A 141,887-nucleotide genomic window follows, 5' to 3' on the forward strand; every position below is an offset into this window, starting at 1 on the left:
CTGCTGCACTCGACTCTGCCCTCTACTAAAATCTGTGTGTTCTCTCTGAGAATTCAACCTCAATCCCTGTCTCCCTCTACTTTAGAGAACTCCCCTTGCTTTCCCACACTTTCCTTGGTAGGATTCTTTGAATGGGGCTTCAGTGGTTTCAGAGATGGCATCATGCAATTCCGGCTGTGCCTTTCCCACCTTTCAAGCCTGACACGAACAGTACAGAGAGGCCCATCCAGGATCATCAATGTCTTCCACAATTTGTTAGATCAAAGTAGATCGCTAGAGTGAAGGAACATTTTGTTTTCTGAACAGATGGTCCTGAATTGCGCATCTTGTTTCATACACTTTCATTGGTTTTCACTTAGGTGCATGGTAGAGATATCTTGGGGAGACAGTCATGACCCCCTCCTCAGACCTTTTGGCAGAACACCCAGAATATGTTCTATAAGTTAAGATAGGAGACGTTGCCAGACACTTGCAGGAACCAAACGTTAATTATGAATAACTAATAAGCTAAATCATGCAAATATACAGTGCATTCAAGTATTCAGACCCCTTGACTTTTTCCTCATCAATCTACACACAATATCCCATAATAACAAAGCAAAAACAGGTTTTTAGAAATGTTTGCAAATGTATTAAAAATAAAAAACTTAAATATTACATTTGCATAAGTATTCAGACCCTTTATTCAGTACTTTGTTGAAGTACCTTTGGCAGAGGAAAGCAGCATCGAGTCGTCTTGGATATGACGCTACAAGCTTGGCACACCTGTATTTGGGGAGTTTCTCCCATTCTTCTCTGCAGATCCTCTCAAGCTCTGCCAGGTTGGATGGGGAGCGTCGCTGCATAGCTATTTTCAGGTCTCTTCAGAGATGTTCGATCGGGTTCAAGTCTGGGCTCTGGCTCGGCCACTCAAGGACATTCAGAGACTGGTCCCGAAGCCACTCTTGTGTTGTCTTGGCTTAGGGTTGTTGTCCTGTTGGAAGGTGAACCTTTGCCCTAGTCTGAGGTCCTGAGCGCTCTGGAGCAGGTTTTCATCAAGGATCTCTCCATACTTTACGCCGTTCATCTTTCCCTCGATCCTGACTAGTCTCACAGTCCCTGCCACTGAAAAACATCCCCACAGCATGATGCTGCCATCATGCTAGCTGTTGTGCCTTTTACTGAGGAGTGGCTTCCATCTGGCCACTACCATAAAGGCCTGATTGGTGGTCTGGCCACTCTCCCATCTCCACAGAGGAACTCTAGAGCTATGTCAGTGACCATCGTGTTCTTGGTCGCCTCCCTGACCATGCCCCTTCTCCCCCGATAGCTCAGTTTGAGTGGGCGGACAACTCTAGGAAGAGTCTTGGTGGTTCCAAAACTTCTTTGATTTAAGAATGATGGAGGGCACTGTGTACTTGGGGGGCCTTCAATGCTGCAGACATTATTTGATACCCTTCCCCAGAACTGTGCCTTGACACAATTCTGTCTCGAAGCTCTACGGACAATTACTTCGACCTCATGGCTTGGTTTTTGCCCTGACATGCACTGTCAACTGTGGGACCTTTTTATATAGACAGGTGTGTGCCTTTCCAAATCACATCCAATCAATTGAATTTACCACAGGTGTACTCCAAGTGCAGAAACATCTCAAGGATGATCAATGGAAACAGGATGAACCTGAGCTCAATTGAGTCTCATTGCAAAGGGTCTGAATACTTATGTAAATAAGGTATTTATTTTTTTTGTAATACATTTGCAAAAATGTCAACCTGTGTTTGCTTTGTCATTTATGGGGTATTGTGTATAGATTTTATAGGCAAAAAAATGTAATACATTTTGGAATAAGGCTGTAATTTAAAAAGGGTATACTTTCAAGGGAATACTTTCCGAATGCACTGTAACTTGTCTGTGTAAGCAGTATATAAGAGAACTAACTGGACTGCCCTGGCGGAGCTCCTGACAGACCAAGTACTACTTGGTGCATTAAGTTTGTTGGAACCTCTCCAGCTTGCTGATTAATAAAGCATGATTCATTTAAGATTGACTTCAGGTGTCCCTGTTGGTAATTTCCACGACACTAGCTAAACACGGAATTTGAAATGTTAGTGTGTAATTGAGATGGGACAGAGGAGCATCTTGACCTTCACCATTGTCTTTCTGAGAGACCTGTTGTGGTAGGCCCTCTTATTGGCCTGAATTTGATCATGCTGATATTGAGGGAGTACTACAGTTGGAAATAGGCTTTGTTGCTAACTCTGGTACTTTTAAATTGACGTTGACCATGAAATCTTGATTCATGCACACTGTCCCTATCAAATAAATAAATACATTTGAGTCAGAATCTACTGTATATCTGTCGACCCATCTCCTAATTTCTTGCCATGTCCTAATCTGGTCAAAGTTCTGTACCAGAAGTGCTGCTAATTCTACCAGGCCGGTTCATTAAGAACAAATTATTATTTACAATGACAGCCCGATAAGAGGCCTCCTGTGGGGCAGGGGCCTGGATAAAACAAAAAAAAAGAAAGTAAGACAAGACATGAACACAGATGGAAGACACTTGAAGAGAGACCTATGGCAACAACACAACCTGCCACAAACCTTAAGGGCAGACAACAGCACGAAGTACAGAAAAGGCAGAGACAATGCACATCACACAAAACGGCTACAAATCTCAGTGACTGTCCAAAACTATTGTCCAAAGAGTGTCCCAAAACTATCCAGTTTAAGTGTTTTGCAGCTCGTTCCAGTTGCTAGCTGCAGCGAACTGGAAAGAGGAGCGACCCAGGGATGTGTTAGCTTTGGGGACCTTTAACAGAATGTGACTGGAAAACAAGGTGTTGTATGCAGAGGATAAAGGGTATCTCAGACAGTGGGAGTGAGACCTGAGGGGTTTTTATAAATGAGCATCAACCAGTGGATCTTGCATTGAGTGTGAAGAGATGGCCAGTTAACAGTGGAGTGTATATCACAGTGATGTGTCCTGTAAGGAGCATTTGTGGCAAATCTGATGGTCGAATGGTAAAAAACACCTAGCCACTCGAGCACCGTTACTGGCCGATCTGTATATTACGTCGCCGTAATCTAGCGTGGGTAGGATGCTCATCTGAATCAAGGTTAGTTTGTCAGATGGGGTGAAGGGGGAGCGACTACGATACAGAAAACCTAGATGTAACCTTAGCCTGCAACTTATGTGCTCTGGGAAGGACAAAGTACTGTCTAGCCACAATTGGCTCGTGTGAAAAGGGATGGGCAGGGAGAAAGAGGTATTAGATGTTGTTGCTTATTCATTCTTCTGGCATTTCACATCAGTTTTCAAAGCAAATGTATTCAAAGCACACACTTGAAAACAAACTCATTTAAAGACACTCACTTTAGACCAAACACATTCAAAGCGTTTCCTGTGTAAATCTTTCTAATTAGAAAGATGGAGACAAAGGGCTGATGCAGGCTCCCATCCAGCCGCAGGACATCAAACAGTGTCTGGTTCCATTCTGGAGAGTCTTCTCCTCCGCTCTCTTCTCTGCATTGATTAGACAGCTCTAGTTAATACTGTGGAAGGGGAGGGGAGGTTTGACGTCGTTCTCTGGGTGTGTCTGTCTGTTGATTTGTCTCTTAAAATGTTTAGACAACGCGATTTGGATTTGGGGAGTTTTTTTAAACTATTCTGTTTTATTGTCTGCGTCGTGAGTGAGTGGGTGTGTCGAAGGGGTATTTGGTGGACAGTGACACTCAATAAAAGGACAGAGGGGAAAGAAGATTGCCCTTGATAGACTGAGACAAGGAGAGAGGGCCTTAAGAGAAAGAGGAAGTGTTTGATTCACTGCTCTGTCACAAGGAGTAAAGTCAGTGTTATTTCAGGCTACCTACTTTGCACGCTACTCACTATGTGTGACGAGGCAAATAGACTTTGTCGCGTGACCCTTGGGGGTTTCCATACTTAACGCGTTCTGCATAGAGATAGACATCTCAAAGCCATCATTCTTAGAATCCTAGATGGACCGAGGAATTCAGACACACCTATGAAACACACACAGTTACATATAATTCCCTCTTTATCCCAAGACATGGTTGGTATATGCTTCTTGTGATTTTGGTGTTTGAAATGATCCGTTTGCTGCCGGTAACATTAGATTTGGCCTTGTTTTCCTTTACACATGGTTATCAGTCGAATGCTTAGTTTTATTCCTTATAGTATAGCTGTCATACTGCCTCTCTGTCTCTGGTCGGGCTAATTGCAGTGGGCAGCGTCTCAAGCTCTTTGTTTTTTGGACAGTGAAACAGGAACAACACTAACCCCTGGCAGACAGTTACTTTTCTCTAAAACACAATGGCCCGGAGCTCATCTCATGCCCTCGCTTCTCTCTCTCTCGCATTTCTCTCGCTCTCGCTCAGCTCAGTTTTCTTTGTGTTTCTTAGAAAATATCTGTGAATTTCTCTCCCTCGCTTCAACTTCTCGGTGGGACACCACTGTGTTTTGTGAATCACGTGCGTATGTGTGCATCTGTTTATATTGGGGGTGTGATGTCTTGCATAGCAAACAATTGGGGTTTTGCGATTAGGAATAGCTTACATTGATTTACACGTGATGGTAATTGTGTTGCTGTGTGATGGGTCTTTAAGCTAACAGCTCTCTCTCACTTGTTTCTCTTGTACAGATTTACATTATGTACAGTAAACTCATTCTGTATATTAAACTCTCTCTCTCTCTCTCTCTCTCTCTCTCTCTCTCTCTCTCTCTCAGGTGTTCCTGTTGCTGTGTATAGCAGACTGGATGGTGTACTCTATGTGGCGTAGTGGTAAAGACCCAGACAGTTTCTCCATCCCCTACCTGACTGCCCTGGGTGACCTCCTGGGCACCGCTCTCCTGGCCCTCAGCTTCCAATTCCTGTGGTACATCGGCGACCAGGACAGCGACGTGGGTGACTGAGATGACCCCTGATCCCTGGTGGAGGGGTCACACCCGTGCCTCTACCCCGACCCAGAACCCCTACCCCTTCTCCTCCTCTTACGCCTTGCGGGGTTGTTGCCATTTAGGCGGTTTGCCTCACTCAGCTATTGGTCGCTGGAACATTCCTCTGCCTCTCCTATTGGGCAGAGTAGCACTTAACACTATGCTGATTGAGCCAATGAGGAGTTACAGATGTTCATTTGGAAGAAAAAAATGATATTATTTGTAAAGACATTTCTCTGCATCTGGTTCCTTTTTTCCATTCAACCAATGACACTGCATTCTAAAAATCATATGCTTCTTACAGTGCAATTTATTAAGAGATTTGACCGTTATTTCGTTGCAACAAGTCAGTTATATCCGGTGGACACTGCAAATTTAGCTGGAAGCCTTCAGTTAGTGAGATCAACGGGCTGCAGTGTTTAGTCCTGACAGAGGGGAGATACATGGACAGACAGGGTGGAGAAAGGCCAGGTTACAGGAGGTACACAGCTCTGGCCCTGGACAGCTAGGGCCAGTGTTTGCAGGGTTAGTCACTGGATCAGCTGTTTTAGAGCTGGGATGGAACAAAAGCCTGCACACTATGCTGTTGTTACAGACTAGTATTGCCTTCCCCTGGTCCAAAGCTTTATATAGTCTATACTAGAGCACTGAGTCTACTCTCAGCCCAGACGATATGCATCTCACTCTCTGTGGATGCACTTCATAAAGTCTCTCATTAAGGTCAGTCACAGATTGAATCTGTTGTTTATCTGTTTGGGGTTTCATGTGGCCATCTGTACCTTTTTAGTTTTGTTTTGCATGATCACAAGGAAGGACAAATAGAATTGGGGACAGCAGCCTGATCGTGACCGTTAATGATACTCAAAGGAATGTATTGGATACCTGCTATTTTTATACCTCTCGAGGGACTTGATTCTCTCTCTCTCTCTCTCTCTCTCTCTCTCTCTCTCTCTCTCTCTCTCTCTCTCTCTCTCTCTCTCTCTCTCTCTCTCTCTCTCATTTATATATATATATATATATATACATAAATATATATATATATATAAATAAATATATATAAATATATATATAAATTTATATATTTGTATATATATATTTATATATATTTATAAATAAATATATAAATATATATATATATAAATATATATATAAATAAATAAATATATATATATATAAATAATGGTGGTCCAGTCACACAGAGTAGGTACTATTGTGGCGTTATACAGTCAGGTCCCGCACGATCATGTGGTTTTGGCCACGCACTCTGTTTACACGTATGTACGTATATGTTCACTACGGTGGCTCCCTGCCGTTAATGTTCCAATGAAATGTGCCTGCGGAGATTCACAGGGTGATGAGATGTTATTCTTTCTGATGCCATATTCCTTTAGTTTTCTGTTGAATCTGTTGTTGTTTTCTAACCTCTATTAATGTGCTGTTAAAAGGGTTTGTTGTTTTCATATTCGCAATCTGTTCTCGGAAACGGACCACGAATGACCTTTTTGTGACTCATCTAAACGTTTAATAAATAAATAAACGTCCAGCATGAATAAGCTGCTTACAAATGTGTGATTATACTGAGTGAAGATTTGCCGGTCCCTCAGAGAGGTTAATTGGATGTTGTAGTATTAGTGGTTGTTCAGTCAAAGCTCTTGTCTAAAGAGGTTTAGGAGGAAATGCCTGTAGACAGGGAAGGACAAGATCAGCTCCAATTGAGACAAATCCGTGTATACCGACCCTTCTCTGCAGTAAAGCAATGTTATGATTGAAGTCTACCACACTGTGGTAGAAATGTATTGTGTGCTCTTTGGATGCCCTCAGGAGATCACTGGACAATCACTGTCTCTATCTCCCCCAGTCTCCATGGTAACACCAGTGTGGTATTTCACCTTTCATGACCTCCACTCGATGAACATGCCTACACACACGCGCTCCTGTCTTTCTTCCCTCTTCCTGTCACTGCTTCCGTCTCATTATGACTTCTCATTCCCTCACTACTTCTCTCATTCCCTTACTCTCGCTCTCTAACCATTCTTTATTTCTCAGAGCTTTCTCTTTCAGATGTGAGAGACCTGAGAGGTGGGAACAGCACCCACAGAGACATGTTGACATTACATGCTCCTTTGGGTGGACACTAATATTAAAAATGCCATATATCAACTGGTGTGTGAGGTTATGATAGCTTGGCTATGTCACCTACAGGCCGATCTGTCTCAGTGAGGGCGTTATACATGTTAGGTGATTTAGTTTGAAAGGTGTCGCATCAGATTAAGATTATTGTTAATTCAAAGTGTGAAGAAGGGTTTACTATAATTGCTAAAGTTTTACTTGGCATAGAGTTGGAAAGAGAAAAGCATTTGAATAACAGCGTATGGACTCAGTCCGATAGTGGTGAAATTGTTTTATACATTATAGTATCTCTCTACATTCTGACGCCTTGCAAATGGAGTCGCATGGCAAAATAAATATATATTATCTGGTTCTGGACATCAAAGATGAGCTTGAGCAGTATTCCTTAACCCTCTCCTGGGAAAGATCAGAACATGAACCTTTAATGCTTGTTTCTGAATGCATCACAGTCTGTTGTCTGACCAATACTTAGTAGATCTGATCATGAGAAGCGTTCCAACCACCTCCACCTTTTAGTTCCAACTAGGTCTAAGTAGGGTTGCACATTTTGAGGAATATTCAGAGGTGGAAACTTTCCGTGGGAATTAACGGGAATTTGTGTGAATTAACGGAAATATATGCAAACGAATATTAATACCATTTAAATGTAGATGTTTTTTGCATTGGATATATCATATGGAGACAGAAACATAAATATTTAACTTATCATGAGTACACAATGGCAAATTATTAAATCCTTCCAATAGAAATAAAAAAAAACAATTTAGTTACGAATTGAACTTGAATTAAATGAGTTGACTCTTCACATGGAATGATTTCACTGAACAACAAAAGGGAATATTGAATGATCCATCGTATCGCCTAAAAACGTTTTCAACATACATCTGTAAAATGATAGTCTAGAAACTAAAGCTTTGGTTGTCTTCCTCTCCGGCTTCCATGTCTTTTCCCTGGACATCCTCAATGCCCACCTCTTGAACATCACTCTGAGGCCTCATCTTCACTGTCACTTTCCAACCTTGTTGAGGATGGCTCGTTGTCAGGCTCAAAAAACCTCAAATTTGCATAGATGGCCACCAATTTTTCATCCCTTGATTGGTCAGCCTGTTGGTCAGCTTTGGTGTGTGTGTTTCCAAACAAGGACCAGTTGTGCTCTGAGGCAGCTGATGTTGGTGGGATTTGGAGGATGATGGAGGCAACAGGGGAAAGAGCCTCAGATCCACAAAGTCGCTTCCTCCAGGTGGCTGATGAGATATGTTGGCACAGCTGCCATATTGCATCTCCATCCCAAAGCCCTTGCTTAGATGTGAACTTCGCCAGACTGCCAAGAACCTTGCCCTCATCCAGGCCAAGGTGGCGAGACACGGTAGTGATGACACCATAGACCTTGTTGATCTCTGCACCAGACAGGATGCTCTTGCCAGCATACTTGGGGTCCAACATGGACGCTGCGGCGTGTATGGGCTTCAGGCAGAAGTCTTCACGCTTTTTGATGTATTTCAGAACTGCAGTTTCCTCTGCTTGTAGCAACAGTGAAGTGGGCAGGGCAGTACGTGTTTCTTCTCTTACATCTGCAAGCAGAGTCTGAACATCAGACAGGATGGCATTGTCTCCCTCAATCTGTGCAATGGCTACTACTAAAGGTTTCAGGCTGCTTACCACTCTCTCCCAAAAAGCATCATCCAGGAGTATCCTCTTGATGGGGCACTGTCCATATCGGCAGACTGTGATATGGCCATTTCTTGGAGAGACTTCGTCCCCTCCATGAGACTGTCAAACATGATGACAACACCACCCCAACAGGTGTTGGTGGCCAGCTTCAATGTGGTGCTCTTATTCTTCTCACTTTATTTGGTGAAGTAGATTGCTGCTGTAACTTGATGACCCTTCACATACCTATCCTTGGCTCTGTATCCATTGTTTTCAGTGCCTTGATGTACTTGAGGAGCAGATTCAATGCATGAGCAGCACAGCCAACGGGTGTGATGTGAGGGTAGGACTCCTCCACTTTAGACCAAGCAGCCTTCATGTTCGCAGCATTGTCTGTCACCAGTGCAAATACCTTCTGTGGTCCAAGGTCATTGATGACTGCCTTCAGCTCATCTGCAATGTAGAGACCGGTGTGTCCGTTGTCTCCTTGTGTCTGTGCTCTTGTAGAATACTGGTTGAGGGGTGGAGATGATGTAATTAATTATTCCTTGCCCATGAACATTCGACCGCCCATCAGAGATGATTGCAATACAGTCTGCTTTCTCTATGTTTTGCTTAACCTTCACTTGAACTCTGTTGAACTCTGCATCCAGCAAATGAGTAGATAAAGAATGTCTGGTTGGAGGGGTGTATGCTGGGCGAAGAACATTCCGAAATCTCTTCCAATACACATTGCCTCTGAGCATCAGCGGTGAACCAGTTGCATACACAGCTCGAGCAAGACATTCATCAGCAGGAGGACCATGAGCTGTTGCTATCGATAAGCTGTCTGATTCATCATTTTCACCTCAAATAGAAGTAGAGGGACTTTTGTCAGAGGTTACTTGTTGTGAGCGCTGAGGGAACTTTATGCACTTGGCCAGATGATTCTGCGTCTTTGTTGCATTCTTCACATATGATTTGGCACAGTATTTGCAAATGTACACAGCTTTTCCTTCTATATTAGCTGCAGTATCTTACAAAGGAGTTGTTTAATCTAACTGCTTAACTATTTATCTGTACATGGAATTGTATTTGCACATTTTTTTTTTTACAATTTCTTTTCTAATATTACTGGCTATGTGGCTAATATACTGGCTATGTGCACCATGGCATTTTCCTGTAAATATTAGAAAATACATTTGCCACCCTAGGACTAAGTTTGCCACCCTTTGCCACCCTAGGACTAAGTATATCCAATGGATTTCTATTATCTTTTCATATTTGATAGTACTGATACCATGCTACGTTAACCCATGTACCTTAATACGCCTTCATTTTTCTGTGTTTTTGTTCCTTCTCAGTGAAGTCGGAAGGGCATGACTAAGTAGTTAATGAGCAGATTTGCTGCTTGTGTATTTTCATGGTTGTGTTGCGTGCTTGTCTGTCTGCCCCGTTAAAGAGCAGATTTTCATGGTTGTAGAGGAGAGTCTCTGAAGTGTCAGTACCGTGTTGCTTAACGACCAGAGCGGGACCTCCTGAGACCCCATAACCAGAACACTGAATTACTCTTGGCTGTCTCTTCACCTTCTGTCTATACTGTATAGGAGAGAGTAGGGAATCAGGATGTGATCTATCTAGACTACTGACTTGCTTGTTTTTTCTTTTACTGTACTGTCCTCAGTAGATAGTTACTGAAATTCCGAAATCACTGACTGCATGGGGGAAAAGACACTTGGGAGTGTGGTTTTAAATGATATCATTCTTAAAGTGTGTTATGGGCTTTCTCTGCCTCCTTACCATTCAGTAGATACTGTAGTTGTTGAGCATAGATAATGTTATTGTGACAGCATAGGGTTAAAACAAAATGTCTGCATTAGGAAAAGATGAAGAGTTGCAAAAAGTGAACATCAGATGGTTGAGAGAATGAACTCCCACTGTGTTACTGTTGAGTTAAAATGTTAGACATTTATTACAGTAGGTGGTTTTTATGAGGTGGCATGTCTCCAATGTTGGCCCATGTCTCTGCCTGGCTACAGAGAGGAATCAGAGAGGACTGCATCACTCTTACTACAGTCTGAGAATGTAAGAAGTAAGCAGCCTCTGTATGTTTGTTCTGTGTTTCTATGAGTAGTATGTACAGTATTCTGTGGGCATGTAACAGTGTGCCTCTGTTGATGTCTAGACGCTCTGGTGTTAACAAGGGGTGCTGAACCTTGCAGGGGGACAGAGAGGGGTGCGGGGGGGGGTGAGTTGACAGGTTTGACTATGGCTTGGGATAGGGGTACAGTCTGCACCAGGGGGACCATGAAATTGAAACCTAATCCAGGGGTCCTCTTTGGCCCCTCCAGTAGTCCCAGCGGACCTATGTGGCCCCCGGGCTTACTGCCCTACCTGAAGGGATAACAATAGCTGATTCACACTGGAAGCTAATAGGAAACAGATCATTTTCCCCCATGATTATTTTCTCTAGTGATGGGGTGTTCAGAGTGTGCCTCTATGGAAACTCAATCGGCCCAGTGTTGCGGTGAGAGATAATCATGACTGTCAGGGTAAACCTAATGAGGGTTATTAAAATGACAATCATCGTTGTTATATGTTTTACTACTATGACTGGAGAGAGAGAGGGATGGGTTGGAGAGGGGAAATAACTAGTAGGAAGGAGACATGGAGGAAGGGAAGTAAACTGAGAGATTCCTGCCACCCAGGGGTGAGATTCCTTGGTGACTGATGGAGTGGCGTCAGATGCCAGGGTTAGCCTTCTGACCTGAACTGTGCTGTTGCCAAGAGTTCAAATAAGAACAGCTCTGGTATTTCTTGTCTACAGTCGGCCTGGTTCATAATCTAGCCGTGTCTTTATCACCTCTGAACCTTAGGTCTACAGTAGGTTTTATACTGGCTATGTCACTGAGGGGGACTGGGAGGAATCAATGACGCTGTGAGCAGGGCCCGATGACTCAGCATAGTACATTCGCTCTACTGAGGAAGTGAAACACCAATCGATTCTTCTTTACTTAGACCCCAACCGATCTCATTTGGCAAGAAACCCAGAAAGAGGGAGAAAGTGGTAGCCACTAGGTGGGTGGTGAACATTAATTTGAGGTGGGAATCACACATCTGCGTGTGTGGTAACGTATGAAAGCCTGAGGGGGACACAGCCATGAGATACACAGAGTGACAGAGAACAGCATAAATAGACCGAGAGAGAGAGAGAGAATTGTTTTGGAGACCTGCGGTGATGCAACGTTTTGTCAGGTGTTGTATTTGCCTTTTAAGCATAAATAAAGCCCCAACTGATTACATGCATTCCCCCAAACCACAGATACCCACAGTGACACAGCTCACATGGACACAGCAGCTGTTAACAGCGGAGACAGCGGAGTCAATCACCACCTTCCGTAGACACCTGAAACCCCCCTCTTTAAGGAATACCTGGGATAGGATAAAGTAATCCTTCTAACCCCCCCCCAAAAAAATATAGATGTACTATTGTAAAGTGGTTGTTCCACTGGATATCATAAGGTGAATGCACCAATTTGTAAGTCGCTCTGGATAAGACCGTCTGCTAAATGACGTAAATGTAAACTTCCCTTCCCTACACGTGAACACACACACTCCTCTGATGTGCCACTGTCAGCAGCCTCCCTCTAATGACAGAGGCTATAGCCAATGAGAAGGCTGTATTTCTGACAGGAGTGGAGAAATGCCTCTGTATGTGGAGAGATGCTGGATGTATTTCTGACAGGAGTGGAGAAATGCCTCTGTATGTGGAGAGATGCTGGATGTTTTAGAATGGGAATATGAACTTATTTCCTATGTCTTGGAAAAAGCATGTGGTGGAATTTACAGTGGCAGTAAGTTTCATGCATAACGTTGTATTGCGTTGTAGTTCTCTGGGTGGGTAGGTTATTTCTGCTTATATTTGGGATTGATATGTAGTTTAGAAAGGTGATAGGAGACAGTACTGTGCTTTTATTAATGAAAGACTGATCTATGGCGAGAGAGGGATGAGAACCTTCCAACTCGTTTTTTTTAAATAGATTTCGTGGCCCTGGCCATTTCTTCAAAGGTGCCCACTTGAAAGGAACCACTGTGCTGACCACAATGTCTGTATAATGAGAGAGATCAGGACATTTCCACAGAGAGCAGGCTGTATGCATGCACTGGAACAAGTGGCCATATTGGGGTGGATTCAAACCAAGCTGTTGACATTGAGAAAGTCCCCTATGTGAACTATAGGGTGCAATAAATAGCAGATGCCTCAGTGACTCAGCATTTGGTTGATTCATCAGCATAGCAGCAACTTTACACCAGTTATAACTGTGCTTTCACAGTTCGTCAAATGTCTGTCATTAGATCCCTAGCTCGTTTCTATTTCTTCATGACAAATTTACAGAGATAGTTGTTCTGAGTGTGAAAGAGCCACTGGTTCTCCAGGTAACGATCGCTCCTCTAGTACACAGGGTTGTAGGTTCAATCCCAGGCTCAGCTCCTGAGTGTAGTTGTGTTGACACTCAGTAATGGGGGAAGGCTGGTAGATATCATGGGGTAAATACCTGGGGTTCCCTCTCCTGCAAAAAGCAGCAGTCGTGGATGAAATCTCCTGGAAAAACTAACTGTCCACTTTTTCCAGGAGATTTTATCCATGACTGTTGCTCTTTGCTGTTTTGGAATTGCACCCCAGGAATGTATACTGCCTTCAAATCACCCACTTCCTCAAGTTGCCGTAACTCCTCAGAAGGCAGCCACACAGCACCTGGGTTTAAACCTACAACTCCGACTCCAACACCAAGTTTGCCGATGACAGAACAACATTGGTGAGACGGCCTGTAGGGAGGTCAGAGAGCTGGCCGTGTGGTGCCAGGACAACAACCTCTCCCTTAACGTCATCAAGACAAAGGAGATGAGGACCGAGCACGCCCCCATTCTCATCGACGGGGGTGTAGTGGAACAGGTTGAGAGCTTCAAGTTCCTTGGTGTCCACATCACCAACAAACGATCATGGTCAAAACACACTAAGGCACTCGTGAATCAAATAAATTGTTATTGGTCACATACACATGGTTAGCAGATGTTAATGCGAGTGTAGCGAAATGCTTGTGCTTCTAGTTCCAACAATGCAGTAATATCTAAAAACTGATCTAACAAATTCACAACAACTAACTTATTCACACATGTAAAGGGATAAATAAGAATATGTACATATAAATATATGGATGAGCGATGGCAGTGCGGCATAGGCAAGATGCAGTAGATGATATAGAATACAGTATATACATATGAGATGAGTAATGTAGGATATGTAAACATTATTAAAGTGGTGTTATTTAAAGTGACTAGTGATACCTTTATTAAGTAAATTTATTTAAGTGGCCAGAGATTTGAGTCTGTATGTTGGCAGCAGCCTCTCTATGTTAGTGATGGCTGTTTAACAGTCTGATGGCCTTGAGATAGAAGATGTTTTTCAGTCTCTCGGTCCCAGCTTTGATGCACCTGTACTGACCTCGCCTTCGGGATGATAGCGGGGTGAACAGGCAGTGGCTGGGGTGGTTGTTGTCCTTGATGATCCTTTTGGCCTTCCTGTGACATCAGGTGCTGTAGGTGTCCTGGAGGGCAGGTAGTTTGCCCCCGGTGATGAGTTGTGCAGTCCGCACTACCCACTGGAGAGCCATGCAGTTAAGGGCATTGCAGTTGCCGTATTTCTTCAGCCTCCTGAGGTTGAAGAGGCACTGTTGCTCCTTCTTCACCACGCTGTCTGTGTGGGTGGACCATTTCAGTTTGTCCGTGATGTGTATGCCGAGGAACTTTAAACTTTTCACCTTCTCCACAACTTTCCCATCGATGTGGATGGAGAGGGCACGACAAATCCTATTCCCCCTCAGAAGACTGAAAAGATTTGGCATGGGTCCTCAGATCCTACAGCTGCACCATCGAGAACATCCTGACTGGTTGCATCACTGTCTGGCATGGCAACTGCTCAACCTCCGTCCGCAAGGCACTACAGAGGGTAGTGCGTACGACCCAGTACATCACTGGGGCCAAACTTCTAGCAATCCAGGACCTCTATACCAGGCGGTGTCAGAGGAAGGCCCTAAAAATTGTCAAAGACTCCAGCCACCCTGGTCATGGACTGTTTTCTCTGCTACAGCACAGCAAGCGGTACCGGAGTGCCAAGTTTAGGTCCAAAAGGCTTAACAGCTTCTACCCCCAAGCCATAAGACTCCTGAACAGCTAATGAAAGGGCTACCCAGACCCCTCCTTTACGCTGCTGCTACTCTCTGTTTATTATCTATGCATAGTCACTTTAACTACACCTACATGTACATATTACCTCAACTAACCGGTGCCCCCGCACATTGACTCTGTACCGGTACCCCCTGTATATACTGTGGCCTCGCTATTGTTATTTTACTGCTGCTGTTTAATTATTTGTTACTTTTATTTTCTATTTTTTACTTAACACTTTTTTTCTTAACTTCTTCACTGCATTGTTGGTTACGGGCTTGTAAGTAAGCATTTCTCTGTATGGTCTACATCTGTTGTATTTGGTGCATGTGACAAATAAAATTTGATTTGATTTATGGCTCAAGATCCTCACGCCAGAGAGACACGACTCCTTCACACTTCTTACCATTCTCTTTGTATATTTGACATTGAGAGTTGCAGAAACATACAAGAAATTAGGTTTGAACCCACAACCTCTTGGTTTTGAGTCAGGGACTTACCATTGGACCACCATCTGCTTCACATGTATGCTCATTCTCTGTACAGGAGATTGATCTTTTGTATTCATCTCCACTTCAGTTCCACCACAGCTAGCAGATAGCAGCAGCTACCAATGTGGACCACACATGATAGCTTGTACGTTATACATACCACATGAATATTCATCCATCATGGAGCACAAGAATGGCTCAGTAACCATGGTAACCTGGGAAATAATTTTGGCAGACCGGCATGTGCAGGCTTTTCACTAACAAAACAGATGGCATGTTTTGGAATGCCAAGCTTGGAATCATCAGCTGGCATGGGGTGCCCATGGGTTGACGAGACAATATCCATGCCAACCAGAGAATACCCATGGAACCACTGGGCAGTGAGTGATAATGTGACAAATATGTATGCGTGATTAGCGTTTGATATATAGAATGTTGTGTGTTTGTTGTGTCTGTGTTTGCACGCGCATGCTTGTATGCAGACAGTGAAAAAACACATTAGTCCGGGGCATCTGGGTTTGAGTTTCTGAGGCATTTTATTGTGAAAACATCAGACAGAATGAACCACGGAACACTGCTGGGGGAATCACAACTCTTCTCCCACTACCTGCAGTCGATATATTCAATTATTCATGTTTTTGGTGAGAGGGCCTTGATGATGAACCGACAGTCTGTCCCGTGAGAAAAGTCCAGGTGTGTTGCCATGGAGACCACCAGGAGGAATGTTATGAGTAGTCGGTGGTGAATGAATGAATAAATACAACGTAGCCTGTTGGAATGAGTTACTCTAAGGCAGCGCAGGTACAGTACAGAGCGACCTTTCCAATACACACACACACAGCTCAGATACACACTCGTTGGTACAGCACATTGTGACCTCTCCGACACACACACTGGCCGATGACATGGTATCTGACAGCAGAGTTTGCAAAGCCTCTTGATGTGGTCACATGAGTCTCTCTACAGGTGATCCGACTGTGTTAGTGTGTGGGATGCTGTTTTGAAATACAACTTTAATCTGACAGTTGAAGAGGGAGAGCGAGAGTGTGTGTGTGTGTGTGTGTGGACTGACAATCAGATGACAGTAAGGTGCTCCAATGAGAGGAATGAAAAGGCACAGATCATTTCAGCACCCATTGACTGAAATGTGGTGACCCTATAAAAGGTACTGCCTGTGGTGACTGAAGTGCCCTGTGGTCATGTACTGTAGGCTATGCAGGAGGCAACCATAGAATGGATTGGACATAATCATAAACTGTGTTCTATCTATATGTTATATTTCTATGAGGTCAATGAAAAGTGTGGAAGCTGCTGTGGAGTGTTGCTGACAGAGGAATACAACAGAACAACATAGAAAGACATAATTAAGACAGGGAAAAGGTAAATAAATGAGCTCTATTACCATTCCAGGCTTTGGTTTCTGTGCAGTTGAGTGGGAGATCTGCTCTAACCACCTTCCAGTGATTTCAACAGTTGGCAATATTTTGAACATTTCTGAAAAGCCTCATGGTCTGAGAGTTGGTACCAAAGGGCTAATTCGTAACAGCAGGAAACAACATGGGGACCCTTTTATGTGTAACACAAAGGGAGTTCCATGGGCATTATGGGGATGTTTTTACTGTTGCACAGATACTGATTGAATAAGAATATCTCAGACAGAAAGATAAACTATTCACAAAAAAAACCACTGACAGATAACTGCCCCATCCATGCTTATCTCTGGCTAGAAACCCCCGGCCCCAGAGTGGATATGTTTACCTATGTGCAGAGGAGCGTGCACTTCCTGTGCTTCTGCATTTAGCAACACAGTAAATATGTAATTCAGTCCAACAATAGACGTCGTTCTCCAACAACATAAATATACCCGTACACTGGTCAATAAATACTTACAGCACAAGAACACTAAATGGACATGTCAGAATTGGATTCGTTGGATTTATAGGTAGAGTGAGCTAGGATATGGAATAAGAATGGAGAATAAAAAAGGTTTGAATCCGGTCAGTATTTCCACAGGGATCGTTAGGTTGGGCCTCTGTGGGATTTTAACAGCTCTGTTTGTATAAGCCAGCCCTTTTCCTGTTGGGAGGGTAGGGATCACTGACACTGTCCAAAAACCCACTTCTGTTTTTATATGGGGCTGTTTTGGGAGAGAGGTTGGAGTCAAGAGGAGAGCATAGGAGAGGACTCCATAACAGTTTGTTTGCAGAGTTGTGAAGCCTTTGGGTAAAGTGTCTCATTTTGGAGGCTAAATAGGCAGTTAGAGATAAGCTGAGTGTGTGGTGTTTTAAATGTGTCCATACCCAACCAAACCCCCCTCTCCCCCCATACCTCACTTACCAACCCTCACTAGAGTACAGCTGCTGAGTAAGAGGCTGTGTGGCATCTGTGTGTGTGTGTGTGTGTGTGTGTGTGTGTGTGTGTGTGTGTGTGTGTGTGTGTGTGTGTGTGTGTGTGTGTGTGTGTGTGTGTGTGTGTGTGTGTGTGTGTGTGTGTGTGTGTGTGTGTGTGTGTGTGTGTGTGTGTGTGTGTGTGTGTGTGTGTGTGTGTGTGTGAGCTCAGAATGCTCCCATTGTTTCTGTAAGTGGATGGGGTCGGAGATGTAGGCCAAACCAGTAGCCTTCCTCGTTATCAGAGCCAGATGTGGAGGGCCTTGTTTTTCCAAACCAGCAGCCTTCCTCTTTATCAGAGCCAGATGTGGAGGGCCTTGTTCCTCCAAACCAGCAGCCTTCCTCTTTATCAGAGCCAGATGTGGAGGGCCTTGTTCCTCCAAACCAGCAGCCTTCCTCTTTATCAGAGCCAGATGTGGAGGGCCTTGTTCCTCCAAACCAGCAGCCTTCCTCTTTATCAGAGCCAGATGTGGAGGGCCTTCTTCCTCCAAACCAGCAGCCTTCCTCTTTATCAGAGCCAGATGTGGAGGGCCTTGTTCCTCCAAACCAGCAGCCTTCCTCTTTATCAGAGCCAGATGTGGAGGGCCTTGTTCCTCCAAACCAGCAGCCTTCCTCTTTATCAGAGCCAGATGTGGAGGGCCTTGTTCCTCCAAACCAGCAGCCTTCCTCTTTATCAGAGCCAGATGTGGAGGGCCTTGTTCCTCCAAACCAGCAGCCTTCCTCTTTATCAGAGCCAGATGTGGAGGGCCTTGTTCCTCCAAACCAGCAGGCTTCCTCTTTATCAGAGCCAGATGTGGAGGGCCTTGTTCCTCCAAACCAGCAGCCTTCCTCTTTATCAGAGCCAGATGTGGAGGGCCTTGTTCCTCCAAACCAGCAGCCTTCCTCTTTATCAGAGCCAGATGTGGAGGGCCTTCTTCCTCCAAACCAGCAGCCTTCCTCTTTATCAGAGCCAGATGTGGAGGGCCTTGTTCCTCCAAACCAGCAGCCTTCCTCTTTATCAGAGCCAGATGTGAAGGGCCTTGTTCCTCCAAACCAGCAGGCTTCCTCTTTATCAGAGCCAGATGTGAAGGGCTTTGTTCCTCTAAACCAGCAGCCTTCCTCTTTATCAGAGCCAGATGTGGAGGGCCTTGTTCCTCCAAACCAGCAGCCTTCCTCTTTATCAGAGCCAGATGTGGAGGGCCTTGTTCCTCCAAACCAGCAGCCTTCCTCTTTATCAGAGCCAGATGTGGAGGGCCTTGTTCCTCTAAACCAGCAGCCTTCCTCTTTATCAGAGCCAGATGTGGAGGGCCTTGTTCCTCCAAACCAGTTGCTAATTATAACGACACACACATGCAAACAGACACAACTGACACCAATATTTTAGAAGCTATGACAGAATGAGGTGAGCTTGTCATTAGTCACCACGCCTGTCTAAACTAACAGTCAGAGGGACAGATGAATATAGAAGTGAATCATTTCTGTGCAGCTGTTACTTCTGCTCAGACCTAGCAATATAAAAATACACAACTTTCCCAATAAACGTCCCTCTCTCTTTGAAGTCTGAATGGAGGAAGAATGACAAAGGGGTGTAAAGAATAAAGAGGACTCCCTCCCTCCCAGCTTGGCTAAATAAGTTGTCTTCTCTCGCCCTCCGTCGCCCACTCCTGCACTGTCTATATGACTCTCTGTGATCCCATAGACTACACAGAGTAATGATTAGACACTGCACTTGCACCTGAGGGCGAACACAGACCTGACTTTCACCGCCAGACTCAAAGGTAGACGGTTCCATTATCGATCATTATCAAGGCAAACACTGCTCTTGTTTCTGATTCTGAGTAGTAGCCTGCGATGTAGATATGTATGTGGAATACTTTTCTCATGCAATAGTTTATGTTTTCAATCACAGGATTGTAAATGTTTTGTAAATAATTGGATGTACCGAAAAGTACTGATAAGAGTTGAGTTGACTCTGTCCCTTTCTGTCATTGGCAGTGTTCCAACCCTTTGGCATCAGACTCAGTTGACTAAGGGGGAGAGAGGGAATAACTCTAAATCCCATGGGATGTCCCAGCTCTCACGCACAGAGAAACCAAAGCCACGGACTTCACTATATTGTACGCCCTTCGGAAAAAGGAAGAATATTAAAATGTTATCATTAACAGTGTACCGGAGGCAACTCAGGACAAAAAACATGAAAAACAAAACTCATAAAAACAATTTTATCTTTAAAAATCTACTAAAACGTTCATCTGCCAAGAAAACAAATATTAAAATCTTCCTCTCCCCCCCACCCACTCCCCGACAGTAAAAGTAATTTAAATAATCTTTTTTTTATTGCTGCTCACAGCAATGTTTTCATAAGACAATAAAACCAAGACAAAAAAAAAATAGACTTAATTTACTAAAATACATGATTGGTCGTCGAAGCGGGGGGGGGTTTATGGCCCTCCCTGGTTTAAGGGCGTGGCGTGGGCAGGGTTATAAGATCCTGTCCCTTAAACCCTTTCACAGCCACACGGGCCATCTCTTCTTCAGTTCCTCTCTGGGTCAGTGGGAGGCCCCTAACACCTGTCAATCACATCCGGTGCACCCATTCACAACGGCACTTCCTTTCTCCTTCTGACCACTTCCTGTGGCTTAAAGCCTTGAGGGTGCTCAGTGTCTTTCTAAAATGGCCGCCGTTTCAGATCCTGCTGTGGGAGTCTGAGGCCTCACCTGGCAAACCTTCTTTTCACCTATGACGATGGCGATCTTGACAGCATAGCTACTACTTTAGAGCAGTTGGCTGTAAATTGTAGCTCCACTCTTTACACCTGATGGTTCTAGAGGTCTTTAGAGCAAAGTCAATAGACAGCTATAATGAGGAGGGCTTGAGGTGGAGCCAAGAGCCAGTATACTTATCAAACGTATAATTGGTGGGTGCTATCAAACACACCCAGGATACAGCACACTGAAGGACATGGATGTGTTTTACAATTTGACGGAGTTTCGTTATTGTTCGTTATAAAATAAGCTCAGCTCCCATGATGCTTTGGGGCCAGGGCGCGTGCATGCGAGGCCACCATTTGCTGTGCAGAATCCAAAGCAGCCTAATTGGTCAAGAGTCCCACCTCATTTACATACAGAACACACATCAATCACTCTCCAAGAGTCCTGCTTCTCTCCTCTATTTCCCCTCTTAGAAAACCTCTGACATCAGCTCCACCCGAACCCTGCATTCTCATGGTATAGGATCTCCACTTCCTCCTTTATTACCTTCAGGACAATGCTGATTGGATAACAAAGATTCTTTCACATCAAATCGGATCCAGCACCTTTCCTCAATCTCTGTCCCTCCCATTCACCTCAGCCCTTCCTGTTCACCCCCAGAAACAGTGACGACAGTTTTTGAATAAAGCTTTCGCAAAAATATCCATTCTCCTCTCTCTCAGTTATTTTTTTCTTCTCTTATTAAAAGTGGATCGTGCCCAGAGTCCCAGCTGGCTAGTCATGTCCTGGTCCGCTAGTCGTTAGTCCAGTCGCAGATAGCTTGGCGTGGAGTAGTTGAACATGAGGAAGTCCAGTTTATACAGCTGGAAGAGCTGGCTGTGCTGCTGGGAGCTGATGTTGCTGAAGAACTGGGCCGTCATGCTGTCTGTGGTGCGGGTGGACTTGGCGTAGGTCGGGAAGCGCACCGACTCGCCCACCCCCGCCAGCCGCAGAACGTAGTTGGCGTCTTCCTCCAGGGTTTCGTACTTGCCCACCAGGTCATAGTGGATGTGACAGGGGTGGCACAGCTGGTACACCGTCTGCCAGTGCTCGTTGAGCGGGCCGTCGCGTTGCGTGGCCGGGTCGACAAGATACTCGGCGAACTCCCGGAACTTGACGTCGGCGCCGTTGAGCAGCGCCTCCTGCGTGGCGTTCTTGCGGTAGCGGCGGACGATCTTGGTGCCGAAGCGACGGTGGAAGGAGGAGTTGTACTTGAGGGTGAACTTGTTGCGGTAAGCGGAGACGAGCCTCTCGAAGGGCTCCCGGACGAACAGGAACTTGAGGTAGCTCTTGAGGCGGTGGTTGATCTCAGCGATGCTGTACTGGTTCAGATATTTCAGGTTGGATGGGACGTGGGCCTCGTTGGAAGGGATCTCCATAGGGTCACTGGGATGGAGAGAAATAAAGACCATGAGGAACAGAATAAAAATAACACAAACAATGAAAAGTATCTAAATTGTAGTAGGAGTGGTAGTAAAAGTAACAGCAGTTATAAACACTGAGTACACAAAACATTAAGAACACCTGCTCTTTCCATGACATAGACTGACCAGGTGAATCCAGGTGAAATCTATGATCCCTTATTGATGTCACTTGTTAAAGAAGGATTTTTAAGCCTTGAGACAATTGAGACATGGATTGTGTCTGTTTGTCATTCAGAGGGTGAATGGGCGAGATAAAATATTTAAGTGCCTTTGAACAGGGTATGGTAGTACGTGCCAGGAGCACCAGTTTGTGTCAAGAACTGCAACGCTGCTGGGTTTTTCACGCTCAACAGTTTCCCGTGTGTATCAAGAACGGTCCACCACCCAAAGGACATCCAGCCAACTTGACACAACTGTGGGAAGCATTGGAGTCAACATGGGCCAGAATCCCTGTGGAACGCTTTCGACACCTTGTAGAGTCCATGACCCAATGAACTGTTCTGAGGGCAAAAGGGGGAGGTACAACTCAATATTAGGATGTTATGTGACAGCGTAGTCGTATCAGTAGTAATATTATAAAATAAAACATTTTCCACTATTCAGCTTTTTTACATCAATAATCGTTTATTTATTGTGTTCCTTTCGGAAAATGTGTCTTGCATGTTATCTCAAATCTTAATAGTAGTTTCCTATGCTACTGACCTGTACTTGCCGCGTCCCGTGAGGACCATCATGACGCGTTTCCAGTTGGTGCAGGCCACCTTGGGGACATAGCAGTAGATGAGCTCATGCTCCTCATCCACCACCAGGTGTTTGAGGTCACCAGGGGTCAGGACCCGGCGCTTGCGGCTGGATGCACTCTGAGCCCGACATGACTCTGCTACCTGGTCTCTCCTCCCCTGGTGGAGGATGGCGGCACTGGAGAACTCCGACTGGGAGAGGGAGAGGGAGAGAGAGAGAGAGAAGAAGAAAAAAGGAGATATATTAATCTTCTGGAATACAAATGATGATCTATGGGGAGCTGACTAATACAATATGCATAGTTCCCATTTCATTCAACAGTAGCTCACTTGATCCACACATTTCAGTGTAAAGAAAGAAGGATGGGGAAGAAGGGACGGAATAATGGAAAGGGGAGAGGAGGAAGTGAGGGAGGGCTGTTCTTGATCTAAAGAGCAGGAATGTTTTCTTAGAGCTGGTGATTGTTTTTGTTCTGTACCCTAAATAACCCTTTCAGGGAATTCCCTTGTTTCCCCGGGGACTCTAAATCGATCAGACCGTGCCCTGTGTCGCTGCACATTCTCAGACACACGCACGTGCACACACAGCACGACAGCCAGTCAGTGCCACAGCTGTATGCCATACCAGAGAGTAGAGAATAGGGCTAGGCCTTTGAGGAGGGTTGCTAAAATAACTCATGTCTGGGACCACCTCCATGCTCTCAGCACTTAACCAAACTAAAAGCCTTGTGTTAGTGCTTGAACCCCTCCATGAACCATTTATCAAGTGATACGTATATACAGTATATGGCATCTAAGTAAATGTGAACAAATCATGCTTTGTACACCTAAATATAACTGTGAGACAGGTTCTGCCAGATCAATTAGCCATTGAAGAGATAATGTGGAGTACAGCACAGCGATGGGAAATATGGTCAAACAAAAAGCTCAAAGAGCAGACGCGGTGGGGTTATGATAGTTACGTTTCACGTCACAGTCCATTACCCTTTAAGTAAAACCCATTCCCTTTAAGAGGTCATCAGAGACTGATGGTCATGAGTCACTGAAACAGCAACACTGAGATATTACTACTACTGCTGTTATGGTCCCACGGGTGAAGTCTATTGTGCATCTAAAAACTGCATCATAATCCCTATATAGTGCACTACTTTTGACCAGGCCCTGGGCCCAAAAGTAGTGAGCAATAGGAAATAGGGTGCTATTTCAGACGCACTCTGTCTTTATCTGAGTTCCTGTCCTAAACACAGGTATGGACAGGTACTGTACTGTGTGTTTACATTCTATAGTAGAGTAGTTGGAAGGCTGTGGTGGGGTTCCTTTGTATTCAGGAACCTTGGACGAAGACTGAGCTAGACCCATACACAGCAGAGAGACAGGACTGAGCTATAGTTATACACAGCAGAGAGACAGGACTGAGCTATAGTTATACACAGCAGAGAGACAGGACTGAGCTATAGTTATACACAGCAGAGACACAGGACTGAGCTATAGTTATAGACAGCAGAGAGACAGGACTGATCTATAGTTATACACAGCAGAGAGACAGGACTGAGCTATAGTTATACACAGCAGAGAGACAGGACTGAGCTATAGTTATACACAGCAGAGAGACAGGACTGAGCTATAGTTGTACACAGCAGAGAGACAGGACTGAGCTATAGTTATACACAGCAGAGAGACAGGACTGAGCTATAGTTATACACAGCAGAGAGACAGGACTGAGCTATAGTTATAGACAGCAGAGAGACAGGACTGATCTATAGTTATACACAGCAGAGAGACAGGACTGAGCTATAGTTATACACAGCAGAGAGACAGGACTGAGCTACAGCCATACACAGCAGAGAGACAGGACTGAGCTACAGTTATACACAGCAGAGAGACAGGACTGAGCTACAGTTATACACAGCAGAGAGACAGGACTGAGCTATAGTTATACACAGCAGAGAGACAGGACTGAGCTATAGTTATACACAGCAGAGAGACGGGACTGAGCTATAGTTATACACAGCAGAGACACAGGACTGAGCTATAGTTATACACAGCAGAGAGACAGGACTGAGCTACAGCCATACACAGCAGAGAGACAGGACTGAGCTATAGTTATACACAGCAGAGAGACAGGACTGAGCTATAGTTATACACAGCAGAGAGACAGGACTGAGCTATAGTTATACACAGCAGAGAGACAGGACTGAGCTATAGTTATACACAGCAGAGACACAGGACTGAGCTATAGTTATACACAGCAGAGAGACAGGACTGAGCTACAGCCATACACAGCAGAGAGACAGGACTGAGCTATAGTTATACACAGCAGAGAGACAGGACTGAGCTATAGTTATACACAGCAGAGAGACAGGACTGAGCTATAGTTATACACAGCAGAGAGACAGGACTGAGCTATAGTTATACACAGCAGAGAGACAGGACTGAGCTATAGTTGTACACAGCAGAGAGACAGGACTGAGCTATAGTTGTACACAGCAGAGAGACAGGACTGAGCTATAGTTATACACAGCAGAGAGACAGGACTGAGCTATAGTTATACACAGCAGAGAGACAGGACTGAGCTATAGTTATACACAGCAGAGAGACAGGACTGAGCTATAGTTATACACAGCAGAGACACAGGACTGAGCTATAGTTATACACAGCAGAGAGACAGGACTGAGCTATAGTTATACACAGCAGAGAGACAGGACTGAGCTATAGTTATACACAGCAGAGAGACAGGACTGAGCTATAGTTATACACAGCAGAGAGACAGGACTGAGCTATAGTTGTACACAGCAGAGAGACAGGACTGAGCTATAGTTGTACACAGCAGAGAGACAGGACTGAGCTATAGTTATACACAGCAGAGAGACAGGACTGAGCTATAGTTATACACAGCAGAGAGACAGGACTGAGCTATAGTTATACACAGCAGAGACACAGGACTGAGCTATAGTTATACACAGCAGAGAGACAGGACTGAGCTATAGTTATACACAGCAGAGAGACAGGACTGAGCTATAGTTATACACAGCAGAGAGACAGGACTGAGCTACAGTTATACACAGCAGAGAGACAGGACTGAGCTACAGTTATACACAGCAGAGAGACAGGACTGAGCTCTAGTTATACACAGCAGAGAGACAGGACTGAGCTATAGTTATACACAGCAGAGAGACAGGACTGAGCTATAGTTATACACAGCAGAGACACAGGACTGAGCTATAGTTATACACAGCAGAGAGACAGGACTGATCTATAGTTATACACAGCAGAGAGACAGGACTGAGCTATAGTTATACACAGCAGAGACACAGGACTGAGCTATAGTTATACACAGCAGAGAGACAGGACTGAGCTACAGCCATACACAGCAGAGAGACAGGACTGAGCTATAGTTATACACAGCAGAGAGACAGGACTGAGCTATAGTTATACACAGCAGAGAGACAGGACTGAGCTACAGCCATACACAGCAGAGAGACAGGACTGAGCTATAGTTATACACAGCAGAGAGACAGGACTGAGCTACAGTTATACACAGCAGAGAGACAGGACTGAGCTATAGTTATACACAGCAGAGAGACAGGACTGAGCTATAGTTATACACAGCAGAGAGACAGGACTGAGCTACAGCCATACACAGCAGAGACACAGGACTGAGCTATAGTTATACACAGCAGAGAGACAGGACTGATCTATAGTTATACACAGCAGAGAGACAGGACTGAGCTATAGTTATACACAGCAGAGACACAGGACTGAGCTATAGTTATACACAGCAGAGACACAGGACTGAGCTATAGTTATACACAGCAGAGACACAGGACTGAGCTATAGTTATACACAGCAGAGAGACAGGACTGAGCTATAGTTATACACAGCAGAGAGACAGGACTGAGCTATAGTTATACACAGCAGAGAGACAGGACTGAGCTACAGTTATACACAGCAGAGAGACAGGACTGAGCTATAGTTATACACAGCAGAGAGACAGGACTGAGCTATAGTTATACACAGCAGAGAGACAGGACTGAGCTATAGTTATACACAGCAGAGAGACAGGACTGAGCTATAGTTATACACAGCAGAGAGACAGGACTGAGCTATAGTTATACACAGCAGAGAGACAGGACTGAGCTACAGCCATACACAGCAGAGACACAGGACTGAGCTATAGTTATACACAGCAGAGAGACAGGACTGAGCTATAGTTATACACAGCAGAGAGACAGGACTGAGCTATAGTTATACACAGCAGAGAGACAGGACTGAGCTATAGTTATACACAGCAGAGACACAGGACTGAGCTATAGTTATACACAGCAGAGAGACAGGACTGAGCTACAGCCATACACAGCAGAGAGACAGGACTGAGCTATAGTTATACACAGCAGAGAGACAGGACTGAGCTATAGTTATACACAGCAGAGAGACAGGACTGAGCTACAGTTATACACAGCAGAGAGACAGGACTGAGCTATAGTTATAGACAGCAGAGAGACAGGACTGAGCTATAGTTATACACAGCAGAGACACAGGACTGAGCTATAGTTATACACAGCAGAGAGACAGGACTGAGCTATAGTTATACACAGCAGAGAGACAGGACTGAGCTATAGTTATACACAGCAGAGAGACAGGACTGAGCTACAGTTATACACAGCAGAGAGACAGGACTGAGCTATAGTTATACACAGCAGAGAGACAGGACTGAGCTATAGTTATACACAGCAGAGAGACAGGACTGAGCTATAGTTATACACAGCAGAGAGACAGGACTGAGCTACAGTTATACACAGCAGAGAGACAGGACTGAGCTATAGTTATAGACAGCAGAGAGACAGGACTGAGCTATAGTTATACACAGCAGAGAGACAGGACTGAGCTATAGTTATACACAGCAGAGAGACAGGACTGAGCTATAGTTATACACAGCAGAGAGACAGGACTGAGCTATAGTTATACACAGCAGAGAGACAGGACTGAGCTATAGTTATACACAGCAGAGAGACAGGACTGAGCTATAGTTATACACAGCAGAGAGACAGGACTGAGCTATAGTTATACACAGCAGAGAGACAGGACTGAGCTATAGTTATACACAGCAGAGAGACAGGACTGAGCTATAGTTGTACACAGCAGAGAGACAGGACTGAGCTATAGTTGTACACAGCAGAGAGACAGGACTGAGCTATAGTTATACACAGCAGAGAGACAGGACTGAGCTATAGTTATACACAGCAGAGAGACAGGACTGAGCTATAGTTATACACAGCAGAGACACAGGACTGAGCTATAGTTATACACAGCAGAGAGACAGGACTGAGCTATAGTTATACACAGCAGAGAGACAGGACTGAGCTATAGTTATACACAGCAGAGAGACAGGACTGAGCTATAGTTATACACAGCAGAGAGACAGGACTGAGCTATAGTTATAGACAGCAGAGAGACAGTACTGAGCTATAGTTATACACAGCAGAGAGACAGGACTGAGCTATAGTTATACACAGCAGAGAGACAGGACTGAGCTACAGTTATACACAGCAGAGAGACAGGACTGAGCTATAGTTATACACAGCAGAGAGACAGGACTGAGCTATAGTTATACACCGCAGAGAGACAGGACTGATCTATAGTTATACACAGCAGAGAGACAGGACTGAGCTATAGTTATACACAGCAGAGAGACAGGACTGAGCTATAGTTATAGACAGCAGAGAGACAGGACTGAGCTACAGTTATACACAGCAGAGAGACAGGACTGAGCTATAGTTATACACAGCAGAGAGACAGGACTGAGCTATAGTTATACACAGCAGAGAGACAGGACTGAGCTATAGTTATACACAGCAGAGAGACAGGACTGAGCTATAGTTATAGACAGCAGAGAGACAGTACTGAGCTATAGTTATACACAGCAGAGAGACAGGACTGAGCTATAGTTATACACAGCAGAGAGACAGGACTGAGCTACAGTTATACACAGCAGAGAGACAGGACTGAGCTATAGTTATACACAGCAGAGAGATAGGACTGAGCTATAGTTATACACCGCAGAGAGACAGGACTGATCTATAGTTATACACAGCAGAGAGACAGGACTGATCTATAGTTATAGACAGCAGAGACACAGGACTGAGCTATAGTTATACACAGCAGAGAGACAGGACTGAGCTATAGTTATACACAGCAGAGAGACGGGACTGAGCTATAGTTATACACAGCAGAGAGACAGGACTGAGCTAGTTTAACAAGGCACGTTCCCTCTGTCTTTCCACTGTATCTGTCTGCATGTCATCTCTCTCCCATCTCCCTCCCTCTCAATCTCTCGACATGTCAACTTCACTTCTCCACAAATTAGTTTGAGAGGCCCGAGCGAGTGACTGAACAAACGACTGATGCTTGATAATGAACGAGTCGGAGGGAAAAAAGTGACACCCTCCTCCTCACCATCATCTTTTTTTCTCCCCCTCTTTTTCTTTGTCTTATCTCCATTACTCCATTGTCATGCCACATCACATCAAAGCTGACTGGGAGGGAGAGACACTGTGAACACCAGCTCTTTGTTAAGTGGAATTTTCACTTTTGCTCCTCGCAGCGCTATAAAGGCCCTAGATCACACTGAGCACAACTTCATGAAGCGAAAGAACATCTCTCCATCTCTCTCGGTGGAGAACAAGAACTATAATTAACGGAGTGACAGAGGAGAGAGAGAGAGAGAGAGAGAGAGAGAGAGAGAGAGAGAGAGAGAGAGAGAGATTGAGAGAGAACCTTGTCATGTCTCCCCCTTCCCGTTGGATAGTTAACTTCTTGTCGTTTTATCTCCTCTTCTATCTGAGGAGCGAGCGAAGCTCTTATGTAGTGGTAATGATGGGAGGAGGAAGAGATGGAGAGGTAGAAGAGGATATCAGAGATGTGTCTCTCCATAGAGACAGCCTACAGTGATGGATGTCAGAGCTCACAGGCCCTAAGTGATTCTGCCATGCTGTTCTTATGGGAGAACAGACACGATCCAAGTCTGTCTCTGAGCCTCAACCTACAGCAACATACTGTAGAGTAACAGTGCAGACATTTAGTCTGCATACCGGTAAGTACATGAGCACAGCGCTCTTCTCCTGCCTGTGTTAGAAAGAGTCCTCCTAGGTATCTGGATGAGCCATCGCTCTTTGACGGTCTCTCCCTCTCTGTAGTCAAGTGGTTTCTCAAACCCTTGTATCAGATCAGCACTTCCTCTGTAACTACAACAAAGTCCTCATCGATTGAGAGTCTGTGTGCGTGATGTCTGCAGTCTCCAATGGCATCTCCTGTTCCATTCCCTCAGGGCGAGCTGTCAATCAAAAACGCCAGCACGTCTGATAATGTTCGAGTGTCCGTGTGTGCATGTGTACTGCGTGTGCATGCAGCAACATTTCCAGTTTGCTAAAAACAGTATGTCCCTCCCTGACTCCATAAGTCCATTTATTCCCAGATATATGAATATGGTAATATCAAGTCAAGCCTGTCACATTTCCACACATCAAGCTAGCTTTTGGTGATGAGCCAAGGGACTGTGTGTTTTTGTATTCACAACAGTGTTCTCTTCTGTAACCGCACTTTTGTTAGTGAAATGTATGAGTAATAAGGAGTTATTAATATCTGCGTTTCCATGTTTCATTTCATAATTTACTTTCTGTCACGGCTTAACAGTCTTACTGAGGTTTGTTATGATGTTGAAATATGCGATTGCTCCTCTTCTGCACAGCGCAGCTATAATAAATAGCCCATTGCAGTTCTGCTGATGGTCGCAAACACTAACGACACAAGCTCTTTATAGGCACAGGTGACGTACTAGAGGAGAGGGGAGGGAGAGACTAAAGGCTGGCAGCCTACATGGATACAGTACAACTTCATTCACTCTGTTTTAGAGCAAATGTAGGATACAGTTGAAGTGGGAAGTTTACATACACCTTAGCCAAATACATTTAAACTCAGTTTTTCACAATTCCTGACATTTAATCCTAGTAAAAAATCCCTGTCTTAGGTCAGTTAGGATCACCACTTTATTGTAAGAATGTGAAATGTCAGAATAATAGTAGAGAGAATGATTTATTTCAGCTTTTATTGGTTGGGATGGTGTTCTTCAGCTTGCAAGCATCCCCCTTTTTCCTCCAAACATAACAATGGTAATTATGGCCAAACAGTTCTATTTTTGTTTCATCAGACCAGAGGACATTTCTCCAAAAAGTACGATATTTGCCCCCATGTGCAGTTGCAAACCGTAGTCTGGCTTTTTTATGCCGATTTTGGAGCAATAGCTTCTCCTTGCTGAGCAGCCTTTCAGGTTATGTCAATATAGGACTCTACAATATAGGACTTTACTGTGGATATAGATACTTTTGTACCTGTTTCCTCCAGCATCTTCACAAGGTCCTTTGCTGTTGTCCTGAGATTGATTAGCACCTTTCGTACCAAAGTACGTTCATCTCTAGGAGACAGAACACGTCTCCTTCCTGAGCGGTATGACGGCTGTATGGTCCCATGGTGTTTATACTTGCGTACTATTGCTTGTACAGATGAACGTGGTACCTTCAGGCGTTTGCAAATTGCTCCCAAGGATGAACCAGGTCTTGGCTGATTTCTTTTGATTTCCCCATGATGTCAAGCAAAGAGGCACTGAGTTTGAAGGTAGGCCTTGAAATACATCCACAGATACACCTCCAATTGACTCAAATGATGTCAATTAGCCTATCAGAAGCTTCTAAAGCCATGACATAAATTTCGGGAATTTTCCAAGTTGTTTAAAGGCACAGTCAAATTAGTGTATGTAAACTTCTGACCCACTGGAATTGTGATACAGTGAATTATAAGTGAAATAATCTGTCAGTAAACAATTGTTGGAAAAATTACTTGTGTCATGCACAAAGTAGATGGCAAACTATAGTTTCTTAAAAATAAATTTGTGGAGTGGTTAAAAACGAGTTTTAATGACTCCAACCTAAGTGTATGTAAACTTCCGACTTCAGCTGTATGCTATAGAGTGGGAGAGATAGTTTAAGATGGATGGATAGAGAGAGAGAGAGAGAGAGAGAGAGAGAGAGAGAGAGAGAGAGAGAGAGAGAGAGAGAGAGAGAGAGAGAGAGAGAGAGAGAGAGAGAGAGAGAGAGAGAGAGAGAGAGAGAGAGAGAGAGAGAGAGAGAGAGAGAGAGAGAGAGAGAGAGAGAGAGAGAGAGGACTAAGAAAGAGAGACAGGGACAGAGAGTGATAAAAAAAGTGTAAGATGTGCATCATTAACCCTGGTGAGTGGACTCTCCTGAGGAGGCAGCAGGGAGAGGAGAACCAGAGGGCAGAAGGACCCTCATCCTCCTCTCTGGACTAGACTACTGTAATAAACCTGTACTACAGTAATGACAGGGACAGGAGACATGAGGACAGACAGATAGAGGGAAGGAAATGAAAGAGGGAGAAGGACAGTCAGAGGGAAGGAAAGGAAAGAGGGAGAAAGACAGACAGAAGGGAGGAAAAGAAAGAGGGAGAAAGACTGACAGAGAGGGAAGGAAAGGAAAGATGGAGAAAGACAGAGAGGGAAGGAAAGGAAAGAGGGAGAAAGACAGACAGGGGTAAGGAAAGGAAAGAGGGAAAAAGACAGACAGGGGTAAGGAAAGGAAAGAAGGAGAAGGACAGACAGAGAGGGAAGGAAAGGAAAGAGGATGAAGGACAGACAGACAGAGGGGAGGGAAGGAAAGAGGGAGAAGGACAGACAGACAGAGGGGAGGGAAGGAAAGAGGGAGAAGGACAGACAGACAGAGGGGAGGAAAGGAAAGAGGATGAAGGACAGACAGACAGAGGGGAGGGAAGGAAAGAGGGAGAAGGACAGACAGACAGAGGGAGAAGGACAGACAGACAGAGGGGAGGGAAGGAAAGAGGGAGAAGGACAGACAGACAGAGGGAGAAGGACAGACAGGAGGGGAGGGAAGGAACGAGGGAGAAGGACAGACAGGGAAAGGAGAAAGTCAGACAGCCATAAGTGTAGGCAGGAAATCCTTGTCTGCATGCCAGTCTGAAATGGACAGAAACATCCAGCTGTAAATCCTGCTCCTGAACATATACTACACCATACATCTGATGAAACTCTGAAATGGCTCCAACTTTGCAATTGTTCTACCTCTTCGTGTGTGTGTGTGTGTGTGTGTGTGTGTGTGTGTGTGTGTGTGTGTGTGTGTGTGTGTGTGTGTGTGTGTGTGTGTGTGTGTGTGTGTGTGTGTGTAGGGTCTCCTACCAAAACAAGCTCAGTGTACTTCTTCTTCTTCAGACCACGGGTACTTCAACCCACCCACGCCTTATTCTCTGCTCTATATGTCAACAATGACATTCAACAAACTTCTCCCTGAGGCCATCATTTAGCCTACTGTATGTACACACCTTACACTACCCTCCATTTCAATCAGCTACAGTATAGAACACCAAAACAAAAAGATACACATTAAGCTCTTGGCATCCTATACATTATCCTACAGAAAACACACAGGAGAACATACGTAGTACCCACGATAGCCCTACACTAAACCCAGCCTTCCCTCCCTCTAGTGCAGTATTAAGCAATGATTTAACACACACACGGACGGACGGGTGCACGAACACACACACAACCCTTGCCCTTACAGGCCCGGTCCATAACAAGACAGAACAGTTTGATACATAACGCCCTCCGAGCGCACCGCTACACAGGATATATGCTTTAATTAAAACAAAATACAACAAAGGCTAGTAGTTTGACACCAGCTGGTCTAATTCCCTCACCAAACATTCATTCAAGAAGATCTAAATTCATATTCCTATAAGACTGATTGAGATCAATCAAATGACTGACTTGGAGATGCAGTTTGGACGTTTCACCGGTGAAAACGTGAAGAATTATCATTCACGATTGACAATGATGGTGGCCTATTTTGACTTTAGGTAGCCTATTCTGAATTGGATGTTTGTGGGTATTAAAAATGGAAAATTTTCTTGAGGAAATATGAGTGGGCATAGGCAGACGTTGCAATTGGAGGATGCATTTTATGCACATGCTGTAATGACAGGCTAGTCAATCTGTCAGTACAAACTTTAAGTAAATGATGATGTCATTTACAAAAACTGCTCCTGCATCACTGTCTATGACCACAGACCTGCATCTCAAGTGTGTGTGTGTGTGTGTGTGTGTGTGTGTGTGTGTGTGTCACTGACGGCAGTCTGCCTCCCCCCTAGTCCATTGGGGCCTTGATGGTCCTCCAGTCTCAAGGCAGATGTAATGTACGTTCTGTGAGTGAAGGCAGCCATTTTGTGCCCATGCCCCAGAATAGAAGGAGCGCAGTTGGCAGGGTAACTGCTTGGCTGGCTGACACACACACTCTCTCTCTCACTGCATTTACTGTCAGTCTCTGTAGTCCATTTGAGCTTAAAACAATGTCATTGATCATCCTTGAGCTGTTTCTACAACTTGATTGGAGTCCACCTGTGGTAAATTCTATTGATTGGACATGATTTGGAAAGGCACACACCTGTCTATATAAGGTCCCACAGTTGACAGTGCATGTCAGAGCAAAAACCAAGCAATGAGGTCGAAGGAATTGTCCGTAGAGCTCCGAGACAGGATTGTGCTGAGACACAGATCTGGGGAAGGGTACCAAAAAAATGTCTGTAGCATTGAAGGTCCCCAAGAACAGTTAGTTACATAACAGAGAGGATCATGTTATTGACCAGGTCGGGCTCAGTCATGGAATGGAAGTGTAGACCTACTGTATGGGTCAATACATAACTGAATAATCTGACTGACATCAAATCAATAACTAGCATCCTACTACAACTCACTCAGTGTCACGTCCTGACCAGTATAAGGGGTTATTTGTTATTGTAGTTTGGTCAGGACGTGGCAGGGGTGTGTTTCTTTAGAGTGTTTCGGGGTTTGTTGGGTTATTTTCTTGTTAGTCTATTTCTATGTTAGTTCTAGTATGTCTATTTCTATGTGGTGTTTGTTGGGTTGACCTTCAATTGGAAGCAGCTGCTCCTAGTTGCTTCTAATTGAAGGTCCTATTTAGTAGGGGTGTTTTTCTATGGGATTTTGTGGGTAGTTGTTCCTTGTATAGATGTAAGCCTTACAGGACTGTTTATCGTTGGTTTTTTGTATACTTTTGTTTTGTTTTTCCTTCTTTCTGCCAAATAAAAAGAAGATGAGAATACACACTCCCACTGCATTTTGGTCTAATCAATCCGATGCCCGTGACACTCAGTCAGTCAGTGTGTTTTCACCTATCCTCTCCTAATCCACAGCTAAGAAGCCCCTTGAGACTATTACATTTAATCTCACACAATAATACAACAATCTGGTTTTGCGACATTCACCAAGGGTGAAAAGAGCAGAAAATAGAAAACGATTTATTTTCCCACCCAGCCGAGGAACTGCACACCTGGCAAAGGCATTGTCTGAATTTCATTTTCAATTTTCTTCTCCTAAATTGTATTTGGAAGCAACTAAAGCATCTGCTTTGGTCAGGGATAAACACATCAGCATGCTGCAAGCTGTACATTTCCCAATGTCAGATTCTGCTGTGTGTGTGAGCTGCTCTCTGGCTCTCCACATTACTCTACAACCAGGGATGTAGTGCAGCCGGAGTGCGGAGGAGCGACGCTCCCTCACTCTTTTCAATTTGACAATACACAGAGCAGGTAAAACTTTTCCTGAAAAATTTATTCTGATCAATTCGAAATAAATTATATTTAATTACAACAAAAATTCCACAACAAACTAAATAAATATGTATAGCAGCCTAGAGGTAAATGGTGGTTTCTTCCCTGTCTTCTCTCTGTCGATTGTAAGAAGGATGAAGAACTATAGGCTAGCCTAGTGGTTAGAGCGTTGGGCCAGTAACCGAAAGGTTGCTTGATTGAACCCCCGAGTTGACAAGGTGAAAATCTCTCTGCCCCTGAGCAAGGCAGTTAACCCACTGTTCCCCGGGCGCCGAAGACGTGGATGTTGATTAAGGAAGCCCCCTGCACCTCTCTGATTCAGAAGGGTTGGGTTAAATGCAGAAGACATGGATGTTGATTAAGGAAGCCCCCTGCACCTCTCTGATTCAGAAGGGTTGGGTTAAATGCAGAAGACATGGATGTTGATTAAGGAAGCCCCCTGCACCTCTCTGATTCAGAAGGGTTGGGTTAAATGCAGAAGACATGGATGTTGATTAAGGAAGCCCCCTGCACCTCTCTGATTCAGAAGGGTTGGGTTAAATGCAGAAGACATGGATGTTGATTAAGGAAGCCCCCTGCACCTCTCTGATTCAGAAGGGTTGGGTTAAATGCAGAAGACATGGATGTTGATTAAGGAAGCCCCCTGCACCTCTCTGATTCAGAAGGGTTGGGTTAAATGCAGAAGACATGGATGTTGATTAAGGAAGCCCCCTGCACCTCTCTGATTCAGAAGGGTTGGGTTAAATGCAGAAGACATATTTCAGTTGAATGCGTTCAGTTGTATAACTGACGAGGTTTCCCCCTTTCCCTGGGTCAATGAAAATAAAAGAGAAAAAAAGTTCACCATGTGTCTGCCTTGATGTTCAATAAACTCCATGGACCCATGGATGACCTTGAGTGGCCCAGCCAGAGCCCGGACCTGAACCCGATCGAACTGGAGAGACCTGGAGAGACCTGGAGAGACCTGAAAATAGCTGTACAGTAATGCTCCCCGTCCAACCTGACAGAGCTTGAGAGGACCTGCAGAGAAGAGAAACTCCCCAAATACAGGTGTGCCAAGCTTGTAGCGTCATACCCAAGAAGACTCGAGGCTGTAATCGCTGTCAAAGGTGCTTTAACAAAGTACTGAATAAAGGGTCTGAATACTTATGTAAATGTGATATCAGTTTATTTTTAATACATTTACAAAAATTTCTAAAAAACTGTGTTTTGCTTTGTCATTATGGGGTATTGTGTGTAGATTGATGAAGGATTTAAAAAAAAAATGTAAATACATTTTAGAATTAGGCTGTAACGTAACAAAATGTGGAAAAGGTAAAGGGGTCTGAAATCTTTGCGAATGCACTGTATGTGTACTAAAGTAGTAGAATGTTAAATATTTGGTCCCATATTCCTAGCATGCAATGACTACATCAAGCTTGTGACTACAAATTTGTTGGATGCATTTGCTGAATGTTTTGGTTGCGTTTCAGATTATTTTGTGCCAAATAGCTATTAAATGGTAAATAATGTATTGTGTCATTTTGGAGTCACTTAAATAAGAATAGAATATGTTTCTGAACACTTCTACATTAATCTACCATGATTATGGATAATCCTGAATGAATCGTGAATAAGGATGAGTGAGAAAGTTAGACGCACAAAATATCGTACCCCCCCCAAACAAATTGGGTATGATATTTCTGCATCTGAAATATTCTTTGTGATGTATGACAACAGATTATGACTATTCTAAATATATTTATTCTATTGGCAAGTTAGATTTTCAGATTAAAACTCAGTCTGTGTGATTGACAGGAGAAATGATCAGAGGGGCAGAGTTTTTACCACCATCATTTCTACAAGGAGAGAAGTATGGATAGAGTTTCTCAGTGAAGGTACAGCCAGTGAAAGAGTAGATATGAGACCTGGCCTCCACATTATAAAAGGAGACCTGACCCTCCTCATAATCAACAAACACCCCCACCTTCTGGGGCTTTTCTCTCAGGTATAAGGGGACACGGGGGGAGGTACAGGCTGAGTACTTACACTCATCCCTCAGGACCACAGCCCAGAATCCATTAAATGGGCTCTTTGTGATCTTCCCCTTCCTGATGATGGATTCTCTGGCCACTCCTAAAGTCCATGTAGTTTTCACCTGAACATTCACCTCATAGTAAAATCTCCCAGAGGAGAAACCCTCCTTTCCTAGGACATTTAAAGCTCTGTCAAACCTCTTTGGATTATAAGGTTTATTAAGCTGTGTGCCTCCATGTCTCACCTGTTTTCTATCCTCAGACATGATGAGAGACGGATGTGCTGTATCAGGATCCAGAGTCACATCCACTGCATACTGCTGTATCCTCTTCAGTTTGACTTCAGGCAGCTTCTCCATCTGTTTATTCAGTGTCTCCTCCAGCTGAGATACAGCTCTCATCACAGTCCCCACACACAGATCACTGTGAACACTGATCTCAGACCAGTCCTTGATGGGTAGGGGGGTGCACAGGGATGGGATGCTCTGGAGGAGGTGGAGGTGGTCCTCAGTGTGTGAGAGCTGCTCCAGCTCAGTGCTTGTCCTCTTTAGCTCAGTGATTTCCTGCTCCAGCTCTTTGATGAGCCCTTCAGCCTGCGTCTCTGTTGCTTTCAGCTTCTCCTCAATCACCTCAATGAGCTCAGCCTGACTTCTCTCAATGGAGCGCACCAGAGCAGTGAAGACCTGTACACTGTCTGATATCTCTCTCTCTGCCTCTCTCTTGCTGAGATCTACTGAGTGTTTGATCTCCTGAACCTTCTGCAGTCTCTCCTGGATCATCTGCTGCACTTCTGCCTCAGTCTTCCCCAGTTTAGCCTTCCTCTCTCCAAACTCTTCCTCTAGCGGGACAGTGTCATGAGTCTTCTGGTCTGTCTCAGTGCAGAATTGACACACACAAGTCTGGTCACTCCTACAGAACAGCTCTAGAGGTCTGTCGTGCTTCTTACACATCCTGTCTTCCAGGTTCTCCACAGGGTTGATCAGCTTGTGTCTCTTTAAGGCTGGGACTCTCTGATGAGGCTCCAGGTGAGTCTCACAGTAAGAGGTCTGACACACCAGGCAGGACTTCAGGGCCTTGAGCTTCATCCCAGTGCAGACATCACAGGACACTTCTACAATCATGGCAGAGCATTGGTCCGGGCTGCTGGTAGCTTTCACTTCAACTGTCTGTCTGAACTGAGCAGCCATCTCAGAAATTAAAGTATTGACGAACAGATCTGGTCTCTTATCAAATGTCTTTTTACACATGGGACACTGGCACAGGTCATTGCTATCCCAGTACTTTGTGATACAGGCCTTGCAGAAGTTGTGTCCACATGGACTAGAGACTGGCTCAGTGAACACATCCAGACAGATAGAGCACAGGAACTGCTCTTCAGACAGGAGACTGCTGGAGGTGGCCATATCTAGACAGAGACCAAAAGTGAAACCATAAACCATTTCCTGGAATCAGCCAGCTCTTGATAGTTTCAGCTTTAGAGTTGTCAACATTGTCTTATCTGATGATATTAACGAATGTTGATACATGATGATACAACATAGACAACCGTAGATTGAAAAGAGTAACATAGCGTAGAATCTGCATCAATAAAAAAGGAAATATACACAGTAAACACAGTAAAGCTTAACTTTCCATGTCAATCTCTCTACTCACCTGTATGTTTTTGTGGATGATATGTCTGTCCTTTCTGTCCTTGGTGTCAAAGAGTAGGAGATTCAGCGTGTAGTCTGAACATGTAGCTATTTAGTAGATTTCTGAAGTGCTGGACAGTTTGGTCCCGTAAACAAGATACTGTACGTCTCTCTACTTCAGTTTCAGTACAACAAAGTGACGTTAGTAATGCTCCTCCCCACCAGATACTGCTGTGTGATTCTCTTCCTGGAACACTTAACCCTTTACGTGGCTCAACTGTAACTGATGAAAACAGTATTGAAGAAACCAGGACTAAAGTCACTACAGCTTTTACATGACTTTTCCTAGAATCACAATATTTGAATAACTGCAGGCTACGCACACACACACACACACACACACACACACACACACACACACACACACACACACACACACCACTGCAGGGGCATCACTCACATTAGGATCCACCTGATTCTACAGCATCAGCTCACATCATCAGACAGCCAGGAGAGAACACAAAACATTCTGCTGGAAGAGTTAACCTCTCTTTCTCATACTAATCTCACCTGTAACTCCCCCTCCTCTCTTCCCTCTCTCTCTGTATTATAGAACCAGGAACCACCTGTAACTCCCCCTCCTCTCTTCCCTCTCTCTGTATTATAGAACCAGGAACCACCTGTAACTCCCCCTCCTCTCTTCCCTCTCTCTCTGTATTATAGAACCAGGAACCACCTGTAACTCCCCCTCCTCTCTTCCCTCTCTCTCTGTATTATAGAACCAGGAACCACCTGTAACTCCCCCTCCTCTCTTCTCTCTCTCTGTATTATAGAACCAGGAACCACCTGTAACTCCCCCTCCTCTCTTCCCTCTCTCTGTATTATAGAACCAGGAACCACCTGTAACTCCCCCTCCTCTCTTCTCTCTCTTTGTATTATAGAACCAGGAACCACCTGTAACTCCCCCTCCTCTCTTCCCTCTCTCTCTCTGTATTATAGAACCAGGAACCACCTGTAATTCCCCCTCCTCTCTTCCCTCTCTCTCTGTATTATAGAACCAGGAACCACCTGTAACTCCCCCTCCTCTCTTCCCTCTCTCTGTATTATAGAACCAGGAACTACCTGTAACTCCCCCTCCTCTCTTCTCTCTCTTTGTATTATAGAACCAGGAACCACCTGTAACTCCCCCTCCTCTCTTCCCTCTCTCTCTGTATTATAGAACCAGGAACCACCTGTAATTCCCCCTCCTCTCTTCCCTCTCTCTCTGTATTATAGAACCAGGAACCACCTGTAACTCCCCCTCCTCTCTTCCCTCTCTCTGTATTATAGAACCAGGAACCACCTGTAACTCCTCCTCCTCTCTTCCCTCTCTCTGTATTATAGAACCAGGAACCACCTGTAACTCCCCCTCCTCTCTTCCCTCTCTCTCTGTATTATAGAACCAGGAACCACCTGTAACTCCCCCTCCTCTCTTCCCTCTCTCTGTATTATAGAACCAGGAACCACCTGTAACTCCCCCTCCTCTCTTCCCTCTCTCTGTATTATAGAACCAGGAACCACCTGTAACTCCTCCTCCTCTCTTCCCTCTCTCTGTATTATAGAACCAGGAACCACCTGTAACTCCCCCTCCTCTCTTCCCTCTCTCTCTGTATTATAGAACCAGGAACCACCTGTAACTCCTCCTCCTCTCTTCCCTCTCTCTCTGTATTATAGAACCAGGAACCACCTGTAACTCCCCCTCCTCTCTTCCCTCTCTCTCTGTATTATAGAACCAGGAACCACCTGTAACTCCCCCTCCTCTCTTCCCTCTCTCTCTGTATTATAGAACCAGGAACCACCTGTAATTCCCCCTCCTCTCTTCCCTCTCTCTCTGTATTATAGAACCAGGAACCACCTGTAACTCCTCCTCCTCTCTTCCCTCTCTCTGTATTATAGAACCAGGAACCACCTGTAACTCCCCCTCCTCTCTTCCCTCTCTCTCTGTATTATAGAACCAGGAACCACCTGTAACTCCCCTTCCTCTCTTCCCTCTCTCTCTGTATTATAGAACCAGCAACCACCTGTAACTCCCCCTCCTCTCTTCCCTCTCTCTGTATTATAGAACCAGGAACCACCTGTAACTCCCCCTCCTCTCTTCCCTCTCTCTGTATTATAGAACCAGGAACCACCTGTAACTCCCCCTCCTCTCTTCCCTCTCTCTGTATTATAGAACCAGGAACCACCTGTAACTCCCCCTCCTCTCTTCTCTCTCTTTGTATTATAGAACCAGGAACCACCTGTAACTCCCCCTCCTCTCTTCCCTCTCTCTGTATTATAGAACCAGGAACCACCTGTAACTCCCCCTCCTCTCTTCCCTCTCTCTCTGTATTATAGAACCAGGAACTACCTGTAACTCCCCCTCCTCTCTTCCCTCTCTCTGTATTATAGAACCAGGAACCACCTGTAACTCCCCCTCCTCTCTTCCCTCTCTCTGTATTATAGAACCAGGAACCACCTGTAACTCCCCCTCCTCTCTTCCCTCTCTCTGTATTATAGAACCAGGAACCACCTGTAACTCCCCCTCCTCTCTTCCCTCTCTCTGTATTATAGAACCAGGAACCACCTGTAACTCCCCCTCCTCTCTTCCCTCTCTCTGTATTATAGAACCAGGAACCACCTGATATGAACACTGCTCTGTGGCCACACACACACTATAAACCCTGACAAGGTTACTGTTTTATGGGGTAAAATCATATTTTCCACAGAGGGCAGACCAGGCGGTATGAGTTTTCCATTATGCCATTTATGAGGAGCAAGACCAGACAGAGAAATAAATAGTTAAATTTAAGTTAAATAAAAAATTAAAATATTTAAAAGACCAGACAGAGAGTTGCCTGCAACCCTCTTCCAGAGAAATAGTGTAACAAGGCTTCAGGTCAGTGAAATCCCATGTGAGGGCAGAGAGGAAAAGATGGGAGTGAGGAAAGAAGAGAGGAGAGAAGAGGAGAGGGAGAGGAAGCTCTGTTGAAAAGGAGCAATGTCTATGGCAGCAGCACAACACAGGAAGTTTCCACTGGCTCTGTCCAGACAACACAGGTACATATACACACACCACACACACACACACACACACACACACACACACACACACACACACACACACACACACACACACACACACACACACACACACACACACACACACACACAAGTACTAAGTGAGGTGACACTGACACCACACCCTGAGATGGCCGATTTAGATAAGGGGATATCTAATACCTCCACTATCCCATCTCTCCATGCCACACTGACACTAAATACATGTAACCAGATAATAGAGACAGGTTCTCAGGGGAAATAAAACCAGAGAGAGAGAGAAAGAGAGAGAGAAAGAGAGAGAGAAAGTGAGAGGGAGCTCCTGTGAAAATAAACCCAGTATTTTTCCACTGCTTCCAGTCTACCAGAGGACCAGAGACATGACAGGTATACAGTATCTACAGTCTACCAGAGGACCAGAGACATGACAGGTGTATAGTATCTACAGTCTACCAGAGGACCAGAGACATGACAGGTGTATAGTATCTACAGTCTACCAGAGGACCAGAGACATGACAGGTGTACAGTATCTACAGTCTACCAGAGGACCAGAGACATGACAGGTGTACAGTATCTACAGTCTACCAGAGGACCAGAGACATGACAGGTGTATAGTATCTACAGTCTACCAGAGGACCAGAGACATGACAGGTGTATAGTATCTACAGTCTACCAGAGGACCAGAGACATGACAGGTGTACAGTATCTACAGTCTACCAGAGGACCAGAGACATGACAGGTGTACAGTATCTACAGTCTACCAGAGGACCAGAGACATGACAGGTGTACAGTATCTACAGTCTACCAGAGGACCAGAGACATGACAGGTGTATAGTATCTACAGTCTACCAGAGGACCAGAGACATGACAGGTGTATAGTATCTACAGTCTACCAGAGGACCAGAGACATGACAGGTGTACAGTATCTACAGTCTACCAGAGGACCAGAGACATGACAGGTGTATAGTATCTACAGTCTACCAGAGGACCAGAGACATGACAGGTATACAGTATCTACAGTCTACCAGAGGACCAGAGACATGACAGGTGTACAGTATCTACAGTCTACCAGAGGACCAGAGACATGACAGGTGTATAGTATCTACAGTCTACCAGAGGACCAGAGACATGACAGGTGTATAGTATCTACAGTCTACCAGAGGACCAGAGACATGACAGGTGTATAGTATCTACAGTCTACCAGAGGACCAGAGACATGACAGGTGTATAGTATCTACAGTCTACCAGAGGACCAGAGACATGACAGGTGTATAGTATCTACAGCTCTGGTGAAGCCTAAAACTACATACCTGCACTTTTTTACAATCACTTTGTCACTAATTTCATAACCTTTATGTCATTTTTCAAAACTGTAGACACAAAACTCACAACCAATGATCAAAATGCACATTTTTCTAAACTAACACTTTTTTCCAATTGCTTGGATACAATACACATAAAGTTAAGATAATTTGTTCATTGAACTAAAATCACCTGTTCAAAATGACACAACTTAATATCAAAGTATTACCATTTCAAAATACAATTCACACAGTACATCTGAGATGACTGTCTATTCATTTCATTACAATGATCTAACTATCAATATATACAACTGATCAAAATGATGAGTAACTGTTGCATTACTCTTAATGCATAGTTTTATGGAAACTGACAAACAATATTCCATGTTTAGATCATGAAAGCTTCAGGATAACGAGATCCATTGACACCATTACCGTGGAACATGAACCAATTGGACTACATTATCTATGGATGTAATATTTCATCATCATTCTTTATCAGACACTGTTTCTATGGTCCCATGTACCACTTTTCCAGACCATGTTTTCAGATTTGACATTACTGTACACTCACTTTATTAGGCACACCTATCTAGTACTGGGTAGGACCCCCTTTTGCCTCCACAACAGCCTGAATTATTCACGGTGTTGTACATTAAGAGATGCCCTTCTGCACACCACTGTTTTAAACAGCTGTTATTTGAGCATTTGTGGCCTTTCTGTTAGCTTGAATGAGTCTGGACATTCTCCTCTGACCTCTCTCATTAACAAGTTGTTTTTGTCCACAGAACTGCCGCTCACTGAATGTGTTTTGTTTATCGCACCATTCTCTGTAAACTGTAGAGACTGTAGTGCGTAAAAATCCCAGGAAGGCAGCTGTTTCTGAGATGCTGGAATCACCATTTGTTGCATCAACAATCATACCACGGTCAAAGTTGCTTAGATTACTCATCTTGTCCGTTCTAATGTTTGGTCGAACAACACCTAAAGCTCTCTACTCTATATACTCTATATATTGAGTTGCAGGCAGCCACATGATTCGCTGTTTGAATGTAACCTTCCTTGATGGGCTAAATCAGGTCTGTAGAGCTGATGGCATGACCTATGTCATTGTGTGGGATAATGTCAGGTTCCACCATGCTCAAATGGTGCAAGCATGGTTTCAGGCCCATCCACAATTTACCACCCTGTACTTACCCCCATACTCTCCTTTCTTTCACCCGATTGAGGAATTTTTCTCCACATGGAAGTGGAAGGTATATGATAGGCTCCCTCACGAACAAGCCACCCTTCTCCAGGCCATGGATGACGCATGCAATGACATCACGGCAGACCAGTGTCAGGCCTGGATTCGCCTGAAGATTCTTCCCAAGATGTTTGGCTAATGAAAACATCCATTGTGATGTGGATGAGAACCTATGGTCAAATCCACAAGACAGGGTTGATGGAAATATAGAAGCACAGTAATCAATCTTTTGTTTTGTTTTTTACAGTAAGCCAGGTGAGGAACACTGCAGTTGAATATAGAATATAGAAGCACAGTAATCAATCTTTTGTTTAGCTTTTTACAGTAAACCAGGTGAGGAACACTGCAGTTGAATATAGAATATAGAAGCACAGTAATCAATCTTTTGTTTAGCTTTTTACAGTAAGCCAGGTGAGGAACACTGCAGTTGAATATAGAATATAGAAGCACAGTAATCAATCTTTTGTTTTGCTTTTTACAGTAAGCCAGGTGAGGAACACTGCAGTTGAATATAGAATATAGAAGCACAGTAATCAATCTTTTGTTTTGTTTTTTACAGTAAACCAGGTGAGGAACACTGCAGTTGAATATAGAATATAGAAGTACAGTAATCAATCTTTTGTTTAGCTTTTTACAGTAAACCAGGTGAGGAACACTGCAGTTGAATATAGAATATAGAAGCACAGTAATCAATCTTTTGTTTAGCTTTTAACAGTAAACCAGGTGAGGAACACTGCAGTTGAATATAGAATATAGAAGCACAGTAATCAATCTTTTGTTTTGTTTTTAACAGTAAACCAGGTGAGGAACACTGCAGTTGAATATAGAATATAGAAGTACAGTAATCAATCTTTTGTTTTGCTTTTAACAGTAAGCCAGGTGAGGAACACTGCAGTTGAATATAGAATATAGAAGTACAGTAATCAATCTTTTGTTTTGTTTTTAACAGTAAACCAGGTGAGGAACACTGCAGTTGAATATAGAATATAGAAGCACAGTAATCAATCTTTTGTTTTGCTTTTTACAGTAAGCCAGGTGAGGAACACTGCAGTTGAATATAGAATATAGAAGCACAGTAATCAATCTTTTGTTTAGCTTTTAACAGTAAACCAGGTGAGGAACACTGCAGGTGAATATAGAATATAGAAGCACAGTAATCAATCTTTTGTTTTGCTTTTAACAGTAAACCAGGTGAGGAACACTGCAGTTGAATATAGAATATAGAAGTACAGTAATCAATCTTTTGTTTTGCTTTTAACAGTAAGCCAGGTGAGGAACACTGCAGTTGAATATAGAATATAGAAGTACAGTAATCAATCTTTTGTTTTGTTTTTAACAGTAAACCAGGTGAGGAACACTGCAGTTGAATATAGAATATAGAAGCACAGTAATCAATCTTTTGTTTAGCTTTTTACAGTAAGCCAGGTGAGGAACACTGCAGTTGAATATAGAATATAGAAGCACAGTAATCAATCTTTTGTTTTGCTTTTTACAGTAAGCCAGGTGAGGAACACTGCAGTTGAATATAGAATATAGAAGCACAGTAATCAATCTTTTGTTTTGCTTTTTACAGTAAACCAGGTGAGGAACACTGCAGTTGAATATAGAATATAGAAGCACAGTAATCAATCTTTTGTTTAGCTTTTTACAGTAAACCAGGTGAGGAACACTGCAGTTGAATATAGAATATAGAAGCACAGTAATCAATCTTTTGTTTTGCTTTTAACAGTAAACCAGGTGAGGAACACTGCAGTTGAATATAGAATATAGAAGCACAGTAATCAATCTTTTGTTTAGCTTTTAACAGTAAGCCAGGTGAGGAACACTGCAGTTGAATATAGAATATAGAAGTACAGTAATCAATCTTTTGTTTTGTTTTTAACAGTAAACCAGGTGAGGAACACTGCAGTTGAATATAGAATATAGAAGCACAGTAATCAATCTTTTGTTTTGCTTTTTACAGTAAGCCAGGTGAGGAACACTGCAGTTGAATATAGAATATAGAAGCACAGTAATCAATCTTTTGTTTAGCTTTTAACAGTAAACCAGGTGAGGAACACTGCAGGTGAATATAGAATATAGAAGCACAGTAATCAATCTTTTGTTTTGTTTTTAACAGTAAACCAGGTGAGGAACACTGCAGTTGAATATAGAATATAGAAGTACAGTAATCAATCTTTTGTTTTGCTTTTAACAGTAAGCCAGGTGAGGAACACTGCAGTTGAATATAGAATATAGAAGTACAGTAATCAATCTTTTGTTTTGTTTTTAACAGTAAACCAGGTGAGGAACACTGCAGTTGAATATAGAATATAGAAGCACAGTAATCAATCTTTTGTTTTGCTTTTTACAGTAAGCCAGGTGAGGAACACTGCAGTTGAATATAGAATATAGAAGCACAGTAATCAATCTTTTGTTTTGCTTTTTACAGTAAGCCAGGTGAGGAACACTGCAGTTGAATATAGAATATAGAAGCACAGTAATCAATCTTTTGTTTTGTTTTTTACAGTAAACCAGGTGAGGAACACTGCAGTTGAATATAGAATATAGAAGCACAGTAATCAATCTTTTGTTTAGCTTTTTACAGTAAGCCAGGTGAGGAACACTGCAGTTGAATATAGAATATAGAAGCACAGTAATCAATCTTTTGTTTTGTTTTTTACAGTAAGCCAGGTGAGGAACACTGCAGTTGAATATAGAATATAGAAGTACAGTAATCAATCTTTTGTTTTGTTTTTTACAGTAAACCAGGTGAGGAACACTGCAGTTGAATATAGAATATAGAAGCACAGTAATCAATCTTTTGTTTTGTTTTTAACAGTAAACCAGGTGAGGAACACTGCAGTTGAATATAGAATATAGAAGCACAGTAATCAATCTTTTGTTTTGTTTTTAACAGTAAACCAGGTGAGGAACACTGCAGTTGAATATAGAATATAGAAGCACAGTAATCAATCTTTTGTTTAGCTTTTTACAGTAAGCCAGGTGAGGAACACTGCAGTTCACCTTTTACTGTTTTTTCTTTTTTTGTAACTAATTATTTTTGCTTTGATTCAAAGAAACCTATGTTGTGATTTTATTGTATTTCATCAATACATTTCATATTTTGTTCAATGATTCCACTGTGTCTGTAGTATTCTCTCTACTAGTCCTTTTACAGTGATGTATTTACATGTAGTAGCGTAATGAAACATGTATCACATATTTTGTACTACAATATTTAATGATTGTACGAACAACTCCACAGTGAAACTATCGGTATCTTGTGTGTGGGTGATCTAAATGAATCTTCCTATGGTATTTCATGATAAATAAGTTATTTGAACCGATGATTCTGCAAGTGCAAAGTTCCTTTAAAGATATAAATGCACAATGCAAGTGATGACCTTTTTGAGTTTTGTGCCTAGAGTTTTGAAAAATGACCACAAGGTTCTGAAATTAGTGCCAAAGTGATTGTTAAAAAGTGTAACACACCACCGGACAGAGTATGTGAGTATAAACAACGCTATACTGATGGAGTGGACCGGAGTGTGTGTGTAAGTATGTAAGACGCACACAGAGGCAGGGAAAGAGGAAGTCCTAATTATAGCAATACAGAGAGGATAATGACAAACTGCTCCCACTTTCCCTGAGCTATCAACATCTCCACACACACACACACACAGGTCTCTTTCTATTGGCTAAACTTTGCTTCAGTTGGAAAGTATACTGTATACGTAGAGAAACCATGATGAGTAACTATCATTAAAGTGCATTACAGAACAGAATAGAGACCTAAGCCTGTTTTTACCATACTGAGGCTTACACTGTACAAAGGTACTGTACGAGTACACAAAACAGTGCTATGACGTTGAGCCAGTCAGTATGTGTTTGTATGTGTGTAATCTGCTCCAGGCTAGGCTAGGTTGGGGTGTGGTGGTCATTTGTTGTGTTCAGGTGAGAGACTTTCCCCTGTGTGCCTGTTGAGTCTTGCCCTCACAGACGATAGATCTACTTCCAGGGAGGAGGACTGTAGACTGTCTGCTTTCACCAACCACCGTGAGAACACAAATGCAAGCACACCACTGGTATGAGAAAGACAATTGGTTGGTATCATATTTGACTGATGCAACGTTGCTGTGATTCAACAGCAGCGGAGAGAGAGAGAGAGAGAGAGAGAGAGAGAGAGAGAGAGAGAGAGAGAGAGAGAGAGAGAGAGATAGATAAGTGGAGCTGGGGGACATCTATACTGACAGGCCACTCTCTCATTGAGGAGAACAGGATAGAAGACTTGTGCCACGACATCATGTAAACCGCAGGCTCCAAATCTGCCTCTCTCTCATCCTGTTCCATGCTGCACTGTACATGCCTCTTCAGTCGTCAACATTTTTAGCCCAGCGTCCAATCATCCAACCAAAACCAGCCAGGGGAGGTTTGAGAATCCAACCAGAGCAGTGTTAGAGGGGTAAACACAGCATCTGTTTAAAGATGAAGCTGTCTAAACCAATGACATGAAGGCCACACACACACACACACACACACACACACACACACACACACACACACACACACACACACACACACACAGAATATTCAACGAAAAACTATATAAGCTCCTAGTACTGCCTAAAGGGTTAATACAGACAGCTCTCTCTGTTCCTCTGCTACTGCCCAGACAGGTTTCATCTGATGTCTACACAGACAGCTCTCTCTGTTCCTCTGCTACTGCCCAGACAGGTTTCATCTGATGTCTACACAGACAGCTCTCTCTGTTCCTCTGCTACTGCCCAGACAGGTTTCATCTGATGTCTACACAGACAGCTCTCTCTGTTCCTCTGCTACTGCCCAGACAGGTTTCATCTGATGTCTACACAGACAGCTCTCTCTGTTCCTCTGCTACTGCCCAGACAGGTTTCATCTGATGTCTACACAGACAGCTCTCTCTGTTCCTCTGCTACTGCCCAGACAGGTTTCATCTGATGTCTACACAGACAGCTCTCTCTGTTCCTCTGCTACTGCCCAGACAGGTTTCATCTGATGTCTACACAGACAGCTCTCTCTGTTCCTCTGCTACTGCCCAGACAGGTTTCATCTGATGTCTACACAGACAGCTCTCTCTGTTCCTCTGCTACTGCCCAGACAGGTTTCATCTGATGTCTACACAGACAGCACACGTGTTATCATTCTCCTCCGCTCCACTAACACCACATTACAGCTCACAATAGCACAGTTCCATTCATCCCAGTTATGTCCCAGCCAGGGGGCTGTGCAACTGATATCTGCATGCATACAGCACCCTTCCCAACATCCCAGCCAGATCTCTGCGTCAGCATTTAGCTGGTAGGCCCTGGGTTGGTAATGACAGTATTCTGAGTGTATATAATCTGCAGTACTCATCAGCCTGGGAAGAAGGTATTACCATACAGGAGGTGGAACTATTAACCCGTATGGGAATGAAGGCCTGTGTCTCCTGGCCTGAATCCAATGGAGCACATCTGATCAGTCACATAACTGGTGACTTGAGCCGCAGCAGAGATGAAGGGAGCATTGCAACGTGATGGTCGTGTGGTTGTGCGTGCGTGCGTGCGTGCGTGCGTGCGTGCGTGCGTGCGTGTGTGCGTGTGTGTGTGTAGTCCTGGGTTACAGACGGTAGAGCTGGTATTGAGGTTACTAAGATGCCCTGGTATAAACTGTAGAGACAGCTGACAGCTCAGAGGCTGAGGTGCCTGGGGAGAGGAACCACTTGACCGCCAATGGCAACAGCTAGTCTCGCTGTGGTCTGACAAATCACGGAAAATACATTACAGACATACAGTAAATACTTTACAATTGAAATACATTCTGACAACACACACAAACATACACACACAGCTCGGATTCAATTCATTATCCTCTCTCCCTCTCACAACATCCTCAGTCATTCTTTCTGTTTTCCCTCTCCATATCTTTCTGTTTTTAATTGCATCCTCTCTCGCTCTCTCTCGCTCTCTCTCGCTCTCTCTCGCTCGCTACAGTGCTGTGTGTCTCTGTGTTGGATCTCCTCCAAAATACAGAGTCATAGAGGGCAAGAGAGGGAGAGAGGGCTAGAGACGGAGAGATGGCAAGAGAGGGAGAGAGGGCAAGAGAGGGAGAGAGGGCAAGAGAGGGAGAGAGGGCAAGAGAGGGAGAGACAGAGAGAGAGCGGGAGAAAGAGAGCTTCCCAGTCAGACATTCCAACAATCAATGGCACCTTGTTACCCTCTCGTACCTCATCGGCGGTCACATGACCAATCAGGCGCTCTAGGATTGGGTAGTGGGTGGCAGGGCACACATACTAGCACAGTACCTCTTACGTCATTCTGACCCCCTACTCCCCCCACTCCCTCCCTCAACCCCACAACTCCCCGCTCCTCTTCCAAAACGCTACCCCCAACACCAGACACCCCACTGGGGCTTACACTAGCTCCAGTACCCCTCTCTGCCCTTTGACCTCACACATATCATATCAATGGGACTTTACATGAGTGAGGAGGTGTGGAAAACTCCCTGGTGGAAAATGATATATGTCCACGTGCCCCGGGTCTAATCTTAGCTGTTAAACACCAGTTTGATGGCTTCTTGTATACTTTTACAATGTGTTCTGTGGTGAATAGTTGGCAGAGAGAGAGAGAGGGGAGTTTATGGAGAGAGAGAGAGAGAGAGAGAGAGAGAGAGAGAGAGAGAGAGAGAGAAGTTTATGCAAGAGAGAGAGAGAGAGAAGTTTATGAGAGAGAGAGAAGTTTATGCGAGAGAGAGAGACGTTTATGAGCGAGAGAGAGAAGTTTATGCAAGAGAGAGAGAGAGAGAGAGAGAGAGAGGAGTTTATGAGAGAGAGAAGTTTATGCGAGAGAGAGAGAAGTTTATGAGAGAGAGAGAAGTTTATGCGAGAGAGAGAGAGAGAGAGAGAGAGGAGTTTATGAGAGAGAGAGACGTTTATGAGAGAGAGGAGTTTATGAGAGAGAGAGAGAGAGAGAGAGAGAGAGAGAGAGAGAGAGAGAGAGAGAAGTTTATGCGAGAGAGAGAGAAGTTTATGCGAGAGAGAGAGTAGTTTATGAGAGAGAGTGAGAGAGAGAGGAGTTTATGAGAGAGAGAGAAGTTTATGCGAGAGAGAGAGAGGAGTTTATGAGAGAGAGAGAAGTTTATGCGAGAGAGAGAGAGGAGTTTATGAGAGAGATAGAGTTTATGAGAGAGAGAGAGAGAGAGTTTATGAGAGTTAGAGAGAGAGAGAGAGAGAGAGAGAGAGAGAGAGAGAGCATGACAGGTAGCATGAGACGGAGTCTACAACCCACACAAGTGGCTCACCGTAGTGCAGCTCATCCAGGATGGCACATCAATGCGAGCTGTGGCAAGAAGGTTTGCTGTGTCTGTCAGCATAGTGTCCAGAGCATGGAGGCGCTACCAGGAGACAGGCCAGTACATCAGGAGACGTGGAGGAGGCCGTAGGAGGGCAACAACCCAGCAGCAGGACCGCTACCTCCGCCTTTGTGCAAGGAGGAGCAGGAGGAGCACTGCCAGAGCCCTGCAAAATGACCTCCAGCAGGCCACAAATGTGCATGTGTCTGCTGAAACGGTCAGAAACAGACTCCATGAGGGTGGTATGAGGGCCCGACGTCCACAGGTGAGGGTTGTTCTTACAGCCCAACACCGTGCAGGATGTTTGGCATTTGCCAGAGAACACCAAGATTGGCAAATTCGCCACTGGCGCCCAGTGCTCTTCACAGATGAAAGCAGGTTCACACTGAGCACATGTGACAGACGTGACAGAGTCTGGAGACGCCGTGGAGAACGTTCTGCTGCCTGCAACATCCTCCAGCATGACCGGTTTGACGGTGGGTCAGGCATGGTGTGGGTTGGCATTTCTTTGGGGGGCCGCACAGCCCTCCATGTGCTCGCCAGAGGTAGCCTGACTGCCATTAGGTACCGAGATGAGATCCTCAGACCCCTTGTGAGACCATATGCTGGTGCGGTTGGCCCTGGATTCCTCCTAATGCAAGACAATGCTTGACCTCATGTGGCTGGAGTGTGTCAGCAGTTCCTGCAAGAGGAAGGCATTGATGCTATGGACTGGCCCGCCCATTCCTCAGACCTGAATCCAATTGAGCACATCTGTCTCGCTCCATCCACCAACGTCACGTTGCACCACAGACTGTCCAGGAGTTGGCGGATGCTTTAGTCCAGGTCTGGGAGGAGATCCCTCAGGAGACCATCCGCCACCTCATCAGGAGCATGCCCAGGCGTTGTAGGGAGGTCATACAGGCACGTGGAGGCCACACACACTACTGAGCCTCATTTTGACTTGTTTTAAGGACATTACATCAAAGTTGGATCCGCCTGTAGTGTGGTTTTCCACTTTAATTTTGAGTGTGACTCCAAATCCAGACCTCCATGGGTTGATAAATTGGATTTCCATTGATTATTTTTGTGTGATTTTGTTGTCAGCACATTCAACTATGTAAAGAAAAAAGTATTTAATAAGATTATTTCATTCATTCAGATCTAGGATGTGTTATTTTAGTGTTCCCTTTATTTTTTTGAGCAGTGTACTTCACCATTTGTTTTGTGGTTACAGTACGTTGCAGCAATGTAAGCAGAGCTTATTGTACTTAAAGGGAGAACGCAGTGCTCTGAAAAAGAGTTAAAAGAAGTGAAATGTGTAATACTAACTATGCAATCGACCGTTACGCTAAATAAAGCCATCTTCCAGAAGGGGACTACCGCCACGGTAACGGAATATAGGTTTCCATGGCGCTCGTCCATCATGCAGCGGGCGTTGTCATACAGACGTAATAAATAAATAAAGACAGAGTAGCGGGGACCCAGGCTTAGTGACACACACATACACACACATTTATACACACACCATTTGGAGGGAAAGGGAGGACAAGGCTAAAAACAGTCAGTGTCACACCTTTCAAATGTCTCTCTGAGTCAGGCCTAAAACAGCGGGGTCTATATTTACAGAGAGAGACAGAGAGAGAGAGAGAGACAGAGACAGAGACAGAGAGAGAGAGAGACAGAGAGAGACAGAGAGAGACAGAGAGAGACAGAGAGAGACAGAGAGAGACAGAGATGGTTTCTACCTGTGTGGGGTTGTAGAGTTCCTGCAGTGCGTTGCGGGAACCTTTCCTACAGCACACGTCCACCGCAAACTGGTTCCTCCGCATGACTGTTAGAAAGAACAGAGAGAGGACCGTTAGCAATAACCAATCACACTGGAACAACAGCAACAACAACCAATCACATTGTTACAACTTAAACAACAACCAATAAGAGAGTGGGCCTAATAATGTTAACTACAACAGCATTCACATAGAATAAATGACCATAAAGCTATATTCTGTAGGGCCAAAGGGAACTACCACAGCTAAACTACAAAGACTGGTCCCTATACACACAACCAACAGCCCACACAAAAAAGCAGCCAGACAATACCTCTCAAATTACTGGATGAAAGAGCCCACTAGATAACTACATGAGATTGAACAGAAGAGTGGGTGTGGGTGAACAACAATACATTTGAGAGCCTTACTTTTCTCTGTTCTATGTTTCATCATCCTCACTGATCTAAAAGGAGTGGATATGTAATGCCATATGACTGTAGGACAAAGACATTACTGTACGAAATCAGGACAAAGACGATCAACAACGTCTGCAGATTGAGAGAGGGGATGGGGGGGGGACACCCACTTTCTGTATCTTTGTATCTAACCCAGTGCATCGTTTCCTGTTTGTGCTGCGTGTTGTGGACAAATAATAGCCTTTTCTGTCACCTGGGGAATGGATGAGAGCTGAGTGCTTGTTAGTGTAACAAACTACCGCAGACAGTCCATTATACCTTACCTTCAGTAGGAGAGGGGGAAGAGATGCCCCTATACACACACACACACCTCAGTGTGATGGGTGACCTGTCACCTGGCTGTGAAAGCAGCTTCATTATAATTCAGTTAATTCCTGCTCCCTACAGTGTGCATCATATAAACAGGCAATTACTTTGAGCAGAATACACACACAGACAAACACTGATTGCTCTCACTCAATCATTCTCATTTATCCTCTACTGCATCTATGGGCTGTCGACCTAATATGTACAGACAGTAAGATGATGAGAGATAGACAGACATAGACAGACAGACAGACAGACAGACAGACAGACAGACAGACAGACAGACAGACAGACAGACAGACAGACAGACAGACAGACAGACAGACAGACAGACAGACAGACAGACAGACAGACAGACAGACAGACAGACAGACAGACAGACAGACAGACAGACAGACAGACAGACAGACAGACAGACAGACAGACAGACAGACAGACAGACAGACAGACAGACAGACAGACAGACAGACAGACAGACAGACAGACAGACAGACAGACAGACAGACAGACAGACAGACAGACAGACAGACAGACAGACAGACAGACAGACAGACAGACAGACAGACAGACAGACAGACAGACAGACAGACAGACAGACAGACAGACAGACAGACAGACAGACAGACAGACAGACAGACAGACAGACAGACAGACAGACAGATAGATAGATAGATAGATAGATAGATAGATAGATAGATAGATAGATAGATAGATAGATAGATAGATAGATAGATAGATAGATAGATAGATAGATAGATAGATAGATAGATAGATAGAGAGATAGAGAGATAGAGAGATAGATAGAGAGATAGAGAGATAGAGAGATAGAGAGATAGAGAGATAGAGAGACAGAGAGAGATATATAGATAGAGAGACAGAGAGAGATATATAGATAGAGAGACAGAGAGAGAAAGTGAGCAAAGCTACTCTCCCTGAGCCTTTAAATCTCCAAACAGTTCATCCTATTTCCCACACACAAGTAGCTTACAAACCAGCACACATACCTGATCTACAGATTTTGCTTCAGTACCTCCAGGTCCACACACACACACCGCTCTATTTAATCTGCTAGTAATCCTGTCTAAGTCTGGTGTGTGTTAATAGACTGATCACCTTCCCCTTCCACGCACAGAAACACACACACACACACACACACACACACACACACACACACACACACACACACACACACACACACACACACAGGCTTCTTGATATACAGCAAAGCCATCAGGATTACAATGTACGGAGTACAGTTGAGTGTACCCACTACGTGGACCAGCAGGCCCACCTGCCAGCACACCTGTGTCACAGCCCGGGGAGATGTATCCATGGCAACCCCCTCATCTCACCTGCACCCTTCTGATTGGCTACAATCATCAAATGCCCTCTCAGCTCATTTCCTTTGTGCTGAACGCTTAGACACACACACACACACACACGACCCTGATCTGACCTTCCTCATCTACTGTATCTGCTTTATTATGATGGACTTTACCAAGCAGAAATAAACAGGTATGGATGATAATATGGGCTATGGTCAGCTGGATTGTTGTTAAAGGGATCAGAGATTTAGCTGTTTGAGCTGTTTCTGAGAGTTCAGAAGGGTCAAAAGACACAATCCTCACTCACTCTCTCTCTCCCACCACTCTCTCTCTCCCACACTACTCTCTCTCTCCCCCCCACTCTCTCTCTCCCACCACTCTCTCTCTCCCACCACTCTCTCTCTCCCACCACTCTCTCTCTCCCACCACTCTCTCTCTCCCACCACTCTCTCCCTACACTCTCAATTCAATTTCAATTTAAGGGCTTTATTGGCATGGGAAACATATGTTAACATTGCCAAAGCAAGTGAAGTAGACAATAAACAAAAGTGAAATAAATAATAAAAATTAACAGTAAACATTACACTCACAGAAGTTCCAAAAGAATAAAGACATTACAAATGTCATATATATACAGTGTTGTAATGATTTGCAAATAGTTAAAGTACAAAAGGGAAAATAAATAAACTGGTCACAAATCTTGCTGCTGTGATGGCACACTGTGGTATTTCACCCAATAGATATGGGAGTTTATCAAAATTGGTTTGTTTTCTCTCTCTCTTTCACCACATCACCCCACCACCACTGACTTTCTGTATCAGTCTCTCTCATTCCCTCTTGCTCTCCCCAATACCCCCTTTCTCTCCCTCCCTCCCTCCCTCCCCTCCCGCTTGTTAATGCACAGAGTGGTAAGGGTGCCTATTTAAATACCACTGGGGCCAGGCCGTCTCCAGCCTGTACCCAGAGTTTGTGAGAGCGTCTGTGTGTTCCACAAACATCCAAACACACACACTCCGAGCGAAACACACACCACCCTTCATCTTCCATCAGCACCATCTCTCATACAGCAGGAGACCTAACATCCCTCCTCCTCTTAGGGTGTGAGTTTTCGGGGACGACGATTGGCAGAGTCAGGGTTTAGACCTGAGCCAACTCCCCGTGCTTACTGTGGGAGCGCATGACCAGTCAGGCACCGTGTTATACGGTATGTACAGTGCGCATTCATAGCCCGGTGCGCACTGTGCCTGCGCCCCACATTTGCTGGGCTAAAGTGAGCATTCAGCCAGGACGGTTTATGCCGGCTCAGCGCTCCTGGTCTACAGTACGCCTCCTCGGTCCAGGATATCCTGCGCCAGCTCTACGCACTGTGTCGCCAGTGCTCATTCACAGCCCAGTTTGTCCTGTGCCAGCGCCCCGCACTTGCCGGGGTACTGTCACGTCCTGACCATAGAGAGCTCTTATTTTCTATGGTAGAGTAGGTCAGGGCGTGACTGGGGGGGGGGGGGGTTATCTAGTTCTATGTTGTTTTGGTTCTAGTTTCTTTTTTCTATGTTGGGATTTTTGTATGATCCCCAATTAGAGGCAGCTGGTCATCATTGTCTCTAATTGGGGATCATATTTAAGTAGTTGTTTTTCCCACCTGTGTTTGTGGGAGATTATTTTGAGTTAGTGCATGTTGCAACTCTTTTGTCACGGTTTGTGTTTTGTTTGTAGTTTATTGTTTGTTTTGCAAAGTTGCACATTAAAATAAAAGATGTGGAACAATACCCACGCTGCGCTTTGGTCTCCTTCCTACGACGAATGTGACAAGAGCCAGCCTCCCTCCCTCCCAAATCCCACCCATAACAGCTTCTGACATGCAAAGGATTCTAGGAAGTCAAGCATCACAAACCAAGTAGAAACTACAGCAACACACAACAGTGAGCCCAGAATAACAAGATACTAAATCAGATCCAAAGTTGGCATACATATGTCATGTAAGACCATCATTGAAGGAGTGGCTGGAGTGTATATTGGGAAGCACTATATTCACTGTGAGTTTGATTACATACAGCCTCACTATAAATAGTAGTCCGTTCTGCACAAGCTCAGCGGGTCTGTAATCACACAACATCTGCAGCCATCTATCAGCAAGGGATTATGGGATACTGGAGGATTAATCTGCTGCTAATCTTACCTACACACAGAGAGCATCAATTCACTTGCCACTGTCACGCACACACACGGTCAGTAACACACAAAAACACACACAGTCACTAATGTGCATGAGCACACACTGATGTGTACATGCGCTGGCACGCACGCACGCACGCACGCGCACACACACACACACACACACACTGATCCCTCTGTCGGTTTGATTATGTCTAGCGGGAGATAGACCTCCCGCAGACTTTTCATATCTCCCGTGAATGTCTTGTCTGTCCGTGTATATTTAGAAGTGTGTGTTGTATCTCTGATACTCAGAGCTGAAGTACTGAAGATGAGTTAGGACTCAGCAGAATTAGAGCAGGAGCACAGAAGACAGATGTTTAGGCACGCTAGCGCAAATTTATTAAACAAAAGCCTGTCAAATGTGTGTCGGATGGTAATGCGTGTGTGTTGGTGCATATGTGGGGGACGCAAGTCTGTTAATAATTGGATTTATATAGCGTGTGTGTGCATGTGTGCGTGTGTGTGAGCGTCCACAGGGAAAGGCTAGCTGAACACAATCAGAACAGTTGATATGATAGGCTGCTCGTTTCTCCTCTTTATTCATTTAGCTGTGGGCCTTTAATCCTTTATTGAGAATTACTAACATGAACATAAAACACACCCTCATTGTGGCATGGGAACAACCATCAGTTTTGCACCTCACGGTACATATAAGACCACGCTAGTATGGCTCTTTAAACTACACTAAACAAAAATATAAACGCAACATGTAAAATGTCGATTCCATGTTTCTTGGGCTGAAATAAAAGATCTTGGAAATGTTCCATATGCTCAAAAAGCTTATTTCTCTCAAACGTTACATCCCTGCTAGTGAGCATTTCTCCTTTGCCAAGATAATCCATCCACCTGACATGTGTGACATATCAAGACGCTGATTAAACAGCATGATCATTACACAGGTGCACCTTGTACTGGGGACAATAAAAGGCCACTCTAAAATGTGCAGTTTTGTCACACAACAATGCCACAGATGCCTCAAGTTTTGAGGGAGAGTGCAATTGGCATGCTGACTGCAGAAATGTCCACCAGAACTGTTGCCAGAGAATTTAATGTTAATTTCTCTACCATAAGCCACCTCCAACGTCGTCTTAGAGAATTTGGCAGTACATCCAACCGGCATGTAAACACAACAGCCCAGGACCTCCACATTCGGCTTATTCACCTGCGGGATCATCTGACAGCAGCCACCCGGACAGCTGATGAAACTGTGGGTTTGCACAATTTCTGCACAAACTGTCAGAAACCCAGCTCCGGGAAGCTCATCTACGTGCTCATCGTCCTCACCAGGGACTTGACCTGTCTGCAGTTCGGTGTCGGAACTGACTTCTGTGGGCAAAAGCTTCGATGGCCACTGGCACATGGGAGAAGTGTGCTCTTCATGGATGAATCCTGGTTTCAACTGTACCAGGCAGATACAGACAGCGGGTATGGTGTTGTTTGGGCTAGTGGTTTGCTGATGTCAACATTGTGAACAGAGTGCCCCATGGTGGTGGTGGAGTTATGGTATGGGCAGGCATAAGCTATGGCCAACGAACTCAATTGCATTATATCGATGGCAATTTGAATGCACAGAGATACAGTGACGAGATCATGAGGCCCATTGTTGTTCCATTCATCCGCCTCCATCACCTCATGTTTCAGCATGATAATGCACGGCCCCATGTCGCAAGGATCTGTGCACAATTGCTGGAAGCTGAAAATGTCCCAGTTCTTCCATGGCCTGCATTCTCAGACATGTCACCCATTGAGCATGTTTGGGATGCTCTGGATCAACATGTACGACAGCGTATTCCATTTCCCGGCAATATCCAGCAACTTTGCACAGCCATTGAAGATTAGTAAGACAACATTCCACAGGCCACAATCAACAGCCTGATCAACTCTATGGGAAGGAGATGTGTCGCTCTGCATGAGGCAAATCGCGGTCACACCAGTAACTGACTGTTTTTCTGATCCACGCCCCTACCTTTTTTAAAAAGGTATCAGTGACCAAAAGATGCATATCAGTATTCCCAGTCATGTGAAATCCATAGATTAGGGCCGAATGAATGTATTTCAATTGAATGATTTCCTTATATGATCTGTAACTCAGTCAAATCTTTGAAAATGTTGCATGTTGCATTTATACATTCTTTCAGTGTATATAAGTCTCCCAACATACACAACAACCTATTGTGGACATAAAATAGTGGTGCTACAGCTTCATGATATAATGCAATAATCAGAACACTAACTGGACAGATGAGTGGTTTAGTTTGTCTGTAGTTGATTAGAGTTCTATCGCTGTGTGTGGTCTATTGATCGCGTTAGCTTTGAGTACAGGTCCTTGAGTAGGTCGAAGGGTCATTTAGACTGCTGTGTGATCATGCAGGTCTCTCGGAACGAAGCAATATGGTCGAGCGAAGAGGCAAGTCCTCGCCAACGTGAGTTGCTTCCCAGCAGGTAGATGTATCATACGTCCCCGGTAGTAGCTAAAGTAACCAATTTGTTCCAAATTGTTTCTAGCCACGTCTATAAACTAGCTAGCTGGGAGGGGATTATCAGGACGACTGACTGAACAGAATCCATACGTCTCCACTCGACTCTCGCTGCACAACATGCGTCATACATTTGGGCACCAGGCGTGTCGGGTATACCCTCTTCCCTCATCTCCAATGATGGGACCCCTATTCTAAGGCCCCTGAGCAATGGCTGCCCTCTCACTGCCTGACTCAATATTCCCAACATTGAATAGGAATAGAATTTCCCTCCGGGAAACTGGAAATGGGGAACATGACCACAGTGCAGAAACTCTTAGCTATGGAGAAGTGTGTTCGGTTCTTTATGATTTTTAAGTGGAGAAACAAATAACATAGACGCACACACACACACACACACACACACAGAAACAGGATGGATGAATAAACAGAGGAGCGTACTGTAAACCCATATTTGACCACAGACTAAGAGACAGCGGTCAGTCACACAGTCGGAGGCAGTCAAGCATGGTCAGATATGGTCAGAGGCGGTCAAGCGTGGTTAGACAGTCACACAGAGAGATGGACAAACTACCGCAGACAGAAATGAATCACAAACCACAAGCCCAGAGGAGGTGAACATACGGGACCAGTGGGAGATCCATAGTAACGGAAAAAAGAGCGAGATGGAGTGAGAAAGGGTGCAGTGAGGGAGGGAAGATATGGACACAGACAGCAGGAGGGAGGAACCCACTGAACCTCCCTGGGATTGTCACCCCTCCTGTACTGCCCTGTCTTTAACCCGTCCAGTCATGAAAGTGAATGAGTGAACAGAGGGTAGACTAATCAGAGATAGAGAGATAGCTAACATCAAGGCGGTGACCCGATCCTGTAGGTTCATGCTCTACAACATTCACAGAGTACGACCCTGCCTTACACAGGAAGCGGCGCAGGTCCTAATCCAGGCACTTGTCATCTCCCGTCTGGATTACTGCAACTCGCTGTTGGCTGGGCTCCCTGCCTGTGCCATTAAACCCTTACAACTCATCCAGAACGCCGCAGCCCATCTGGTGTTCAACCTTCCCAAGTTCTCTCACGTCACCCCGCTCCTCCGCACACTCCACTGGCTTCCAGTTGAAGCTCACATCTGCTACAAGACCATGGTGCTTGCCTACGGAGCTGTGAGGGGAACGGCACCTCCGTACCTTCAGGCTCTGATCAGTCCCTACACCCAAAGAAGGGTACTGCGCTCATCCACCTCTGGCCTGCTCGCCTCCTTACCTCTGCGGAAGCACAGTTCCCGCTCAGCCCAGTCAAAACTGTTCGCTGCTCTGGCACCCCAATGGTGGAACAAGCTCCCTCATGACGCCAGGACAGTGGAGTCAATCACCACCTTCCGGAGACACCTGAAACCCCACCTCTTTAAGGAATACCTGGGATAGGATATAGTAATCCTTCTAACCCCCCCCCCCCCAAAAAAAAGATATAGATGTACTATTGTAAAATGGTTGTTCCACTGGATATCATAAGGTGAATGCACCAATTTGTAAGTCGCTCTGGATAAGAGCGTCTGCTAAATGACGTAAATGTAAATGTAGGTGCAGATGAAGAGACAGACAGTTAGACAAGGATATCAACCATAAATAATTTGCATGGTGATGCATAGCAGCCACTGCACCAAAGCGCTCACCACACATTAGCCTTCTTAGCATACCTTCCTTCCTCCCTCCATCCTCTTCTGGACCCCCAACATCCCCCTCCCGTGCCCGGCAGTGGTCAACAGGATGGGTGTCTCAAAAAACACCTCCTTCTGCAATCAGGGTGGAAGGGCTGTGTTCAAAACACCACGGGGAAGAACCACACGCTTCATCACGCATGCATTCACTCTGTGTGTGTGTTAGTCCTGAACGTTTCCTCCTGTAATACTGTGGTGGAAGCTTAGAGGATGGGGTAAGAGGTCACACTAGGGCTGACCCCCTTTAGTCGACTGGTCGATTGTCTGGTCAATAGGCTGTTGGTCATTATTTTATTATTATTATTATTATTTTAGATCATTTATTTGTCAGCCAGTTGCAAAAAAACATTTTTTTTTATGGCACATCTTGATTGACACCTGTCTCAGTGGACTAATCCATGGCTGAGGCCACGGGGATGGCTCACCAGTAGTACATTTCCCGTTAATTCCCCTCATTTCTAATCTACAATGTTTGTTTGGTTACCATCATTTCTGTTAATGCGTTCAATATATTATTACCATTACAGTATTATACCGTTCTCATTGTCGGAGTGGACACGTTGTTTGCAAAGTGCACAACCTAGGCTACACTTGAGAGAAACAAATTTTGGTTTATTTCATTCCATTTATGAGTTTTGTCAATTTAGTCATTGTGTTTTGTAAGGACGCGCACCTGATTACTCATAGAAGTAGGCCTAGGCTACCTGACCTGCACCCAAATGTAGGCTTATACAATGTCCCCATAGTATTTCAGATTGTCTTAACTCACCACCACTAATTAGCTGTGGAGCGTCTCAAAGCAATTTTTTCCTTCACCTCCAAACAGCAAGTAAACAAAGTCTGTTTTTACATCCATTGAGAATGACAATAGTTCCTCAAGGTAGCCTATTTGAAAAATCTTTCCAGCTCTCTCCCTTTCCATAACCACACCACCTGAAAGGGGGAAGAAAATGCCATGCTCTGATCCAGTGGAAACATCATAAAAATAGTCCTACATGATTACTTCTTATCCCTTACGCAAATAGCCTACTGCTGTGTCTGTTCTGAGCTCACTGGCATGGGAAACTCTGAGGGTCCAGAACATTTTATACAACGTGGCAAGTTTGTTAGCACAAGCTTTGGGCTGGACCAAGTTGATACAATGTTTCAAGTTCCTTGCAGACAGGCCGTGCATAGCCAATGTGATTTATTTTTAATCAGGATATTTTCTAACTGCAGGCTGCAATGTTTTCATTTGTTGGCTTTATGTTTGTAGGGTATTTTTACATAGTTGCCAATGGCAATAGGAGTTACTTTTAGATTTGAATCATTTTAATTTAGATATCATTTTTATTCATCACATGACAATGATTTTGAGATGGGAAGACTTATAAAATAAATGAAACTATTCCCACGAAAATGTGCATACGAAAATCATAACTGGCACGCAGATCGGTAGAAACGGTAAGAAATTGTCACACCCATACAGTCAACTGAATTATAAAAAGGTATTATGTTTTCCTAGTCAATGTCCCAGATCTGACTCTGTTAGCCAGCTAGAGAGAGGATTACAACACCTTTTTAGATAACAATAAGCAGCATACACACACACACACACACACACACACACACACACACACACACACACACACACACACACACACACACACACACACACACACACACACACACACACACACACACACACACACACACACACACACACACACACACACACACTGTCCTCCTTTACAGTTCAGTTGAATAGGATAGCAGCTGGGTAAGACAGTGAGTATCTGTGACCAATGTCTTTGTACACGTCACTGTTGATTTTAACATGTAAATCTTGGTGGGGCAAACTTAACTAATTGTTTTAGACGCATACCAGTAAAGCCACTACACAACATTGTATTATTTTAGTAGGCCTATGTCAGGGACGTCACTAGAGATTCGTGGATAGGGGGGCTAAGCCTCTTTTAGGAGGGTCTGGGCATACTCCCCCAGGATTTGTTTTAAAGCCCCCAAAACGTCTTTTCATCACGTATTTTTAGAGTAACAACGGGTGTAAAATCGATCAAAATAAGATTATTTTTGGTCAAGGTTGACTTACTTAAATTCTATCCAAATAAAGAAATTAAAGTCCACTCTTTCCCCATCCATCCAACACCAATAAAAGGCACAAAAATGCCTGTACAATCTAGCCAAAATACTTTTTGGATGTTATTGTGAGAGAGAGAGAGAGAGAGAGAGAGAGAGACAGAGAGAGAGAGAGAGAGAGAGAGAGAGAGAAAAATGTGAAGACTTGCAGGTCATATTATACCATTACAAAAAAATCTTTATTTAAATTTGTTGCTCAAAATTAACCCAATAATTCAGACACATGGAACATCTTAAACAGTATTATCCACAATGGGGCAAAACTAAAATCAACTAATTAGCTAAATACGATTTTAAAAACTGAAAAAAAAATTGTAATAAAATCTGATAAAAAAATAAGATCCCAAACAAATATTATAACCTATATTACAGAACTGCTCCTCCTGCTTCTCTCTTTTGATGCTTATTTTGTGGGTGGACGCATCAAAGTGTACCTCTTATTTTTAAAGGTGGCAAAGCGGTCAATAGCACTATTGTGGCTTAGTGGCCCAATCACTTCACCCTCAATGGACATTGGCCAGCAGCATACCACCCTGTATCCCACTGCTGGCTTGCTTCTGAAGCTAAGCAGGGTTGGTCCTGGTCAGTCCCTGGATGGGAGATCAGATGCTGCTGGAAGTCGTGCCAATAGGAGGCACTCTTTCCTCTGGTTCTAAAAAATATCCCAATGCCCCAGGGCAGTGATTGGGGACACTGCCCTGTGTAGGGTGCTGTCTTTTGGAAGGGATGTTAAATAGGTGTCCTGACCCTTTGAGGTCATTAGAGATCCCATTGCACTTACTGTAAGAGTAGGGGTGTTAACCCCAGTGTCCTGGCTAAATTCCCAATCTGGCCCTCATACCATCATGGTCACCTAATCATCCCCAACTTACAATTGGCTCATTCATCCCCCTCCTCTCCCCTGAAACTATTCCCCAGGTCGTTGCTGTAAATGAGAATGTGTTCTCAGTCAACTTACCTGGTTAAATAAATGGTTGCAAGCCATTTCTGACCCATTGTCTTACGCAACCAGGAGTACACTAAAGGACCTTTCACAGGAGCAGCTGCTAACAGGAATTGTGATGGCAACCTGAATGATTTCAGAGAAGGAAACATATCATCATCCAGGAGATTATGCACAGCAAGCATATCTTTGGGAGGACATCTAGCTTCTCTTTTCTGGGCAAGAAAGTTTCTGGCCACCAACATCTCTTCTGTTTTAACATTAATACCGTAGTGCTTGGCAAACTCAGTTAAGCATGATGTACGTTTTTTTGAGTTCGGGTTGCATGCCTGTATGCCTTTGAGCAGACCTGCATCTACAGTCGAGAATCGCTGGTCAAGCTCACAAATCATCCTGTCAAAGCAGTGGAGCAACAACTCTGTTTTCATTGTTTGGGAACATGACAATTCTGTGCCAAAACCCAAGGAGGTCTCCACCACAAAATCTCCCATTTTCCTTTTGCGCTTTTTTGCTGCGTCTGCCTCTAGAATATTATGAATTTCACAGAATGCTTTGGTTCTGTCATATATTTCTGTGGCAAATGCATCTGTGCGTTTTCCTATCAGTGTGTCACATACAGCTTGTTTGCCGAAACAAGCTTCTGCCAGGTCTACAGTCTCTTTCTGGAGGAACTTGTGTAGTCCCTCAGTTATAGAAAGAAGGGACTGAAACATCAGTAGCAAATACACGGTGGAGAACTTATGAAGCTTTGCTCTCAGACCAACAGCCATGGGGGATCCAATGGCAGATAGACAATCAAAAATAGCAGTTAAAGTGTCCAGGACTGCATTTATGGAGCGCAGCTGGCATGCCCAGCGAGTGTTTGAGAGCTGTACAAGTTCAGCTGATGCTATTCCAAGTTTGGACTGAGCTTCTTTGAACTTGTATGTGGTTAACTGGGGATGTACTGAAAAACTAATACACACTCTCCAAGAAACTGAAAAACTCAGCAGCCTCCGGAAGAGACCTGCAAGTATGACACAACACCAAATTACGCTCATAAGCAAAGCAATGTACATAAATTGCCTCCGGATGCAGCACTCTGAATGCAGCACTCTGAGTATTGTACCTTTGCAGGGAAGGGTCAAACTCCTTCAAAAGCTCCATACATTCAAGAAAGTTCCCTCTATTTGTGCTTTCACTAGATTCATCATTGGCATAGAAAGAGAGCCCCTGTCTTCCTAACATTGAGGTGACCGCAACAATTCTCCTCAGATACTCCCTTCTCTCTGCAATATCACTAGCATGGGCAGATGTTCAAATTTGAGCAATGTTCCCATGATTGCTAGTTGCTTGGTAGCATTGTCATGCCCCAACACTGCCTCTGTGTGTTTGTGCCATTTTATGTTTATGGAAGATAAACAAAGCTTTTTTCAAATTTTTGCAGCTATTAATGACAAAAAAACAAAATTGAATGTTTTTGCCAAAAACTCTACCTGGAAAGCAGAAAGCTGCGTTTTTGTGGACAGAGTACTCTACCCAATTGTATTTCTCAAACCAGCAGTGCTGAAATGCCCTTTTCTGTGTACCAAAACTTTAGTGTGGGTAGCTGTTCAGCTTCACTTGTCTGGGCCCAGTGTCTATGTCACCTAAATCGCTCTCATTTCTGAAAGGAGTTACTGCAGCGGCTTGATTACTTTCTTTCTCTGGATCTGTTTGTTGTCCCTCTCTCTCTGGATCTGTTTGTTGTCCCTCTCTCTCTGAATCTGTTTGTTGTCCCTCCCTGTCTAAATCTGTTTGTTGTCCATCTCTCTCTGGATCTGTTTGTTGTCCCTCTCTCTCTGGATCTGTTTGTTGTCCCTCTCTCTCTGGATCTGGTTGTTGTCCCTCTCTCTCTGGATCTGGTTGTTGTCCATCTCTCTCTGGATCTGGTTGTTGTCCATCTCTCTCTGGATCTGTTTGTTGTCCATCTCTCTCTGGATCTGTTTGTTGTCCCTCTCTCTCTGGATCTGTTTGTTGTCCCTCTCTCTCGGGATCTGTTTGTTGTCCCTCTCTCTCGGGATCTGTTTGTTGTCCCTCTCTCTCTGGATCTGTTTGTTGTCCCTCTCTCTCGGGATCTGTTTGTTGTCCCTCTCTCTCGGGATCTGTTTGTTGTCCCTCTCTCTCGGGATCTGTTTGTTGTCCCTCCCTCTCTGGATCTGTTTGTTGTCCCTCCCTGTCTAGATCTGTTTGTTGTCCATCTCTCTCTGGATCTGTTTGTTGTCCCTCTCTCTCTGGATCTGTTTGTTGTCCCTCTCTCTCTGGATCTGTTTGTTGTCCCTCTCTCTCTCTGGATCTGTTTGTTGTCCCTCTCTCTCTGGATCTGTTTGTTGTCACTCTCTCTCTGGATCTGTTTGTTGTCCCTCTCTCTCTGGATCTGTTTGTTGTCCCTCTCTCTCTGGATCTGTTTGTTGTCCCTCTCTCTCTGGATCTGTTTGTTGTCCCTCTCTCTCTGGATCTGTTTGTTGTCCCTCTCTCTCTGGATCTGGTTGTTGTCCATCTCTCTCTGGATCTGTTTGTTGTCCCTCCCTGTCTAGATCTGTTTGTTGTCCCTCTCTCTCGGGATCTGTTTGTTGTCCCTCTCTCTCTGGATCTGTTTGTTGTCCCTCTCTCTCTGGATCTGTTTGTTGTCCCTCCCTCTCTGGATCTGTTTGTTGTCCCTCTCTCTCGGGATCTGTTTGTTGTCCCTCTCTCTCTGGATCTGTTTGTTGTCCCTCTCTCTCTGGATCTGTTTGTTGTCCCTCTCTCTCTGGATCTGTTTGTTGTCCCTCTTTCTCTGGGCATGCTTGCTCTCTCTCACTTATACAGCTCGCATGTTGATCTCTGCCTTGCATAGAAGCCTCTCTTTCTGCATGACCCTTTAAGATATCATGAACATCATTTATTTATGCCTAACAAAAGTAAGACATAAGCTGTCATAAGCTGTACAAATCTAACTGAAAGCTTAAACATCTACTTGCTTTTTTTTATTCACTAACCTTCATCAGAAATGCTCCCTAAGCCCTGTCAGCCTCCAGCTTCTTTCCCTCATTCTTGTCTGCTGTGTTCTGACATGTATTGTTACTAAACTCATATTTACAATAACTCAAGGCTTAATAGGTGATTAATCAGTTTATGTTTTAATTTGTTTGTTTGAACTGGTAAAATCTTCATTTCTCACCGGATTGGCCTTTGGCAGAGCTGCTGGCACTGCCTCTCTTGAAGAATTTCCGTATATCCATCTAACGTTAGTCGTTAGCTAGCCTACAGTTGAGAAATTGAGGATAATACAATGACATTGTGATCAACACTATGTCACCTTTTCTACACATGACCTACTGATAATTGTTTTGCAATGGCCTACTGAATGAAAGCAATTTAGTATGAAAAGATATGTGCATGATGTTACGTCATCCGTCTCATTTATAGCCTGGCATAGATAGCAAGACTACATTAAATATAATGTTAATTAGATATCATCTGTCTCATTTATAGCCTGGCACAGATAGCAAGACTACATTAAATATAATGTTAATTAGATATCATCGGTCTCATTTATAGCCTGGCACAGACAGCAAAACTACATTAAATATAATGTTAATTAGATATCATCGGTCTCATTTATAGCCTGGCGTAGATAGCAAAACTACATTAAATGCAACGTTAACTAGATATCATCGCCACGTAACTTATGTCGAATTTAAAAGACGCCGTTACCGTTAGCTAGCTCGCAACGTCTGTTACACTGTAACTTACAGGCAGCCTCACATAAAAACATATTGGTTAACAAAGGTTTGATTATGACCAAAGTTTATAGTAGTGAATACTCTATCTCTCTGTGTGTGTTCTAACTTAACACAAAATCACATCGTAGCATATCTGCATAAATCCGTCCTGTCAGAGCCTTTTCCTGTCAGTTTACTGTTAGCTAGCAGTCTCAAGCCACAGCAGTAGCTAACGTTAACCACAATTTTAGATACAAGTAGACCTAACTATCACTAGCACGTGCAGCAGTCCTCTGCAGCAGCCCCCCCGGGTCCAAGTGCCCGCCCGGTAAGAAGTTTAAGATGAGATGGAACGGTTGACGAAAAATAAACGAAATCACAGAGAAAATATATTGACTGATATATTGATTTATTTAGGCGGGGCAAATGAATATTTAGCTAATGAATAAAATAGGCATAACGACGTCCCTGGTCTATGTGTTCTAAACAGGAAGGATCCACTTTTATATACTGATGCACAGACAGCGCATTGTGCAAACAAAACAACTCTCTCAAATATCAACTGGAATTACATGGGTCTATTATTGAACTTTCACTGGTAAACATGGTTACATACCCAACAACATTATACTATCCCTCCTCATGGTTACAGACCCAACAACATTATATAGTATCCTTCCTCATGGTTACAGACCCAACAACATTATATAGTATCCCTCCTCATGGTTACAGACCCAACAACATTATATAGTATCCCTCCTCATGGTTACATACCCAACAACATTATACTATCCCTCCTCATGGTTACAGACCCAACAACATTATATAGTATCCTTCCTCATGGTTACAGACCCAACAACATTATATAGTATCCCTCCTCATGGTTACAGACCCAACAACATTATATAGTATCCCTCCTCATGGTTACAGACCCAACAACATTATATAGTATCCCTTCCTCATGGTTACAGACCCAACAACATTATATAGTATCCCTTCCTCATGGTTACAGACCCAACAACATTATATAGTATCCCTCCTCATGGTTACAGACCCAACAACATTATATAGTATCCCTTCCTCATGGTTACAGACCCAACAACATTATATAGTATCCCTCCTCATGGTTACAGACCCAACAACATTATATAGTATCCTTCCTCATGGTTACAGACCCAACAACATTATATAGTATCCCTCCTCATGGTTACAGACCCAACAACATTATATAGTATCCCTCCTCATGGTTACAGACCCAACAACATTATATAGTATCCCTCCTCATGGTTACAGACCCAACAACATTATATAGTATCCCTCCTCATGGTTACAGACCCAACAACATTATATAGTATCCCTTCCTCATGGTTACAGACCCAACAACATTATATAGTATCCCTTCCTCATGGTTACAGACCCAACAACATTATATAGTATCCCTCCTCATGGTTACAGACCCAACAACATTATATAGTATCCCTCCTCATGGTTACAGACCCAACAACATTATATAGTATCCCTCCTCATGGTTACAGACCCAACAACATTATATAGTATCCTTCCTCATGGTTACAGACCCAACAACATTATATAGTATCCCTCCTCATGGTTACAGACCCAACAACATTATATAGTATCCCTTCCTCATGGTTACAGACCCAACAACATTATATAGTATCCCTTCCTCATGGTTACAGACCCAACAACATTATATAGTATCCCTCCTCATGGTTACAGACCCAACAACATTATATAGTATCCCTTCCCCATGGTTACAGACCCAACAACATTATATAGTATCCCTCCTCATGGTTACAGACCCAACAACATTATATAGTATCCCCTCCTCATGGTTACAGACCCAACAACATTATATAGTATCCCTTCCTCATGGTTACAGACCCAACAACATTATATAGTATCCCTCCTCATGGTTACAGACCCAACAACATTATATAGTATCCCTTCCTCATGGTTACAGACCCAACAACATTATATAGTATCCCTCCTCATGGTTACAGACCCAACAACATTATATAGTATCCCTCCTCATGGTTACAGACCCAACAACATTATATAGTATCCCCTCCTCATGGTTACAGACCCAACAACATTATATAGTATCCCTCCTCATGGTTACAGACCCAACAACATTATATAGTATCCCTCCTCATGGTTACAGACCCAACAACATTATATAGTATCCCTCCTCATGGTTACATACCCAACAACATTATATAGTATCCCTCCTCATGGTTACAGACCCAACAACATTATGTAGTATCCCTTCCTCATGGTTACAGACCCAACAACATTATATAGTATCCCTTCCTCATGGTTACAGACCCAACAACATTATATAGTATCCCTCCTCATGGTTACAGACCCAACAACATTATATAGTATTCCCTCCTCATGGTTACAGACCCAACAACATTATATAGTATCCCCTCCTCATGGTTACAGACCCAACAACATTATATAGTATCCCTTCCTCATGGTTACAGACCCAACAACATTATATAGTATCCCTTCCTCATGGTTACAGACCCAACAACATTATATAGTATCCCCTCCTCATGGTTACAGACCCAACAACCTTATATAGTATCCCTTCCTCATGGTTACAGACCCAACAACATTATATAGTATCCCTCCTCATGGTTACATACCCAACAACATTATATAGTATCCCTCCTCATGGTTACAGACCCAACAACATTATATAGTATCCCTCCTCATGGTTACAGACCCAACAACATTATATAGTATCCCTCCTCATGGTTACAGACCCAACAACATTATATAGTATCCCTCCTCATGGTTACAGACCCAACAACATTATATAGTATCCCTCCTCATGGTTACAGACCCAACAACATTATATAGTATCCCTCCTCATGGTTACAGACCCAACAACATTATATAGTATCCCTTCCTCATGGTAACAGAACCAACAACATTATATAGTATCCCTTCCTCATGGTTACAGACCCAACAACATTATATAGTATCCCCTCCTCATGGTTACAGACCCAACAACATTATATAGTATCCCTTCCTCATGGTTACAGACCCAACAACATTATATAGTATCCCTTCCTCATGGTTACAGACCCAACAACATTATATAGTATCCCTCCTCATGGTTACAGACCCAACAACATTATATAGTATCCCTTCCTCATGGTTACAGACCCAACAACATTATATAGTATCCCCTCCTCGTAGAGAAAAGCACATGAGATAATTATAATACACAAAGTAAGCAAAACAATGAAATCATTCCAGCATTGCCTAAAATGATGAATAAGATACCAATGAGATAGACATATATAAACAATTTAACAATTGAGATGTACAAACTATGGCATATGGGAACGATGAGCGGATAAGAGATAAGCCATCATTTCGATTAATACATTTATGAGCTAGCATTCGATATAACTATTTATTCGGCACTTTTGAAATGGACAGCGACAGAATTCAGAACATTGGCCGTTCGTACAGTATTCTCCCTGTACACCAAGTCAGAACCGTAGGCTAAATAACAGGGGCATATAAGCAGATAATGAAAGATTATACAATATTCAATGATGACATTTCTCCAGAACAGGCTATAGGCTACATGTGCACCACCAAGTCAGAACAGTAGGCTAAGTTATGAGGGGGAAAGGGACCAAATTATTAGGGTGAGGCACATTGGCAACTAAAAGCTTACTACACAACATACACATAGTATTACTTTCTTAGCTAGAGTATACATATCTCCCTGGCATATTACAGCATTTATGCAGCAGCATACAATACATATTTTTGGACTCACCGTTGTTCTGCTGTGCTCACTTGAACATGGCGCGGCGGTCCTTCTTGTGGGCAAATTTTGTCATCAAAGTCTGTCATTCTCTGGATTTATGGTGCTTTCAAGACAACTAGGAACTCGCAAGAAAACAAGGTCGAATCATGACGTCAGTGATCTTCAGGTCGTAACTCTCGAAAGCGGCCCGAGTTCCTGATTTGGAATTCCGAGTTGAATGACCTTTCAAAACGTACAGTATGACTGCTTGTCTAGCTTGCTAGCTAAGATTTTGAAAGTATGACATTTACATGATCAGTCCAATCAAAGCTACAGTAGATATTAATTTGATCTGTGGCCAATGACTTTGAGCCTTCTTGGACAGGCACTTCTAATTAGAGGTCGACTGATTAATCGGAATGGCCGATTAATTAGGGCCGATTTCAAGTTTTCATAACAATCGGTAATCGGTATTTTTGGCTACCGATTTGCCGATTATTATTATTTTTTTTACACCTTTATTTAACTAGGCAAGTCAGATTAAGAACACATTCTTATTTTCAATGACGGCCTAGGAACGGGGGTTAACTGCCTTGTTCAGGCGGGATTCGTTTTTGCAACCTTCCGGTTACTAGTCCAACACTCTAACCACCTGCCTTACATTGCACTCCACGAGGAGCCTGCATGACAGGCTGACTACCTGTTAGGCGAGGGCAGCAAGAAGCCACGGTAAGTTGCTAGCTAGCATTAAACTTATCTTATAAAAAACTATCAATCTTAACATAATCACTAGTTAACTACACATGGTTGATGATATTACTAGTTTATCTAACGTGTCCTACGTTGCATATAATCGATGCGGTGCCTGTTAATTTCTCATTGAATCACAGCCTACTACGACAAACGGGTGTTGATTTAACAAGCGCATTTGCGAAAAAAGCACTGTCGTTGCACCAATGTACCTAACCATAAATATGAATGGCTTTCTTTAAAATCAATACACAAGTATATATTTTTAAACCTGCATATTTAGTTAATATTGCCTGCTAACATGAAATTGTGTCACTTATCTTGCGTTCATTGCACCCAGTCAGGGTATATGCAACAGTTTGGGCAGCCTGGCTCGTTGCAAACTAATTTGCCAGAATTTTACGTAATTATGACATAACATTGAAGGTTGTGCAATGTAACAGGAATATTTAGACTTAGGGATGCCACCCGTTAGATAAAATACGTAACGGTTCCGTATTTCACTGAAAGAAAAAAACTTTTGTTTTCGAGATTATAGTTTCCGGATTCGACCATATTAATGACCTGGGGCTCGTATTTCTGTGTGTTTATTATATTATAATTAAGTCTATGATTTGATAGAGCAGTCTGACTGAGCGGTGGTAGGCACCAGCAGGCTCGTAAGCATTCATTCAAACAGCACTTTCGTGTGTTTTTCCAGCAGCTCTTCGCTGTGCTTCGAGCATTGCGCTGTTTATGACTTCAAGCCTATCAACTATAATTTAATATAATTTGTGGAACGTTCCAACAGGAATCTATTCTTAAAACTTCGTAAATAACAAGGTTGCCTATAACCAAAGCATACAAAGTTGTATAGCGGCAGAATAAGATACCGGGTAGGGAGTGGTCTATTTCATTGCGTTCTTCACTCATCACGTTTATTCCGAAAAATGTCTGTCCTCACTCTGGTTGCCTATGGACAAACATTAAGAATAAGCTACGTGGTGAGTTGATGCCAATTTGGCAGCTAGTTAGCTAGGTTTGTATGCGTTGCTACTTTGTATGCGTTGTTGGTTGGCAACCTTTTACTTTACGTTTTTTGGAACAGATTCCTGTTGGAACGTTCCACAAATTATACCCACCCCTTCAAGCCTATCAACTCCCAAAATTAGGCTGGTGTAACCGATGTGAAATGGCTAGCTAGTTGGCGGGGTGCGCGCTAATTGCATTTCAAACGTCACTCGCTCTGAGACTTGGAGTAGTTGTTCCCCTTGCTCTGCATGGGTAACGCTGCTTCCCAGGGTGGCTGTTGTGGATGTGTTCCTGGTTCGAGCCCAGGTAGGAGCGAGGAGAGGGACGGAAGCTATACTGTTACACTGGCAATACTAAAGTGCCTATAAGAACATCCAATAGTCAAAGGTATATGAAATACAAATCGTATAGAGAGAAATAGTCCTATAATTCCTATAATAACTACAACCTAAAACTTCTTACCCGGGAATATTGAAGACTCATGTTAAAAGGAACCACCAGCTTTCATATGTTTCCATGTTCTGAGCAAGGCACTTAAACGTTCGCTTTCTTACATGGCACATATTGCACTTTTTCTTTCTTCTCCAACACTTTGTTTTGCATTATTTAAACCAAATTGAACATGTTTCATTATTTATTTGAGGCTAAATAGATTTTATTGATGTATTATATTAAGTTAAAATAAGTGTTCATTCAGTATTGTTGTAATTGTCATTATTACAAATAAAAACATTTTTTTTTTTAAATTGTTCGATTAATCGGTATCGGCGTTGAGAAAAATAATCGGTCGACCTCTACTTCTAATATAAATCTATGGCAGCACCAAAGGGGGCTTGAACTGCCTAGCTCTCCCTGTAGATTTGGCGGTGACATAGTGCCCCCATGAGTGACAGAACACTGAGCCAATCCTGGCGCAACTAGATAAGATTATCAACTCCTACGCGCTGTATTTTCGCTGGCTGCCCCACCACCACCACAGAAAGCACTGAGCTAGGCTGAAACACCTGCATTTTGAAGCTGTCTTACTCAAGAAAGAGACCATGTGTGTGTTGTGTGTGGGGGGGGGGGGGGGGCTATTCTGTGTGGGATCTATTCGTCTGTCATCTGGGGGGAGGGGTGTAAAACTATAGGAGGGGGCTGTGTCAACAGTCTGCAATTCATCTGACACACCGCAAATCTAGTCCCTGTTCTCACTAGCTACTTCAGAGTGATTGATTGTTTATAGAACAAACAGACTACTCTCCCTGAGTCTCTGTGCTTTCCCACCGAAATCCTCACAGGCTCCTCACAGACTCAAAACTCCCTGTTTTACACACTCACCACCAGACGATGTAACCGCTGACACATAGGAAATGAGGACGTGACACTCACTCCTCTAATTCTCCATACCTCAGACTAAAGGTCAGGGGTCAAGCTGTGACGGGTCACGTGAGGTCAAAGTGTCACTCACCGTTCACAGTTGGAGCTGGGATTGTCACAGTAGGAGTCAATTGTAAACACACATACGCGCATGCAAAGTCATACATATACACACAACTATCTCGCTAATGAATAGACATGCTGTTATATTTTTCTATTTCACCTTGGCTTTCCTCTCTCTCTCTCTAATTGCCTCTATGAAATATTAATCCTGTGTGTCTCATGGGTCCCTGTCGTTCCTGATCTCAGCACGCTTCCCTGCATCCCTCAAACCTCGGTTCGCCCTGCCCTGCCTCCTGTCTCACACTCCCACTGGGACACAGGGATTTAATGATAACATACACACACACATAAATATTTCTCTCACGGCCATGTTTATCAAAGAATGCTTCCAGGAAGGATTTCTGTTCTGTTTTCTAGCTCTTCATTTAGTCTGCTTTGGATTTATTCTCGTCTGTTTTAGTTCTGGATCTGGTGCTTCTGGTTTGATCTGTGTTACAGGAAGTCTAGTGGTTAACTCAAATCTCTGCTGTTTCTGTGAACCAGCCAAGGGAGATTGGAGCCTCTTAAATTGACGCTAACACACACACACACACACACACACACACACACACACACACACACACACACACACACACACACACACACACACACACACACACACACACACACACACACACACACGCTCCCTCTGTGACTGTCTGATTAAAGTTGCATTTAAAGACAGCATCCCAGGAGTCAGGGGGTCTGGTCAAAGCCCCAGTCTCAGCAGGAGCAGAAACACAGCCTGCGGGACACGTCTTTAAACCAAACAGCTGGACACACAGACACACGCCCCCACACACACACACACACACACAAGCATTTCGCTACACTCGCATTAACATCTGCTAACCATGTGTATGTGACCAATCAAATTTGATTTGATTTGACATCTTTAAACCACAAAGCGAGGTCAATGCAGGAAAATACAGAAAGTATTTTAATGGTCGACTAGCTTTGTCGCCCCCCGCTGTCTTCAGCTAATGAGGGGACAAATAAAGAGAGAGAAATAGAGAGAGAGAAAGAGAGAGAGAAGGAGTATAGAAGCCTCAGTAAGGTATTGCCATAGCAGGTACTAGGTTTTGTATTGTGCTCCAGCGGGGTAATTAATTGGCTGTTTTTGTTCTTCTGCCAAAAAACTGAACCAGACACGATGACAGAGCTGCCCTTAGCATGCCCGAGGGGTCCTACAGGCAAAGAGTGGACACCTGTGAAATATCACTGAGGAATGTGAGCTCACTAGATCCCTGCACTGCACCTAGCCCATGAACGTCATGTCCATAATCAATGCATTGAAGCGGTAATAACTCACAACACACTGTTATATACTGTCTCAGGAGTACTGGCAGGACTAAATGGCCATTACTAGACTGTGTCCTGGCTCTATCAGAGATAATCAACACATATTAACCTGATCATCTTCTGAAGTTGTGGAGCGAGGCTTCAACTGACCCCTGATCAATACAATGACTACCTCCCCCCTTCTACTGGGACTTTGAGACTGACTATGATTAGCAGACTCTACTGACAATCCTCTGATCTGTTGGTCCTGATTGGACAGAAGATGAGTCCCTCCTCCCACCTCTGGCTCCTTAATGTGGCTCATTAGACACATTGAGTAGTGTGTTAATGAAATATACCGCAGAGTCAATAGACTGCAGCCAGCACCCGAATACAAAGGATCAACTCAGCAGTTACTATGGCAACAGCTTGGTGGTCTCCTCTTTTCATAGATACGCACGCACGCGCATGCGCACACGCACGCCCACGCCCCCACACACACACACAGTGTTGTTTATGGACAGTAGTAGTCCTGCCGTGTCTACGAGCCCCCTGTGGAGATGCCATTGTGTCAGCTGGCCACACATGATGCTTTGGGGCTTAAGAAGACTGAGATACCATCTGGCAGACAGGGGTCAAAACCACAACACAACATCCCCACAAAACCAGAACCACAGCAACAAGGTCACAACCACTGACCTAAACTAATTCTGTCCGTGGCTACAACCAGCACCAAAACTAGACTGGTACACAGTCAGATCAATGACTCAAAACCTCAGATCAGAAGAACACTGACCGTAATCAACCGTCCTCAGGATAGAGATGTAACCAACTGGACAGATGAAGTGGAACCAAAACAACTGAGGCATGACAGAGATGATATTGAGGAGGTCCCATACTGTAGGCTGACTAAGTCTGTTAGTGGGAGTTGTGTTAAAAAGAATGACATGCAGCATGTAGGCAATTTCCACTGGATATACAGATTATCAAGTAGCATATGACATAAACCCAGTCTGACACACCGTGTGACGGGACCAGAATGATACTCTAGGTTTAGATGATCACGTTAGACCAATGTTTTTCATTGGTTACTAAGCGTTCTTTGTGGGAGCACTAGCGTAATGCTGGTGTCAACGTCACCAAAGTGTTAACGAGCTGATGACGTAACGCCTTCGAACTATGTCACTGTGTTACTGTGTGTGCTACATTGAGTCTGCAGATTACATTTTGACAGCGTGGAAGTGTGTGTGTGTGTGTGTGTGTGTGTGTGTGTGTGTGTGTGTGTGTGTGTGTGTGTGTGTGTGTGTGTGTGTGTGTGTGTGTGTGATTGATTGAGAGAGAGAGAGACAGGTTGAGAAGCTCCAGACATTCTCTGATGTCAGAAGCTACACAGCTGAGCTACACAGCTCTGGAGCAAAGGCATTTCACACTGACAGCACTCAATGTCGCTCAAATGTCATATAACACTGACTTGAGGGCTGGGGATTTTTCTTTCTGTCTGTATCATTCCTTTTCCCTCTTGTCTTCTCTATTCCTCTCTCTCGTCTTTCTTTGTACCCACATACTGTATAAGTCTCTCTCCACTCCCTATCATTCTCTCTCTCTCTCTCTCTCTCTCGCTCTCTCTTTCTCGCTCTCTCTTTCTCTCTCTCTCTCTTCTCTCTCTCTCTCTTCTCTCTCTCTCCTCCAGCTGTAGCTCCATGGGGGATGAGCTGGCACCATCCCCAGAACAGAGCTGCCCTCGCTGGGACACTGCAAGGTCACAAACCCCTAATTGTCTGAGCCGCACCCTGGAGAGGGGGAAGGATGGAGTGAGAGCGAGGGTGATTAAAGAGGAATATAGATAAGGGAAAGGGGGAAAGAAACAGCCATACAAAGAGGAAAAGTCTAGATGAGTTTGAGAGAACAAAACTGGATGGACAAATACTAAGCAAAACAATTGTGGGAGAAGGAGAAAATTACACTATCAAACTTCCCAATTAAGCCAGGGCAGAAATGTAATTTATAGACACTTATTGAGAGAGAGAGACAGAGCATGAGACAGAGAGAGAGAGAGAGACAGAGAGAGATACAGAGAGAAAGAGAGAGAGAAAGAAAGAGAGAGAGAGACAGAGCGAGAGAGTGAGAGAGAGAAACAGGTTTAAGGAACTCATCCCAAACAGTAGTCCATTGTATATCTTCTATACCCTGCAGCTGATCTTCCTATAAACCCAGGAGACCAGCACAAACCCACAGACCCACACTGGAACAAGAACAGTCTTAGCTCCAGTCTGTTTCTGCCTTAGTCAACTCCATTGCTATGCAGAAACCACACTGAAACACAGTTGGGTTAATTCCATTTAAAGGCATGAATTAAACTGGAGTCCTATGAAGAGAGATCCATGTCAAATCCGCAATTGACAGGAATTGAAAGTGGATTCACTTCTAGCTTTTCTAACAGAGATCAGACATTAATTGGCTGTTTCTTTTCTACGGAGGCCATTGATGCTAATCTAGCTAAAAGGCTACGCTAACTCTGTTAGCTTACATGGGGTTAGCATGATCCACTCCTCTATTGTATAGAGCAAAGGGATATCTGACTCAGTCAGTCAGAACAGATTTTCCCTGTGTCTGCGTGCGCGTGTGTGTGTTTGGATATGCTTGAGCGCACTTACTGCTTGATTACTGTGTGCGCTTGCAAGCCGTCTAGCTCAAATCAGAGAGGATTACGTGGTAAATGCAGGTTATGCATGGAAAGAAAAAAAATCAAGACAGATTGATTGGGGAAAAAACGATAGGATTACGTTTGGATGTTGTTGTGGCTAGGACGCTCCTTCAATTAAGAGTGCGCTGTGTTTGAAGTGTGAACATGACGGTGGCTATTCTGTGGGGTGTAATTATACAAACCCTCATCACAGAGACAGGGGGTACCCCTCCATAGACTTCAACTGGCCAACGGTCAGCACAGGACAGAGCTTTCTTCTTCTCTCTTTTAAGGATACACAGCGAGGGATGGACGTGTGTATGTGTGACTGTCCATGCATATTCAATTCAATAAACATTGACTCTTTCAATAAACTTTATTGAAACTTTATTGTGTGTACGGTGTGTGTGTGTGTGGGGGGGGGGGGCACGTGTGTTTGTGTGTGTCTTTCTCTATGTCTGAGAAGGGAGGCAAGAAGTCTAACTTAGCACTAACTTTCATTTAGTGGGAGGACTATTCCCAGTAGCATTGCAGCCTTGACTATGTAATGGGTGTTCCCTATCAGAAACTGTTCCCCTTAGCATGCAACAGTGTGCTGTCATTTCCTGCTCCATTAACTTCCTGAGTGACTTGTTCCCTCAAAAGCCCTTTGGCAAACACTGGTCCCAATTTTCATTTGTAGAAAATACATAACCTCATAACACACGTTAGGAACAAATGTTTGAATTTCCACTTTTTCTTTGGCTTTTATTTCTCCTTCCCACATCGTCCTCTAATACTTATTTGTACATTTCCCTCCCTCGCCTTTTATCGCTTTCTTACAAACTGAAAAACATGTGCACTAAAGAATGAAAGGGTATTAGTTCTGAAGAGGCCTTTCCTCTCAGCAGATGTCTACATGTCTTGGAAGAAGGAGTGACACACCGCAAGGAGCAATCTGACCCCAGTGGGAAATAAGCACTTAACACCTAGCCCTGCTACCATGGAAAGATGAGCTCACTATTTTAAGACAACACCTGTCTCTCACACCGTCCGTCAAATATGACCATCAGGCTTATAGACACTTGCAAAAATACACAGGCATACACACACGAATGCACGCACAACGCACGCACACACTCACATACAGAGAAGATACACTGAGTGTACAAAATAGTATTATGCTCTTTCCACGACATAGCCTTCACCTGGATTCACCTGGTCAGCCTATGATCCCTTATTGATGTCACTTGTTAAATCCACTTCAAACAGTGTAGATGAAGGGGAGGAGACCATTTTTAAGAAGGATTTTTAAACCTTGAGACAATTGAGACATGGATTGTGGATGTGTGTCATTCAGAGGGTGCAACTCAACATTAGGAAGGTGTCCGTGTATTTAATGTTACACTCAGTGTTTAAAGATAGAAGGTAGAGATGGAAAGCACATATGTTCCTGACTAGGCCAGTGGGCATGCTTCTAAATGTCTGGTATTATTCAGTCTGGTCATTGTTTCATCTGTAGTTTCCTGTCCACACCCAGCCAGTCACAACGCACCAGGAATAAAAAGATGAGAGCACACAGACGCTGGATGGAGTCAGTCAACATTCCCAACCCGAGTTCCTGTCTCTAAACAAATGCTCCAAAAACAGGCCACAATTCCTGAGCTTTCCTAGAAATTCCCAATTCAGCAAACTAAGTTAGGCCTACTTGAGTTACTTGCAAACTGAGTTACTTGAGTGTAACTACAGTCTATATTTTAGTCTTTTAGTAAACACTCTTATCCAACTTACAGTAACTTGCTTCCATACCAGCGGCGGCCCGCCCATTAGGGTGTTAAGGGCGGAGCCCCACTTGTCATTGGTCCCCAACAAATTATAAATATGAATCTCTCTCTCTATATATATATATATATATATTATATAATTCATGGATTATGTTTTAAATTATCATAAACGTGTGGTAAATGTGTATATTTTCCTGTTAAAAAATATATTGTTCAAAACAAGCTGTTCAGTTAACCTACAACTCTGCCCCTCAGTGACTGGACCGTCCTGGGGTGCTCAAATGTGCGTCCGTTCAGTCAGAACTTCTGGGTCTGCTCTAATCTCCTCATCCCAAGGAGTCTCTCGCACCAGACGGCATACTTCCGCACGTGAGACTAGATCTTCTCTATCAGGTACAGATAGCGCTAAAGCAAAAAGCTAATTGAAATGAACTTGAAAATAAATGGGACCTGATAAACCGGACAACTACATCCAACAGGAGTCAAAGGACAGAGGGAGACACTAGCTAGAACCTTCTCATCGCGGATCTGGTAGGACAAAAAAGCATGGCCAATTTTCTTTTCCCCATTAGGTTCTACTGTAGGTGACAGGGCAACATGTTGTGTGAACTAAAACAGCATAAAACAGGTGTATCACAAAGCATGATCAAATTAATTAGCCCAGTTACAGTCATTTTCTGAAACATTGAGAAATAGTTTGGTCCATTTTTTTGTCAAATTAACCACTTACCTACTTTTGATAAGCAAATAGCAATAGCTAGATGGTAGTTTGCTAACTAATTAGCTCCCATGCTGATTTCAAGTACTTTTAAACTAATATATGACTAACTCGGATATATGACGTTTTTCAGTGTGAAAAAAACGCATCATGATTTGTGAGATTATGTTAGCTAGCGATCTCCAGTGAGGTCATGTCTTTGTTGCGTTCTCCCTGGTTTCCACTAGTTACCACCAAAATTGGCTATATTGTAAAAAGTATTTAAGGTGAGGGGTTAGGCATAAGGTTAGCAGTGTGGTTAATGTTAGGGTTAAGGTTCGTTTTAGGTTTAAAATCACATTTTAATTTGTAGAAATAGGAGGGCTTTGTGACTTTGTAGCTGGGGTAACTAGTAAGGACCGTGCTCCCTGGTGCACTCACTCGTTGGTGAGCTGGATGCTCATTCTAAATAGTATAATCTAATCTGTTCAAAACAGTGGAAGCATGTGCAGCAGTAGCCATTTTCTTTTTGACATGAACAAGTGAAATAGATATATCTATGCTGTTGTTCAAATGCCCATATCGCTTTATATACAGTATCTTCTCAAAGAAACTACCAGTAGTTAAAGAACTTGACATATTTTTCTGTCATGCTGCTTTGTTGACAACTCCAACCACCTCGCGCCACAGGTATTCAGCCAATCAGCAGCTGCCGCTGTTCCATACACCCAAACTATCTGACCTGCTCTGGGACATACCATTCTCCTGAGGAAGATAAAATGGGGGAGTACAGTGTGACTGAGTCATTTAGACCTGTAGTCTGGACATGGTCTGTCCCTCCTTCTCTCAGAGTGATCTCAGTTACATATAATGCCTCCAGTAATGCAGTCTTGCACCACCAAATTATAGTGTGTGTCCAATCGAAGACTGCGTACTCTTAAAATAGACAGAAGGAGAAATTATAGTCCTGTAGTGTACGTGTGTGCGTGTGCGTGTGTGTGTGTGTGTGTGTGTGTGTGTGTGTGTGTGTGTGTGTGTGTGTGTGTGTGTGTGTGTAAGTCAGTCGACCCTGAGCAAAACAGAAAGAGAGAGACAGTGGAGAAATACGAAGACTCTTTTAAAAAGTGTTTTGTGGGGCAAGAGAGAGAAGCCAAGCTATTATGGAAAGATTCTTGAATGTTGATTATGCTGATGAGCTCTCGGCCCTAAGTCAAACCACAGACTATCTGCCATCTTGGATGGTGCCTCTGCCAAAGGGGGCGTAACCCAGTCACCTGCAAACACGCATGCATGCAAGCACACACACATTCTCGCAGACGGATGGTGACAGATGACTCTCAGGTTCTCCTTGTTAATGTTAACAGCTGTTCTCAGAACAGCCTTTAAACACGAAACTAAAGAAGAGACAGGCAGAATGAGAGTAATAACTCACCTGACCGTAACTATCATAGGCTACCACTTTAAAGGACATATCAAATCTCAATCCGTGCCTCTGACTGATGTTGTACACGGAGTGTACAAAACATTCGGAACACCTTCCTAATATTAACTTGCACACCCTTTTTCCTCAGAACAGCCTCAATTAGTCGGGGCATGGACTCTACAAGGTGTCAAAAGTGTTCCACAGGGATGCTGGCTCATGTTGACTCCAATGCTTCCCACAGTTGTGTCAAGTTGACTGGATGTCCTTTGGGTGGTGGACCATTCTTGATACACATGGGAAACTGTTGACCGTGAAAAACCCAGCAGTGTTGCAGTTCTTGACACAAACCAATGCACCTGGCACCTACTACCATGCCACGCTCACCCTCTGAATGGCACACACAATCCATGTCTCAATTGTCTCAAGGCTTAAAAATCCTTCTTTATCCTGTCTCCTCCCCTTCATCTACACTGATTGAAGTGGATTTAACAAGTGACATGGATTGTTTTCACCTGAATTCACCTGGTCAGTCTATGTCATGGAAAGAGCATGTTTTGTACACTCAGTGTATGTCCTCCTCAGACTCTCTCCATCTTTCTCTTTCTAGCTGTGTCACTGTGTAGGCTCTGGCTCTCTGAGTTTTGGCAGAGCAGGATGGGTTAGGGGTTAGGTACAACTCAGCAGTCTGCAGTCTCTCAACAGCTCTACTCTCTTCCCCATGTCTCATCTACCTCTCTCTCTTCTCCAGTCAACACCACATCATCCCCCTCTCCTCAAACATTCTCCTCCATCTTCTTCCTACTCGTTTCTCAACATCTAAATCCTCATACCCTGTACCCTTCCCAATCCAGCCTTTTACTCATCTCTCACTCCAGCCCTCCATCTCTCACCTATACTCCTCTCCCCTCTCCTATGTCATCCTCCCCCTCTTCCCTTCTCTCCTCCCTCTTCCCTTCTCTCCTCCCTCTTCCCTTCTCTCCTCCCTCTTCCCTTCTCTCCTCTCTCTTCCCTTCTCTCCTCGCTCTTTCATTCTCTCCTCCCTCTTTCCTTCTCTCCTGATCCCTATTTCCTTCTCTCCTGATCCCTATTTCCTTCTCTCCTGATCCCTATTTCCTTCTCTCCTCCCTCTTCCCTTCTCTCCTCCCTCTTCCTCCTCCTCCCCTTCCTCCTGATCCCTATTTCCTTCTCTCCTGATCCCTATTTCCTTCTCTCCTCCCTCTTCCCTTCTCTCCTCCCTCTTCCCTTCTCTCCTCCCTCTTCCCTTCTCTCCTCCCTCTTCCCTTCTCTCCTCCCTCTTCCCTTCTCTCCTCCCTCTTCCCTTCTCTCCTCCCTCTTCCCTTCTCTCCTCCCTCTCTCTCATCCCTCTTCCCTTCTCTCCTCCCTCTTTCCTTCTCTCCTCCCTCTTTCCTTCTCTCCTGATCCCTATTTCCTCCTCTCCTCCCTCTTCCCTCTCTCCTGCTCTCTCTCTGGTCTAGACAGAGTGACTGTGTCCTGGTATAACCTGACCAGACTTCACACCACAGACGCCATGTTCTCAGCCTGGACTGGCAGCACTTTGACTTGGAGAGGAGATGGGGTTACGTGTGTGTGTGTGTGTCAGGAGAGCTCTATTTGCTCCTCTATGATGGCAAAGTGTCCAGCCCTCCTCCCCTTTCCTGGACGGGCATGAGAGGGGTCTTTGAGTTGCGCCACGCTGCCCAACCCAGCGGCCATCTGGTAACCTGCCATGTTGTGGGCTCACAGGCTGGTGTTGGTGCCCACCGTTCCCTGTGGCATTGCCAAACCAGCCGCGCTGGCAGTGGCAGAACAACCAGGCTGGAACGTACCACACCCACTAACACACTCACTCAAGGCCTGATAGAGAGGGTAAATAGAGAGAGGGGGAGAGGGAGAGAGCGAGAGAGAGCGAGAGAGAGAGAGAGAGAGAGAGAGGAAGAAAGGGGGGAGAGCAGGGAGAGGGAGGGGAATGAAAGAATTAGATGATACAGACAGACAAGGTGTGATCAGAATCAACTTTATTCTCTATGTACATTTACACATACTCAGAATGTTACTTGATGATATGGTGCTGCTAGTGATAGACAACATACTCAGAATGTTACTTGATGATATGGTGCTGCTAGTAATAGACAACATACTCAGAATGTTACTTGATGATATGGTGCTGCTAGTGATAGACAACATACTCAGAATGTTACTTGATGATATGGTGCTGCTAGTGATAGACAACATACTCAGAATGTTACTTGATGATATGGTGCTGCTAGCGATAGACAACATACTCAGAATATTACTTGATGATATGGTGCTGCTAGTGATAGAGAACATACTCAGAACATTACTTGATGATATGGTGCTGCTAGTGATATGGTGCTACTAGTGATAGACAACATACTCAGAATATTATTTGATGATATGGTGCTGCTGGTAATAGACAAAATACTCAGAATGTTACTTGATGATATGGTGCTGCTAGTGATAGACAACATACTCAGAATATTACTTGATGATATGGTGCTGCTAGTGATAGACAACATACTCAGAATGTTACTTGATGATATGGTGCTGCTAGTGATAGACAACATACTCAGAATATTACTTGATGATATGGTGCTGCTAGTGACATGGTGCTGCTAGTGACAACATTTAGAGACAGAATACAGACAAAGGAGTTTAAACAAAGGTTACATACACAGTATATACAAAAGTATGTGGACACCCCTTCAAATAAGTGGATTCGGCAATTTCAGCCACACCCGTTGCTGACAGATGTATAAAATCGAGCACACAGCCACGCAATCTCCATAGACAAACATTGGCAGTAGAATGGCCTTACTGAAAACCTCAGTGACTTTTAACGTGGCACCGTCATTGGATGCCACTTTTCCAACACGTCAGTTCATTAAATTTCTGCCCTACTAGAGTTGCCCTGGTCCACTGTAAGTGCTGTTATTGTGAAGTGGAAACGTCTAGGAGCAACAATGGCTCAGCCACGAAGGTCACACAAGCTAACAGAATGGGACCGCCGAGTGCTGAAGCGAGTAGCGTAACACTCACTAACGAGTTCCAAATCTCCTCTGGAAGCAACGTCAGCACAAGAACTGTTAGTCAGGAGCTTCATGAAATGGGTTTCCATGGCCGAGCAGCTGCACACAAGCCTAAGATCACCATGCTCATTGCCAAGCGTCGGCTGGAGTGGTGTAAAGCTCGCCGCCATTGGACTCTGGAGCAGTGGAAATGCGTTCTCTGGAGTGATGAATCACGCTTCACCATCTGGCAGTCCAACGGACCAATCTGGGTTTGGCGGATGCCAGGAGAACGCTACCTGCCCCAATGCATAGTGCCAACTGTGCAGTGAAGGGAAATCTTAACGCAACAGCATACAATGACATTCTAGATGATTCTGTTCCTCCAACTTTGTGGCAACAGTTTGGGGAAGGCCCTTTCCTATTTCAGCATGACAATGCCACAGTGCACAAAGCGTGGTCCATACAGAAATTGTTTGTCGAGATCGGTGTGGAAGAACTTGACTGGCCTGCACAGAGCCTTGACCTCAACTCCATCAAACACCTTTGGGATGAATTGGAACGCTGACTGCGAGCCAGGCCTAATCACCCAACATCAGTGCCCGACCTCACTAATGTTCTTGTGGCTGAATGGAAGCAAGTCCCCACAGAAATGTTCCAACATCTAGTGGAAAGCCTTCCCAGAAGAGTGGAGGCTGTTATTGCAGAAAAGGGGGGACCGACTCCATATTAATGCCCATGACTTTGGAATAAGTGTGTATGTTTCAGATGTTTCCCATTAGCCATAGTGCAGCCCGTTGAATGTTCCTCTCAGAGCCACTTAATGAGACATGGTGACTGAGACATCCTCCATTTAATTAAAACCATGATTCACTCACTCCTTCACGGCCACCATGCAGTCTACAGCCCTGAGTCTACACTCTATAGCCTGGTCCCAGACCTGTTGGTGCTCTCTCGATAACCTCTCGTAGACAGACTGCGTAAACATAAATGGCACCGTAGGTCTGTCATGATACAATGAGATGCGTGAAATAACGAGCAGCATTAGTTCTGGTGCTAATGCGGACGTGGACAAATCCCGATTTTGCAGGTGTTAGCAGCTATTGAATTTTGGAAGGTGCGGGGACATGTGGCCCATAGACTTGCCCGTAACTTGCAGAGAGAGAGGCTGGAGCTCTTCGTTCCAGTTCCAATCCTCGTTATACGTATGGACCTAGAACTTAATCGAGCATCTGACCAATTACGCAAGACTTTAGTTCTGGGTTAGCCGAGAAAACTCTCCTGTGGTCATTATAGCGCCTGTGGTCGTTATATTCTGGTCCCAGACCTGTATGAGATGTCTTTCCAACACCTATGTTCATCTTCACAGACAATAGGAGTTGACAAGACAACACAAGCAAATCTGGAACCATGCTAAGTCTCCACTTCTGTACCCTAACAGTCCTGCTTTGGTGTTGTTGGTCTCAAGGCAGCAGACTGCAGACGGCTTCGCCACGGGCTGTTACTCACTCTAATGACTAAATCAGTGTGTTGGTAGAGCAGGGGCTCGGGACTAAACTGAGCACTCACCCAAAAAAGAAAGGGCAACTGGGCAACAAACTCTCTCTTTGTCTACACACACACACACACACACACACACACACACACACACACACACACACACACACACACACACACACACACCCACACACACACACACACACCACACACACACACACACATTTCTTCTCTGAAACAAATTGACACACAAGTTGACAACAACAAAGGAAGGACCGATATGTTCAGACACGTACGTAGCTGACACACACACACACACACACACACCTCGTTGGCTCTTCTGGCCCTCTGAAGGTAAATATTAGCCGTGAGTCTGTCTGAGAGGCTGAGCAGCACTTCACTACAGCGACGGACCATGCTGTCACTACCCAAAAATGCTCCAGCACCCTCCTCTATCCCTCTCTCCAACACACAGCCGCTAATAATGCCCAAATGTGGTTAACTTCCTGTGTTAACCGCCTGTTAACCTGCTGACCGCCAAGGGACTAAAACATAACAACCAAATCAATATTTATCGGCAGGAGGCAGCGTGATAACATTCACATCTGTCTTAGTCTGACGTTCCAGCAACACTCAGGTAACATTGCAACCGCCCAATAACAGAGAACGGAAGAGGTTTGCTGAGATCAACAGAACCCAGTCAGACTGGTTAATGTGCCCGTCAATCAGAGTCAACGGTTTACGATACGTGGCAACCAGATGTTGACGTGTAGAAAACGCCCCTCAAGCAGACATTTTCCATCATTAACATCCCCCTTTCCGTACCCACCTCCTATCAGGGAGGAAATGATTGTTTGGGGTTGAGAGAAACCCCTGAACATCTGTGAGCCCCTCGTCTGTTACATAGAGAGGTCTGCCCCATTAGACACAGTACCTTTCACTCAACTATTTACAGTGTGTGTGTGTGTGTGTGTGTGTGTGTGTGTGTGTGTGTGTGTGTGTGTGTGTGTGTGTGAACATGTGTACATGAGTGTGTTTATGCTCTGTTACAGCTGTATCCAAAGAACACACACTCACCACTCTCTTCCTCTATCTCTCTACCCTGATGAAGACAGCTTGGCTGTCGAAACGTTGGATATTACATTTTAGCATCTGAGCTCCTAGAGTGTGCGGCTCTCCCTTATTTTCAAGTTTTCTACTCCGCTAGCCAGCACCTCGCCTAAATAAGTGTGTGTTTCTTTTTCTTCAACAGCTGTATCCAAAGAACACACACTCACCACTCTCTTCCTCTATCTCTCTACCTCCTTTTACTCAATCACACCTACACACACCTTCAAAACCCTACTAGGGCTTTATTAAGTATCTGTCCTTTAACACCAATTGGGCCACACAGCTTGGTTTCACCAGGCAGGAAGAATGTGTCTCTCTCACAGTAGTACAAACCATAAAGCCATAAAAGACTGCTGATACCACTGAGAGACGACTGGTCTTCTCTGTGGTTTCTGAGGGGGAGGCTGACTTCATTTTTCCCATACGCAGTACTACCAGTAAACATGTAACTGTGTTTGTGTGTGTGTTAGTTGTACAAGAGTGTGTGTGTGTGTGTGTGTGTGTGTGTGTGTGTGTGTGTGTGTGTGTGTGTGTGTGTGTGTGTGTGTGTGTGTGAGGCCCCTTACTAAAGGCCCATGGTCAGATTATCAGAAGCACAGGAAGTAAGGTGGGGGAAGTGGGGGCTCTCTCACTCTCTCTGTTTCTAGAAGACTATCTGTCTACTGTCACCCATATAAATGAGTCTGTGTTTGTTGTTCTGTGCTAAAGAATGTCTATAGCTGTTAATTACTTAATAACTGTATTATCAGAGTGCATGTGTGTGTCCTTATATATCTGTGTGTGTGTGTGTGTGTGTGTGTGTGTGTGTGTGTGTGTGTGTGTGTGTGTGTGTGTGTGTGTGTGTGTGTGTGTGTGTGTGTGTGTGGCAGTCCCCTGTATTGAAGTCCAGACTCTCCAACAGATGGCTATCAACCTCACGGCTGCCTGGCCAAAAGTCCAGACGCAACACAGTCATGGGCCCTGAACTGGAGCACCACAGGCCAACGAAATGTGGGGACAGAGCCACAATGTCATGGTCCTTCAGGACGTCTGGGATACCCTCCCACAATACACACTCACAGGCAGAAGAGAGAGAGAGGATACAGGACAATGGGGTTGGGAGGGAGGGAGAGAGAGAGAGAGAGAGAGAGCGAGAGAGCGAGAGAGAGAGAGAGAGAGAGAGAGAGAGAGAGAGAGAGAGAGAGACAGAGAGACAGAGAGACAGAGAGACAGAGAGACAGAGAGACAGAGAGACAGAGAGACAGAGAGACAGAGAGACAGAGAGACAGAGAGACAGAGAGACAGAGAGACAGAGAGACAGAGAGACAGAGAGAGAGAGAGAGAGAGACAGAGAGACAGAGAGAGAGAGAGAGAGAGAGACAGAGAGACAGAGACAGAGACAGAGACAGAGACAGAGAGACAGAGAGAGACAGACAGAGAGAGAGAGAGAGCCCACTGGATAGCTCTCCTGACAACACCCTCACACCCAAAGAGGACACACAAAAGCCAGATATTGTGCTCCTCATTGACTCAAATGGGAAATACAATGATGAGAGGAAACTTTTTCCAAAAGTGGCTAAACTCTAGTGTCCGAACACCTGGCGTGCCCTGAAGCTTTTGTTAGAGGACCGACTAGGGTCTCCCAGCCACATCATAATACACACAAGCACAAACAACCTTAGAGCCCAGCAGGAAAGGTGGCCACAGCACCCAAGGGAGTGATTGAAAAAGCCTCTTCCCCAACACACAAGTGGTTATCTCCACCCTGCTACCACAAAAAGACTTTCACCCTGCCAACCACACTGCGGGTGAATGCAAGCACTTCCTGGGACTGTGCCTCAAAACCAAATGTTTACCTGGCTCATCCCTCCACCTTGGACTTGAACAGCCTTTATGGCCAGGTCCGCCTCTACAAGACACCAGCCCCCACCTTTGCCAGGACCATGAAGGACATCACCCTCAACTGCAGCCCCAGCACCTCATACACGAGCAACAGAGAAACGGACACCCCGCCCTGACCAGCCAGACACCCTCCCAGAACTATCTCAACAGAGAAAAATGTCCTCACGTGTGCTACCTATATCCCCCAAATAGAATCCCCATACTTTAACGATGACAGTTTCTCCCTCCTAGAGGAGGAGATCAACCATTTCCAGGCCCATGGACATGTACTTGTCTGTGGCGACCTAAATGCCAGAACTGGACAAGAACCTGACACTCTTAGCACACAGTGGGACAAACAACTACATGAAGGTGAAAGCATTCCCTCCCAAATATGTCCCACTCGACACAACTATGACAAAACAACCAACAAAAACGGGTCACAACTCCTGCAGCTCTGTCGCATGCAGGGTCTGTACATAGTCAATGGTAGGCTTTGAGGGGACTCTTACGGTAGGTACACCTATAGTTCATCTCTTGGCAGTATTACTGTAGATTACTTTATCACTGACCTCAACCCAGAGTCTCTCAGAGCGTTCACAGTCAGCCCACTGACACCCCTATCAGATCACAGCAAAATCACAGTCTACTTGAACTCAATCATGAGGCATCAAAGCCAAAGGAACTGCATAATATTAAGAAGTTATATAGATGGAAGGAAAGTAGTGTAGAAACCTACCAAAAAACAATTAGGCAAAAACAAATTCAATCCCTTTTAGACAACTTCTTGGACAAAACTTTTCACTGTAATAGTGAAGGTGTACACTTGGCAGTAGAAAACCTAAACAGTATATTTGACATCTCAACTTCCCTATCAAATCTAAACATTTAAAGCAGACAACCTAAGAAAATTAACAACAATGACAAATGGTTTGATGAAGAATGCAAGAACCTAAGAAATATACTGAGAAACCAATCCAACCAAAACATAGAGACCCAGAAAACCTGAGCCTACACCTTCACTATGGTGAATCCCTAAAACAATACAGAAATACACTACGGAAAAAGAAGGAACAGCACATCAGAAATCAGCTCAATGTATTTGAAGATTCCATAGACTCTAACCACTTCTGGGAAAATTGTGACACACTAAACAACAACAACACAAAGAATTATCTATTCAAAACGGAGATGTATGGGTAAACCATTTCTCCAATCTTTTTGGTTCTATAACAAAGAACAAACAGCAAAAAAAGACTGTACATGATCAAATACAAATCTTAGAATCAACTATTAAAGACTACCAGAACCCATTGGATTCTCCAATTACATTGAACTACAGGACAAAATACAAACCCTCCAACCCAAACAGGCCTATGGTGTTGATGGTATCCTAAATTAAATGATCAAATATACCGACCACAAATTTCAATTGGCTATACATAAACTCTAACATCATCCTCAGCTCTGGCATGTTCACCAGTATTTGGAACAGAGGACTGATCACCCCAATCCACAAAAGTGGAGACAAATTTGACCCCAATAACTACCATGGGATATGTGTCAACAGCAACCTTAGGAAGATTCTCTGCATTATCATTAACAGCAGACTTGTACATTTCCTCAGTGAAAACTACGTACTGAGCAAATGTTAAATTGGCTTTTTACCAAATTACCGTACGACAGACCACATATTCACCCTGCACACCCTAATTGACAAACAAACCAAAACAAAGGCAAAGTCTTCTCATGCTTTGTTGAATTCAAAAAGGCTTTTCACTCAATTTGGCATGAGGGTCTGCTATACAAATTGATGGAAAGCGGTGTTGGGGGAAAAACATACAACATTATAAAAAATCCATGTACACAAACAACAAGTGTGCGGTTAAAATTGGCAAAAACACACATTTCTTTCCAGAGGGCCGTGGGGTGAAACAGGGATGCAACTTGAGCCTCACCCTCTTCAACACACACATCATACATACATACATACATACATACATACATACATACATACATACATACATACATACATACATACATACATACATATGAATTGGCGAGGGCACTAGAACAGTCTACAGCATCCGGCCTCACCCTACTAGAATCTGAAGTAAAATGTCTACTATTTACTGATGATCTGGCGCTTCTGTCCCCAACCAAGGAGGGACTAAAACAGCACTTAGATCTTCTGCATAGATTCTGTCAGACCTGGGCCCTGACAGTAAATCTCAGTAAAACAAAAATAATGGTGTTCCAAAAAAGTCCAGTTGCCAGGACCACAAATACAAATTCCCTCTAGACACCGTTGCCCTAGATCAAACAAAAACCTATACATACCCCTGCCTAAACATCAACACCATAACTTCAACAAGGCTGTGAACAATCTAAGAGACAAGGCAAGAAGGGTTCTGTGCCATCAAAAGGAACATATAACTCAACATCCCAATTAGGATCTGGAAAAAAATACTTACATCTGTTATCGAACCCATTGCCTTCTATGGTCTGGGGTCCACTCACCAACCAAGAACTCACAAAATGGGACAAACACCCAATTGAGAAAAATTCTGCAAAAATATACTTTGTGTACAATGCAAAACCCCAAACAATCCATGCAGAGCAGAATGAGGACTATATCCGCTAGTTATCAACATCCAGAAAAGAGCTGTTAAATTCTACAACCACCTAAAGGGAAGCAATGTCCACACATTCCACCACAAAGCCCTCACCTACAGAGAGCTGAACCTAGAGAAAAGTCCCCTAAACCAGCTGGTTCTGGGGCTCTGTTCACAAACACAAACTGACCCCACAGAGCCCCAGGATACAAACACATTTAGACCCGACCAAATTATGAGAGAGCAAAAACATAACCATTTGACACGGAAAGAGTCAACCAAAAAACAAAGTAAATTGGAATGCTATTGGGCCCTAAACAGAGAGTACACAGTAGCAGAATACCTGACCACTGTGACTGACCCTAAATTAAGAAAATCCTTGACTATGTACAGACTCAGTGAGTATAGCCTTGCTATTGAGAGAGGCCGCCGTAGGCAGACCTGGCTCTCAAGAGAAGACAGGTTACGTGCACACTGCCCACAAAATGAGGTAGAAACTGAGCTACACTTCCTAACCTCCTGCCAATTGAATGACCACATTAGAGACACATATTTCCCACAGATTATAGACCCACAAAGAATTTGAAAACAAATCAAACATTGATAAACTCCCATATCTGTTAGGCGAAATACCGCAGTGTGTAGTCACAGCAGCAAGATTTGTGGCCGATTGCCATAAGAAAAGGGTAAGCAGTGGAGCACAAACAACATTGTAAATACAACCTATAATCATCTCTTTATGTATTTCCCCTTTCATACTTCAACCACTTGCACATTGTTACAACACTGTACAAAGCCAATAATATAACATTTGAAATGTCTATATTATTTGAAAACTTTTGTGAGTGTAATGTTTACTAATGTATTCCTTGTTCATTTCCCTTTTGTTTATTGTCTATTCCATTTGCTTTGGCAATGTAAACGTGTTTCCCAAAGCCAATTGAATTGAATTTTGAGAGAGAGACAGAGAGGCAGAGAGAGAGAATCTTGTTTCATTACTCTAGGTCATCTCTTCTCTGTACAGAATAACATCAGAAGCTTTTGTGCTAGAGAATTCCACCGCACAAAAAGAGACAGTTCTAGAACACATGCACAGAAACAGGGACAAGAACTCTAGAATTCCCTCAAAATGGATAAAAGCCATTGAATTCCTATGCACAAAGGTGTAGAGCTCTAGAATGTAAGTCAATGATTATATCATCAAACTCCAGTGATTATGGATGAGGTATCTACAGTCTGCAAATCAGCCGTCTTCCCCAAAGTATCAGTTCCACCCTACATTACTGTCCCGGGGTGAGCAAGCAGTAAGGAATTTTGAGTTTCCCAAAGAAATTCCACCAGTGGCTTTGGCCATCTCGTTCTTGATCAAGTCTTTTCCGGCTAAACTCCATCTGACTGCCTCATACCTCCCTTTTCCCCCTCCACTAGCTCTCTTTGAGGTCCGTCGCTATGGAAATCTTACCCAAAATTTCAGCTGGGTTCCAAATTAGGTCAGTGAGCCATGTCACTGTCCATGCTCGGCTGCTCTAGTCTGGACACACTGGTGCATTATGGGGGATGTGAAACGTGAGTGTGTGACTGAGGCCAGAGTGCACAACCAAGTCACCACTCACACACAGCCGAGAAAATACACTGAACAGAGTCCCAGTATAAACACGCACACAAACACACACAGACAGTCATGCCCAGTCTCTCCAAAATACCCCCTGGCACCTCTCACCAAAAGAATACTGACTAAACAAAACAGCCATATTAGCTGCTGTTGCTCCCTTGGTCCCAGTCCTAATGCCTTTAAACGGATGCCTGCAGTGGAAGGCAACCTCACACAGACACTGAATGATCTATCAGAGGCACAAAGCTACAACTGAGCTCAACGGACTATGACTCAAGCTGGATCTGTCTCTTTGAAGAACACTTTCACTGGAGTGTCCGCAGTGTGTGTGCATGTTTGCAGCTGTGCGTGCATGCGAGCAAGTGTGTGTGTGCGTGTGTGTGGTGTGTGTGCATGTGAGTGTGTTGAGCCCATAGTGAGACGCCCAGATGATGAGTCTCTCTCCACTGTCTGGTTTAAAGGTCGTGACCCCAAAGGGCCTGTAAACGAGGTGAGAGTTTGCACAGGGGGGGCAAGACGGGATTCCCAGGCAGTCTAACATTCCGGAACCAGAAGAACGCTCCTCGGACTTCCGTGTGCTGTGAAATGTTACGGGAAGACCAGAGGGGTTCAGTCTGTCATGTTCTTAGGCTGTATTGTGTGTGAGTGGGGGGAGGGGAGGTCAAGAGGGAGAGAAATAAGCACAATTACACACCGAAATATCAGACATTGTCCATTATTCACTTAAGCAATGGGCAGGAACCAGACAGAACCGTTTTAGGCTACTGGAATAGTGTGCAGTTTGGTTCACCTGCCGTTAATGGGGCAACCTCAGATCAGGTTTAATTTGCCTCTGGCAATAGGGCAACCCTTAATGTCAATCCCTGGTCGCACCCACATAATCGCTTCATAATCCCAAACACACAACCCCACTACCATTAAACACACCTCACATCCGCTCCACCACCACTGACACACACCATTTTACACACCATCTTACACAGGGCTTTCTCTCACATGTCTGACATGGATTCTTCAAAACAATTACATGCAACACTTTCAGATGTCCCCTCTTCTAAAACGAGATAGGTCCATGCATGCCTCTACCCCTATGCCTGGGAGAGGCTCCCTATAGCAACCCCCTCAGCCTTTTGTCTTTGTGGAACTACAGAATGTCGCGGGGGAGTCATGCGTCGCCGCTGGAAATCATTCCTCCACATGACCTAGTATCTGTGTGCGCACTAACGCACATATACTGGGGCAGTTTCCACGGTGATGTTTGGTTAACGGAATAGGGATGACACGCATTCCGGTGCAGTAGGCTAGTGATAAGAACCCCGTCGCGGCTGTAGTCTACATCGATGACTCACAACCGGGGACTCAGAAATTCCACCAAATGATGTGGAAGTACAGCGTGGCAATTTGAGTTTTACGCATTCGTACTTGGTTCTTCTGTAGTACAATGCATTCGCTGATATTCCCCTTCCTTTCAATAAAATCCATTACCACTTGTTCACCTTTCGGACACAACTTTGAATCAAAGGAGGGGAACGAAAAAAGTATTACTGCAAAATCCCCTTTAGCAATAATACGGTCACTTTGGCTGTGAAAAGTCTACATGGCACAATACCCTGTTATTATTATTTACATCACTATATTCCCTACTACCGCAAATAGAGACGTGGCCACATTGAAATAAAGCATAGCCAATGTATTAAAAATAATTGAGGTCATTAAATCACACGTTTTTTCTCTCATACGTCACTTACATATCATTATTTTATATCCCTTTCTAAAAAGTTTATTTTTGCCACCTCTCTGATCCTGGACCATGGCATGGAACAGAAGCTCAAATTAAACACTTTCAGTCATGGGAGGAATTTAACAGCGCCACACAGTTGCTCAGAAATAATTTCGCGTTACTGTAAACCTGTTGTAGGTCAATATTGAGGCATTTTGCTGTTTGTACAGTGCGATCTTTGCGCGTCTGAAAGCAGGGCTCTTTGATTCGTGGCACAGAGCCTCTACTGTACGGCTGCGGCCGAACGGTGCCGTGGCAGTGGCACTGGGTCGACTTCAGCTAAACTGACTGGAGAGAGACAAACATAATCCATCCATACTAGCGAGAACGCCCGCGACTACAGGCGATGCGTACAGCAATCTCAAAACACACATGTCGTGCTCGTTTCCCAAGAGATGACTGACTCTGGCACAATAGCCTAAACGATCAATTGCATAAACGCACAATCTATGTGATAGTGTTTGACCTAAAACAGGGAACACATTCTTTCCCAACCTCGGCGACACAGGATCGAATTACGCGTCACCCGGATAGATGGGTGTTACAACCTTGTCATTATTTATAAAATGCATGATTCAACATAGTCAACGAATACATCGAAATCAACATGCCACAACAGAGTGGGCAATGGGCAGGAGGTCACAGATCAATGAACACAACACACAACAAATTCGAGAGAGACAGAGACCCTACCTACCTGGTTGGAACATACTTTGGAAATAAAAGATGACCAGAATAAAAGATCCCAAACAAGTGGCGAGTACCATCCGGCATATTCTGCTCATCCTCATCAGCTCGAGCAGAGTCTGTTTCATGGCTGTCAGGGAATGACTGTGGCGGATTTTCTGTGTGTTGGTCGGTCTGAGCACCGGGGCTTGGCGTGCCGTTGTGGTACTGATGGTGATACTCGCTACAATTGTCCGCTACTCAATGAGCTCAATGCTTTCGCTCTGGACTGTACTATTCGTCCCTACCTCCTAAACTACAGGGGAAGCAAGACAACGATTCTGCCCCCTCTTGCAACAGAAAATGAGCGCGCCCAAACGCGATGAGCAAGGCAGACGAGTAAAACAAAACCGCTATCTCACGTCGCACACTGAGAAATGAATGGTTTTATACCACATTGCTATATATTTCTTTTTGTATGTGGCTAAATATGTCTAAGTGTTTCCCCCTTGTAATAAGACTATTTATGGAAAGATGAATTATCACCATCTGAGTGAGTGGCTGTGTAAGAGAGGTACTGTGTGGATTAATTCACATTCCTCTCACACCAAGAACAGGCGAACACTAACAGAGAACTAGATCGATGCTGCTGACATAACACAGACATGGGAAACTGTTCATTATAACAGATTACATAACGTAGGCTACTGTAGAAACCGGCGTTCTTGTATGAAAATGGTTCGGGGATCAGTTTGTGAGTAAATGTGCGTAGCTAATTGAATTGCGCGCATCTATAGATTAGATATATGGTTCTTGTTCAAGTCCAGTGATGGGAATACCATATTTAGATCATTTAAATCCACACCAATCAATTGAGTTAATTTAATTTAAATCTAATAATGTTGTCAAATCAGGCTAGTGAGAGTTATGAATTGAATATATTTGTATTACCTGAATATGACATGGCTAAATTTGACACATTTTACCCGTTGGACGTTGCCTTGCCAGTCTTGCAGAGGGCATAGAAGGATTCGTTATGCCAATGTGGTAATTCCTCAATACTATGGGTATGGGTATTATAGCACCACCTAGTGTCAATGGTTGACAGATATATTTCTCAAAGTGTCCATAGAAAAGAGTTTGGGTTTTTGCCCTAGCACTACACAGCTGATTCAAATAATCAACTCATCATCAAGCTTTGATTATTTGAATCAGCTGTGTATTGCTAGGGCAAAAACCAAGACGTAGATGGCAGGAAACCCTGCCATAGAGTACCACAGTGTGAGTCATCATCACTGGTGATTTTAGCATGTAAATCTTGGTGTGGAAAACGAATTAAAAAGTAAACTAATTATGCATGCCACTACACTACACAACACTAAACAATACATTAATTGCACTAAAATGGTGACAAACGGTGCCCACAAACTGTTAGGGCCTACATAAAGCTGTCCCAACTGCAGAGTCCCAACAGCAGTCCCAACACCTTACAACTGCTACACCTGGCTATCAGCGGAGCCTTATCTGGCAGCGAAACAGTTAAATCAGCCTTATTTACTGCCTTTTTAAAAACATAGCTGATATGGCTGACTTGTTTAAAAAAATGTGGTTTCTACTGACAATTGAGATGTACACACTATGGCATAAGGTAACGACGAGCGGATAAGAGGCAATCCGTAATTTAGATTAAGACATTCATGAGCGAGCTAGGATAGACATTGTCAATATAACTATTTGTTCAGCACTTTTTAAATGTACAGCGACAGAATTCAGAACATAGGCCATTCTTACAGTATTCTCCCTGTACACCAACTCAGAACCGTGGATAAATAACGGGGGCATATAAGCAGACAATGAAAGCCCTTACAATATTCAGTGATTACATTTCTCTAAAACAGGCTATAGGCTTACATGTGCACCACCAAGTCAGAACAGTAGGTGAAATTAAGAGGGGAAAAGGGACCAAATTATTAGGGTGAAGCACATGTGCTACTAACACCTTACTATACAATACACTTAGTATTACTTTCTTAGCTACATTATACATATCTCCCTGGCATATTACATAATTTATGCAGCAGCATACAATACATTTTTGGACTCACCTTGTTGTGCTGTGTTCACTTCCTTCCAAACCACTCATTGTTGAATTTCAGATTTCCAACTTGTTGTGTAATGTTTATGTCCAATGGCCGATGAGCACCGATACATTTGATCTATAATTTCTCTTCATAATTTCTCTTCATATGACAAGGATTGAAAAGGATTTGCCAGTAGACTGTCGACTTGATTCATGATGATGACTGCTAGCTAAGATTTTGAAAGTATAATTTGGCCATATTTTATCTGTGGCCAATGACCTTGCACCTTCTTGGATGGGCACTTCTAATGTAACTCTATGGCAGCACCCAAAGGGCTAGAATTTTCGAAGTCTACCCTTAGATTTCGCAGTGAAGAAGTGTCACCATGAGTGACAGAACACTGAGCCAATCACAGCGCAATGCTCCGTATTTTCTGCTGGCTTGCCCCACCACCACAGAAAGCACTGAGTTAGGCTGAAACACCTGCATTTTGGAGCTGCCTTACTCAAGAAAACAAAAAAGAGACCATGTTTGTATGTAGCTTTATTAACTCAATAATATATACAGTGAGGGAAAAAAGTATTTGATCCCCTGCTGATTTTGTACGTTTGCCCACTGACAAAGAAATGATCAGTCTATAATTTTAATAGTAGGTTTATTTGAACAGTGAGAGACAGAATAACAACAAAAATCCCGAAAAACGCATGTCAAAAATGTTATAAAATTATTTGCATTTTAATGAGGGAAATAAGTATTTGACCCCTCTGCAAATCATGACTTAGTACTTGGTGGCAAAACCCTTGTTGGCAATCACAGAGGTCAGACGTTTCTTGTAGTTGGCCACCAGGTTTGCACACATCTCAGGAGGGATTTTGTTCCACTCCTCTTTGCAGATCTTCTCCAAGTCATTAAGGTTTCGAGGCTGACGTTTGGCAACTCGAACCTTCAGCTCCCTCCACAGATTTTCTATGGGATTAAGGTCTGGAGACTGGCTAGGCCACTCCAGGACTTTAATGTGTTTCTTCTTGAGTCACTCCTTTGTTGCCTAGGCCGTGTGTTTTGGGTGATTTTCATGCTGGAATACCCATCCACAACCCATTTTCAATGCCCTGGCTGAGGGAAGGAGGTTCTCACCCAAGATTTGACGGTGCATGGCCCCGTCCATCGTCTCTTTGATGCGGTGAAGTTGTCCTGTCCCCTTAGCAGAAAAACACCCCAAAGCATAATGTTTCCACCTCCATGTTTGACGGTGGGGATGGTGTTCTTGGGGTCATAGGCAGCATTCCTCCTCCTCCAAACACGGCGAGTTGAGTTGATGCCAAAGAGCTCCATTTTGGTCTCATCTGACCACAACACTTTCACCCAGTTGTCCTCTGAATCAGATGTTCAGTGACAAACTTCAGGCGGGCATGTATATGTTCTTTCTTGAGCAGGGGGACCTTGCGGGCGCTGCAAGATTTCAGTCCTTCACGGCGTTGTGTGTTACCAATTGTTTTCTTGGTGACTATGGACCCAGCTGCCTTGAGATCATTGACAAGATCCTCCCGTGTAGTACTGGGCTGATTCCTCACCATTCTCATGATCATTGCAACTCCACGAGGTGAGATCTTGCATGGAGCCCCATGCCGAGGGAGACTGACAGTTCTTTTGTGTTTCTTCCATTTGCGAATAATCGCACCAACTGCTGTCACCTTCTCACCAAGCTGCTTGGCGATGGTCTTGTAGCCCATTCCAGCCTTGTGTAGGTCTACAATCTTGTCCCTGACATCCTTGGAGAGCTCTTTGGTCTTGGCCATGGTGGAGAGTTTGGAATCTGATTGATTGATTGCTTCTGTGGACAGGTGTCTTTTATACAGGTAACAAACTGAGATTAGGAGCACTCCCTTTAAGACTGTGCTCCTAATCTCAGCTCGTTACCTGTATAAAAGACACCTGGGAGCCAGAAATCTTTCTGATTGAGAGGGGGTCAAATACTTATTTCCCTCGTTAAAATGCAAATCATTTTATAACATTTTTGACATGCGTTTTTCTGGATTTTGTTGTTATTCTGTCTCTCACTGTTCAAATAAACCCACCATTAAAATTATAGACTGATAATTTCTTTGTCAGTGGGCAAACGTACAAAATCAGCAGGGGATGAAATACTTTTTTCACCTAACTGTATGATATATATATATATATATATATATATATATATATATATATATATATATATATATATATATATATATATATATTGTACATTGTTTGCAAACTGATATGTGACACATATTAATGCCAAAATAACATGCCAAACAGGCAAGCCCCCCCCAAAAAAATGTGTATTATTTTTTTGCTAAAAATGTGGGGCTTGTCCAAGAGCGATTTATATGGTTATCATCACGCCATGGTAAGCCTACATGAAACACAGCCCTTATTTGAAGTGTTTCTAAAATCCCCTATGGAAATAATGAATGATGGAAAAATGACTGGAGCCATTTTTCTGTTTGACTGCTAGGTTTTATGGGTATTAGGACACCTTCACCGTGAGGCTTTATCGAGCAAGTCCACAGTGATCTATTCTAAAAACCAAAGGAAATACCTTCTGAAAGATCCCAAAGCAAAGTGACAAAAATATGAATAAATGTATCGTTATATGATTATAACTGGGACAATTGGAGACATAGCTGAATGGTATTCCTAATAACTTGTTCTGGGTGATATCAAATACATCTACACTGTTCCGCTTTCCTTCTATTGATCTATTTATATCTTAATAGTGTTTGTAGACTGGTGTACTTTCCCTTATTGGTACATCAGTCTCAGTCTCTGAATGCTCAATGTGTCTGCATAAGGAATAAATAGCAAGGTTGTCTAGAGGACAAGCGGAACTGTAAGCAGTAATAAAAAATGTCTTCCTCAAGCAGAACTAAATCGTTAGTGAAGCATGCCTCTACAATGTTCCATGGGGTAGTAACGGTGAGTATGTGCTGACAGGTGAAAAAAGTGTCTGCATAAAAGAGAGAGGTCTGCATTAAAGAGACATGCAGCACAAACACATACATGCACACATGTGCACACTTATTAGGGGGGGGGGGTTCTCTATCATTCTAGGTGTTGCAGCCTTTTGCCCCTGTCTCTCCTCCTATTAGTATGAGAGACCTTACTAATGATCCCTGTGAATATTCATCACAGTGTTTAAGTCAGTCACTATGTCCTGCAGAAGTGAGACAGAGAGAATGACAAAATGGAGATAGTGAGGGAGAGAGAAAAAGACAGACAGTTTGTAGTCTTAGGTTAGTGTATCCCTATGTGAACCACTTACCTTCATTAAAAGTAAGAGCATTTTATTAATGAATATTTCTTTACTCTGATAATACTTTAATCTCGATCTGTTCATTACATTACATTATGGCACTTAAATCCCTTCAATCTGTAGGTACAGAACCCTGCATAAAAGCATGAACTGTGTTTCTACAGTATTTAAATGCTCAAACAGGGCTTTATCGCTACTCAGCAGCCATTAAACTGAGCCAGTACAGTCACAGACTAATGAGTGTTCATATGGACTGCAGAGTTCACAGCTGAAAGGTGCCAGAGGTGCCTCCGCAGGTTAATATCAAAGTTTGGTTCATTAATATGGCAAAAGAAAGAGTTTAAAAGAGAAAAAAAAACATGTAAACAGGAAGTGACCCCAGTGTCTAGGGCCAGCAGCAGCAGTGTCAGTCCCCGCCCACCTGTCAACCAGGCTCCGGACTCAGACGTCATTGGACGGTTGATAGCTGCCCTGCTGCCCGTCACTCAACAATGAGGATGTTCTGACAGGCAACCGTGATTGACAGCAGGGGGCTAACCTCAGCAGTTTCCTCTGACCATCATGGTGTCAGTGGCACGCTGAGCTACTGTCAGGTTGGTCAACACCTGAGGGAGAGACACACAATTAATAACCATTTAACAACACAGACTCAACATCCTTTCAAGAGAGAGAAAACGTGTGTGCGAAGTTCAGACAGTTTCCAAACAAAAACCCACCCCACCCAGCACTACTGTTATAAAACCTCTGTGAGCCATTAATGTACCACATCACACTTCTCAAATCCCATCTTCCCTGCTCAGTTGGAAACTAAAGTTTTCTACAAACTCCATTAAACTGTTTATTAAAGTCTCAAGAAAGTCTTCAAAGTGTCAGGAGAGTGAAAAGCAGCCCAGCAGAACATTGGGCTGAGGGCTCCATCCTGTTTTAGCTTACAGGAAATGGACTGTGTGTGATGTGGTTTGTAATGTAAGTCTATGAATAATTCACACAGGGAGCATTAGCAGCAAGCAAACCATCAGAGACAGTTGATCTGGGACCGTTGGACTTTTGATAATGTATGGCGACCATTTTGTGCCAAATTGTTCACCATACATTAGTTATTGCAATGGAGAGGTAAAGAAACTGGCGTACTGACCTGGGCACAAACAGGGTGGAGTCCCACGGTGGTGTCCAGCTGCTGTTTGATCAGACCACACCTCAGAGCCACAGCAAAGCCCTGGATCACCTGCCCTGCACTGGGCCCCATCACATGGAGACCTACCACACACTCCTGTGGAGGTGACAGAACACACACACACTATAATATACAGAAAACACACACACAAATACACCTATACACGGTGGCAAAAGCTGAATGAACATGGAGAAGTGTTCCTCTAGAGCAGGGATGGGTAACTCCAGTCCTCCGGGGCCTGACTTGTGTCACACTTTTGCCCCAGCTAACACACCCGACTCCAATAATTGGTTTAATCAGCTGTGTTTTCTAGGGATGGCCCCAGAGGACTGGAGTGGCCCATCCCTGCTTTAGAGGAAAGAGAATGCCCTCAAAGAGTAAAGACATTTAAAGTAAAGCCATAAAATCCCAACACATGTCATGAAGTGAGTGCTGACCTGGTCAGGTATGTGGCAGATTACTTTAGCATAGCATCTTGTCCCTTCTAGGTACCGTCCACTCCAATGGCCTGTAGTAGCTATGATACACCTACAGAGAGGAGATCAAGTTTCAAGTTGTATTAGTCGTATGTACGGGTTGGTTACGCATGCTATACATCGTCCAATGAAATGCTTTCTTGCAGGTTCTTTCTCGACAATGCAAACAACAATAACAAATAATAAAGGACATAGAATACATAACTACTGTGTGTGTTTTGTATGTTGTGTGTGTACCTCCACATTGTCCTCTCTAAACTTGAGACTGGCATTCTCCTCTGACAACCCACAGGTAGAATACTCCGTGGGAGGGAACAACTAATAGTGTGATAAGTTAGCGACGGTGTGGCTCAGTAGGTAGAGCATGGTGCTTGCAACGCCAAGGTTGTGGGTTCCATTCCCACAGGGGACCAGTACGAAACCTATACGCACTCACTACTGTAAGTCGCTCTGGATGACAGTGTCTGCTAAATGACTCAAATGTAGATGTAAAACCCCAGCATATTAACCTCTTCCTGAAAAGTCTCCCTCCCATCAGTGGAGACAGGCACTTTGAGACTGCCTGCTTCAATCTGCTCAACCTAACAGATACAGTGGGGGAAAAAAGTATTTGATCCCCTGCTGATTTTGTACGTTTGCCCACTGACAAAGAAATGATCAGTCTATAATTTTAATGGTAGGTTTATTTGAACAATGAGAGACAGAATAACAACAAAAATCCAGAAAAACGCATGTCAAAAATGTTATAAAATTGTTTGCATTTTAATGAGGGAAATAAGTATTTGACCCCTCTGCAAAACATGACTTAGTACTTGGTGGCAAAACCCTTGTTGGCAATCACAGAGGTCAGACGTTTCTTGTAGTTGGCCACCAGGTTTGCACACATCTCAGGAGGGATTTTGTTCCACTCCTCTTTGCAGATCTTCTCCAAGTCATTAAGGTTTCGAGGCTGACGTTTGGCAACTCGAACCTTCAGCTCCCTCCACAGATTTTCTATGGGATTAAGGTCTGGAGACTGGCTAGGCCACTCCAGGACCTTAATGTGCTTCTTCTTGAGCCACTCCTTTGTTGCCTTGGCCGTGTGTTTTGGGTCATTGTCATGCTGGAATACACATCCACAAGTCATTTTCAATGCCCTGGCTAAGGGAAAGAGGGTTTTCACCCAAGATTTGACGGTACATGGCCCCGTCCATCGTCTCTTTGATGCGGGGAAGTTGTCCTGTCCCCTTAGCAGAAAATCACCCCAAGGCATAATGTTTCCACCTCCATGGTTGACGGTGGGGGTGGTGTTCTTGGGGTCATAGGCAGCATTCCTCCTCCTCCAAACACAGCGAGTTGAGTTGATGCCAAAAAGCTCCATTTTGGTCTCATCTGACTACAACACTTTCACCCAGTTAGTAGAAAGAGGAGAAAGGGAAGCGCTACTAAGGTACACAATAGTAAATGTTGGTAGACAGAAGGTGCTCTTTGGTAAAAGGGGTGAGTTGGTCATCAAAAAGAAAGGAGGACCAAGGCACTCTTCATATAATTGATTAAAATGCCTTTATTAGTATGGCATGTTCAATAGAAACAATGTTTTTAAAAATCGGCTGCATGGCCTTCGTCAGGGAGTACAAAGAAATAATACAATGTTCTCTTTTTAACAGCTTTTCCAATTAACCCTAATTTGAAGAGGGAGTGGTTAAAATTGACTGGACACACCTAGTAAGCAATAGTTACTAGGTGTGTCCAACTTGTGTATACTATTGCTTACTAGGTGTGTCCAATCAATTTTAACCACTCCCTCTTCAAATTAGGGTTAATTGGAAAGCTGTTAAAAAGAGAACATTGTATTATTCCCTATCCAAACTGCTTTCTCATGCTTAGCTGTACACAACACCCACCACCACCCTGTCCAGACCTCCCTCTACTCCCATTATTCTGACCTGTCCAGACCTCCCTCTACTCCCATTATTCTGACCTGTCCAGACCTCCCTCTACTCCCATTATTCTGACCTGTCCAGACCTCCCTCTACTCCCATTATTCTCACCTGTCCAGAAGCCCCTCTACTCCCATTATTCTGACCTGTCCAGACCTCCCTCTACTCCCATTATTCTGACCTGTCCAGACCTCCCTCTACTCCCATTATTCTCACCTGTCCAGAAGCCCCTCTACTCCCATTATTCTGACCTGTCCAGACCTCCCTCTACTCCCATTATTCTGACCTGTCCAGAAGCCCCTCTACTCCCATTATTCTGACCTGTCCAGAAGCCCCTCTACTCCCATTATTCTGACCTGTCCATACCTCTCTCTACTCCCATTATGAACACCTGTCCAGACCTCCCTCTACTCCCATTATTCTCACCTGTCCAGACCTCCCTCTACTCCCATTATTCTCACCTGTCCAGACCTCCCTCTACTCCCATTATTCTCACCTGTCCAGACCTCCCTCTACTCCCATTATTCTGACCTGTCCAGACCTCCCTCTACTCCCATTATTCCCACCTGTCCAGACCTCCCTCTACTCCCATTATTCTGACCTGTCCAGACCTCCCTCTACTCCCATTATTCTCACCTGTCCAGAAGCCCCTCTACTCCCATTATTCTGACCTGTCCAGACCTCCCTCTACTCCCATTATTCTCACCTGTCCAGAAGCCCCTCTACTCCCATTATTCTGACCTGTCCAGAAGCCCCTCTACTCCCATTATTCTCACCTGTCCAGACCTCCCTCTACTCCCATTATTCTGACCTGTCCAGACCTCCCTCTACTCCCATTATTCTCACCTGTCCAGACCTCCCTCTACTCCCATTATTCCCACCTGTCCAGAAGCCCCTCTACTCCCATTATTCTGACCTGTCCAGACCTCCCTCTACTCCCATTATTCTCACCTGTCCAGACCTCCCTCTACTCCCATTATTCTGACCTGTCCAGACCTCCCTCTACTCCCATTATTCCCACCTGTCCAGACCTCCCTCTACTCCCATTATTCCCACCTGTCCAGACCTCCCTCTACTCCCATTATTCTGACCTGTCCAGAAGCCCCTCTACTCCCATTATTCTGACCTGTCCATACCTCTCTCTACTCCCATTATTCTAACCTGTCCAGACCTCTCTCTACTCCCATTATTCCCACCTGTCCAGACCTCCCTCTACTCCCATTATTCTGACCTGTCCAGAAGCCCCTCTACTCCCATTATTCCCACCTGTCCAGACCTCCCTCTACTCCCATTATTCTCACCTGTCCAGACCTCCCTCTACTCCCATTATTCTCACCTGTCCAGACCTCCCTCTACTCCCATTATTCTGACCTGTCCAGACCTCCCTCTACTCCCATTATTCTGACCTGTCCAGAAGCCCCTCTACTCCCATTATTCTGACCTGTCCAGACCTCCCTCTACTCCCATTATTCTGACCTGTCCAGACCTCCCTCTACTCCCATTATTCTGACCTGTCCAGAAGCCCCTCTACTCCCATTATTCTCACCTGTCCAGACCTCCCTCTACTCCCATTATTCTGACCTGTCCAGACCTCCCTCTACTCCCATTATTCTCACCTGTCCAGACCTCCCTCTACTCCCATTATTCTGACCTGTCCAGACCTCCCTCTACTCCCATTATTCTGACCTGTCCAGAAGCCCCTCTACTCCCATTATTCTGACCTGTCCAGACCTCCCTCTACTCCCATTATTCTCACCTGTCCAGACCTCCCTCTACTCCCATTATTCTGACCTGTCCAGACCTCCCTCTACTCCCATTATTCTCACCTGTCCAGACCTCCCTCTACTCCCATTATTCTGACCTGTCCAGAAGCCCCACTACTCCCATTATTCTGACCTGTCCAGAAGCCCCTCTACTCCCATTATTCTGACCTGTCCAGAAGCCCCACTACTCCCATTATTCTGACCTGTCCAGACCTCCCTCTACTCCCATTATTCTGACCTGTCCAGCAGCCCCTCCCCATACTGACCTGTCCAGTGTGTGGCTCCTGTATCTCTCCATGGGCGTTCAGGTAGGTGACATCACTGTCCCTCAGCTCCCTCCTCAGCTCAAAGCTCACAGACTTCACATGTTGTTGTACCGTGTCCACCATCTCACCCCAGCCATGGGACCCTACAGACCATAATAGCACATAACAACAGACAATATGAACACGTAGCAACACAAACATCTAATCAACGACTAGCATTTAAACTCTGGATAGGACGCAAATAACTAAAGATAGCATTTGACGGAATGATAACTAACACACACATTCAATATTGATTCAATGGAACAAAATACATATCTAGACTATAATAGAACTGATGCCCCAAATACATATCATGCACTGTAACTGATGCCCCAGACCCTCTCCAACTCTCACCCTGTTCCTCAAACTTCCAGCCGTACTTCCGGGCATCCTGAATGGCTTTTCCCAGCAAGGAGGCTTGGTGCAGGATCTTCCTGGGAATACTGCCCACGTTCACACTGGAACCACCTAGACCTGGCGGACAGCGAAAGTCAATAACCACTCATAAAATGATTGAGCACAAAATGACATTATGTAATAAAGTAATAGGCAATATGGTGAAAACACTGTCTGCATCACACACGCCATTTAGTGACTTCAGGGGTGGGAGCCACCAAGTCAAGGACCAGCACCCTCCTCCCAAAGCCAGCAGCTTCCTGAAAGAGAAAAGGGGGAAAAGAAAGGGGGAATACAGACAGAGAAGTGGGTGAAGGTAAAAAGAGGTGTCAGTCGGATAAAGTCAAATCCCAAATCCTCCCACTGTCAAGTTCCTTCCTCTCATTTTCAGTTACCTCTGGATTTCAGAATATAACATCTCATGTTATTAGCATAAAATCTATTTATATGATAATTATCACAGTATGCTTGGGCACACTGTGAGCATTGGCCAGATCAGATGACTGCTGAATAAACATGTTAGTGTGTGTAGGCTGGCTCACAGCAAATTGGGGTTAACACAGCTTTATGCAGGTTGACTACAGGTAGAGAGAGGGAATATCTGACCTTTAAAGAGGGTGCAAATCCCAGAAAGGAGAAAAAGAGATTCAAACGGACATATAGGGATCGAGATAGAAAGATCATTAAGAGAAACTGCAGGGGAGAATGGATTAAACTCAAATAATTGTTATTATTGAGTTTCTCTGAATTTGAAACTGAATTAAAAGAACAATTCCTCACAAAAAAAGAGCAAGACTAGAAGAGAAGGTGAGACAGATCCATAAAGAGGGTGGTAGATCAGTGACAGACAGGAAGAGACACAGACAGGCAGTACTGTAGATGTCGTGTAGTATTAGTGACCCACCTTGGACACAGCCAGTCCTCCAGACCCCCCTCCAATGACCAGCAGGTCATAGTCATACTGTCCACAGGACAGCCTTGTCTGCTCCATGTCTCTGCCGCAAGACAGACCAGCCTCTTGTGTGCTCATCAGACCTAGGAGGAGAGACTGCTGGGGTTGGAAAGAAAACCTACAGGAAGGTAGAGTAGCTCTCCAGAGAGAGAGAGAGAGAGAGAGAGAGAGAGAGAACATTAGGGTCCATACAGTCATACAGTAAGCATTAGCTATTTGATATTTCCATTAGAGAAGGAAATGAGGCTAAATCACAACCTTGAGCACAAAGAGACATCTTTGAAGTGTGCTTCTTTGTCTCTCTGGGTGATTAGCACACCACATGTATAATTCCTCCAATAACCCCTGAGAAAATGTGTCAACTCGTTTAACTCTGAATTTGAAAGACATTATGCTCTCTTAAAAAGAGGATTTAACATTTCACTCTATGGGTGTTTCTATCAAAGTTGGTGTAGGCAGTGTGCAAAGGAGAATTATGTTGTGTCCACATAGATTGTTGCAACCTTTCAGATATTGTTACAGCAACAGAAAAACATAATTTTATGTCCACACCCATTTCAACATCCATGTCTGAGCCATAGTGGGTTGGAATTAGATCGGCATGTGGTCTCAGAGTGAAACATATTGAAGGGGTGTAAAAATACAAGTTAGGGCATTTTTCAACAAACATTTGCATCAGCAGCAGAAGCAAAGACCATTGTTCCGTTTATGATATTATGTTAATCAATTCGACTGGGACTAGTGAAGTTCACAATTCAGCACTGCCTCAATTCAATTTGTGTTGGTGCAATGTAGCCACCTGGTGGATAAAATCAGAGCTGCACTTTTTCTTTATGAGTCAGAGTGAACGTCATACCACAGAATTTCTTTACATTTACATTTACATTTAAGTCATTTAGCAGACGCTCTTATCCAGAGCGACTTACAAATTGGTGCATTCACCTTATGATATCCAGTGGAACAACCACTTTACAATAGTGCATCTAAAGCTTTTAAGGGGGGGGGGGTTAGAAGGATTACTTTATCCTATCCCAGGTATTCCTTAAAGAGGTGGGGTTTCAGGTGTCTCCGGAAGGTGGTGATTGACTCCGCTGTCCTGGCGTCGTGAGGGAGCTTGTTCCACCATTGGGGTGCCAGAGCAGCGAACAGTTTTGACTGGGCTGAGCGGGAACTGTGCTTCCTCAGAGGTAGGGGGGCCAGCAGGCCAGAGGTGGATGAACGCAGTGCCCTTGTTTGGGTGTAGGGCCTGATCAGAGCCTGAAGGTATGGAGGTGCCGATCCCTTCACAGCTCCGTAGGCAATCACCATGGTCTTGTAGCGGATGCGAGCTTCAACTGGAAGCCAGTGGAGAGAGCGGAGGAGCCGGGTGACGTGAGAGAACTTGGGAAGGTTGAACACCAGACGGGCTGCGGCGTTCTGGATGAGTTGTAGGGGTTTAATGGCACAGGCAGGGAGCCCAGCCAACAGCGAGTTGCAGTAATCCAGACGGGAGATGACAAGTGCCTGGATTAGGACCTGCGCCGCTTCCTGTGTGAGGCAGGGTCGTACTCTGCGAATGTTGTAGAGCATGAACCTACAGGATCGGGTCACCGCCTTGATGTTACCATTTTTTATTAATAATAATAATAATTACTTTACCATCTTCGATTACACTATTGATTATCAATAAATAAATATTGGATGGGTCCATATTTTTTTAATAATCTGATTTCGTAGAGAAACATGATCCAAAGAGAAGCATACAATATGAATTTACCAACACACGTAAATAAATAAATACATTCAATAAAATATGAGTCCCACCAAAGGAACGTGTTGTTGGAAAGTTCTATCAAGTGTATTCTATCCTTCAAGATGATTCTGGAAGGAGTTTGTTACAGCGGTCAACATTTCCAAATAGTTTCGCTGAAATTTCTGACTCGACGGTCAGCGAGTGTGCCGATTTTGGTTTACTGTCAGAGGGACAGTACACAAACGCATGCGCAAAAGGTACTGCGCTGATGTTCACTCGTGGTGATAACAGGCAAACGCATGGATATGAATATCACTGTAATAATGTGAATACACAATAATATATTCAATCAATCAGTAAGTGTGTTAAATGCAATACAATTTTGCACTAGGTCTGCTATGTAATGAAAACACCCTGTTCTTATATAACCATAACAGACATACTGCATGATGACATCACCATTACATTGTATTAGTCAAAGCTTTTCTTTAAAACAATAAAATGGTAAGAAATGCACACAGAGAAAGGGAGGGTCGCTTTTGAGTAGAACACAATGTAGTGAAGGTTGACACTTTGACAGAGCGGCCGCCTGGCGGTCGGGGGAGGTAGTGCAATGTATTTTTGGAGGACGCGTAGCTCCGCGCTGGGACTGGTTCTTTTGCAGCCATTTTCTGTCCAACCAACGGCCGTTTTGAGAAGGTAACCAACCAGGGCTTCATTGCAGGTTTGTGTCTGGCTCCGGCCAATGATTGTTAACCAATTCCTCGTTAGCTCGAATGGAAATGTCAGTCCCTGACTAATTTGTACTTGTTGCGTTTAGGACTTTGAGAGTAGGAAGTGTAGTCAAAATTATTAATTAGCTACATATCATGCCATGTCCCCCTGCCTCAGTTTTCGACACAAAGAACAGGCCGAAATTCCGATATGGAATTTCATTGTGAGCAGAGAGGTCTTGCAATGAGACAACCAATGTGGCTACTATATAACGTTAAATTGTACCCAGGAATCCAGAGTGGTTTCGTTGCAACAATAGTCGTTGATTAGTCAATCAACATGTGTGAGGGTCAAATGGCTACCTAACTAAAGCTATTGCTTCATTTGTCGAAATTATATTTCGAACGAAACATTTGCTAGCTAACGTTAGCTTGCTAGCTTCCCATTTAGCAAACAACCACACACTTGGTCAGAGAAATTAAACTAATTCGGTAGACATGCTAGCTAACAGTTTTCTAGCAACCTAACCTGGCGAACACTTGGCTAGCTAGCTAAAGCTAGCCAGTCAACAGTAAGTGCCTTCCAACAATTCAGCTATTTGAGTAAACCATGTCCTTTGTTCCAGATGGAAGAAGACCGTTCCACCACCGACGCCTCCCAGCTAACGTTAGGCATCTCTGGAGAATACATGTCAGGAGGATATGTACTCCAGTCTCAAGATGGTAAGGGACATCAGCTGATGAATTCATTCCTAATTGGGGAACCAGGTGTGGGTGTATTATGAATTGAATACGCCTCAAATCAAAATGTACTGTAGTGTCATTATTTTTTAACTAGACAAGTGAGTTAAACATTGTTATTTACAATGACGGCCTACCAAAACGCAAAAGGGCTTCAGCGGGGACGGGGCTGGGATTTAAATAAAAGATAGGACAAAACACACATCACGACAAGAGACACTACAACAGTACACAAAGCGAGACCTAAGACAACAACATAGCAAGGTAGCAACACAACATGGTACAAACATTATTGGGCACAGACAACCGCAAGAAGGCAGAGACAACAATACATCACTGCAAAGCAGCCACAACTACATTATCACTTTCTGTACATCTCAATGCAACAGTGTCAGTACCTAATGATCCATGTTTTCAACATAATAATGCATGTGATGAAGATGATGGAGAGGAGAGTCTGAATGACCATGATGACGGGGGCATGAAAGAGAACTTCCGGGAGCAGGACATCTACCTCCCCATCGCTAACGTGGCACGCATCATGAAGAACGGCATCCCACAGACCGGGAAGGTAACCATGGTGTGTGTGTGTGTGGGCTGTGTGAGAGCAAGACTTGTCATATTCATAATTGCACACCATTGTAAAACGTTTAACAGAAAAAACGTTTTTTCTTATTGGACAAGTTCAGCTAGTCCATCTTAATCACCTGTGCATATTCTTGGCTATCCTCTTTGAATACCAGCTCTCTTTCTGATTCATTCTCATTTTTACCTCGTCGCCGATTCTTTCCTCCCTTACCTTTGTTCTTCGGCATATTCCCAAACGAACAGGCTTTGTTAAATCAGTCCTGATTTGTCCGTATTGAATTGAGTGTTATAAAAATGGAATGACAACCAATCTGTGACAATGTCACACACTTACAAAGTTAGCAAGCTTGTTAGCTTAGCTTTCAGTCAGTTTTTTTCCCCCCCTGTTTGGTGCCAAGTGAATACGACCCACAAACGTTCTCCTCCTCCTATTCCTCTTTGTCCTAAATTGTGTGTGTGTCTCACAGATAGCGAAAGACGCCAAGGAGTGTGTGCAGGAGTGTGTGAGCGAGTTCATCAGCTTTATCACGTCGGAGGCCAGTGAGCGCTGCCACCAGGAGAAAAGAAAGACCATCAACGGAGAGGACATCCTGTTTGCCATGTCAACCCTGGGCTTCGACATGTACGTGGAGCCCCTCAAACTCTACCTGCAGAAGTTCAGAGAGGTACAACTAAACACACTTCTTCTGCTCTGACAGTCTCTCTCACACAATCCCAAGTGTCCATGAACAATCGCACATCACATGCTATTTAATCTCTCACAATGTGTTGTTTCCTAGGCGATGAAGGGGGAGAAGGGAATCCCAGGTGTGTCGGTGGGAGAAGGCCTGGGGGAGGAGCTTACAGACGATAGCTTCAGTAAGTGGTGCAGAATTGTTCTCAATTTTGTCATCTCATACTAAAGTAAAGGCTTTAGAGTCGTGCCTGCATACATATGTAAAATGTATGCAGGCATTACTAAGTCGCTTTGGATAAAAGCGTCTGCTAAATGGCATATTATATTCTTGTGCTGTGGACGGTTTTGTAACGTCCTCTTCCCTCCATTCCAGCGAATCAACTGCCAGCCGGAATAATAACAGCCGACGGCCAACAGCAGAACGTCATGGTGTACACCACCTCATATCAACAGGTAAGTGACATCAGACATTTGAACCAGAACGAGACCATTATGACATATCCATGACCGTTCTCTCCATTGCCTCTGTCTGCTCCTGTAGATTCCTGGCGTGCAGCAGATCCAATTCTCATGACGCGGCCTTGTGCCTGCTCTGACCGCGGCGGCCATCGACTGCACAGACACAGGCCTGGCGACCGTAGGCTAACCATAGGCTGAGCGCATGACCCCACTGTCAAAAGGTCAAAGGCAATCGTCAGATGGACAGGAGGTCTTGGAGGGGGCTGTTATGGGTGGGAAGGGATGTGGTGGTTGACACAACCCTGTCATGTAAATGTAAGTCTGTTCTCTAAATGTACTACGTAGTCATGAGGTGCCACAAGGTTTGGAGTGCAGCTTTCAACCAGTTTGGGATACTTTTTAATGCTATTCGGACCACTTAGTTTGTTTTTGTACATTGATTGTTTTATGCAGGTTTGGGAGGTGGAATGGGAAAGTTTTTATTTGTTGCCCACTCTTTTTTTTGAACCATGAGAAGAGGTGCCCTTAATGTCAGCTCTTTTCTACGTGAACAAACTAGTACCATGTGCTTTAAAGTGACATAAGTCCTTTGAATAAAAATCCAAATGACCCAATACCTTCTGGTTGTCATCGACCTCTTTACACACATCTGAATGATTACACCAATTTTATCATAGCGACTAATAACCAGGGGTGAAAATAGATTTAATTTCTTCCTGTACGGGACGTCAATTAATACTGTTTTAATCAATATGACAATTCAAAAGAATCAGTTACAGTTGAGCCATGTAAAGGGTTAAGTGTTCCAGGAAGAGAATCACACAGCAGTATCTGGTGGGGAGGAGCATTACTAACGTCACTTTGTTGTACTGAAACTGAAGTAGAGAGACGTACAGTATCTTGTTTACGGGACCAAACTGTCCAGCACTTCAGAAATCTACTAAATAGCTACATGTTCAGACTACACGCTGACTCTCCAACTCTTTGACACCAAGGACAGAGAAATTATCCACAAACATACTGTACAGGTGAGAAGAGATTAAGTTGAAGATAAGCATTACATTTACCGTTCATTTCCTTTTTAATTACACTGAACAAAAATATAAATGCAACAAAGTGTTAATCCCATTTTTCATGGGCTGAAATATTTTAGAGATGTTCCATATGCACAAAAAGCTTATTTGATTAAACAGCATGATCATTACACAGGTGCAACTTGTTTGGGATAATAAAAAGCCACTCTAAAATGTGCAGTTTTGTCACACAACACAATGCCACAGATAAGTTGAGGGAGCAGGCAATTGGCATGCTGACTGCAGGAATTTCCGGCTACCATAAGCCGCCTCTGTCGTTTTAAAGAATTTGGCAGTACGTCCAACCAGCCTCACAACCGCAGACCACATGTATGGCGTCGTGTGGGTGAGTGGTTTGCTGATGTCAACGTTGTGAACAGAGTGCCCCATGGTGGAGGTGGGGTTATGCTATGGGCAGGCATAAGCTACGGACAACTAACACAATGGCATTTTATCGATGGCAATTTGAATGCACAGGGATACCGTGACGAGATCCTGGGGCCCATTGTTGTGCCATTCATCAACTGCCATTAACTCATGTTTCAGCATGATAATGCACAGCCCCATGTCATAAGGATCTGTACACAATTCCTGGAAGCTGAAAATGTCCCAGCTCTTCCATGGCCTGTATACTCACCAGACATCAATTGAGCATGTTTGGGATGCTCTGGATCAACGTATATGACTGTGTTCTAGTTCCCTACACTATCCAGCAACTTCGCATAGCCATTGAAGAGTGGTACAACATTCCACAGGCCATAATCAACCGCCTGACCAACTCTATGCGAATGAGATGTGTCGCACTGCATGAGACAAATGGTGGTCACACCAGATACTGACTCTCATCCACACCCCTACCTGTGACCAACAGATGCATATCTGTATTCCCAGTCGTGAAATCCATAGATTAGGGGCTAATGCATTTATTTAAATTGACTTATGTCCTTATATGAACTGTAACTCAGTAAAATCTTTGAAATTGTAGCATTTATATATGTTAAACATTTTATACTTTGGTTATGACTTATCTATGTTTTAACAATGTATCAATATCAGTTACTATCATCTCATAAGGCAATGTTGACAACTCTAAAGCTTAAACTATCAAGAGCTGGCTGATTCCAGGAAATGGTTTATGGTTTCACCTCTGGTCTCTGTCTAGATATGGCCACCTCCAGCAGTCTCCTGTCTGAAGAGCAGTTCCTGTGCTCTATCTGTCTGGATGTGTTCACTGAGCCAGTCTCTAGTCCATGTGGACACAACTTCTGCAAGGCCTGTATCACAAAGTACTGGGATAGCAATGACCTGTGCCAGTGTCCCATGTGTAAAAATACATTTGATAAGAGACCAGATCTGTTCGTCAATACTTTAATTTCTGAGATGGCTGCTCACTTCAGACAGACAGTTGAAGTGAAAGCTACCAGCAGCCCGGACCAATGCTCTGCCATGATTGTAGAAGTGTCCTGTGATGTCTGCACTGGGATGAAGCTCAAGGCCCTGAAGTCCTGCCTGGTGTGTCAGACCTCTTACTGTGAGACTCACCTGGAGCCTCATCAGAGAGTCCCAGCCTTAAAGAGACACAAGCTGATCAACCCTGTGGAGAACCTGGAAGACAGGATGTGTAAGAAGCACGACAGACCTCTAGAGCTGTTCTGTAGGAGTGACCAGACTTGTGTGTGTCAATTCTGCACTGAGACAGACCACAAGACTCATGACACTGTCCCGCTAGAGGAAGAGTTTGGAGAGAGGAAGGCTAAACTGGGGAAGACTGAGGCAGAAGTGCAGCAGATGATCCAGGAGAGACTGCAGAAGGTTCAGGAGATCAAACACTCAGTAGATCTCAGCAAGAGAGAGGCAGAGAGAGAGATATCAGACAGTGTACAGGTCTTCACTGCTCTGGTGCGCTCCATTGAGAGAAGTCAGGCTGAGCTCATTGAGGTGATTGAGGAGAAGCTGAAAGCAACAGAGACGCAGGCTGAAGGGCTCATTAAAGAGCTGGAGCAGGAAATCACTGAGCTAAAGAGGACAAGCACTGAGCTGGAGCAGCTCTCACACACTGAGGACCACCTCCACCTCCTCCAGAGTTTCCCATCCCTGTGCACCCCCCTACCCATCAATGACTGGTCTGAGATCAGTGTTAATAGTCATCTGTGTGTGGGGACTGTGATGAGAGCTGTGTCTCAACTGGAGGAGACACTGAATAAAGAGATGGAGAAGCTGCCTGAAGTCAAACTGAAGAGGATACAGCAGTATGCAGTGGATGTGACTCTGGATCCTGATACAGCACATCCGTCTCTCATCATGTCTGAGGATAGAAAACAGGTGAGACATGGAGGCACACGGCTTAATAAACCTTATAATCCAAAGAGGTTTGACAGAGCTTTAAATGTCCTAGGAAAGGAGGGTTTCTCCTCTGGGAGATTTTACTATGAGGTGAATGTTCAGGTGAAAACTACATGGACTTTAGGAGTGGCCAGAGAATCCATCATCAGGAAGGGGAAGATCACAAAGAGCCCATTTAATGGATTCTGGGCTGTGGTCCTGAGGGATGAGTGTAAGTACTCAGCCTGTACCTCCCCCCGTGTCCCCTTATACCTGAGAGAAAAGCCCCAGAAGGTGGGGGTGTTTGTTGATTATGAGGAGGGTCAGGTCTCCTTTTATAATGTGGAGGCCAGGTCTCTTATCTACTCTTTCACTGGCTACACCTTCACTGATAAACTCTATCCATTCCTTGGCCCTGGCAATGATAAAGGTGGAAACTCTGCCCCTCTGATCATTTCTCCTGTCAATCACACAGACTGAGTTCTAAACTGAACTAAATGACCAGTACATTTAGTAAATGTAGAATAATCATAGTCTGTTGTCATACACCAGGGAGAATATTTCACTGTAATGTAATTACTGGTAGTGGTTGTTTGGGTCCACCAGCCTTGTTAGATATAAGAACATCTCTCCAGGCTCATAACAAGGTATGATTCATATCTGGGAGTTACAGTACATTTCGGAGGATTATCCTGAGATAATATAAGCAATGTTTGTTTTTTAAGCTCATTTATTGTTTGCGCTGTATATCTTTAATAACCTTTAATAAACTTGAATCCTGCATTTGGAATCATACAGTAGAAGAAAGAAATACTTGAGTCATTTTTATAAAAATATCCTAGTCATCCAGTGGGAGTGGTTTCAGTCCGAGCCTGCCTCGGTATTGGTCCATGTATGGCCAAACCGCCTCCCACACCTAGAGAAGGCCACGGGTGAGAAACATAAACAGAGAAGTTCATTTTTATCTGCCTCGTTATCAATTAGCTGGAATGATGAATATAATACTGAGATGGGGTGAGTCTTTTGCCTTTTCCTCCCTGAGGAGCGTGTGAGCAGCCTCGATGTCAGGACTCATTTGACGGTCATGATCCCAAGGCCTGATGGGAAATAAGAATAAACGGATGTGCTGTAGAACTCCCCCACACCTTTCCAGAACAACAACATTGGGCAGTACTCGAATCAGAGCTCCATATTCTCACCTGACAAAAGAACGCACTAGCTCATGGACTTTCTCCAGGGGGGTAGTGGACTTGAGCAGGCGGAGAAACTCCAGGGCTTGACAGGCAGCTCTATGGCCAGAACTGAAAAGCAGTGATGCCTTTTTATTCCCAGGGTTAACTCTGTATGCATGATATCTGATGGGACGAGCACATCACACACCAATGCCATGTGACTGTACGAGTTACCTTGCTCTACGTGTTCCACCACCCTCAGGGCCTTTCTAGCGGCCCAGCCCCCCATGGAGACGTGGTCTTCAGTAGCTGCGCTGTTGGACAGGGAGTCCACGGAGGACTGGTGGCACAACGCCTTGCTCTCAGATACTGCAGAGGAGCAGAGACACACACACACACACACACACACACCAAGGGCGGCAGCAGTGCAGTGTGCAATCATGAAGCCAGAGTTGAAGCCTCCGTCTTGGACCAGGAAGGCAGGCAGTTCACTGAGGGAGGGGTTGACCAGCCTCTCTGTCCTCATCTCACTCATACTGGCCAGCTCATGGACCTCGATGACCAGGTAGTCTAGAGCCTGGGGAGAGAGAGGGTTAGCCTTGTCCCAGATCAGTTTGTGCTGCCTTGCCAACTCCTGTGATCATTGGTAAGGCAATACAAGCATATCTATAACCAGTCTAGGAAAGAGGGGGAACAGTACTGAAGGAACCAAGGAGTTTATTGTATGGAGTGAATCTGTTTGTCTGTGACTACCTTGGCTGGGTATTCTCCATGGAAATTACCCACAGAGATAGTCTCACCTCGCTCTGCAAAAACCATCTGGAGGAGAGTTAAGGTTTCGTATTTGGGACAACATTACGAGTCTCTAATATAAGCTGTTTACAGGAAACCAAAGCCCATGTGGGCTAGTCCAAGGGCTCCCCCTTGTGGTGAACTTATATAATCACAGGAGGGGTCTAAAAGGAGATCAAAGAAAGACATGACGTCTTCAAGTAAATATAACAATGTAACTCAGTGGGAGGATGCAGGGTTGTCAGTGGCACTGTTGAGCTCAGTGGAGAGGATAATCTTAACAAAGGCTATGGTGTCATTAGCCACCCCATGAACCTACAAGAGAGGAGAGAGACACAAATAAACACTGGTACTAGGGTTAGTTCACTCCAGCCCCTCACTGCAGGGGTACAAAGAGTTGTAACACACACACACACACACACACATGCACGTGAGCGCACACATTCTACCTGTGGGATACCGTGGAGGGTGTATGCATCTTGGACACGGTCACACGTCCTATGACTCTCTACAGGAAAACACAACAAAGGAAGTCAAACAGGAAACGACAAAACAGCACTGTTAAGGTTTCCACCAAAGTAAACATCTTAATTTGGACAAAAAATGTTAAGGACAAGAATTGAGTGTGTGTTTGTGTGTGTGTTTCGCCTGCCTGACTTTACCAGAGATCTGGGAGGGGAAGACGTCAGAGTGGAGTAGAGAGCGGAGTCTCAGAGCCACCTCTATCTGACCAGGGTGTGGCCTCACTGCATGGACGTCTGGAAGGGCAGAACAAACCAGTTCACAATGGAATGGAACGGGTATCTTCTTATAGTATCAAAGCTCCAACAATGAATTCACTATGTGTGTGTGTGTGTGACCGCTGTGGAAGGCGTTGGTGGTGCCCCTCAGGGCCTCCAGGCTGAGGGCAGCGATGATGTCAGCCTGCCTGGCCACGCCCACAGCTCGCTCCACTGCCTCCGCCACCAGAGATGACATCATCTGAGTCCCGTTGATCAGACCGATGCCCTGCACGATAAAACACTTATTTCCTTACTTGATCCTCAAAGACATCACTATCTACTGTGATTATATCCCAGATATGATATCTAACCCCAGTTATCAATAACCAGTATACAAGACTACTTAATCAATGCCTGATAGAAAATCCAACAAATAGTAAAAACAAGAGAGTTCCTATTGCTACAGCTCTAACACTGTGCCTCTTTAGGCTTCAGTACCAAAAGGTGTGAGTCCATGACACCAGTACCTGGAAAAGGAGGAAAGAAAGAATAAAAGGAGAGGAGAAAGAAAGACGAAGGAGACGAGTTAAGGAGACGGGCCTTAATGTATAAATTTTATCTCGGTCATTCATCTAACAAAAACATGTTGGTAATCTGAGGTGTGTCTTTGGATTGAGAGAGAGAGGTACAGTGGGGGGAAAAGTATTTGATCCCCTGCTGATTTTGTACATTTGCCATCAGTCTATAATTTTAATGGTAGGTTTATTTGAACAGTGAGAGACAGAATAGCAACAAAAATATCCAGAAAAACGCATGTCAAAAATGTTATAAATTGATTTGCATTTTAATGAGGGAAATAAGTATTTGACCCCCTCTCAATCAGAAAGATTTCTGGCTCCCAGGTGTCTTTTATACAGGTAACGAGCTGAGATTAGGAGCGCACTCTTAAAGGGAGTGCTCCTAATCTCAGTTTGTTACCTGTATAAAAGACACCTGTCCACAGAAGCAATCAATCAGATTCCAAACTCTCCACCATGGCCAAGACCAAAGAGCTCTCCAAGGATGTCAGGGACAAGATTGTAGACCTACACAAGGCTGGAATGGGCTACAAGACCATCGCCAAGCAGCTTGGTGAGAAGGTGACAACATTTGGTGCGATTATTCGCAAATGGAAGAAACACAAAAGAACTGTCAATCTCCCTCGGCCTGGGGGTCCATGCAAGATCTCACCTCGTGGGGTTGCAATGATCATGAGAACGGTGAGGAATCAGCCCAGAACTACACGGGAGGATCTTGTCAATGATCTCAAGGCAGCTGGGACCATAGTCACCAAGAAAACAATTGGTAACACACAACACCATGAAGGACTGAAATCTTGCAGCGCCCGCAAGGTCCCCCTGCTCAAGAATACATATACATGCCTGTCTGAAGTTTGCCAATGAACATCTGAATGATTCAGAGGAAAACTGGTGAAAGTGTTGTGGTCAGATGAGACCAAAATGGAGCTCTTTGGCATCAACTCAACTCGCCGTGTTTGGAGGAGGAGGAATGCTGCCTATGACCCCAAGAACACCATCTCCACCGTCAAACATGGAGGTGGAAACATTATGCTTTGGGGGTGTTTTTCTGCTAAGGGGACAGGACAACTTCCCTGCATCATTTGACGGGGCCATGTACTGTCAAATCTTGGGTGAGAAACTCCTTCCCTTAGCCAGGGCATTGAAAATGGGTCGTGGTGGGTATTCCAGCATGACAATGACCAAAAACACACGGCCAAGGCAACAAAGGAGTGGCTCAAGAAGAAGCACATTAAGGTCCTGGAGTGGCCTAGCCAGTCTCCAGACCTTAATCCCATAGGAAATCTCTGGAGGGAGCTGAAGGTTCGAGTTGCCAAACGTCAGCCTCGAAACCTTAATGACTTGGAGAAGATCTGCAAAGAGAAGTGGGACAAAATCCCTCCTGAGATGTGTGCAAACCTGGTGGCCAACTACAAGAAACGTCTGACCTCTGTGATTGCCAACAAGGGTTTTGCCACCAAGTCATGTTTTGCAGAGGGGTCAAATACTTATTTCCCTCATTAAAATGGAAATAATTGGATAACATTTTTGACATGCGTTTTTCTGGATTTTTGTTGTTGTTATTATTCTGTCCCTCACTGTTCAAATAAACCTACCATTAAAATTATAGACTGATCATTTCTTTGTAAGTGGGCAAACGTACAAAATCAGCATGGGATCAAATACTTTTTCCCCCCACTGTATTGTGGGTAACCCAACTGTTTTGGCGTGGTCCCAGCCACGTTGAGGCGACCACATCCTGCCCTCTCCCATAAGGCCCAGGGTGAGGTGGGCCAGGTCTCCAGTAGCCCCTACCGTCCCCTTCTCTGGCACCCACGACAGGCAGGAGGCTGGGGGAGTAGAGGGAGAGATCCATCACACACCCACGACAGGCAGGAGGCTAGGGGAGTAGAGGGAGAGATCCGTCACACACCCACGACAGGCAGGAAGCTGGGGGAGTAGAGGGAGAGATCCGTCACACACCCACGACAGGCAGGAGGCTGGGGGGAGTAGAGGGAGAGATCCGTCACACACCCACGACAGGCAGGAAGCTGGGGGGAGTAGAGGGAGAGATCCGTCACACACCCACGACAGGCAGGAGGCTGGGGGAGTAGAGGGAGAGATCCGTCACACACCCACGACAGGCAGGAGGCTGGGGGAGTAGAGGGAGAGATCCGTCACACACCCACGACAGGCAGGAAGCTGGGGGAGTAGAGGGAGAGATCCATCACACACACACACATATACATATTTTTAATGTTTGAATTAACACGTACGCGCACACACACAAATGCATGCATGCATGAATGAATAAATAGATTAATTAATTACATTTTATTTTCGCGTTAAATCACCAGCTGGCGGCCCATCCCTTAGGGATGAATTGACACAAACAAACAATACATGATGCAACCTTACAATGATTCACAGTGATAATTCTTCCGATGTTCTGCGCAGTGTGCACCACATGTGCACTCTCTCGCACACCCACATATGAACAGCCACACACACACACACACACACACACACACACACACACACACACACACACACACACACACACACACACACACACACACACACACACACACACACACACACACACACACACACACACACACACACACACACACACACACACACACACACACACACACACACACACACACACACACACACACACACACACACACACACACACACACACACACACACACACACACACACACACACACACACACACACACACACACACACACACACACAATGTACCTGGACAGGACATTCATACACACACACAAACAGATTTCACGCTTGGCATTAGTAAGTCAAACTGATGAATCAGATTTCTATTCATGTTGTTATTGTAGACTGGGTTTACCAATGAAGGCTTTGACCATAGCCTGGACCGTTTCCATGGAGACGCCACTGTACCCTTTGGCCAGAACGTTGATCCTCAGAGCCGGTAGCATACGGGTCCTCTCTACACTCAATGGGGGGCCCACTCCTACACACACACACACGCACACGCACTGAAAAGTATTTCAATATGACCACCAGGGGTGCAATTTAGTCAAGGACAGGCCTGATCTGTCCCTTGGAAATAAAGGTATTATAATGACATATATTCGGTTTCTATAAGCATGGTAACCCACCAGCACTATGAGATCGAATCAGATTTGCCTGTAGTTCCCTGAAGACAAAAAACCCATACATACACACTGTCAATAAATGATTCTGACAGTTAGCGGTTGACAAACAGATCTAGCGCACAATGTTTATTCAGATGGGAAAATACTAGTTCTTTCCAGCTAGATAATAAACAACTTACATGAGCTTATCCTTCGGAATGAGCATATGGGCAAATTCTTCAAACCCTGTGTTGACACCATAGACAACCACAGGCAAAAGCACACAGATATACAGAAGAGACATATAAACACATGTAGAATCACACATTCTATTAATCTATAGCTATGTATTCTATTAATCTATAGCTATATATATTCTATTAATCTATGGCTATGTATTCTATAGCTATGTATTCTATTAATCTCTAGCTATATATTCTATTAACCTATAGCTATGTATTCTACTAATCTCTAGCTATGTATTCTACTAATCTCTAGCTATATATTCTATTAATCTATAGCTATGTATTCTATTAATCTATAGCTATATATTCTATAGCTATATATTCTCTAGCTATGTATTCTATTAATCTCTAGCTATATATTCTACTAATCTATAGCTATATATTCTCTTAACCTCTAGCTATATATTCTATTAACCTATAGCTATGTATTCTACTAATCTATAGCTATGTATTCTATAGCTATATATTCTATAGCTATGTATTCTTTTAATCTCTAGCTATATATTCTATTAATCTATAGCTATATATTTTATTAATCTATAGCTATGTATTCTACTAATCTATATATTCTACTAATCTACAGCTATATATTCTATAGCTATGTATTCTATTAATCTCTAGCTATATATTCTATTAATCTATAGCTATGTATTCTATAGCTATGTATTCTACTAATCTCTAGCTATATATTCTATAGCTATGTATTCTATTAATCTCTAGCTATATAGTCTATTAATCTATAGCCATATATTCTATTAATCTATGGCTATGTATTCTATAGCTATGTATTCTATAGCAATATATTCTATTAATCTCTAGCTATATATTCTATTAACCTATAGCTATGTATTCTACTAATCTATAGCTATGTATTCTATTAATCTATAGCTATGTATTCTACTAATCTATAGCTATATATTCTATAGCTATACATTCTACTAATCTATAGCTATACATTCTACTAATCTATAGCTATACATTCTACTAATCTATAGCTATACATTCTACTAATCTATAGCTATACATTCTACTAATCTATAGCTATGTATTCTATTAATCTATGGCTATGTATTCTATTAATCTATAGCTATGTATTCTATTAATCTATAGCTATGTATTCTATTAATCTATAGCTATGTATTCTATTAATCTATAGCTATGTATTATATTAATCTATAGCTATATAGTCTATTAATCTATAGCTATATATTCTATTAATCTATACATACCTCGGTTTTCTTTTATTATGGTTTCTATCACTTCTCTGTCTTCATTGACTTTCCCTTCAGCCTCGCAGGTCAGCTGGGTGGCAAAACAGAGGAGTTCAAACGTTAACGACAGTAGTCGGCCAGCACGGCTGATAACGGTCTGATTGGACTATGATGAAGCATAGTCTTCTTTACATCATACCTTGATGTTGAACAGGCCTTTCCCCAAACGGACCAGATCAGCTGTGTTCAGACTGTTCCCATCCAGAGAGAGGTACTGGAAGGCAACAAGACACACACACACACAGACAATGTCAATGACGGGCATACAGGCAGACACACAGCAATGTAGTCAGCTGTTACATTGTGGTAAATGTGTCAAATATGATTTGCTTTTCCATAACCATTTTGACTAAAAGGAATTATGTCCCTCCATCAAGTCTCCCACCCTTTTCTCCCTACCCCCTTATTTATACCAATGAATAGAATATTGTTCAAGCAGAGGAGAATAACAGAATGCAGATACTCACCTTTTTGGGATCTAGACAGGTGTTTCCCAATGGCAGTTTCGTCCTTACCGATGTTGATAAAGTAGTTGTGCTCCGGCACATCCATTAGGGGAGAGAGAGAGAGAGAGAGCACAACTATCAGAGAGAAAGAGAGAGAGAGAAAGAGAGAGAGAGATGGATACAATCAAAGAGCAGTAAAGACAGGTAGCTACTGTGTGACAATGACAAGAGACAATTCTTTATAAAGCCAGGGGAAAGAAGCATTTTCATTCATTAACTGGTCTACCCACCACAGGGCTTGTTGCAACAGTTAGGCTTGTGCCTGGTCGTTAATCTACGTACGATTAACAATGTTAAACTAACTTTTTTTAAATGTGTAACTGGTGCAACCAGCCCCTGTACATGAACAGTTCTGTCTCACAGTAACACCTCATATCTCTGTCTTGGTCCCCAGTCAGTGTACACCAATGTTTACTGGTTGTGTGGGATATCCTTGTACAGAAGTGTCTACACCTATATATACACACACACACATTTAATTTAAACTACACCTATATATACACAGTGGATTTAAAAAGTCTGCACACCCCTGTTAAAATGCCAGGTTTTTGTGATGTAAAATAATGAGACAAAGATAAATTATGTCAGAACTTTTTCCACCTTTAATGTGACCTATAACATGAACAATTCAATTGAAAAACAAACTGAAATCTTTGAGATGGAAAAAAAAAATCACAATAACCTCGTTGCATAAGTGTGCACACCCTTAAACTAATACTTTGTTGAAGCACCTTTTGATTTTATTACAGCACTCAGTCTTTTTGGGTTGGAGTCTATTCTCATGGCACATCTTGATGTGGCAATACTTGCCCACTCTTCTTTGCAAAAGCGCTCCAAATCTGTCAGATTGCGAGGACATCTCCTGTGCACAGCCCTCTTCAGATCACCCCAGAGATGTTCAATTGGATTCAGGTCTGGGCTCTGGCTGGGCCATTCCAAAACGTTAATCTTCTTCTGGTGAAGCCATGCTTTCGTGGATTTGGATGTGTGCTTTGGGTCATTGTCGTGCTGAAAGGTGAACTTCCTCTTCAGCTTTCTAACAGATGCCTGAAGATTTTGTGCCAAAATTGCCTGGTATTTGGAACTGTTCATAATTCCCTCCACCCTGACTAAGGCCCCGGTTCCAGCTGAAGAAAAACAGCCCCAAAGCATGATGCTGCCACCACCATGCTTCACTGTGGGTATGGTGTTCTTTGGGTGATGTGCAGTGTTGTTTTTGCGCCAAACAGACCTTTTGGAATTATGGCCAAAAAGTTCAACCTTGGTTTCATCAGACCATAACACATTTTCCCACGTGCTTTTGGGGGACTTGATGTTTGTTTTTGCAAACTTCAGCCGGGCTTGTATGTTTTTCATTGTAAGAAAAGGCTTCCGTCTTGCCACCCTACCCCATAGCCCATTCATATGAAGAATACGGAAGATTGTTGTCACATGTAGCACACAGCCAGTACTTGCCAGAAATTCCTGCAGTTCCTTTAATGTTGCTGTAGGCCTCTTGGAAGCCTCCCTGACCAGTTTTCTCCTCATCTTTTCATAAATTTTGGAGGGACGTCCAGTTCTTGGTAATGTCTCTGTGGTGCCATATTTTCTCCACTTGATGATGACTGTCTTCACTGTGTTCCATGGTATATGTAATGCTTTGGAAATTCTTTTGTACCCTTCTCCTGACTGATATCTTTCAACAATGAGATCCCTCTGATGCTTTGGAAGCTCTCTGCGGACCATGGCTTTTGCTCTGAGATGCAACTAAGAAAATGTCAGGAAAATCCCACTAGAACAACTGAACTTTATTTGTGATTAATCAGTCAATTTAAATGATGGCAGGTGTGTAATTACTTATATTTAACATGAGTTTGAATGTGATTGGTTAATTCTGAACACAGCCACATCCCCAGTTATAAGAGGGTGTGCACACTTATGCAACCAGGTTATTGTAAGGTTTTTATTTTTCATTTTTCCCCCTCGAAGATTTCAGTTTGTTTTTCAATTGAATTGTTCACATTATAGGTCACATTAACAGTAGAAAAAGTTCTGACATGATTCATCTTTGTCTCATTCTTTTACATCACAAAAACTTGGCATTTTAACAGGGGTGTGTAGACTTTATATCCACTGTGTGTGTGTGTGTGTGTGTGTGTGTGTATGTATGTATGTATATATATATATAAACTACACACACATATACATATATATACATATACATATACATATATACTGCTCAAAAAAATAAAGGGAACACTTAAACAACACATCCTAGATCTGAATGAAATAAATAATCTTATTAAATACTTTTTTCTTTACATAGTTGAATGTGCTGACAACAAAATCACACAAAAATAATCAATGAAAATCCAATTTATCAACCCATGGAGGTCTGGATTTGGAGTCACACTCCAAATTAAAGTGGAAAACCACACTACAGGCTGATCCAACTTTGATGTAATGTCCTTAAAACAAGTCAAAATGAGGCTCAATAGTGTGTGTGGCCTCCACGTGCCTGTATGACCTCCCTACAATGCCTGGGCATGCTCCTGATGAGGTGGCGGATGGTCTCCTGAGGGATCTCCTCCCAGACCTGGACTAAAGCATCCGCCAACTCCTGGACAGTCTGTGGTGCAACGTGGCGTTGGTGGATGGAGCGAGACATGATGTCCCAGATGTGCTCAATTGGATTCAGGTCTGGGGAACGGGCGGGCCAGTCCATAGCATCAATGCCTTCCTCTTGCAGGAACTGCTGACACACTCCAGCCACATGAGGTCTAGCATTGTCTTGCATTAGGAGGAATCCAGGGCCAACCGCACCAGCATATGGTCTCACAAGGGGTCTGAGGATCTCATCTCGGTACCTAATGGCAGTCAGGCTACCTCTGGCGAGCACATGGACGGCTGTGCGGCCCCCCAAAGAAATGTCACCCCACACCATGACTGACCCACCGCCAAATCGGTCATGCTGGAGGATGTTGCAGGCAGCAGAACGTTCTCCACGGCGTCTCCAGACTCTGTCACGTCTGTCACGTGCTCAGTGTGAACTTGCTTTCATCTGTGAAGAGCACAGGGCGCCAGTGGCGAATTTGCCAATCTTGGTGTTCTCTGGCAAATGCCAAACGTCCTGCACGGTGTTGGGCTGTAAGCACAACCCCCACCTGTGGACGTCGGGCCCTCATACCACCCTCATGGAGTCTGTTTCTGACCGTTTGAGCAGACACATGCACATTTGTGGCCTGCTGGAGGTCATTTTGCAGGGCTCTGGCAATGCTTCTCCTGCTCCTCCTTGCACAAAGGCGGAGGTAGCGGTCCTGCTGCTGGGTTGTTGCCCTCCTACGGCCTCCTCCATGTCTCCTGATGTACTGGCCTGTCTCCTGGTAGCGCCTCCATGCTCTGGACACTACGCTGACAGACACAGCAAACCTTCTTGCCACAGCTCGCATTGATGTGTCATCCTGGATGAGCTGCACTACCTGAGCCACTTGTGTGGGTTGTAGACTCCGTCTCATGCTACCACTAGAGTGAAAGCACCGCCAGCATTCAAAAGTGACCAAAACATCAGCCAGGAGGCATAGGAACTGCGAAGTGGTCTGTGGTCCCCACCTGCAGAACCACTTCTTTATTGGGGGTGTCTTGCTAATTGCCTATAATTTCCACCTGTTGTCTATTCCATTTGCACAACAGCATGTGAAATGTATTGTCAATCAGTGTTGCTTCTTAAGTGGACAGTTTGATTTAACAGAAGTGTGATTGACTTGGAGTTACATTGTGTTGTTTAAGTGTTCTCTTTATTTTTTTGAGCAGTGTACATATACATATATACATATATACATATACATATACATATACATACATACATACATACAGTGCCTTGCGAAAGTATTCGGCCCCCTTGAACTTTTCGACCTTTTGCCACATTTCAGGCTTCAAACATAAAGATATAAAACTGTAATTTTTTGTGAAGAATCAACAACAAGTGGGACACAATTATGAAGTGTAACGAAATTTATTGGATATTTCAAACTTTTTTAACAAATAAAAAACTGAAAAATTGGCCGTGCAAAATTATTCAGCCCCTTTACTTTCAGTGCAGCAAACTCTCTCCAGAAGTTCAGTGAGGATCTCTGAATGATCCAATGTTGACCTAAATGACTAATGATGATAAATAGAATCCACCTGTGTGTAATCAAGTCTCCGTATAAATGCCTGCTCTGTGATAGTCTCAGAGGTCCGTTTAAAGCGCAGAGAGCATCATGAAGAACAAGGAACACACCAGGCAGGCCCGAGATACTGTTGTGGAGAAGTTTAAAGCCGGATTTGGATACAAAAAGATTTCCCAAGCTTTAAACATCCCAAGGAGCACTGTGCAATCGATAATATTGAAATGGAAGGAGTATCAGACCACTGCAAATCTACGAAGACCCGGCCGTCCCTCTAAACTTTCAGCTCATACAAGGAGAAGACTGATCAGAGATGCAGCCAAGAGGCCCATGATCACTCTGGATGAACTGCAGAGATCTACAGCTGAGGTGGGAGACTCTGTCCATAGGACAACAATCAGTCGTATACTGCACAAATCTGGCCTTTATGGAAGAGTGGCAAGAAGAAAGCCATTTCTTAAAGATATCCATAAAAAGTGTTGTTTAAAGTTTGCCACTAGCCACCTGGGAGACACACCAAACATGTGGAAGAAGGTGCTTTGGTCAGATGAAACCAAAATCTAACTTTTTGGCAACAATGCAAAACGTTATGTTTGGCGTAAAAGCAACACAGCTCATCACCCTGAACACATCATCCCCACTGTCAAACATGGTGGTGGCAGCATCATGGTTTGGGCCTGCTTTTCTTCAGCAGGGGCAGGGAAGATGGTTAAAATTGATGGGAAGATGGATGGAGCCAAATACAGGACCATTCTGGAAGAAAACCTGATGGAGTCTGCAAAAGACCTGAGACTGGGACGGAGATTTGTCTTCCAACAAGACAATGATCCAAAACATAAAGCAAAATCTACAATGGAATGGTTCACAAATAAACATATCCAGGTGTTAGAATGGCCAAGTCAAAGTCCAGACCTGAATCCAATCGAGAATCTGTGGAAAGAACTGAAAACTGCTGTTCACAAACGCTCTCCATCCAACCTCACTGAGCTCGAGCTGTTTTGCAAGGAGGAATGGGCAAAAATTTCCGTCTCTCGATGTGCAAAACTGATAGAGACATACCCCAAGCGACTTACAGCTGTAATCGCAGCAAAAGGTGGCGCTACAAAGTATTAACTTAAGGGGGCTGAATAATTTTGCACGCCCAATTTTTCAGTTTTTTATTTGTTAAAAAAGTTTGAAATATCCAATAAATTTCGTTCCACTTCATGATTGTGTCCCACTTGTTGATTCTTCACAAAAAATTACAGTTTTATATCTTTATGTTTGAAGCCTGAAATGTGGCAAAAGGTCGAAAAGTTCAAGGGGGCCGAATACTTTCGCAAGGCACTGTACATACATACATACATACATACATACATACATACATACATATATATATATCATTTAACAAATCCTGCACCCAATATTCAATAAAATTACAATAAAACACAATATCAAATTAAAGTGTAAAGGCTTACTCAACTTTTTTTTAACATGAGTCCTTTACCACTCCTTGGTTAGCCAGCATCTGCCTCCTCAGGTGATGCTGCAGACAAATCAGTTCCCTCTTTATACTGCATCTTATTGATGAAATGGTATTAATGGAAAAAGGTCAGCTTTACAGTCAAGGTCCAGCCAAAGCTTACCCAACCCTCATTCTAGGATTGTGCAATTATAGGTCTACTATACCCAGCCACCAAGCAGATTGTGTCCAGTAAAGGGAGGGAATTGTCCTGTGTGACCCACCAAGTTAGTCACAACATTCATGATCCATAACGGTCTGATATGATAAAGATGGAACGGATCCAAAATAAATCGGATTATTTCATGCGTTGGATAATCATTTGTGCAAATACTCTGAATGTAGACCATTCAAAAGTACGCAAAAACACGTGTATCTGTCTGCAAAGACAGACAGGTAGATTGTAGTGTACTTGTTTGTACTGAAACTACAAATGTAATGGAGTAAGCAGCTGATATGTCACGGGTGTCTATAGAAATAGGGTGGAGCTGTGTTGAATAATAATAGAACATGTGGGATGATTCAGTTGTCAGCAAGTGAGGGCCTGACTCTCTGTTAAAATCAGTTTCTGAGAAAGCAACGAAGGAGAGCAATTTTGGCAGTTTTGGACATTTCAAATAGATTATAACAGAAGCGAAAAGCTTCCATTCCAAGGGGACCTTTGAGCTGTACGGCATAGCACAGCTTTCATTCAAGATTTTCAAAATGTCAGCGTGTTTAAGGCACTTGAACACTTGCAGCCTACACTTGGGACAAAGCCTAATAAAAGGAGATGTATCAGAGAAATCTCTCATCTTGTGGTTACACATAACAGCCATTAATCAGGGTCAGAAGAAACAGCAGATATGGCTGGCCTGCGGAGTGTGGTAACAGTGACTCCAGACATGCCTATGGGTTTCCATGGGATGGTATCCATGGGATGGTATCTATGGGATGGTATCTATGGGATGGTATCCATAGGGATGGTATCCATAGGGATGGTATCCATAGGGATGGTATCCATGGGATGGTATCCATGGGATGGTATCTATGGGATGGTATTCAGGCAGAGTGGTATTAGCGTGAAGCGTGGTGGCGCTCTGGCCAGATAATAGACTACTGCAGAATTCCAGAGACAACATTCCAGCAGCGGAGAACAGTCAATTAGAGTGAGAATTGGAGCTGGAGCAAGGCACGGAGATACCAGGGAGACGCAGGCAGGGTCCCTGGCCCTTTTAGATACGCGCGCGCACACACACACACACACACACACACACACACACACACACACACACACACACACACACACACACACACACACACACACACACACACACACACACACACACACACACACACACCTTCAGGTCGCAGGAACATCTTGTGTGGGAGTTATAAGACAAAGCCTATTATCCCTCTAAGGGCTCAGACACACCAATAACATTTGCTGGCCGAGAGTACTTAGCACTTCTGAATGTAACTTGAGAACAGAGTGCGCACCAATTTTACATATGGAATCACGTGAAAAAGGAGGATGGTCCCTAAAACACAGCGCACTGAACGATCGGCAGACAAACGCTAGATCCACATTCTGTGCGATGTGTGTGAGCCTTAATTTACAATTAAGAGTCCATAATCTCCAATCCCACACAGGACAGTTTGTTCACTATCAGCTCAGGGCCATAGCTCTGGGTGTTACTAAACACTGGGACCACCACAGCTCCATCCATAGTAGACCCCCCTAACTGAGGTGCTGCCCTACACTAACCATTCCTCTGACCTCTCATCCTCCACGGACTCTACTGTCCCTGTCTGAGCTTCATACTTCCACATGATTTGCAGGCTGATGGGTTAAAACCACAGACAACCGTACGGCCATCTCTGATAAGGTGTGTGGGAGGTGATGGGTGAGGAATGCATGGGGTAGGGCAAGGGGCAGGGGGAGATGGGAGATTAAACCTGAGAAGATCAATGCCAGGGAGAAGAGGGGGAGGAGAGGGAGGAAAATAGGGAGAGTATGTAAGAGAGAGCGGGGGGGGAAGCGGAGTGAGCAATGGTTGAAAGTGGTGTATGTGTGAGAGGGAGAGAGTGAAAGAAAAAGAGAGAGAGTTAAAGGGATTTGGGCTGTGGTTGGATAGTGTACATAGTTGACAGGAGCTGTGCACCTGTCAACTGGAGAGACGGGGAGAGGAGAGAAGAGAAGGGGAGAGGAGAGAAGAGAAGGGGAGAGGAGAGAAGAGAAGGGGAAAGGAGGGGAGAGGAGAGAAAGAGGAGATGACAGACATTCCTTCACCACCGCTGCTATTCCTTAGTGCCTCAGGGCTGGGTGCATGGCTAACACACAGATAGCAAGCCTGGCAAGCTCCATAGCTACTAATAAGGAACCAGAGATGGCTAAAGCTGAAACAGTCAGGTGATATGACATCATGACTATAAGTATGACTATAGTCTTCTATAGTGACCATGACTTCCTTTGAATGACGCTAACATGAACGTGTTCCAAATATTTCTGTGGTCATCTCCCCCCAGAGCCGCAGTGGCTCAGCCAGTCTTACCTTGGGCCCCCAGACTGGAAGTGGTCTCTGTCAAGTACACTCACACATGCTCCATTTCCTTCTATAGAAACGTGGGATCGCTTTTCCCCGGGAAGCTCCCGTTGGCCACTTCCTGTGCCGCTCCCAGTCTGTGAATAAACAGAACATTTCTGTGTCTGCGCGTCTCACAACAATGCTTACACACACACACACACACACACACACACACACACACACACACACACACACACACACACACACACACACACACACACACACACACACACACACACACACACACACACACACACATCCTGACCCCCTTGCCATGTCTCCTCTCTGTGTTTGAGGAATTCTATTCTGAATATCCACCTTTCAAACACACACGCACCAACCTCCACCCTTTCCCTTTCCCCGTTTTTCTCCAGCTTCATCCCATCCAAGACATACTAAAAATAACAAAACTATATCCATCCCATCCATCACACAGCAGGAAGCCTAGTCCAGGCCTCTCCCCAAGACACGTCCAGAGACTGCTCGCGAGTAGCCTCTCCTCAAGAATCTCAACCCAGAAAGGGAGCTTCATTGACAAGCTGAGTCAAACAGAGACCTGGTGTAGATCTGGCTGTCCCGTTTACTATCTGTAGTGTCAGTGGTGATGTTCGCATACAGTAGCACCTCCAGATAAGCCCTGGGGCTGTAGGGGTCACTGATACCTCCTCAGCTTTGATAGCTTCCTCTCAGACCTCAAGTCTTGGAAATGTTCCATGGGACCCACAGAGATGTCACCTACCCCCAAACTACTAACCCAACTCCTCACCCCCAGATACCAGCCCTTCAACCCCACTACTCGCCACCCGGGTCATCCTAAGTCACGTCCTTACTTCCATCCCACCGCCTGATAGAGGTGAGGAGAAAGAGAGGAGGGTGAGCAACATAGCGTTCAATAGTTAGAAACCAGCTAAAAACCTCCCTCACACATTCTTTCACACATGATCATGTACACGAACAGGCAGAGATATCAGGAGTGGCTCCGGTTGGAACCAGGCTTCTGATAAGGTGTGGAGTGTTCTGTGTCCTGCCACTGAGCCTGTAGTGTACCTCCTCCACAACTACACTGCGAGCTCTCACACACACACACACACACACACACACACACACACACACATTGTTGTCTATCAACAATGACAAGCCACCGGGGTCTGACAATCTGGATGGAAAATTACTGAGGATAATAGCAGATGATATTGCCACTCCTATTTGCCCATTTTTAATTTAAGCCTACTAGAGAGAGTGTGCCCTCAGGCCTGGAGGGAAGCAAAAGTCATTCGACCCAAGAATAGTCAAGCCCTCTTTACTGGCTCAAATAGCCGACCAATCAGCCTGTTACCAACCCTTAGTAAACTTCTGGGAAAATTGTGTTTGACCAGATAGAATGCTATTTCACAGTAAACAAATTGACAACAGAATTTAGGGAAGGACACTCAACAAGCACAGCACTTACACAAATGACTGACGATTGGCTGAGAGAAATTGATGATAAAATGATTGTGGAGGCTGTCTTGTTAGACTTCAGTGCAGCTTTTGACATTATTGATCATAGTCTGCTGCTGGAAAAACGTATGTGTTATGGCTTTATACCCCCTGCTATAATGGGGATCAAGAGTTACTTACAAACTACCTGCCCTCCAGAATACCTACACCACCCGATGTCACAGGAAGACCAAAAAGATAATTAAGGACAACAACCACCCCAGCCACTGCCTGTTCACCCCGCTATCATCCAGAAGTCGAGGTCAGTACAGGTGCATCAAAGCTGGGACCGAGAGACTGAAAAACAGCTTCTATCTCAAGGCCATCAGACTGTTAAACAGCCACCACTAACATTGAGTGGCTGCTGCTAACATACTGACTCAATTCCAGCCACTTTAATAATGGAAAAATTGATGTAATAAATGTATCACTAGCCACTTTATATAATGTTTACATACCCTACATTACTCATCTCATATGTATATACTGTACTCTATACCATCTACTGCATCTTGCCTATGCCGTTCGGCCATCGCTCATTCATATATTTTTATGTACATATTCTTATTCATTCCTTTACACTTATGTGTATAAGGTAGTTGTTGTGAAATTGTTAGGTTATATTACTTGTTAGATATTACTGCATGGTCAGAACTAGAAGCACAAGCATTTCGCTACACTCGCATTAACATCTGCTAACCATGTGTATGTGACAAATACAATTTTATTTGTCTAACAGAACAGAGAGGGTGTTCTTAAATGGAAGCCTCTCAAATATAATCCAGTTAGAATCATGAATTCCCCAGTGTAGCTGTTTAGACCCCTTGTTTTTTTTCAATCTTCACTAACAACATGCCACCGACTTTGAGTAAAGCCAGAGTGTCTATGTATGCGGATGACTCAACACTATACACATCAGCTACTACAGCAACTGAAATGACTGCAACACTTAACAAAGAGCTGCAGTTAGTTTCAGAATGGGTGGCAAGGAATAAGTTAGCCCTAAATATTTCTAAAACTAAAAGCATTGTATTTGGAACAAAACACTCACTAAACCCTAAATCTCAACGAAATCTTGTAATAAATAATGTGGAAATTGAGATGACTAAACTGCTTGGAGTAACCCTAGATTGTAAACTGTCATGGTCAAAACATATTGATGCAGTAGTAGCTAAGATGGGGAGAAGTCTGTCCATAATAAAGCGCTGCTCTGCCTTCTTAACAACACTATCAACAAGGCAGGTCCTACAGGCCCTAGTTTTGTCGCACCTTGACTACTGCCACAAGAGGTCTCTTCACAGTCCAAGTCCAGAACAGACGATGGGAGGCACACAGTACTACATAGATCCATGACTACATGGAACTCTATTCCACATTAAGTAACTGACGCAAGCAGTAAAATTTGATTTAAAAACCAGGTAAAAAAGCATCTTATGGAGCAGCGGGGACTGTGAAGCAACACAAACACTGGCACAGACACATGCACACACACACACGATAACATACGCACTATACATACACGTGGATTTAGTACTGTAAATACAGTATGTGGTTGTGGTGGAGTAGGGGCCTGAGGGCACACAGTGTGTTGTGAAATCTGTGAATGTATTGTAATGTTTTTAAAATTGTATAAAACTGCCTTAATGTTGCTGAACCCGAGGCAGCAGTTAATGGGGATCCATAATAAATACACACACACACACACACACACACACACACACACACACACACACACACACACACACACACACACACACACACACACACTTTATCTGAAACTATCAAGATATCGCCTACAGACACGGCTGCCCTGTTTCTGTTTCATAAACGTTGATTTGGAGAACACAGTGTAAGTAAGTAAAGAAGGTGACTCCCCTTCAATTATATTTGTGAAACGTCCCTTTCTTCAGTTACCTAGTTTAAATTGCATGCAATCCTTCAGCTATATGTAAACTAAATATGTAACCTCCTGGATGAAGCACCAGCAGCTTTTTATACTTAGAAAGGCAGATACACACGGAAGAGTTACTCAAATGGAGCACAAATTTCAAGCCAAAAAGGACGTGTTTTCTGGTTCGAAGGGTGTGTGTTTTATAAAAGGTTGTGTTTGATGTGTTGTAGATATTTTAACAAATCGTTACATTCTTGTGTGTCAGGGTGTCTCCCCCTCCATACCAGCCCAGCTCTCCCCCTGACCTGCTCAGGCAGGGTGTCTCCCCCTCCTAACCAGCCCAGCTCTCCCCCTGACCTGCTCAGGCAGGATGCAGTGGAGGTGGAATACTTTTAGGAGTACGTAGGCCTCAGATGCTGTCTCCCAACAGGGCTCTGGGATTCATCTACCCATGGAAAGGGGGGGGGGGGGCAAAAATCCAAGAGTGAATGATGTACTAAAGCAAAACTTCTTCCTACACATACCTCAGTCTCCCTGATGTTACCGCAGCAGAGGACACAGTGCCCAATTACAGACTAAAATTCCTGTACTTGAAGTCTTCATCAAGTCTGATTGTTTGATCACCTTCTTTGTTTTCTGAAAGTAAATCAGGGGAGAGTTCCATCACTTTAGGATTGGAGACATCCTAATGGAAATTCAACAGGGAAACATGTTGATGGAGAAGCTACCAAATGAATCCGTTGTTGTTAAGCACCTGTTGCACAATCTAATCTCGGTCAGTGTTTTAAAATGATCTCATTTTATGGGCTGATTCATTTCATCTCCATCACCAGTGGATACTCAGTGTTAGTCGGTAACTGAACCAATGTTTTGTTTACTGAGTAAACCTGGGCAACAGTGTCCACCACAACAGCCCATCTTCACATGGTTCTACCAGGATCATTCACCATCAATACACACAGATGTAACTAACCCCTGCCATAAATGTCCTGATAAACCAATCTGTGCTTCCAAACATGGAATTCATCATATAAGGGAGGAGCTGGCCTTCGACTTTCTGTGTTTGGCACCATGTGAGTCCAAGGAGGGGACTCACATGGTATGGGTGTATGAGGGGAGCACTGTAGTTAAGTGGGGAGTTGTGACGTGGGAGATATTCATGTCGGTGAGGTAAGTGAGAGGGAGACCTAGAGGCACCTCCCACAGTGTCTCTCTGAAGAGACTGAGGAGGTCTAGGAAGATGGAGGGATGTGTAAGGGATGAGGAGGAACGTAGGGGGATGTAGGTGTAAGTCTGACTTAGGGAGTTGTAGCGGCGTTTGGGGCGTAAGGAAGGAAGGAACAAAAGGAGGTGTAGGGGTACAGGTGGAGGAAGGGACTGAGGGGGGTGGATTGGTATGTAAGGGGAGAAGAGTACCGAATTGAGAAGGGTTGTTGGAAAGGTGTGAGGGAGAGTTTGAGGAGAGAACGCGTGCACACATTCCAGGCATGCCCGCTCCATTGTAGGAGGCTAATGAGGCGAGTGAGTGCTGCTCCGGGGCGAGAGAGACAAAACCCTCGGAACGCCGTCCGGCACGGTGAAGTGAGCTAACGGGAGAGGAATTCCAAACGCTGGACATGAGAAAGCATGGCTCAGGGCCAGCAGATCGCTCTCTCACACAGACATACAACTCATTGTGGTTAAGTAATCATGTCTTTAGAATGTGTATGAGTTCACAGCAACTGGGTGGACACTATCCCTGGGTCGACTTCCCCTTTGTGACATAGAGATAGATGTTGGTACCAACAATCACATACATCACCTGGGACAGACACACAGTCACATGGCTAATCTGCCAAACTGACATTGATCTTTGAGAAATTTTACAACATAGCTTTTTTCATTTAAATCTAGTTTTAGAATAAGTTATAGTATTTCTATAACACACCATCAATAGGAGTGGCCAAATGAACATGATTAATAGATAATGACAGCTTTAATAAACAAAGATGAAATCAATGTACGACATGTCCATAGGTGCTCACAGTCCTGGAGCAACTTGGCACTGAAGGGAGCTGAGAGACAAAAATGATAGTTCATGGTTACATGACAGCCCTGTCAGCAGCCCCATCCTGGTACCCCTCCCAGCCCTGTGTCTGGCCAGCCTGGTGAGGTGAGGTGCAGCATCAGCCTTCAGTCAGATGATGGTACTGGAGGGTGTAACGTTTGAGGAGTTTAGAGGATCCCTAACACCAACACAGCATTCCTCTGACCAGCTGCTGGTATTAGCGACGATTGGCGGCAGTCACACACCAGCTCGCTCGCTCACTCACACATACATACACACACAAGCTCCATAGGTTCGTACAGGTGTAAAAACACTTGTCGACTCTCTGCCACACGCACACACAGTCAATCACAAACGAACAAGGGCACACACACCGTGTATGTACCACCACTCCACACTCATAAACTACACTAAACTCTTAAGTGTTCTTTCAGTCAAATAAGTTGTATATTGTTGAAGGTAAACTAATAACCCAGGCTGACATGGACCATGGGAGGGAGTACTATTAGTATAGCTTTGAAAGCTCCACATCTAAACAGCTTAATAATGAGCGACTATTTCAGACCATAGAAACGCCCTGGAAAACCTCCACACCCATGATCTTATCTCCACTATTTTCCTCCTAATTTCCCATCACCAGACCAGCCACTGGATCTTATACCAGACATAATGTGCTACAAGTAGGGATTGATGTAGAGGTTATTCAAGATATTCATTAAATATTGTCTAACACCTGAAGCTGCCAGTTGAGGCAAATCAAGCACTTTTGCAAAAAAGTAAAAAAGAAAATAAATTAACTTTTGGATCCAAATGTCTTTGACTGACTGATCTTTGAAGAGGGCATATCAAAAGCGCTTTCGAAGCAATTCCAGGAAAGCCTGTGAATTCCCGTTGTCATGGCTTCTGAGTGGAATTAACTCAGCTTTCTCCTTAGGGTCAACCAGCCTGGCTTGGATCCCCAAATCCAAAAGACAAACATCACACCTGCTGGTTATATGCCACTTTCCCAAGCAAATTAATCTATCATTGTTGGCTAATATGGTGAATGAATGGAGGACTATAGATATGAATGATTTGGGA

At 44.0% G+C, this 141,887-nt stretch overlaps 7 protein-coding genes across 14 annotated transcripts in view; 3 read left to right on the plus strand and 4 right to left on the minus strand.

The window, feature by feature from the left end:
• Nucleotides 1–6,489, plus strand: part of LOC106609341 (solute carrier family 41 member 2) — a 33,373-nt gene extending 26,884 nt beyond the window's left edge. For both annotated transcript variants that reach the window (XM_082977710.1, XM_014208073.3), the window contains exon 11: nucleotides 4,727–6,489. In XM_082977710.1, coding sequence (XP_082833836.1) covers nucleotides 4,727–4,912 — 186 coding nt within the window. In that variant the 3' untranslated portion in view covers nucleotides 4,913–6,489. The remainder of the gene's footprint in view (nucleotides 1–4,726) is intronic.
• A 14,662-nt stretch (nucleotides 6,490–21,151) lies between these two features.
• LOC106609345 (carbohydrate sulfotransferase 11) lies at nucleotides 21,152–98,363 on the minus strand. 2 transcript variants are annotated; one of them, XM_082977712.1, is made up of 4 exons: nucleotides 98,160–98,363; nucleotides 53,749–53,834; nucleotides 22,655–22,884; nucleotides 21,152–21,914 (listed from the first exon to the last, which is right to left on the minus strand). In XM_082977712.1, exons 1-4 carry the CDS (start codon nucleotides 98,260–98,262, stop codon nucleotides 21,290–21,292), a joined length of 1,044 nt encoding a protein of 347 aa, XP_082833838.1. In that variant the 5' UTR covers nucleotides 98,263–98,363; the 3' UTR covers nucleotides 21,152–21,289. The 2 variants fall into 2 exon arrangements, with proteins under 2 accessions (XP_082833838.1, XP_014063553.1); XM_014208078.3 differs by having other exon boundaries at nucleotides 98,145–98,363.
• Nucleotides 36,547–39,265, minus strand: LOC145880038 (E3 ubiquitin-protein ligase TRIM39-like). The gene is made up of 2 exons (XM_082977711.1): nucleotides 39,069–39,265; nucleotides 36,547–38,820 (listed from the first exon to the last, which is right to left on the minus strand). The coding sequence occupies exon 2, from the start codon at nucleotides 38,816–38,818 to the stop codon at nucleotides 37,178–37,180; it is 1,641 nt and encodes a 546-aa protein (XP_082833837.1). The 5' UTR covers nucleotides 38,819–38,820; nucleotides 39,069–39,265; the 3' UTR covers nucleotides 36,547–37,177.
• An 11,125-nt stretch (nucleotides 98,364–109,488) lies between the features above and the next one.
• Nucleotides 109,489–112,395, minus strand: LOC106609375 (uncharacterized). Its single transcript, XM_082977713.1, has 2 exons — nucleotides 110,430–112,395; nucleotides 109,489–109,785 (listed from the first exon to the last, which is right to left on the minus strand). The coding sequence occupies exon 1, from the start codon at nucleotides 112,044–112,046 to the stop codon at nucleotides 111,504–111,506; it is 543 nt and encodes a 180-aa protein (XP_082833839.1). The 5' UTR covers nucleotides 112,047–112,395; the 3' UTR covers nucleotides 109,489–109,785; nucleotides 110,430–111,503.
• Nucleotides 112,396–112,781: 386 nt separating this feature from the next.
• LOC106609347 (nuclear transcription factor Y subunit beta) lies at nucleotides 112,782–116,002 on the plus strand. Of its 6 annotated transcripts, none has more exons than XM_014208085.3 (7): nucleotides 112,782–112,933; nucleotides 113,549–113,645; nucleotides 114,104–114,243; nucleotides 114,719–114,916; nucleotides 115,031–115,109; nucleotides 115,301–115,380; nucleotides 115,469–116,002. In XM_014208085.3, the coding sequence occupies exons 2-7, from the start codon at nucleotides 113,549–113,551 to the stop codon at nucleotides 115,499–115,501; spliced, it is 627 nt and encodes a 208-aa protein (XP_014063560.1). In that variant the 5' UTR covers nucleotides 112,782–112,933; the 3' UTR covers nucleotides 115,502–116,002. The 6 variants fall into 6 exon arrangements, with proteins under 6 accessions (XP_014063560.1, XP_014063561.1, XP_014063562.1 ...); XM_014208086.3 differs by having other exon boundaries at nucleotides 112,782–112,908; XM_014208087.3 differs by having other exon boundaries at nucleotides 112,783–112,933; nucleotides 114,104–114,234.
• A 117-nt stretch (nucleotides 116,003–116,119) lies between these two features.
• On the plus strand, nucleotides 116,120–119,670 carry LOC106609346 (E3 ubiquitin-protein ligase TRIM39). Its single transcript, XM_014208080.3, has 2 exons — nucleotides 116,120–116,414; nucleotides 117,622–119,670. Exon 2 carries the CDS (start codon nucleotides 117,624–117,626, stop codon nucleotides 119,259–119,261), a length of 1,638 nt encoding a protein of 545 aa, XP_014063555.3. The 5' UTR covers nucleotides 116,120–116,414; nucleotides 117,622–117,623; the 3' UTR covers nucleotides 119,262–119,670.
• On the minus strand, nucleotides 119,643–122,196 carry LOC106609333 (histidine ammonia-lyase-like). Its single transcript, XM_082977221.1, has 8 exons — nucleotides 121,606–122,196; nucleotides 121,408–121,503; nucleotides 121,195–121,253; nucleotides 120,980–121,060; nucleotides 120,365–120,530; nucleotides 120,181–120,322; nucleotides 119,981–120,082; nucleotides 119,643–119,697 (listed from the first exon to the last, which is right to left on the minus strand). Exons 1-8 carry the CDS (start codon nucleotides 121,724–121,726, stop codon nucleotides 119,643–119,645), a joined length of 822 nt encoding a protein of 273 aa, XP_082833347.1. The 5' UTR covers nucleotides 121,727–122,196.
• Nucleotides 122,197–141,887: the final 19,691 nt, after the last annotated feature.

This window comes from Salmo salar, chromosome 07, assembly GCF_965601325.2.
Source record: "Salmo salar chromosome 07, fSalSal1, whole genome shotgun sequence".
NCBI lineage: Eukaryota > Metazoa > Chordata > Actinopteri > Salmoniformes > Salmonidae > Salmo > Salmo salar.

Excerpts from the sequence above, each read along its gene's own strand:
- LOC106609347 (XM_014208082.3), top strand. The coding sequence starts at position 113,084 with ATGTCCCCCTGCCTCAGTTTTCGACACAAAGAACAGGCCGAAATTCCG. Across the intron at positions 113,147-113,548 it reads TTCCGATATGGAATTTCATT|ATGGAAGAAGACCGTTCCAC; the intron begins GTGAGCAGAGAG and ends CCTTTGTTCCAG. Across the intron at positions 115,381-115,468 it reads ACACCACCTCATATCAACAG|ATTCCTGGCGTGCAGCAGAT; the intron begins GTAAGTGACATC and ends CTGCTCCTGTAG.
- LOC106609345 (XM_014208078.3), bottom strand. The coding sequence starts at position 98,262 with ATGAAACAGACTCTGCTCGAGCTGATGAGGATGAGCAGAATATGCCGG. Across the intron at positions 53,835-98,144 it reads CCAAAGTATGTTCCAACCAG|TCATGCGGAGGAACCAGTTT; the intron begins GTAGGTAGGGTC and ends TCTTTCTAACAG. Across the intron at positions 21,915-22,654 it reads ACGGGACGCGGCAAGTACAG|TGACCCTATGGAGATCCCTT; the intron begins GTCAGTAGCATA and ends TCTCCATCCCAG.
- LOC106609346 (XM_014208080.3), top strand. The coding sequence starts at position 117,624 with ATGGCCACCTCCAGCAGTCTCCTGTCTGAAGAGCAGTTCCTGTGCTCT.
- LOC106609333 (XM_082977221.1), bottom strand. The coding sequence starts at position 121,726 with ATGATGTCATCTCTGGTGGCGGAGGCAGTGGAGCGAGCTGTGGGCGTG. Across the intron at positions 121,254-121,407 it reads CTTCCCCTCCCAGATCTCTG|AGAGTCATAGGACGTGTGAC; the intron begins GTAAAGTCAGGC and ends GTTTTCCTGTAG. Across the intron at positions 120,083-120,180 it reads CACGTAGAGCAAGGTAACTC|TTCTGGCCATAGAGCTGCCT; the intron begins GTACAGTCACAT and ends ACTGCTTTTCAG.
- LOC106609375 (XM_082977713.1), bottom strand. The coding sequence starts at position 112,046 with ATGCTCTACAACATTCGCAGAGTACGACCCTGCCTCACACAGGAAGCG.
- LOC145880038 (XM_082977711.1), bottom strand. The coding sequence starts at position 38,818 with ATGGCCACCTCCAGCAGTCTCCTGTCTGAAGAGCAGTTCCTGTGCTCT.